Raw genomic sequence first — 144,179 nt, 5'->3', positions numbered from 1 at the left:
CAGGAGTGCCTGCCATGGTGTCCTCAACGACGAACCTGGGTGCACGAATGGCATAACGTCATTTTTTCGGATGAATCCAGGTCCTATTTACAGCATCATGATGGTTGCATCCGTGTTTGGCGACATCGCGGTGAACGCACATTGGAAGCGTGTATTCGTCATCGCCATACTGGCGTATCACCCGGCGTGATGGTATGGGGTGCCACTGGTTACACGTCTCGGTCACCTCTTGTTCGCATTGACGGCACTTTGAACAGTGGACGTTACATTTCAGATGTGTTACTTCCCGTGGCTCTACCCTTCATTCTATCCCTGAAATACCCTACATTTCAGCAGGACTATGTACGACCGCATGTTGCTGGTCCTGTACGGGCCTTTCTGGATACAGAAAATGTTCAACTGCTGCCCTGGCCAGCACATTCATCAGATCTCTCACCAACTGAAAACAACTGGTCAATGGTGGCCGAGCAACTGGCTCGTCACAATACGCCAGTCACTACTCCTGATGAACTGTGGTATCGTGTTGAAGCTGCATGGGCAGCTGTACCTGTACACGCCATCCAAGCTCTGTTTGACTCAATGCCCAAGCGTGTCAAGTCCGTTATTACGGCCAGAGGTGGTTGTTCTGGGTACTGATTTCTCAGGATCTATGCACCCAAATTGCGTGAAAATGTAATCACATGTCAGTTCTAGTATAATATATTTGTCAAATGAATAACAGTTTATAATTTGCATTTCTTCTTGGTGTAGCAATTTTAATGGCCAGTAGTGTCCTTAACACGTTAGAGAAGCACTTTAGAGTACTTTGTTAGTAAACAGCCTATAACGCAGCATCCAAGATTTACTGTCCAATGCTATAAAATGTTGCTATTCTGGTGAGATTTTAAAAATCTTTGTTTTGTGGTGATTGATTTCCATTTCATGGCGTTCCATAGTACACGGTCCAGTCACATTAATGTGACCAAGTGTCACATGCACGGAAAACCTATCTTTTGCAGCGCTGATGTGCTGGAACAGAGTCAGTGAGGTTCTGAAACGTACCGACAGGAATGTAAGGCCATGTCAAATATAGTGGCGAGGCCAGCTGCGCTAGGTTACACGTTTGAGGATCCATGGCGCGAACGGCGCGATCGAAGTGGTCCCACAGATTCTCGATTGGGCCTTAATCCCGGGGGTTTGGTGGCCAGGGTAGTACGGCAAATTCATCCTAGCGCTCTTCGAACCACGCGCGTACACTGCGACCTATGTGACACGTTGCATTGTCGTACTGGTAGATGCCATCGTGCCGAGGAAAAACTAACTGCATGTACATGATTCCCAAGGATAGATGCATACTGGTGTTGATCCAGAATGACGAGACTACCCAGGGAATGCCACAAAAACATTCCCCAGACCATAATTCTGCCCCCTTCGGCGTAGACCCTTCCGACGTTTGTTACAAAGTCGAACATGCCAGCGGCCATTTGTCCGATGGCGCAATCATCTTAAAAGGCCACTTATCGACACTCAGTGGACATCCAGTTGTGGGATTGGAGCGCAAACTCAAGCGTTGGTCTCCGATGAACAGCCATCGATCCACATCAGTGCACGAACCAGGCACCTGCAGCGGAGGTCCACATGCAGCAACATTCGCCGAACTGTCATTCAGGAGACACGGATAGCAGCCCCTTGGTTCATCTAGGCGGTCAGTTGCGCAGGATTTGCACTTCTATTCGTCCGTACCCATCAAGGAAAAAAAATGGCTCTGAGCACAATGGGACTTAACTTCTGAGGTCATCAGTCCTCTAGAACTTAGAATTACTTAAACCTAACTAGCCTAAGGACATCACACACATCCATGCCCAAGGCAGGATTCGAACCTGCGACCGTAGCGGTCGCGCGGTTCCATACTGTAGCGCCTAGAACCGCTCGGCTACTCTGGCCGGCCCATGAAGGCAGCCATTATATTTCATACGGAGTCTCAACCAGCAGCCACCCTTCACTCTCATCAATCTCCAGTGGAGAAGGAAACGGTAACGATTGCTAGCCACATGGCACAACCGTCATAGGACGCGAATTTATTTGACTGTTAGGAAAGGAGAGGATCTGATCTTAGTTGAGTGAGACAACCCGAGGAGCTCCATTAAGCCAGCCAGCAACCAAGGCTTCTGTGGTGCATCTTCCTCTCCAACAAGAGGCTCACTTCTCGAGAAAGTGATGAAAGGAAAACGGCTGGAGGGGAGGGGGGGTGCGGGTAACTGTGCCGAAAGGGGGGCCCTGGGATACTGGGTGGGTGGGTGGGGGGCGGGGGGGCTTTAGTGGGGAGCATTCAGAATTTACTTCGGTGGTAGCTCTTTTAGTTACAGACAAACAAAAATTTAATAAAACAATCTCGGGTTTCAAGCCACGTCACATGGTTAACTGTCCACAAGCTTTCGGCAGAGATCTCCTCTGCCTTTGTCAAGCGGTGACGTCACTGGTGCCCAGTCCCGTGCCTTATATGGCAATGTTCTGGTGGCGCGACCACCGCGCCCTCTTCAGCCCTCCTATCACAGGATCCCAGACCGTACTCAACTGAATGCACCGCGTTTATTGACGAAGTTGTCCGATATTTTGAATTCTATTGCTTCAGGTATGATGCTATCCCAGGAGCCATTGGTCCGTTTAATAATAGAAATATCGTCGAATGTAATTGAGTGTCAGTTTTCCAGTGCATGCTCTGGTGCAGCCGATTTTTCGGGATAGCGTAGGTGGAAATACCTTTCATGTTCTATGCGACGCTGTTCGGTATTGAAGACAGTCTGACCGACATCCCGCGTGGTCTGGGCGCCTTGCCACGGTTCATGCGGTTTCCCCGTCGGGGGGCCGGCCGGTGTCGCCGAGCGGTTCTAGGCGCTTCAGTCTGGAACCGCGCGACCGCTACGGTCACAGGTTCGAATCCTGCCTCGAGCATGGATGTGTGTGATGTCCAAGAACCGCACGGCCACACCGGCCGGCAGTACGTAATTGCAGTAGGAAAGAAGACAACACATGAACTGTACAGTATCTTGCGGATTATTGTGTAGCTGCAGATAAACTAATCTCACGTTATTGATGCGTCTGTTTTCATTTCAAAATAGTGTGAAAGTGCATCAGCAGACTATAATTCACCAACTCTGTATGTAACTATTATTAGCATAATCAGAGTATTAGAGTCACGTCACCTTAAAATAGTAATACCGTCTCTTTATGTAAACCAAAGACGCGCGCAAAGGATATGGTCATGAGGGCGTCGCAGTCTTTGAATCTCAAACCATGAGCCACCTCCAAAGATGTTCATCACATGGGCAGGGCCAGTCCCGGGGGATCCCCACGCCCGCATCCAAAGATGCTGTTCACACTGGCAGGCGCCCACCGGGGATTCCCCGAAGCGACTTCAAAGAAGTCTGCGCGCACCTCCCCCACCCACTGGCGCGGGCCCGCCCCTTGTTCACGTCGCGGTTCGCGCCCGTGTAATTAAATCCCCGGCGCGGCCATTCTGTTGTCTTGGCGCAAACAATTTTTTAAAAAGCTCTGTTGTTCTCTCTTTTGTACCGGCCGAATAGGGTGGGCGGGGCTGCAGACGGGAAACAGGCGACGCCGACCACTGAAGGGGGGAATTTTATTTTCAATTCTTCTTTCCGCATGCGGCCGTCGCTTCGCATGCGTCGGCTCCAGCTGGACTGCATAAAAGGAGACAATAACGTAGATGCGAATCGTCCTCACAGCTCCTCTGCGTTTCAGATTCAGCCTCGCCCCAACTGTGCACAGTGCCTGCGTCTTTGTGGAATTTTTACATTTCCACCAGAGCACTCATTATGAATTTTCACAGAAAATTTTGTATGTACTTGTGAGCGTGTGCTTGTGTGACAACGTAGCAACGGGAAAATTATAAGTTAATCCGACGCACACATTACCTAGGGAATTGCAAAGTAAGTAAATACAAAAAAACAGGTAAATATAATATTTTAATATGCTAATTATGTGATTTCCCAAACAGTAAATACAGGTAATACGGGGTTTGATGTGGAAGCGGGCCCATTTTATCAGAAAGAAGGAACTGAGGAAATAGTTTTTGTTCAGTTCTTTGGCCTAACAATGTTGTTAGCTCGCTTTCTGTCTGTAACTAGCCAGTTCGCTACTGCCCAACCACGGATATTGCTTCCCACTCTACCGTGACAATATGTGCTGCAGATTCTTTCCATGGGTTCGTCCCCGAAAACTGAAATTTCTCCACCACAGCAAAATAGTTCTCTCTACCAAATGTGTCCGCAGCTCGTGGTCGTGCGGTAGCGTTCTCGCTTCCCACGCCCGGGTTCTCGGGTTCGATTCCCGGCGGGGTCAGGGATTTTCTCTGCCTCGTGATGATTGGGTGTTCTGTGCTGTCCTTAGGTTAGTTAGGTTTAAGTAGTTCTAAGTTCTAGGGGACTGATGACCATAGATGTTAAGTCCCATAGTGCTCAGAGCCAAAAAAAAATGGTTCAAATGGCTCTGAGCACTATGGGACTTAACAGCAGTGGTCATCAGTCCCCTAGAACTTAGAACTACTTAAACCTAACTAACCTAAGGACATCACACACATCCATGCCCGAGGCAGGATTCGAACCTGCGACCGTAGCAGTCGCGCTGCTCAGAGCCATTTGAGCCATTCTACCAAATGTTCTAACACACTTCTTCACTAAAATTGATTACATTCCGATATTCACAATCACGAGAACCAAACCCTCCACAATATCCGTAAACATAACTCCACGAAAATATTAGGTGACTTTTGATTGCTGTTAGTGAAAGAATAGTTTCAACCCTTCAAGAACGGTGATTTTACAGTATGTTGAAGACCGGCATGGCGTTGAAAGGGAGAAGATTTTTGAAGCCACTAAAACCTACGGAACGGTCATAGGAGATCGTTATCGAAAGCAATTGATGCGTTTGAGCCGAGTGCTGAAAGAGAAACGACCAAATACAGCGATGGACACGAAAAGGTGACTTCGCAGCATGACAAAATATACTTGGGAACACTGAAACGGAATGTCCTACCACACCCACCATATTCTCCAGACGTTGCTCCCTCTGACTATCGCCTTTTTCTATCAATGGCCCACAGACTGGCTGACCAGCATTTCCGGTCGCATGAACAATTGCCCAATTGGATCGATTCATGGAGCTCCTGAAGAGACACTCAGCTCTTCCTCCGCGGGATTCATGTGCTTTCCGAGAGATGGGAGCAACTAGTGGCCAGCGAAGGCTTTTACTTTGAACCGTAAATTTTTTGTAAGTTTTCACAATAAAGCCTCGATCTTCAAGAAAAAATGGTGGTCGCGAAGTTATAGACGCTGTATGGAAGTACTATCCTGACAATTGCCTTTCAGAATTCGGTAGCGTCGTAGTTTAAGTAAATCGCTGAAGTTAAATTGAGACTGGCAGAGTCCAGCCACTACGCTCTTTCTAAAGTTAAGTCCTGCAAACTGCAACTACAATTTAAATCAGTTCAAGCGTAGATAAATCACTTTGCCGTACAGTACTTCATATGAAATTCGGAGTGCTTTTCGTGACTGGTACATCATAGTTCAGATATCAACGACCGTTGTCGTTCAGGGCGAAGATTTGATCGAAGTCCCACATATGCGAGGAAGTTCGCCGAGTGATGATGAGACTGCGTGAACTGATAGACTCGACTCCCTATCTAGCTGCTGGTCGGAGCGGATGTCTTTCACAGGTACTGCGGGCATATGCATCATGTTGCACTGAACACCTAGTGGCCGCAACTGCCTCCAGTGACCATACCCAAATTGATCATTACCTTTCCATTTGGGACTCCGCGGTCACAAGTTCAAATGTGTTGCCAATGTGTGTCTTCAAGTCCCGTTTGTTTGTAACTTTGGTTCGGAACACCTGATACCTTATAAAATTCCATAGGAAGAAGTACCGTGTGGTCATAATTAAAGTGCATCTACTCTTGGAGTACAAGTGTTGGGTGTAAGAACTATCTTACGGCAATAAAATTAGGTAGATACGCTAATGCGTTAATGCGGAACCGATTTACGCTGGAAGCAAATTAGTTCCTATTTTGGCCATCAGGTGCCAATCTGGCGCCGTACAGCATATCGTCGACGTCTCCAGTGCTCACACAAAATGTGTGAGAGGCGGTTAATAACAAAACCAGCATTATACCTTTCTCACTTGTTTGACCTTTTCTACTCACGTCCCGTTCCTAATCCATTACATATGGAAACATTTATATACACCTTTCTTGCATTCACAGCGTCAGATTTGCCAAAATTGGAACTAATTTTTTTCGGCGTAAATCGGTTTTGCATTAACGCATTAGAATACCCACCAAGTTTCTCCGCCGCACGATAATTATTCAGGTGACTGTGGCGGCCATGGAATCGGACCACACCCTTCAAACCACCTATTCGGAAATTTTTCATTCACAAACTGACGGACGGCTAGGGCTCAGTGAGACTTAATGACCTTTCTAGACTCTGAGAAGCTCATCTGCAGAAACCAGCACGGTTTTAGGAAACAGCGGTCATGCGAGACACAGCTGGCCCTCTTTGTGCATGACATACAACAGGCTCTAGATACCGCCTCACAGGTTGATGCCATATTTCTCGACTTTCGAAAGGCTTTCGACTCAGTTCCACACTGTCGCTTGCTACAAAAAGTGCGCGCTTACGGTCTATCCAATGACATATGCGGTTGGATAGAAAGTTTTCTAACAGACAGGGAGCAGTATGTCGTCCTAAACGGGGTAACTTCAACAGAAATAAGAGTAACTTCAGGTGTGCCCCAGGGCAGCGCAATAGGTTCTCTGCTTTTTACGATTTACATAAACGATCTGGTTGATGGTATTGACAGAGGCCTTAGACTGTTTGCCGATGATGCTGTAGTCTACAGGAAAGTAGTATCACACGAAAGTTGTGAACAGATCAATGAGGATTTGCAGAAAGCCGCGCGCGATTAGCCGAGCGGTCTTAGGCGCTGCAATCATGGAATGTGCGACTGCTCCCGGCGGAGGTTCGAGTCCTCCCTCGGAAATGGATGCGTGTGTTTGTCCTTAGGATAATTTAGGTTAAGTAGTGTGTAAGCTTAGGGACTGATGAACTTATCAGTTAAGTCCCATAAGATTTCACACACACACACATTTGCAGAAAATAAATGCGTGGTGTAATGACTGGCAGTTATCTCTCAATATTAGTAAGTGTAATCTACTGCGTATAACAAGGCGAAAATCCCCATTAATGTATGAGTACAAAATAAATGATCAGTCTTTGGAAGCGATAACACCAGTCAAGTATCTGGGTATGACTATTCGAAATGATTTCAAATGGAATGATCAGATTACACAAGTAACGGGTAAGGCGAACTCTAGGTTGCGGTTTATTGGTAGAATCCTGAAGCGATGCAGTCCTTCAACAGCTTACAATACGTTAGTTCGTCCTGTCTTAGACTATTGTTCGTCTGTATGGGACCCTTACAGTTGGGTCTGATTCAAGAGATTGAGAAGGTTCAAAGAAGAGCGGCAAGATTCGTGACTGGTACATTTAGCCATCGCGAGAGCGTTACAAATGTCATAGAAAGTTTGAAGTGGGATACACTTGCAGATAGGCGACGCGCTAAACAGAAGGGGGTGCTCTCTAAATTCCGAAATCCAATCCTCACCGAGGATGTAGAGCATATATTATTGCCACCAACTTTCAAATCGCGTAATGATCATCATTCAAAGATAAGGTAAATAAGAGCTCGTACTGAGGCGTTCAGACAGTCGTTTTCCCCTCGCGCGATCCGCGAGTGGAACAGAGCGGGGGGAAATATGACTTTGGCGCGAATTGTGCCCTCCGCCACACGCCGCTTGGTGGCTAGCGGAGTATATATGTAGATGTAGATGTGGAGATGGTGACTTATCTGGTTCCAATATGACTTCAGATTACAGGTGTTCCAGCTGAGGCACAGGAGACTTTTGTAACATACCCGTATAAACATCATTGTTGACAGAACACTTTATGAAAAATAATGGACCAATGCTGCAACTAAGCATAAGTCGCACCAGACGCTGGCCATGGGATTGTTTCCTTTCATTTCTCGTGAAACATGAGGACACTGTGATAGCCATGTACTAATGCCTTGAGGATTCTGCAGTGGACTCAAGACTCACTGGCGAAATCCGCTCCCAAGTAACGTAGCCATTTGAGAACCATTGAGTCAACGTCCTCATTGTTAGAAAATCTCTTTCCCCAGATGTTCTGTCAGCTTGCCGAGAAGATTGCCTAGACATTGTCGTTTGTGGTCGAAGTCGATAGCCTTGCTGATTAGCACCGAGTGAGGTGGCGTTGTGGTTAGCACACTGGATTCAGATTAAGGAGGACAACCATTCAAATTCGCGTCCGGTCACCAGATTTTGGTTCTCCGTTATTTCCTTAAATTTCTCCAGACAAATGCCCGAATGGATCCTTTGAAAGGGCACGATCGATTTCCTTTTCGATCTTTGAAACGATCCTAGCTTGTGTTTTGTCTCTAATGACGTCGAAGTCGACGGTACGTTAAACCTTGATCTTCCATCGTTTTTTTATAGTTTCATTAAGCTGCATTTTTTCCCGTTGCCGGACGTCTTCTTTTGCTCCCTATCAATTCATCTGAACTTTCACAATATCCCGAGTCTGCATTTCACAGGGTCTAATCGTTTCGTTTCTGTCTTCACCACTGTCCACGTTTCACGTTCATTCGTAGTTGTGATCGACACATAGCTTTTCATTAATTTTCTTCTGGTTATAAGGTTTATAGTTTCGGATATTAGTAGGTGTTTCTTTTTATATAAAGCTCTTCTGCCTCGCACCATCATTCCTGCTATGTCTTTCTCGCATCTTCTTTCTTTATCTATTCTCCTTGTAGCTTTTTTTGTTAATAGCTGTAATTCATATTTATTTATGTAAGTATGTTTGTTTGTGTGTGTGTGTGTGTGTGTGTGTGTTTAAGTTCCAAGACTCCTCTTAAACCACTGGACTGATTTCAACCAGGCTTGGCACACGTATACCTTATTCCAGAATGAGATTTTCACTCTGCAGCGGAGTGTGCGCTGATATGAAACTTCCTGGCAGATTAAAACTGTGTACCCGACCGAGACTCGAACTCGGGACCTTTACCTTCCGCGGGCAAGTGCCCTACCAACTGAGCTACCGAAGCACGACTCACGCCCGGTACTCACAGCTTTACTTCTGCCAGTATCTCGTCTCCCACCTTCCAAACTTTGCAGAAGCTCCCCTGCGAACCTTGCAGAACTAGCACTCCAGAAAGAAAGGATATTGCGAAGACATGGCTTAGCCACAGCCTGGGGGATGTTTCCAGAATGAGATTTTCACTCTGCAGCGGAGTGTGCGCTGATATGAAACTTCCTCGCAGATTAAAACTGTGTGCCCGACCGAGACTCGAACTCGGGACTTTTGCCAAAGGCAGTCCCGAGTTCGAGTCTCGGTCGGGCACACAGTTTTAATCTGGCAGGAAGTTTCATATACCTTATTGCCAGGCGACAATCGCTGTGAGGGTAAAAACCATCTACTTATCAAAGGGGTTGGGGTGGGGATGAAAAAGAAGCGCAGCCTGCAACGCGTGAATTCCTAGACTTTATTCATCCAATATATGAGATTGAGGGCACTTAGCGACTTGGAGCAAACCTACACATAATTTCATACCTATACGAAATTTTTTCTCTCTGACAACCTACACATAATTTCAAACCTCTGCGAAATTTTTTCTGGTATGCAATAAAAATATCGCATTAGGCATGACATTATAACTTATTACTTTTTTATTACTAACAGTATTCGTAACACATTTTACAGACAATATGCACTAAGTCAATGAATGCAAGGGCAAAATTATATCATTGTACGACACAAAGTTCAAGAGATATGACGTCATAAACAACGACAAGAGTGAAAAATTACTGCATCATGCATGATGTTTAAATTTATCACTTTGTTGCTACTAACTTCATTCGCAACACATTTTGCAGAGAGTATTCACATATGCCGCTGAGTGTACCTACAAAATTGTGTCACTGTAGGACACATACTTCAGGAGATGTGACATCATAAACATTAAACACAAGGCCAGATACTGCGTGGTATTGGCGTGGACGCACTGCTGTGAATAAATATCTGGGCAACACCGAGTTTCTCCTCTAGTACGTAGATAAACAAAAGAAAAACAAAAGTGAAGGTGTGCACAACAGGTTGATACACTGGACACGTACATTTTGCATTTGGAGGAGACACTGTAGAAGGCAGATGAAATATGTTACCTTTTAAGTCGGATTTATCAAGAATTGTTTCGCTTTCTCTTCCGATTTAGTTACATTAATTTTCTATTTTTTAAAAGTAATTATTAAAAAATGCCAGCTATACATGCACGACCTATCATGCTCAAATTGTCTTTGACATAAAGAGCGTCATCTACGAATTCTTTCTCTTTCTCTCTCTTTTAACAATTGTAGATTTTAACTTCTTTTTATTTAACTACCTGACCGGTCATTTTAGTAAGACTGGTTATAATAGTGTGTTCGAAGCAACAAATATTTTTCTAGGAGGTTTTCGAATTAAATTCTACTATCCGCCTGAACAATGAAAGCTATTTGATGTTTGAATACCTAGAGAACATTCTTTTTAGGAATGGTTGTTTTGCAACGTCTATCCTTGCTGTTCTTGCTTCATTTCGCTAGGGTCAGCGTAATGATGACATCATCGTGTTTACTAACGCCAATTTACTGCTTAGCAAAATTCATCCACCTCTCAAGAGTCTCTCGTTTAAGATTAATATTTAGTCACCCAAGATGTCAGGCTGTCATGCTTACCATTACCTTAGATTTCCTTTCGTCTGTCTACCGAATTCAGCTTTCACTAGCCCAAATTCCATTTCACCGTACTCAGTTTTTCTTTATTTTCTGCAACCACAGCTACACTGTGTAATCAAAAGTATCCGGACACTACCAAAAACGTACGTTTTTCATATTAGGTGTATTGTGCTGCCACCTACTGCCAGTTACACCATATCAGCGACCTTTGTAGTCATTAGACATCGTGAGAGGGCAGAAGGGGGCGCTCCGCGGAACCAACGGACTTCGAACGTGGTCAGCTGATCGAACGTGGTCAGCTGATCGGTGTCACTTGTGTCATACGTCTGTACACGAAATTTCCACACTCCTAAACATCCCTAGGTCCACTGTTCCCGATGTGATTTTCAAGTGGAAACGTGGACACCTACAGCACAAAAGTGTACTCGCCGACTCGTCTATTGACTGACAGAGACCACCGACAGTTGAAGAGGGTCGTAATGTGTAACAGGCAGACATCTATCCAGACCATCACACAGGAATTCCAAACCGCATCAGGATCCACTTCAAGTACTATGACAGTCAGACAGGTGGTGAGAAAACTTGGATTTCATGGTCGAGTGGCTGCTCATAAGCCACACATCACGCCGGTAAATGCCAAACGACGCCTCGCTTGGTGTAAGGAGCCGAAACATTGGACGACTGAACAGTGGAAAAACGTTCTATTGAGTGACAAATCACGGTACACAATGTGATGATCCGATGGCAGGGTGTGGTTATGGCGAATGCCCACTGAGCGTTACCTGCCAGCGTGTGTAGTGCGAACAGTAAAATTTGGAGGCGGTGGTGTTATGGTGTGGTGGTGTTTTTCATGCAGGGGGCTTGCACCCCTTGTTGTTTTGCGTGGCTCTATCACAGCACAGGCCTACATTGATGTTTAGCACCTTCTTGCTTCCCACTGTTGAAGAGCAATTCGAGAATGGCGATTGCATCTTTCAACACGATCGAGCACCTGTTCATAATGCACTGCCTGTGGCGGAGTGGCTATACGACAATAACATCCCTGTAATGGACTGACCTGCACAGAGTCCTGTCCTGAATCCTATAGAACACCTTTGGGAAGTTTTGGAACGCCGACTTCGTGCCAGCCCTCACCGACCGACATCGATACCTCTCCTCAGTGCAGCACTCCGTGAAGAATGGGCTACCATTCCCCAAGAAACCTTGCAGTACCTGATTGAAAGTATGCCTGCGAGAGTGGAAGCTGTTATCAAGGCCAACACCATCTCTAATTCCAGCATCACCGATGGACGACGCCACGAACTTGTAAGTCATTTTCAGCCAGGTGTCCGGATACTTATGATCACATAGTGTATATAATCAGCGAACCGTATCATACTGATTTTCTGTCGATGACAATCACTTCCTGTATCGATATAGTTCTTTACAGACTTCGTGTCTATATTTAAGTATAGCTGTGAAGTACGACACTTTCACGCGTATTTGTAAAATGTTGCCTGTGGGCTGTGGAAGTTCTTGGTCCCTGTTTATACTTCACACGGAAACCTCTACGGAGGCTAACGGAGCAGCTTGAATCAAGCTTCTGTAAGGGAAGCGCTGTTGTGTCATTTCAGTTCCTAAATTTCCTCTGTGGATATTGATCTCAGGCGCTTGAACACACTGCCGCAGAGAGCCACAGCTCGATTAAAGGTCGCAGCACACGAGCACCCAAGCTTTCAGCGCCGCACAGCAGATTCGGGCGACAATTTGGCATGCATTATGCATCGTACACCAGCGCAGCACAAATGTTTATAATCCGCCAGCGATTTTCAAAGAGAAGCAGAAAAAAATTATCGGCAGAACAATAACTACCAATTGTAGTACTTGCATCGTTTGTTGCTGGCGTCGCGCTATTTCTATGGTAATTCGTCGATTGTTGTGAACATTTAATAGGGCAGTAAGTCAGCTTATCCCGGGCGCTGTTGTTGTGGCCGGCAGTGGGATAAACGCCGCGCGCCGCACGCCGCATTCAGCGCCAAACGGCGCGAATTGGCAACGAGCTGACAGGTGGCGCCAGAAGCGAGGAGGCGGCGGTGCGCCCGTGGACAGCAGCCGCGGCCGTTGAGGGAACTACCGTCTACCTGTGCAGAAGCACCACAGGGAGAGAACGAAAGATACGCGCAGGAACTTGTCCCCCTTCTTGCAGCGGTGTACCGCAGGTCTCTAGAAGAGCGTAGCGTGCCAAAGGATTGGAAAAGGGCACAGGTCATCCCCGTTTTCAAGAAGGGACGTCGAACAGATGTGCAGAACTATAGACCTATATCTCTAACGTCGATCAGTTGTAGAATTTTGGAACACTTATTATAATAATTCCAATCCCAGAGAAAACAGGTGTTGGCAGATGTGAAAATTACCAAACTATCAGTTTAATAAGTCACAGCTGCAAAATACGAGGGCTATCCACAAAGTACATTACGTTTTGGAATTAAAAATAAATAAAGCATTGGAAATTTTTTTTTATTATATACAGATGAAAGCCACACTTAAATACTACTTTTCTACATAGTTGCCATTTAAATTAAGGCATTTATCGTAGCGATGGACGAGCTTGGAAATTCCTTCGTCGTAAAATACGGCCGCCTGCGCCTTCAACCACGTGGCTACCTCTTCTTTTGCGACAGAAAAGGTGTGATTTTTGTGGATTTCCTAGAAAGAGGAACTACAATAAACTCTCAAAGGTATTGCCAAACTCTGCACAACCTCAGAAGAGCAATACAAAACAAGCGGAGGGGAAAGTTGGGCTCAAAGATCTTGCTGATTCACGACAACGCCAGGGCCCACACGGCAAATGCCACTCGTGAAGTTCTCGAATCTTTTAAGTGGCCGGCCAGAGTGGCCGTGCGGTCCTAGGCGCTACAGTCTGGAACCGAGTGACCGCTACGGTCGCAGGTTCGAATCCTGCCTCGGGCATGGATGTGTGTGATGTCCTTAAGTTAGTTAGGTTTAATTAGTTCTAAGTTCTAGACGACTGATGACTTCAGAAGTTAAGTCGCATAGTGCTCAGAGCCAGTCTTTTAAGTGGGAGTTGTTTCCTCGTCCGCCGTACAGTCCCGACCTGGCACAGAGCGACTTCCACTTGTTCCCAGCAATGAAGAAGTGGTTGGCTATGCAGCGTTTTGATGACGACGCACAGCTTGAAGAAGAGGTAACCACATGGTTGAAGGCGCAGGCGGCCGAATTTTACGACGAGGGAATTTCCAAGCTCGTCGATCGCTACGATAAGTGCCTTAATTTAAACGGCAACTATGTAGAAAAGTAGTATTTAAGTGTGGCTTTCATCTGTATATAATAAAAAAATTCCAATACTTTATTTATTTTTAATTCCAAAGCGTAATGTACTTTGTGGATAGCCCTCGTACTAACACGAATTCTTTACAGACGAATGGAAAAACTGATAGAAGCCGACCTCGGGGAAGATCAGTTTGGATTCCGTAGAAATGTTGGACCACGTGAGGCAATACTGACCCTACGACTTATCTTAGAAGAAAGATTAAGGAAAGGCAAACCTACATTTCTAGCATTTGTAGACTTAGAGAAAGCTTTTGACGATGTTGACTGGAATACTCTCTTTCAAATTCTGAAGGTGGCAGGGGTAAAATACAGGGAACGAAAGGCTATTTACAGTTAGTACAGAAAGCAGATGGCAGTTATAAGAGTTGAGGGACATGAAAGGGAAGCAGTGGTTGGGAAGGGAGTGAGACAGGGTTGTAGCCTGTCCCCGATGTTATTCAATCTTTATATTGGGCAAGCAGTAAAGGAAACAAAAGAAAAGTTCGGAGTAGGTATTAAAATCCATGGAGAAGAAACAAAAACTTTGAGGTTCGCCGATGACATTGTAATTCTGTCAGAGACAGCAAAGGACTTGGAAGAGCAGTTGAACGGAATGGACAGTGTCTTGAAAGGAGGGTATAAGATGAACATCAACAAAAGCAAAACGAGGATAATGGAATGTAGTCGAATTAAGTCGGGTGATGCTGAGGGAATTGGATTAGGAAATGAGACACTTAAAGTAGTAAAGGAGTTTTGCTATTTGGGGAGCAAAATAACTGATGATGGTCGAAGTAGAGAGGAAATAAAATGTAGACTGGCAATGGCAAGGAAAGCGTTTCTGAAGAAGAAAATTTTTTTAGCATCGAGTATAGATTTATATGTCAGGAAGTCGTTTCTGAAAATATTTGTTTGGAGTGTAGCCATGTATGGAAGTGAAACGTGGACGATAAATAGTTTAGACAAGAAGAGAATAGAAGCTTAAGAAATGTGGTGCTACAGAAGAATGCTGAAGATTAGATGGGTAGATCACATAACTAATGAGGAGGTATTGAATAGAATTAGGGAGAAGAGAGGTTTATGGCACAAGGTGACTAGAAGAAGGGATCGGTTGGTAGGACATGTTCTGAGACATCGACGGATCACCAATTTAGTATTGGAGGGCAGCGTGGAGCGTAAAAATCGTAGAGGGGGACCAAGAGATGAATACACTAAACAGATTCAGAAGGATGTAGGCTGCAGTAGGTACTGGGAGTTGAAGAACCTTGCACAGAATAGAGTAGCATGGAGAGCTGCATCAAACCAGACTCAGGACTGAAGACCACCACAACAACAACATTATGTTCGAGTACAATGACTTTTCTGTAGACTAGAAATCTACTCTGTAGGAATCAGCATGGGTTTCGAAAAAGACGATCGTGTGAAACCCAGCTCGCACTATTGGTCCACGAGACTCAGAGAGCCATAGACACGGGTTCACAGGTATATGGCGTGTTTCTTGACTTCCGCATGGCGTTCGATACAGTTACCCACTGTCGTTTAATGATCAAAGTAAGAGCATATGGACTATCAGACCAATTGTGTGATTGGATTGAAGAGTTCCTAGATAACAGAACGCAGCAAGTCATTCTCAATGGAGAGAAGTCTTCCGAAGTAAGAGTGATTTCAGGTGTGCCGCAGGGGAGTGTCGTAGGACCGTTGCTATTCACAATATATATAAATGACCTTGAGGATAACATCGGAAGTTCACTGAGGCTTTTTGCGGATGACGCTGTAGTATATCGAGAGGTTGTAACAATGAAAGATTGTACTGAAATGCAGGAGGATCTGCAACGAATTGACGCATGGTGCAGGGAATGACAATTGAATCTCAATGTAGACAAGTGTAATGTGCTGCGAAGACATAGAAAGAAAGATCCTTTACCATTTAGCTACAATATAGCAAGTCAGCAACTGGAAGCAGTTAATTCCATAAATTATCTGGGAGTAGGCATTAGGAGTGATTTAAAATGGAATGACCATATAAAATTAATCGTCGGTAAAGCAGATGCCACTCTGAGATTCATTGGAAGAATCCCAAGGGAATGCAGTCCGAAAACAAAGGAAGTAAGTTACAGTACACTTGTTCGCCCACTGCTTGAATACTGTTCACCGGTGTGGGATCCGTACGGGATAGGGTTGATAGAAGAGATAGGGAAGATCCAACGGAGAGCAGCGCGCTTCGTTACAGAATCATTTAGTAATCGCGAAAGCGTTACGGAGATGATAGAGAAACCAGTGGAAGACTTTGCAGGAGAGACGCTCAGTAGCTCGGTACGGGCTTTTGTTGAAGTTTCGAGAACATTCCTTCACCGAGGAGTCTAGCAGTATACTGCTCCCTCCTACGTATATCTCGCGAAGAGACCATGAGGATAAAATCAGAGAGATTGGAGCCCACACAGAGACATACCGACAATCTTTCTTTCCACGAACAATAAGAGACTGGAATAGAAGGGAGAACCGATAGAGGTACTCAAAGTACCCTTCGCCACACCCCGTCAGGTGGCTTCCGGAGTATGGATGTAGATGTAGAAAGGTACCACCGCTACAGACTAATATTTTTAGAACACCACCGAGATATTCGATGACTGACGTAGTAAACGCGTATCTGATAATGGACTCTAATAAGAGGGGGAAGGGTGTTCACCAGCCTATCCAGTTGAAGCCACTCGTCGACGGTCAGATGGCGTAGATTACCAAATTATGGATATGTTGAGGGTCTAGTAGAGCAGGGGATACAACCCGTCGGCTTTGACCATTGACGTCACAATTGGCCAGAGAGCATTTGTTACAGAGATGAAAGAGCTGATAGAACTGTTCAGAAACAAATGAATACGAGAGACGAAAAATATAGTCGAAATATGTCAAGGTAAGCAGTATTTTCACTTTAAGGATATCGCGTGTTTGTATCATGTTATTTCTGTGGAAAGTGAGGGGAGAAAATGGATGGAAATATTGCTAGCATAGAATACCGCACGTCGCATATACAGGGTGGTACATTGATATTGATCGGGCCAAATATCTCATGAAATAAGCGTCAAACGAAAAAACCACAAAGAACGAAACTCGTCTAGGTTTAAGGGGAAAACCAGAAGACGCTATGGTTGGCCCGCTAGATAGTGCTGCCATAGGTCAAACGGCTATCAACTGCGATTTTTTAAATAGGAACCCCCATTTTTATTACATATTCGTGTAGTACGTAAAGAAATATGAATGTTTTAGTTGGACTACTTTTTTCTCTTTCTGGTAGATGGCGCTGCAATAGTCACAAACGTATAAATACGTGGTATCACGTAACATTCCGCCAGTGCGGACGCTATTTGCTTCGTGATACATGCCCCGTGTTAAAATGGACCGTTTACCAATTGCGGGGAAGGTCGATATCGTGTTGATGTATGGCTATTGTGATCAAAATGCCCAACGGGCGTGTGCTATGTGTGCTGCTCGGTATCCTGGACGACATCATCCAAGTGTCCGGACCGTTCGCCGGATAGTTACGTTATTTAAGGAAACAGGAAGTGTTCAGCCACATGTGAAACGTCAACCTGGACCTGCAACAAATGATGATGCCCAAGTTGGTGTTTAAGCTGCTGTCGCGGCTAATCCGCGCATCAGTAGCAGACAAATTGCGCGAGAATCGGGAATTTCAAAAACGTCGGTGTTGAGAATGCTACATCTACATCGATTGCACCCGTACCATATTTCTATGAACCAGGATTTGCATGGCGACGACTTTGAACGTCGTGTACGGTTCTAGCCACTGGGCACAAGAGAAATTACGGGACGGTCACAGATTTTTTGCACGCGTTCTATTTAGCGACGAAGCGTCATTCACCAACAGCGGGAACGGCATAATACGCACTATTGGGCAACGGAAAATCCACGATGGCTGCGACAAGTGGAACATCAGCGACCTTGGCGGGTTAATGTATGGTGCGGCATTATGGGCGGAAGGATAACTGGCCCCCATTTTATCGATGGCAGTCTAAATGGTGCAATGTATGCTGATTTCCTACGTAATGTTCTACCGATGGTACTGCAAGATGTTTCAATGCATGACAGAATGGCGATGTACTTCTAACATGATGGATGTCCGGCACATAGCTCGTGTGCGGTTGAAGCGGTGTGGAATAGCATATTTCGTGACAGGTGGATTGATCGTCGAAGCATGGCCCACACGTTCACCGGATTTCTTTCTGTGGGGAAAGTTGAAGGATATTTGCTATCGTGATCCACCGACAACGCCTGACAACATACGTCAGTGAATTGTCAGTGCATGTGCGAACATTACTGAAGGCGAACTACTCGCTGTTGAGGGAAATGTCGTTACACGTATTGCCAAATGCATTGAAGTCGACGGACATCATTTTGAGCATTTATTTCATTAATGTGGTATTTACAAGTAATCACGCTGTTACAGCATGCGTGGTCAGAAATATGTTCATACGTATCTACGTTCTGTATTTTAATTTAAAAACCTACGTGTTACCAACTGTTAGTCTAAAATTGTGAGCCATATGTTTGTGACTATTACAGCGCCATCTATCACAAAGCGAAAAAAGTGGTACAACTAAAACATTCATATTTCTTTACGTACTACATTAATATGTAATAAAAAATGGGGGTTCCTATTTAAAAAAACGCGCTTGATATCCGTATTACCTATGGCAGCGCCATCTAGCGGGCCAACCATAGCGCCATCTGGTTTCCCCCTTCAAGCTAAACAAGTTTCGTTCTTTGTACTTTTTTAGTTTGACGCTTATTTCGTGAGATATTTCGCCCGGTCACGATCAATGGACCATCCTGTATATGGAGTGTATCTCGAACCTCATTCGAACTATATTCGTTAACTGCAGTACGGGATACACACAAGTTTAGCGTACGTCGATTTCTTCGTTTTCGTTAGCATTAATAGCCTGTTGTTCAGTTGAACTATACACGTCAACTAAAGCACGGGATACAAATTTTACGTGTTGTTTCTTTCGCCTCCACCACCACTAATAGTTTGTTCTTACGTAGATAGTAGTCCTGCCGATGGCAGAAGTAGCTACGTACATAATATTTGTATCCCATAGGTGGGTTTGACATATATATATATATATATATATATATATATATATATATATATACTGCTAACGAAAACGTGGAAATGGACGTACGTTACATTTGCAACCTGTATCTCAGTTGAACTACGCGAAAAGGCAATAAGACGACGCATATACTATTTGCATCCCGTACTTCACTACGGGGTACAGTTTTTTTTTTTTTTTTCGCCTTCGATGCTAATAGTATCGACTGCAAGTTATAGTTTCATCACAGCAGTGACAACGGTATCCCATTCTTTAGTTGTGCTATGTAGCTATACACAACATTTTTATTCTGCTCTCCGGTTGATATATGTAGGTAAATCTCATCACTGTTACATATGCCGTTCTTTTCGAATAGGCAGTGGCAGTGTAAAGATCAACTGAAGGATGCGATACAAATTTTAGTTGTGTCGGGCGTTTCGCCTTTAATATTGCTAGTACAGATTCGAAAAAAATCCTACTCATACTAGTGCTGGGAAACGAAAGACGAACGACAGCTGCGAAATTTCTATTACGTACTGGAGTACACGAAAACATACGTTATGGTGTAATACAACACTGAAATAAGCCAAAACAGTCAAATGCAGTAAAAGAAAAAATGGAAAACTGAACGTACCACACGCGAACTTCTTAAAAGAATCGAAACTCGCCTAGAAAGACATCAACAAAAATCGCATACCCATATACACAACAAACAAAACATTACGAAAACACTCACACACACACACACACACACACACACACATACACACACACACTCGCATAGACACGCATTCACCCCACCCCTCACCCCACCACCCCCCCTAATGTGAAATTAGCTAACATATTTTGGACGGTTCATTTGCTCAACACGTTTAAAAACATTTAAACGGGCAATATGTTTGGGGAATACTACGCCTCCATGAATATTCGTTCAAGTGAATATGAAGTGTGGAAATCCGGCGTTTCCCCTTCCCTACAAGAGATTTCACAGCTGACCAATAACCCTCTGTGCTATTTGTGCGCCGGCCGGAGTGGCCGAGCGGTTAAAGGCGCTACAGTCTGGAACCACACGACCGCTACGGCCGCAGGTTCGAATCCTGCCTCGGGCATGGCTGTGTGTGATGTCCTTAGGTTAGTTAGGTTTAAGTAGTTCTAAGTTCTAGGGGACTTATGACCACAGCAGTTGAGTCCCATAGTGCTCAGAGCCATTTTTTTTTTTTTTTTTTTTTTTTGCTATTTGTGCAAGCCCCCGTGGATAATGATCTGAACTCAGTATTGTGATTAACTACCAGATGCTGATAACCCCTTCCCCTAAATCCCTATATGAAGGATAACCCTCTGAAATTACAATGGAACCCTTTGCAACTGATCTTCAATTAAGCTGACCAAAACTTCCTTCCTTCGATTGGCTACTACTTTAAACACTACATCGTCACACTCTTGACCTGAAACTACAGCCCCCCCAAACCCATAATCCCACCGCAGGTTCTCCCCTGTTGTACTTCCTTTTGCCAAAATGCGACTCGTCAATTTGATCATAACACCCCCACCCCCTTCCAACGACCCCCCCTGTATTTCATGTATTCCCCACAAACTTCCCTACAAAAAGTACCAATCCACAACTGTATGCTTACTCACACGTCATTCCAGGAGACACAGCCACATAGGATATCTCAAACACCAACAGTACGTGATTTTCATAATGTTCCTTAAGGAGAGCTTAGATTTTTCGAACCACGTCCCTCGTCTAATGGACCGCCACACCCGATCTTTGCTGCAGCGCCATACGAATAAGTCGTGAGTACGGCGACGATATACACTTGTGAGGCGCATATGTTCGCCGCACTCACGACATCGAACATACACGTCAACGAGACCACACATTTGTAAAAAAACTAATCGTGGCCAACATGTCTACGCCCATAGCCTCTCTCAAATCATCCAGGTTAATCGGAACAGATAAATCCCTACCCACAAACAAAAATCAGATACTAAAAATTGTCCTAAAATAAGAAACTAATACTCCAAATTACCTCAATATCACTAAGAATGAAATTAAGTACCGAATGAATTGCAGACAACTAATTATTTAAATAAATGCACACGAAGAATATTTTGATCAATATGTAGCGATATCTTTTAAAATCACACTCAATTATTTTAATGTACATGATAGCGCTTATCCGGAACACAGAACTGTTTTATTATCTATGGCTGAAAGTGAAGATATTATTATCTATGAGTAATGTATGACATCATTGGTCAAAGCCGACGGGCTGTGTCCCCTGCTTCACTAGACCCGATGTTGATAATTACGTTTCACCCGCTGTTCCAAATAGCCCCAGACATTACGTATAGGATTAAGGTCGCGTCATTTAGCGGGCCAGTCTATGTACAATAGAGTGCCAATGTGGGTTAAAGTGCGCTTACGTTGTCGGCGGTTTTCATGTGACATGCAGATGTTGGTAACATGGGAAATGAAGACGGCAAATCATGAGTCAGACGTCGCTAGATGAGAATGTCATGCGTCATTTCTTTCGGTTCGTAAATCTAACTAGATTATGAGAATATGAGAACGAAGTCTGATACGTAAAACATTCTCGGTTTTCTTGCCTCCAATTCGGCCTCTATCGTCATCGTCAGCGGCAATTGACTGCCTTCACTGCTGCTGTGGTCGGCTTTCACAGTCCGTGGACGGCTTCTGATTGGTCGGCGAATACGTACTGCTGTCGCATACGCTGTCAATGTCTGCGCTGGTGGGGCCACCGCTTCCGTGGGAACGTCGTTCCAACCAACTTGATTTGGTGTTTTTGACTTGATGACACAGATGTTAATACTCAGCGAGAATCTCGTTTCTCATTACGTCGATACTGAACGAGAATGTCGTTTCTCATTTCGTTCGTTTCGTAAATAAATTTTGCTGTCATTTTCTTTCTCTAGTACAAATTTAAAATTTATATTGTGTGTAATTAGTGTTGTGCTGTTGGGTTTCATTGTAGCGAAAACTTTTTAGATATTAAACGATCCAGACACATTAATGTTACCACCGCCTATGGTCGACGTCAGCCTGCAATAACCACTCACAGACAGCGTTGGAGAGTATACACGTTGGTCCATTGATAGTGACCGGGCCAAATATCTCACGAAATAAGCATCAAACGAAAAAACTGCAAAGAACGAAACTCGTCTAGCTTGAACGGGGAAATGAGATGGCGCTATGGTTGGCCCGCTAGATGGCGCTGCCATAGTCAAACGGATATCAACTGCGTTTTTTTAAAATAGGGGCCCCCATTTTCATTATATATTCGTGTAGTACGTAAAGAAATATGAATGTTTTAGTTGGGCCACTTTTTTCGCTTTTTGATAGATGGCGCTGTAATAGTGAGAAACGTATAAGTACGTGGTATCACCTAACATACCGCCAGTGCGGACGGTATTTGCTTCGTGATACATTACTCGTGTTAAAATGGACCGTTTTCCAACTGCGGAAAAGGTCGATATCGTGTTGATGTATGGCTATTGTGATCAAAATGCCCTACGGGCGTGTGCTATGTATGCTGCTCGGTATCCTGGACGACATCATCCAAGTGTCCGGACCGTTCGCCGGATAGTTACGTTATTTAAGGAAACAGGAAGTGTTCAGCCACATGTGAAACGTTAACGACGACTTGCAACAAATGATGATGCCCAAGTAGGTGTTTTGGCTGCTGTCGCGGCTAATCTGCACATCAGTAGCAGACAAATTGCGCGAGAATCGAGAATCTCAAAAACGTCGGTGTTGAGAATGCTACATCAACATCGACTGCACCCGTACCATATTTCTACGCACCAGGAATTGCATGGCGAAGACTTTGAACGTCGTGTACAGTTCTACCACTGGGCACAAGAGAAATTACGGGACGGTCACAGAGTTTTTGCACGTGTTCTATTTAGCGACGAAGCGTCATTCACCAACAGCGGGAACGGCATAATATGCACTATTGGGCAACGGAAAATCCACGATGGCGGCGACAAGTGGACATCGGCGACCTTGGCGGGTTAATGTATGGTGCGGCATTGTGGGAGGAAGGATAATTGGCCCCCATTTTATCGATGGCAATCTAACTGGTGCAATGTATGCTGATTTCCTACGTAATGTTCTACCGATGTTACTACAAGATGTTTCACTGCATGACAGAATGGCGATGTACTTCCAACATGATGGATGTCCGGCACATAACTCGCGTGCGGTTGAAGCGGTATTGAATAGCATATTTCATGACAGGTGGATTGATCGTCGAAGCACCATACCATGGCCCGCACGTTCATCGGATCTGACGTCCCTTGATCTTTCTCTCTGGGAAAAGTTGAAGGATATTTGCTATCGTGATCCACCGACAACGCCTGATAACATGCGTCAGCGCATGGTCAATGCATGTGGGAACATTACGGAAGGCGTACTACTCGCTGTTGAGAGGAATGTCGTTACACGTATTGCCAAATGCATTGAGGTTGACGGACATCATTTTCAGCATTCCGTATTAATAGGGTATTTACAGGTAATCACTCTGTAACAGAAATGATAAGTTCACAAAGGTACATGTACCACATTGGAACAACCGAAATAAAATGTTCAAACGTACCTGTGTTCTGTATTTTAATTTAAAAAACCTACCTGTTACCAACTGTTCGTCTAAAATTGTGAGCCATATGTTTTTTGACTATTACAACGCCATCTATCAGCGAAAAAGTGGTCTAACTAAAACATTCATATATCTTTACGTACTACACTAATATGTAATAAAAATGGGGGTCCTTATTTAGAAAATTGCAGTTGATATCCGTTTGAGAATATTTTCAGACAGCCTGATTCTTTGTAGGAACAGTGACCTATCTGTTGTGTTCTCCATCCTTTTCGTGCCAAATTCCGAATTAAAATTTCTTCCATCACCGCAGTTCGGACTGAATACTTCGGGACCATATAATCTTGCGCTAACATGAGCTGACATCCTCAGCTGTGGAGGCGGATATCATTAGGTGTTTTATTGAATAATCACTGGGAAAAGATAAAAAAACCATTATCCTACGATTTCTTTTTTTTTCCAGCGTCACGTGACATCAAGACGTAAACGGCGGGCCGAGGTGGACGCATCAAGAATCTCATCCGTGTGGGAACTCCTTTATTTAACGCCTCAGCTTCTCACTCAGCAGGTATGCAATAATTTTTTCGTATTTTTCTTCTTTGAAAGATGTGCCTCTGTGATGCTGGTGCTCTTTTCCATTTCGCAAATGAAACTTTTTCAGCTTGTTGATAAGTCGCTGTTACGAGTCCGGCAAAGCTCATAGTTTTTTTGCTCTATAAAAGGAAGTTTAACTTATTTAAAAAAGAGCCTGTAACTTATTAACTTTCACATTCTGACAGAATATATTGTGTAGGACAGGTACATATATTGACAGCATTATAGACATAAAATGAAACTCTCAGTAGGCAGAGCTCCTCGTACAAAACAGGGAATAGTGCGTCTCAAGCAGAAGAAAAGGAGCGATGTTCAGAATTAATTTCTTGGAGGAATTAAAACCGTGGTATTTTATCATGTGTATTTTGTAAAACATAAGAAAATAACACAAATTTCATTTTTGTATATAATAAGGCAATGACAGGCCGGATTGTGAGGCAGTTGGAAAAGTGCAGGAAAGTAAGCTACACTAAAGGTACAAAAGATTTACCAGTTGAACGTTACGTAAAACGTATGATATCAGTAAAATCATAGGTGGCACCGTCAAGTCATAGATGCCACTGTCATCGGCTCTAGAACAAATATTTCATCTTCTCAAAGCAGTGTATTCTGTAACAGGCAGTACAAAGCGCAACACATCAACACATAAATGGTTTGTTATATACTCCAACATAAAAACAACAACGCACCGCGAAGCAGTTATCCCAATGAGATGGAAATCGGTAGATGTGGTGAACATGTACAGACAAACAAATGATTACGATTTCGGACAAATTGGATGATTTATTCAAGAGAAAGATTTTCACAAACTGATCAAGTCAATGACGCGTTGGTCCACCTCTAGCCCTTATACAGACAGTTATTCGGCTTGACATTCATTGACAGAGTTGTTGGATGTCCTGATTCTGACAAACTGGCGCGTTAGATCGTAAAAATCACGAGCTGACTGGAGGGCCCTGCTCATAATGCTCCGAACGACCGCGACCTTACTGGACAAGGTAGGTTTTGGCAAGCCTGAAGACAAGCAGTATGCGGGTTGGCATTGTCTTGTTGAAATATAAACGCAGGATGGCTTGCCATGAAGCCTTGTGGCGGGTGACAGTGATGTTGGTATCCCACCGCTGTCTGGAGCGTCTCCAGATGCGTCTTCGGCCTGGAATCTCACTGACTGGAGTAGAATTGTCTTGAGTGATGAGTCCCGCTTCGAATTGAGCCACGACGACCAGCAAAGAGGTGTCTGAAGATGCACCGGACAGTGCTGGGATACCAACAAAGAGGTTGGTTCACTCTTCATACGGCCTGACAACCAGGAGTGATGATCTGGGGTACCATTTCATTTCATAGCAGGACCCGGTTGGTCGTTACCAGCGGCCTCCTCACAGCACAGCGGTACGTCGACGATATTTTACCCCTGTTTTGTTGCCCTTCGTGGCAAGCCATGCTGGGCTTGCATTGCGGCAAGATAGTGCCCTCCCGCACACGGTGAGAGTTTCTGCTGCTTGCCCACGTGCTTTCCGAATCCTGCCTTGGCAAACAATGTCGCCAGATCTGTCCCCAGTGCAGAACGTTTGGAGCATTATCAAATGGTTCATATGGTTCTGAGCACTATGGGACTTAACATCTGAGGTCATCAGTCCCCTAGAACGTATAACTACTAAAAACTAACTAACCTAAGGACATCACACACATCCATGCAAAAGGCAGCATTCGAACCTGCGACCGTAGCGGTCGCCCGGTTCCAGACTGAAGCGCATAGAACCGCTCGGCCACACCGGCCGGCTGGAGATTATCGACAGGGCTCTCCAACCAGCCCGCGATTTTGACTATCTAACGTGCCAATAGGACAGAATCTAGCACTATGTCCCTCAAATACAGGACATCCAACAACTCTATCAATCAATGCCAAGACGAATAACTTGGATAAGGGCCAGAGGTGGACCAACGCGTTATTGACCTGCTCAGTTTGTGAAGCTCTTTCTCTTGAATAAATCATCCAATTTTTCTGAAATCGAACTGATTTGTTTGTATGTACATGTACATCAAGTCTACTGATCTCCGTCTCATTTGGACCATCTCTTCGCGGTGCGTCGTTTGATTTGTCATGGAATGTATAACGTTGCAAATAACACAATTGTCAGGGAGAAACCTGAAATCAACAATACGCAAGTACAGGTAAGTGCAGTGTAAGTGAGTTTTTTTTTCTGTCGAATGTCTTTCAGCTGATCAAGCTGTAGTGTCAACAATAATGAAATTATACGTTGCCTATGGAGCATGTGATCCAATATTGAGAAATGCTTTTTAAAGAAATTGTTTTTAACACAGAAATTAGTAACTAGTTTGTTCCTAATTTCTGCGATCATCTCGGAGCATCTCGTAAAAGGCCAAGTTAATCTAATCTAATCTCTATTCGTCGGTTGGCACGCTAATGTCGTAAGCTTGTATGAAAAGTAATTGAAGGACGGAAAATATAGAAATGCGCGACAAGCATTTGGACATCGTTGCCTTATTACGGAGGTCAGAGACTTGCTCGCGCTGTAAAACAGGAGAAGCGGCGATCTTCGGAAATTTGACGTCAAAGTGCAGTGCTAGTACAGTTTTTGGAGCACACTGTTCAGCGCACATTGCTGAATATGTGGCCCCCGAGGAGGTGAGCGTGGATCAGTGGGAACGTGTCGCGTGGTCTGATGAATCGCGTTTCTATCTAAATCAGACGAACATTCGTGTATAGATATGCTGTCATCAGGCAGTGGCTGCTAGAAAAATGCATCGCGCCAAGGCAGAGGCCGGTGGGGGCGGTAATACGCTATGAGGGGCATTTACATGGGCTTCCATGGGGCCTATATCGTTGGGTGCTAACAAGGGATGGAGGCTGCTTGGGAACTAATGACCAAGAGCCCGAACATTACTTGCAAGAACATTTATGTGATTTGTGTTCAGAGGACATTGTAGGAATACATGGTTTGGATTGTCTTCCTCTCCGCAATCACGTGGAAGGGTGGCGCTTAGGTTGAGACGATAGAGGTGTTTTTTGAGCTTCCAAAGATTAAATTTCAGCCACGATAACACTGTCCCCTGACGCTCCTCGTTGTTTGTTCCTTATTATACCATGGTACTCTTGGAATCGTGGGATGGATTAGTGCGTAGTGACTGCTTTTGATTTTAGTTGTCCTCGACTTTTGCTCTTGCCAGTCCAATGACAATCGCTTTCTGAGCACTGGTATCATATCTGTGAGAGGGAGTTTATCATATTTAACAGCTCCATGCAGAGATGCCTGTATTGCTAGGCCATTTATTTGTTCATTTCCAGGTGTCCCAGAGTGGCCTTTCATCCACACCATCACGACGTTGCGACAGTTCCTCTGCACCCGAGACACAACATTGATACCTGCTGGATCTGTAGGAGTGGTAAAGCAATTATGGCGGTTTCTGATCGGGTGTAGAGCTGACATACTACCTGAGATTATGACTGCTGTGCCTGAGGTCTTCCTCATTCTGTTATCGTCCACCGGCGCAAAAATGGGGACGAACGGTGTTTGAGCAACGACTCTCGCTCGTCTACAAAACCAGTGCTGCTCTTAACGACTTAAAATTGTATTTGTACTCCATTGTATACGTCTATGAGTGACCGGTTGACAATGCGATGCCCAATTGCTTCTGTTACCTTGGGTATTTTGATTTTGGCGAATCACAGAGACTTCCCATAATAATTAATTTTTGTGCTCCGCTTCGGTTATAACATAAATTACTAAACTTTTGGTTTATTTCTTAAAGTGACGGCATGGGCACGCCTAGCACGTGACGCTTGCAACAGTTGTTGGGTTGTTGTCACGCTGTATACTGTGTATCAGCCATCTGTCGTTATTGCCCGTCGACCATGACTGTTCTTTCTATTAATTAACAAGGCGTGACTACCTGTACCGGTACTTAGCTAAAGCTCTTCTGTTGCTCTGATGGTGACTTATGCCAGTGTAAAATACATTAACTAAAGAATTACTGAAAGAAAATGGGGGTTCTTAAGGAAACGTCGGGAGCGTCATAGGAAGTGAATAGCGTTCTTCTTGCAGATATGCTCTTAGCGCGTCATACGTCTTTGGAGAAAACTTTTAGCGGGAACACCCCTTCCCTGAACATTACGAGGCATAGTCTTCCCTAAACATTACGAAGTATAGACAGCTCCATGCGCTGAATTGCTTGCTGTTGGACAGATTCGTTCACCTGTGGAGGTCTGTCCGTCCATCCCATATACATACAGAGATTTCCTCGAGCAAAGGTAACCCTTCGACGGTTGTTTGACATATGATAAAGAGTTAAAGCTTCTCACCATATGAAAATTTGAGTACTAACACTTTATAACCTAAAATCAGTATCTTGTCTGTTCGTGTCAAAGGCATCAATATACAGAAACATAAAAAAGAAATCAGAGAATACATAAAGCAAACAGCTTAAAGTATACATGTCCGGACATAAGAGCTTGAAATATTACAGCATGGATGACCAAAAGCCCTCAACCTCAAGCTTGAAGCAGATCTTTCCGTGTGCAGGACGCGGGACATAGCTGGTAGTAGGGCACGGAGTCTGTTTCTTCGCAGTCACAGTTCGTAGCGACGACGAGAAATCCGCATTCTTGCAAATTAATTTTGGATCTCCAAATTGCGTAGCGTAGGCAGTTGAGAGCACGCCACTTCCCGTGGTGGTCAGTCGACAGATTTTCAGATGGTTGAGACTTACGCGGGTCGTTTGCTGCTAGCGCTTTCCGTATTTATATTCTGACTTCTGTTGGAGTCGTTTGCAGTATGTGGCTGGTTTCATGAAGCTTTTCCTGGGCCTCAGTTTCCGGACGGTTGGTACAAATCACGTGATGGATGACTATGGTTGCTGACCATGTTTCTTCTTTCCACAGTGGCAACAAACACACAGTGGATACCTGATTGAGGCAATACTTGGCAGTGGTGTAGGTATCAGATATCCATCAATAAGCCGACACGTCTCATTTAGTGCCTTGTTGATTTCTTTAATGTGGACAGACGTTTACCAGAGGAAGCATGCGTATTCTGCCAAAGAGCAGCTGACAGCTAACGCCGGTACTGTTAAAGTTAGTGAATGAGATCTCATGTACTTACGATGTTATTTCTGGCTTCCACCTTCATTCATGTGTTATGCCGAAGCTGCTTGTACGTCAAGGTGCGAACATGTGTGAAAACCAAGTATGATCAACAACGAGTATAGTTTGCCACTGTCGATTGTAACCTCTCGCGAACAAATTAATTAAAGAACTCTCCTTAGTAGCTTGTGGCACATTCTTACGCCGGCATGATGGCAGCAGTGTACCGTTGCGGGGGCTCCACAAGACAGTGAAAGTGGAGAGTCAGCACGATCCCCGGCGTTAGAGCGCTGCCCGCAAATCATGGAGAACAGTCGCAGTTGAGTTCAGGCCGTGCACATCTCACTCGATGGAGTTCAAGATGTGCTCTGTCGGACTGACATCAGGTGGTTCAGGTGGCTACACGAATACTCTCATGTTCATAGTGAGTCACTCAAGCCATTGTGGCACAATCAGGAGGTGAATGGATGGTACACTGACTTCCTAAAGGTATAGGTCGACTGCGGGGTCACTTCCCTACATTATCAAACTAACGATTCCTTGATGCCTCACGATGTGTCCAATCAAGTGATTCCTTCTTTTAATCAGTTCATGCCATAAAAGTCGTTTCTCCTCATTTCGATTGAATACATCTTCGTTACTTGTACAATCTACAATCTAATCTTCAGCACTCTTCTGCAACACCACATATCAAAAGCTAGTATTCTCTTCTTGACTGAACTATGCATCGCCCACTTTTCACTGAAGACAAATACTTCTCGAAAATACTTACTATCAGTTTATTTTATATTTCTCTGCTGCGACCATCGACAGTTACCTTGTTGCCCAAATAACAAAACCCAACGGCTACTTACAATGTCTTTTTTCCTAATCTAACTCTCAGCATTTCCTGATTTTATTTGAATACATTCCAATAATCTTGTTTTACTTTTTTTGATATTCATCTCGTAAGCTCTTCTCAAGACACTACCTGTTCTTGTATAAAACGTTCTCGGTCTACTTGTTGCTTCAAATCCAGGTTAAATTTCGAGCTTCCGACGATATTGTCCATCGTCTTCATAAAGAACAACTCAGAGCCGTGGCTGTTGTGACAACCATTTATAGCTTATACAGAACTTGTGATCTACATCTTCATCTACATGCATATTCCGCAGACCACCGCATGGTGCGTGGCAGGGTTGGTTCAAATGGCTATGAGCACTATGGGACTTAACATCTGTGGTCATCAGTCCCCTAGAAGTTAGAACTACTTAAACCTAAGTAACCTAAGGACATCACACACAGCCACGCCCGAGGCAGGATTCGAACCTGCGACCGTAGCAGTCGCGCGGCTCCGGACTGAGCGCCTAGAACCGCTAGACCACCGCGGCCGGCTGCGTGGCAGGGGATATCTTGTACCACTACTACTCACTTTCTTTTCCGTTCCATTCCCGAAGAGAGTGCGGTAAATATGATTGCCTATACGTTTTCGTACGAGCCCTAGTTTCTCTAATCTTCGTCGACATTACTCGAAATGAACGCTGGCAGCAGCCGAATAGTTCTGCAGTCGGCTTCAAATGCCGCTTCTCTAAATTTTCTCAAAAGTGTTTCGCGGAAAGAACGTAGTCTTCCTGCAGGAATTCCATTTTGAGTCCACGAAGCATTGATCGGCGTATGTTACTATTACGTTATGATATCAGACATTATGTCCATGTCTACACTGGCAGTACCAGTGCTCTCGCATTTGTGAGAAGGAACACCGGGATTCCGAGTTTAATCATCTGAAGTACGTGTTCCGGAAGAATGGCTGGTTAGGGGTTTCAACTTAGCGCTCTCCAAGAAACGAAAACGTGAAAATGTTGAACAACCACTTGACGATCTAAGAATCGTGCTTATTCCTTTCTGCGGTGCTACATCTAGCAAACAAGGTAGAGTTCTGGGAAGAAGAGGCGTGAACCCTTTTATTTGACCACCTGTGAAAGTACAGGTGATCCTGCGTCTGTTAAGACATTATCAGTCAGGTTCCCTGGAATTTATAAGATTCTTTGTGAGTGCAGCTACATTGGTCAGTCAGTGCATACCGTTACCGACCGCTATGCAGAAGAATAATGGCACATTGAAAATTGAGAACTTGAGAAACCAGAAGTTAATAAACACAGTCTCAGAAATAAAAACAGAATAATGTTTCAGGAGAGTAAAATATTGTTCCACTCTCCTACGAGGGCCAGTTAACAAGTAATGCCGCCTACCTTTTTTTCTTTCTCACTAAGTTGGTAATGTAGTAATCATGAATTTGGCACACTTTCGCAAACTTTCTTCTACAGCCCACTCCAATAACAGTGTCATACATCAAAAAATGACAGCGGTGAGTAACTGAAGAAGTATATTTTTTCGTCTATAGTCGCAATTTACGTATTGCGCCGACTGGCTACGGGTTTCGCTACACAGTACCATGTTCAGACAATCCTATGGTCAAAAAATTCGATTACATAACTAGAGCAGTAGTGCAAGGACTGTTTACAAAAATATCATTCTCTATGACAGCAAACCAGTGGCATGTAGTGAACCTTAAAACGTAGCCTAAATATGTAGGGAATGTGTAAACAGCGTACAAATTTAGAAAACGCCTGGCCTTGGAGTACGTAAAAGAAAGCGTTCTGTGACTGATTTCCTTACTGCAGAGGCAGAAACGCTGAATCACTTTTATGAATGGCTGGGGCTGGTGTACGAAGATGCTACTGTGGACGTCAGCACCGTTAGATGATGAGTTCATAGGTAGAGAAACTAAAGATCCAACACAGCTGGCTGATGCAACGTGGGGCAGCGCGCCATCGGCTACGGTGGCGACCGCCGAATAGCAACAGATGAATTGTGTCGCCAGTTGTCCGACGGTAAATGCAGTTTGACGGCCATTGTTAACAAACAGGGCTACTCCAAGATATGTGCTGAAATTTTGGCCGACAAGAATAAAAAGAAGAGGAAAATAATGGCATCCAAACTGTCCTACTCCTCAACGAAGCTCATTGAGGGTATAACTTTGAAGATGCGAAGACCTTGAAAAATTGTGTGCACCAGCGGCTGTGGAAGCAGGATCATGATTTTTGCCGCTCAGTTATTCATGTGCTTGCCTCAAGGAGGAAAAAAATAGTGGACCAAGATGGCGACTACACTGAAAAGTGACGAATTAGCTAGCGTAAATGGTAAAGACTGCCAGTCTTCCTTGCGAGATTAGGGCGGAGCTCACCATCTGCAGCATCGTCGACAGAACTGACTGTGGTCTTTTGGTGCAGAGCCGAGTGGATGGTCTGAATCAGAGGCTCAGGCGGTTCTGTAACCGTGTAGGCTGCATATTCCTTGACTTGCTTCATCGGGTGGTGGGTTTACGGGTTCCGCTTAATGGGTCAGGAGTCCACTGCACACAGGAGACTGCCTACAACACACGCGTCCACCCTGTTCTGGAGTATTGCTGTGCGGTGTGGGATCCACATCAGGTGGGACTGATGGATGACATCGAAAAAGTTCAAAGAAGGGCGGCCTGTTTTGTATTATCGCGAAATAGGGGAGATAGTGCCACACACATGATACGAGAATTGGAGTGACAATCATTAAATCAAAGGCGTTTTTCGATGCGACGGGATATTCTCATAAAATTTCAATCACGAGTTTTCTCCTCCGATTGGGAAAACATTCTGTTGGTACCTATCTACATAGGGAGAAATTATCATCACGATAAAATAAGAGAAACCACGGCTCACACAGAAAAATTTAAGTGCTCGTTCTTCCCGCGCACCGTTCGAGAGTGGAACGGTAGACACAGCTTGAAGGTGGTTCATTGAACCCTCTGCCAGACACTTAACTGTGAATAGCAGAGTAATCACGTAGATGTAGATGAGACGTAGAGTTTCCTAGCCGTTATCCTATGTATATGGTATTTACTTTCCTTGTAACAGAAAAATAAAAAAGTATTTCTTTCTGACTGACTATTGTACATACTGGGAATCTGTTATTAAATAAGCAGTAAAATTTAGAATGTGCACGAAGAACTGCAATCGAACAGAGGCTTTATCTAAGGAGATCGAGTGGGAATCGAATTTTTGTATATTTATGGTGTGTGAAGTTCGGAACTCAAATATCAGTTACCAAAGGTGGTTTGATATACGAGGGTTATTCCAAAAGTAAGGTCCGATCGGTCGCGAAATGGAAACGACTATGAAAATCCGATAAAGCTTTGCACAGATGTGTTGGGTAGTGTCTCTAGTATAACCCCAGTTAGCATCACGTCGCTCTTCTCACTTCTGAGCTCGCACTGAGTGCGTAAAGATGTCTAGAAAATAGTGTCTGCCGCCAAGTACGAGGGCCTGGTGAGAAATTTCGCCTGAAGCTATGCAGCCAACATTACATAACTGTCGTGCTGTTTCGTCTTCACGACAATTCTCAGCCGCATTCTGCAGGGGCAATGAAGATGCTCCCGCATCGTTTTCAAATGGAAATGTTAGATTACCCACAATACAGTCCGCAATTGTCTCCCCCTGAGTTTCATCTCTGGTCACATGAACCGCTGTCTTTGACGACAACATTTTGACACAGACAACGAGGGGTAGGCCAGCGTGGAGAATTGGCGGAAAGCACTGGCGGCTGCCTTCTATGATGAGGCTATTGAAAAGTTGGTACAACGCTATGACAAAAGTCTAAGTCAGAACGGCGACTACGTAGAGAACTAGCTGAAAGGTGTAGCTAATTGTTACAAGTAAAACATTTCTGATGTTCACTGTGGTTTCAATTTGGCAATCAATCGGACCTTACTTTTGGAATAACCCTCGTAGATCTCAAAACTTTCCGAGAAAATTGGCGTTGAAGTGTTCCGAATCCGCTTACTATCCTAAAGCTAGATCGTTTTTTCGACGGGCTCTGTGGTAGAGTGCGTACCTGTCTCGTGGGTGGCCTGACTTCGATCCCCAGCTGTAGGAACCTTTTAAATAATGATGCATGTTCCATTAGTATTTCGAGAAGCGTAAACTTCATAAAGCCAAAAAAATTAACTTGTTTTGGCTTTTATAATTTAAACAATCTGTATTAACAACCTTTTATAAAAGACCAGTAATTAAGAGTATATATTTGCAATGAAAAGTAGATTTTTGTGTACAGTATGTAATCAAAAATAAGAAGACGCGCATTGTTTTTCGTAAAAGGTCCATTAGATACGTGTTAATCCATATATATTATAAAAGCGGTGTGTGTGTGTGTGTGTGTGTGTGTGTGTGTGTGTGTGTGTGTGTGTGTGTGTGTGTGTGTGTTTCTTCTACATATTCTCCAAAATCACTGGACTGATTTGAACCTAACTTGATACAGATATCCCCAACTATCAGGAAACAATCGCTGTCGGGATAAGAACCACCTGGCTATCATAGATCAGAGGGTACGCTGTCATGAACTTTGGGATGTGTGAAAAACGCCGCCTCATGCACAAATTTTTAATATAATGGTTGAAATGGCTCTGAGCACTATGGGACTTATTCTGAGGCCATCTGTCACCTAGAACTTAGAACTACTTAAACCTAACTAACCTAAGGACATCACACACATCCACGCCCGAGGCAGGATTCGAACCTGCGACCGTAGCGGTAGCGCGGTTCTAGACTGTAGCGCCTAGAACCGCACGGCCACCCCGGCCGGCTGAAGTTTTAATATATTTATTCTTTGCTACTAAGACACTCCTTCAGTCGAATCAACTTAAGGATATCCCTGACACCTGGCAGCGCTTTTGATGGCTTTCAACCGCGAGGCTATGAAGAGACGTTGCCACAGAGACGTTCACAAAATCACGTAGTAGACGCGCGAAGTAGCTATACTTCTACATCTGTACATTATGCATGTTTGTCTGTACGACCATTTCACATTTTCAAAGATGTTTTCACGAATACACAGAAATGAGATTTTTTTGATATTGCGCTACAAACACACTTCAGTTTTGTTTATGTTTGTAACAGAAACATTGCAAAATGAATACCTGGCCAGTGCAGGGTTTGTCAGCTAGTAAGCATATGTTTGATGAATTCTATGTTCAAAAGACGCAGATATTCTAACAGAACGGCAAAGAAATGAAAAAAAAGTGACCGAAACGAGATTTTAATCAGTGTTCCAGCGATTTCTAGTCTTGAGCAGTACTGATTTTTTTCCCATCTTTCTGTATTTTACTCTTCGCGGAAATGCTCGTAGAGGATGCACCTTCGTTCAAAAATTTGCGTCACCCAGGACCGCTACATGAGAAGCGGGCTTTCTACCAGGGATCCACACTATCTCTCGAAACGAAAAAGAACTTTACTTAAGGTATTACTGATTCTAGGAAAATTTCGCTGTCGATTTTTGAGATATTTTTGCTGTGGTAGATTGATATCCAGTTGTGAACTTCATGTACCATAGATACAAAAAATTACAATGACCTCACTGACGTGTGGTCTCTTTGGTAGCAGGGCGTGGGAGCGAGCTGTCGATGCTATGAAGACAGAGAGAAGAGCGCTGAACTGGTTACGCTACCACGAGAACACTGTCAGCACCGATGCAGACATGGGTACAATGCCTGAGATCATAACGTAATTATGGCATATGCCGGCCAATCACGAGCTGTCTATGGTCTATAAATGTCACAACAGCGGCCACGATATAGTCAGTTGTTTCTGACGAAGAAGATAGAGGATTTCGCCAAAAGTATGAATTTTAGCCACATCTGCTGTGACCAGTAAAACGACGACGTTTTATACAGGGATGTCGTCGCGAGAAACTTCGATATCGTATCTACTCTGTTCAACTGAACTTTCAAATCTGTGTCTAATGTTAAAAAGTGGTTCAAATGGCTCCAAGCACTATGGGACTTAACATCTGAGGTCATCAATCCTCTAGACTTAGAACTACTTAAACCTAACTAACTTATGTTGTATGTTAACTGGGGACCTAGAAACGACGGAGAGGCTCCGTCCCCGCCGCAGCCGCAGTGGTCCACAACCCCACGACGACTACCGCAGTCCGCTTCACCCCTCCGCCGCCCCACACCGAACCCAGGGTTCATCATTATACCGATCCGACGTGGAGATGGTGCTTCAGTGACCACAAGGAGCTTTAATAGGCGCATAACAGAAAGGGGGCTTAGCTCACGGCACCCGTCGGCCTCTATACACCAACTAGACCGTTTCCACCGGTGTTGGGCACATTCGGCCTGGAACCTCATTGACTAGAGTAAAAATGTTGGTTCAAATGGCTCTAAGCACTTTGGGACTTAATATCTGAGGTCATCAGTCCCCTAGAAATTAGAACTACTTAAACATGACAAACCTAAGGACATCACACACATCCATGCCTGAGACAGGATTCGAACTTGCGGCCGTAGCAGTCGCGCGGTTCCGGACTGAAGCGGGTAGAACCGCTCGGCCACCGCGGCCGGCGAGTAGAAGCGCCTTCAGCGATGAGTTCCTCTTCAAATTTAGCCCCAGTGTCCAGCGGAGACATGTCTGGAGACGCCCCGGACAGCAGTTGGATGCGAACCTGATTGTCGTCCGCCATACGGCCCTACAGCCAGGAGTGATGATCTGGGGTGCCATTTCATATCATAGCACAACCTCTTTGGTTGTCATCCGCGGCGCCCTTACAGCCCAGCGATAATCTACTCCCTGTTTTGTTGTCCTTCATGGCAAACCATCCAGGAATTACATTTCAGCAAGATAACGCCTGCCCGCACTCAGCGAGAGCTTCTACTGCTCGTCTATGTGCTTGCCAAACCCTTTTTGGCTAGTGAGGTCGCCGGATCTCTCTCCAGCTGGGAACGTTTCGATCATTACGGGCAGAGTCCTCCAACCAGCCCAGGACTTTGCGATCTAACGCGCCAATTGCGCAGATTTTGGCACGACATCTCTCTGGAGGACATCCAACAACTCTACCAATCAATGCCGAGGCAAATAACTGCTTGCTTAAGACCACAGGTGGACCAACGTGTTGCTGACTTGCTCAATTCGTGAAACTCTTCCTCTTGAACAGATCAACCATTTTTCTGAATCTGTCATCATTTGCAGAATCAGATTTTCACTTTGCAGCGGAGTGTGCGCTGATATGAAACTTAGTGGGAGATTAAAACTGCGTGCCGGACCGAGACTGGAACTCGGGACCTTTGCCTTTAGCGAGCAAGTGCTCTACCGTCTGAGCTACCCATGCACGACTCACGCTCCGTCCTCATAGCTTTTTTTCCGCCAGTACCTCGTCTCCTACTTTCCAAACTTCACAGAAGCTCTCCTGCGAACCTTGCAGAACTAGAACTCCTGGAAGAAAGGATATTGCGGAGACATGGCTTAGCCACAGCCTGGGGGATGTTCGCAGAATAAGATTTTCACTCTGCAGCGGAGTGTGCGCTGATATGAAACTGCCGGCCGCCGTGGCCGAGCGGTTCTAGGCGCTTCAGTCCGGAACCGCGTGACTGCTACGGTCGCAGGTTCGAATCCTGCCTCGGGCATGGATGTGTGTGATGTTCTTAGGTTAGTTAGGTTTAAGTAGTTCTAAGTTCTAGGGGAATGACGACCTCAGATATTAAGTCCCATAGTGCTTAGAGCTATTTTTTGATACGAAACTTCCTGGCAGATTAAAACTGTATGTCGGACCGAGACTCGAACTCGGGACCTTTGCCTTTCGCGGGCAAGTGCTCTACCAGTTTCCTGTTATCATTTGTTTTTATGTACATGTACATCACATCTACCGATTTCCAATCCATTCGGATAATTCCTTCGTGGTGCTTCCTTGTTTTTCTCTTAAGGTGTACATCTTTTACCACCGCAACCGTTTGAGGTGTGTTTCCTAAGTCACGATTTTTATTTTACTTTTACCGGGTAGAAATGCCCGCACCCACGCAGAGTCCAGGTCCTCGTTGCCCGCGCTTAGGGGGGGCCACGCTAACAGCGACCCTGCGGCGCGCCGGTGTCTGGCCCTGTAGCCGCGCGCCCATTGAAAGGAGCCAACGTCGGCCCACTCGGCCGCTTGATTACCTATTTGAGCCCGTCTCACGGGGCCATTCACCTATAATTGGGAACGTATTTAGCGACGGGGCGGACACGAGACCATCAGGAACGAGGAAGCGAGTGAGGTAAGGGCTGACCCGTGCGGCGGGGGAGGGGGAACCCCCGAGAGACGCAGCACGGCGCGCTGCGAAGAGGAGCCAGGTAGGGTTTGGGGAGGGGGGAGAGGTGGAGGCAGCCGAAGAAAAGGGGGCAGTGGCAGCGGTGGCGCGTTATTCAGATGCGGCCTGAGGACCGGCCTGGAGCGAGGGGCAGCTAAGGCCGGACAGCGCGGGCCAATCAGCGCTGAGTGCGCGGCCTTATCTGGCGGTGTTTCCGGCGCCGGATGGCGGGACGGCGACGCCGCAGGAAATGGAGAAACTCGGCTGCGCGGCGTGCAGATGCGTATCTGCGGCGACAATTTCCTGGCGGCTGCCGGCTGACCCCGGCGCAGCGCGGATAAGTCGGTCCGCGGCTCTGCCGTCGCCAGATAAGGCGCTGCCCCGAGCCCGCTGCGCCGAGCCAGCGCAGTCGGAAATTGCTCACATAAATACCGCAGCAGCGCCACCACACGCTGCCTGCCCTTGCGGCGCTCACTGACTCAAATCTGTATTTACTCTCTGCCGAAGACACGTCGCCATGTCGCGAGTATGCTCATGTAACACCTCCATATTTAGCAATCACATACAGGGTGGCCCACATAAAGCCAGTACGCGCAAATTACCGGTTAACCATCTCTAGTCGAATTGCTTGTGAAGAGAGGACACTGTCTCGAAAGTTGTAAGTAGGCTGTTTAGGTTTTTATGTTGGTAACGTCAACTAGCGTTCTGTATGAAAATCACTGACTGTTCTGTGTGCAGTCTGTGGCTGGTTTGCATTGTTGGAATTTGCTATTGTAGTGTTGAGCAGTTGGCTGTTAACAGCGCGTAGCGTTGGGCAGTTGGAGGTGCACCGCCAGCAGTGGTGGATGTGGGGAGAGAGATGGCGCAGTTTTGAGAGCGGATGATCTGGACGTGTGTCCGTCAGAGAGAGTAAATTTGTGGTACTGTATATCATGAACTGATATATATACGATGAATTATTAAGGTAAATACATTGTTTGTTCTCCATCAAAATCTTTCATTTGCTAACTATGCCTATCAGTAGTTAGTGCCTTCAGTAGTTAGAATCTTTTCTTTAGCTGGCAGTATTGGCTCTCGCTGTATTGCAGTAGTTCGAGTAACGAAGATTTTTTGTGAAGTATGTGATTCATGAAAGGTATAGGTTATTGTTAGTCAGGACCATTCTTTTGTAGAGATTATTGAAAGTCAGACTGCGTTGCGCTAAAAATTTTGTGTGTCAGTTTAGTGTTTATCAGAATAAGTAAAGAGAGAAATATCTGAGTACGTTCAGTTCTGCTCAGCTGTTTGAAAATCAAATAATGTAAGAGGTTTATCAGCAAAGTAATTCATAAATTTTTCTAAGGGGACGTTTCAAAGTTCACTACTCTGCATTTTATGGGAAAGTTGAATGCAACTGTGTGCTCGTGAGTCAGTTACTGTAAAAAGCTCGTGTTCTTGAGATGTTACAGAAATGGGGCAGCTTCATTAGAACAGCGAATACATATTGCGGAGTATTACATAAAGACAGGTTCCATCAAGGACTGTAAGGAAATGTTTCAAGGGAAGTATCTTGGTAGAAAAACTATCCACGACCAGCAAGCACTGATCAAGATACGTACAAGAAATGGAGGGCTGCAGCATGCGTTCAGAATGTGCAGAGGCATAGGCGACCGACAGTGAGGATCCCAGAAACTATATTCATAATTCGCACGTACATTACGAGAAGTCCTCGCAGTTCGGTAAGGAGGTTATCGCATTATTGTGGTTACGTGCGGTAACTGATGTTTCTTGTAATAAAACCCTTTGCGCAGCAAAGAAAAATGCTGTTTGCAGTCGGTGGCGCATTAAATATCTATCGAAAATGCGTCGTTCTTTATACGATGTATTAAAATAAAATGTTGTTGTGGTCTTCAGTCTAGAGACTGGTTTGATGCCGCTCTCCATGCTACTCTATCCTGTGCAAGCTTCTTCATCTCCCAGTACCTACTGCAGCCTACATCCTTCTGAATCTGTTTAGTGTATTCATCTCTTGGTCTCCCTCTACGATTTTCACCCTCCACGCTACCCTCCAATACTAAATTGGTGATCCCTTGATGCCTCAGGCCGGCCGCTGGTGGCCGAGCGGTTCTGGCGCTACAGTCTGGAACCGCGCGACCGCTACGGTCGCAGGTTCGAATCCTGCCTCGGGCATGGATGTGTGTGTTGTCCTTAGGTTAGGTTAGGTTTAAGTAGTTCTAAGTTCTAGGGGACTTATGACCTGAGCAGTTGAGTCCCATAGTGCTCAGAGCCATTTGAACCATTTTTCTTTTTTTGATGTCTCAGAATATGTCCTACCAACCGATCCCTTCTTCTAGTCAAGTTGCGCCACAAATTTCTCTACTCCCCAATTCTGTTCAATACCTCCTCATTAGTTATGTGATCTACCCATCAAATCTTCAGCATTCTTCTGTAGCACCACATTTCGAAAGCTTCTATTCTCTTCTTGTCTAAACTATTTATCGTCCACGTTTCACTTCCATACATGAGTACACTCCATACAAATACTTTCAGAAACGACTTCCTGACACATAAATCCAAACTCGATGTTAACAAATTTATCTTCTTCAGAAACGCTTTCCTTGTCATTGCCAGTCTACACTTTATATCCTCTCTACTTCGACGATCGTGAGTTATTTTGCTCCCCAAATAGTAAAACTCATTTACTACTTTAAGCGTCTCAAAATAAAACGTAGATATAAAAAACTTTTTATTACGACACCTTGCGGATTGCACAATGCAGTCGATAATCACTACAGTTTAAACGCACAATGCAGTCGATGTGCTTAGTGTTGCGTTGTGGCTTAGTGGGTAAATGGTACACCACTGAACCAATGGCCTGGGACTCGTTCACTTTTTTTGTGTTACTTATCGCTTGTTTCAGCTCTCCCAGTGTTTAGAGTACAGCTTCACCCTTCTATGTAATATTCTTTAGAATATGACAAAACGTGAAGCACACAGAAAATGTCGTCGGATGTCAGTGTAACTTCGTACACGTACACACGCTCGGCGTGTAAGTGAATGTTAAAGAGTTACAATTCCCTCGGACAAGTAGGATGGCCACCACAGACCATTACTGTTGCTCGTTTTTAGTGTTGTTTCCAAGCCCGATGGTGTATGTGGGGAACGGGGGGGGGGGGGGGGGCGTGAACAGGGCCGGATGCCGGATATTGAGTGGTCACTGTGAAGCACACGGAGATGCCGCGTAATCAAGTGAGGCAGCGTTATCTGCACCTGACAGAGCTTGAAAGGAACCTCGTTGTGGGTCTCCATTCAATCGGCTTGTCAAATCGTGAAATATTCGAATTTGAGGGGCATTAGGAAGTGAGAGCGGCCCCATGTTGGACAGCATGGGAACGTGAGGGCAGCCATGCTCGTTGTCAAGGATCCGCGAGACCAGGTCTGGTAATCACAAGACACCATCACCGTATTGTGCACCAAGAACATCGTATCCCCTCCACATCAGCCCCTACCCTCCGAGAACGGAACATTCTGTGTCATCCTTCGCCAATGGTCAGAGACTACCATCAGGCAGACTAGGACAGTACCATCTCATGCTTAGGCTGCCGTTAACACCACTTCACATATGGTTGCATTTTGAGCGGTGCCGTGACCGGAAGCATGGGCTGCTAATTAACGGAGTCGCATTGAGCTCAGCAGCGAATCGCAGGTCTGCACTGTCCTGGATGACTATCGTCAGCGAGTATGGCGGCGACTTGGGGAGTCCCAATCTTATGTTTTGGAGGGGCACAGCGGTGTTAATCCTGGCGTCATACTGTGGGGAGCCACCGGGTATGACTTCGGTCCACGTCTGATAGTGTTAGAGGGCACTCCGACGGCACAACAGTACGCCACGGATATCCTGGGTCCTCTTGTGGAAATTCTCATCCGATAGTATCGTGGTGCCGTTTTTCAACAGGTCAGAGCTCGTCAATACATGGCTTGTGTCCCTTCGAACTGTATGCGTGGTGTACTCACGCGGCCAGCAACATTCCCAGGTCTGTTCCCAATACTACCTATCTGGGAAGCCCGCCCAGTTGGCCGTGCGGTCTAACGCACGGCTTTCCGGGAGGGAAGGAGCGCCTGGTCCCCGGCGGATTTGTGTTGAGGTCCGGTGAACCGGCCAGTCTGTGGATGGTTTTTAGGCGGTTTTCCATCAGCCTCGGCGAATGCGGGCTGGTTTCCCTTATTCCGCCTCAGTTACGCTATGTCGGCGATTGCTGCGCAAACAAGTTCTCTACGTACGCGTACACAACCATTACTGTCCGCAGCTCGTGGTCGTGCGGTAGCGTTCTCGCTTCCCACGCCCGGGTTCCCGGGTTCGATTCCCGGCGGGGTCAGAGATTTTCTCTGCCTCGTGATGACTGGGTGTTGTGTGATGTCCTTAGGTTAGTTAGGTTTAAGTAGTTCTAGGGGACTGATGACCATAGATGTTAAGTCCCATAGTGCTCGGAGCCATTTGAACCACAACCATTACTCTACCACGCAAACACAGGGGTTACACTCGTCTGCTGTGAGACGTTCCCTGGGGGCTCCACCTGGGGCCGAACCGCACAATAACCCTGGGTTCGGTGTGGGGCGGCGGAGCGGTGAAGTGGACTGCCGTAGTCGTCGTGGGGTTGTGGACCACTGCTGCTGCGGCGGGGACGGAGCCTCTCCGTCGTTTCTGGGTCCTCGGTTAACATACAACACAATACATACAGTACCTACATGGAATCAGCTTTGCCGTCAATTCCGTCACAGTACCAGGATCCAGTTTATCGAGGACAAGTTACAGTGGTGTGGACTCTGAAGAAAATTTCAAACGCCAAGATCGGTAATAAAGCATTTGTTAGAATTAGATAAGTGGTTTCGGCAAGATTGTGTGTCATCTTAGGATATTCTGCTTTATAACATTATATCATCTTTTCCAGCAGAATTGTAAGTAATATTGCACCCCATACATGCATCTCATTGTCGTGAAATTCATTAGAACTTATGTTCAACATAAAATAAATTCCATACACAAACATGATACTAATGCGCTGACTCACCCACATCAACAGCTGACAATTGTCTTTCAAAGTCTATTGGTTATAATTTTTTTCCTTCAGAAACAAAGATTTACCTATTAATTACTATTAGTGAGCAAACGCTTCGATGTCACCACCCAATATAACGTCCATATCTGTGGCATAAATATTCACTATTTTCATCCAAGATCCCTCATTGTTTATACATTCTAGTATATTATTGTTTGAATCAGATATGTACTTTAAAACTTCTAATTTAATAAAACCGTATTACGATTTCTGTATCAGTACTCCACATATTTAGGCCCACCGAACGAAGAGAAGAAACGAGATTCGAGTTCCGAACAATTATTTGCCAAATGAAATGCATACACTAACCTGTATTGTGCCTTCTGTTTGGTGGCCAGGCGCTCCCACAGCGAGAGCGAATACGTGTGACTAAAATAACGTATCAACGGTAACGAAATGAATTACATATTCTTTACTCTGTGCTGCTACCGACGTCGTTTGAGTCAGCAAGAACGGCGTGCGCCGTGTCGTAACTCGTTGCCCTTTTTTTCCCACAAAAACAGTAACAAAAATGGCTACAATGAAATGACATAAATAAGGTGACAGAAAATTGCAGTCATAGATTACAGCATTCAAAGAATGAGGAATCATATTCAGTCTTTAGCAGTAGCACAATTTAGCACCTTCACTGTCACCTTCAACTGGTGGCAGTCCAGCACGCACATTTTCTTCTTCTGCAGCCTGAGGTTCCTCATCATCATTTCCCAGACCCAAATTAATCATTCAGTAAATCCTTGATGTGTGTTGCTTCCAGGGTAAATTACGTGGACAGAAGAGCAGTCCCGAACAGCGACATCGCAAAGTCCTTCACTGCCTTGGTATTTTTGTCAGTTCCAGCCTTCTAAACGCATCCTTATGGAGTTCAAGATCTTCGGCCTGCTCAGACGTACCGTTGGAATACGAACGAATCGGGCACTAATTTGACTGCAATAACACGACCTGCGAGTAACAAAACGTTCAAAATTTCGGTTCAGTAGTATTGGTACAGTACGTAAATGACGTAGTAAATGATAGGTTTACCGGTAATATTGGTTGCATTGGTAGAGAAAGAAACGTAAATGAATATATGAGAAAGAAACTGCTTTTTGTTTGTTCGTTTTGCACATAATTAGCTCCACACGTCGTTCAGTGTTGGTCCATTGTACTATTCTTACAAAATATAAATTGTCCTTTATAAGTAAAAAAAAAAAAAGGAAAGCTCCTCGCGTAACTTACACGTTTTTAGGTAACCAAAGCAATAAATTTTGGTGTAAGTACAGTTTACATCCAAGAACCACCAAAAATCTATATAATTATTGTTGTTATTCTGTATTGAATAGAACACCTGCATCATGATTAAAAGGAAGAGTTTCCTGCTGTAACTGATAAGTGCGAAAGTTGTTTAGCAGTAACAGAAACATGTTTTATGCAAGCTCGACGAAGTACTGAAGCGATGGGTGGTATGTTTTTGTTCTGCGTTTTCTTTTATTTTACCTTTTCTTTTAGGAAATTGCGTTATTTTGCGGTACGCAATAAATCTGTATTGTTTTTCATTTTTGCTGCAATATTCCTCTGTTTCGCGTTGCAAATCAACAATTAAATATTGGCAATTTGAATTTTGCTATAAATACTGTTTAAGTAACAGACAAGTTATGCGGCCGTTTAAATATCCTCAATCAGTTTCAAAATGGTTCACCGCTTCCGGTTTCTAGAAGATTATAGTAAGACACTGATCGCATACGCAAACAAAGCGATCAAAATGAGGTAACAAACGATAGGTGTGCAACACACCTAACATACAGGTAACGCGGTAACGATCTTAACTGACCGAGGCTGCTAGGTAAGCTACCGTTGTCCATGTTTACTTATGATAGTCGACGGTAGCCTACGGTAGATTCACAACTCAGCCCGTACCCGTTCGGCCTGCTGAGACGAAATGTTGGACTACGAACCACTCGCGCACGAGTTTGACTGCAGAAAGACGACCTATGAGTAACCAGATCTTTTGTTAAATACTGATTAGGTACTTCGAGTCTCGGATTATTCGTTACTCAATAACGAATACCTACGATCTGCAACAGGCCCAAGCGACAGGAGTGTCTCCGAATGCATCACACGGCTCAGAATTGGACCAACCTCATTCTGTCGGCGATATCGGGGTGGTACGTTAAAGACAGCAGTTGTAATTCAATGCGTAATAAACAGGCATATGTAGTAATAATAATTTTGCGTGGCTCAGCGACTTGGTGCAGGTCTTTCGACCTGGCGCCATCTTGGGAACTTGCGTGTCCCTAATCTACAACCAAGTAATCCTCTTGGGGAAAGGGGACCCACAGTTTAATGTAGAATCCGAAGCACATGTCGTTCGTGGCGTCTTCACAAATTCACAGGCGAAGGCTAGGTAAAAGTCACACTGGTCCGACCGGGATTGCATCCCCGGCCTTTCGGTTTCCAGACATGTGGTTTCACGCTAGATCACCAAGCCAGATAACTACGTGGTGACCAGATCGAAGTATGGAAACATAATTTAAAAAATCATAAATACTGATCAATCAAGATCAACATTTAATGAAGAAGACGATTACAAAAAAAAAGTTCAAATGGCTCTGAGCACTATGGGACTTAACTTCTGTGGTCATCAGTCCCCTAGAACTTAGAACTACTTAAACCTAACTAACCTAAGGGCATCACACACATCCATGCCCGAGGAAGGATTCGAACCTGCGACCGTAGCGGTCGCGCGGTTCCAGACTGTAGCTCCTAGAACCGCTCGGCCACCCCGGCCGGCGACGATTACAGGGAACGCACTTATAAACGGATTACACGCAAAGGAACCAGTAGCAAATAAAAAAATGACCAAATAAATTTAACTACGAATGAGAAGAGCGAGCCGCGCACGTCTAGCGTTTCATTCGCTGTCGTAATAAAAATTACTTGTAATGCCGTGTCCGAAAAGGCCAACAACTCATCCATGGAAAAAGAAAATGCAACACAATCTTTCATGTACTCATCGTTAGTTGCACCCGCACATCCGATAAATCTTCAGTTGGTTCATTACAGTCGTTAGAGAACGTGATACCAACTGCTGTAGCGGAACCAGTTGTGGGGACAATCCTCCCGCCACTATTATTAGGCTGTTTTTCAGGATATGGGTGCAAATCTACAGCTATATTATGAAACGTTTTATAGCTGATTATCTCAGCAGTCTGTTCCTGGATGATCTGTAGCCTGAAAACAATGGGTTATTGTTTTACAAAACGTATGAATTACTGAAGTACAAATGTATTCCCAATTGCGAATACGAACAACTATCAGCCATATAGGGGAATGACGACAATGAAAATTTGTGCCGGACCTGTATACTAACGCGGATTTCCAGCTTTACGCGAGCGATCCCTAAACCGCTTCGGCTATCTGTGTACGACGTACGGCTAGACCCAAACTTACATATGCCATTTTTCCTGCGTCCCAACCTCTACTCGTACACACAGTATGTAATTCTCACACCGGGGAAGACATTTTAATTGCAAGTCACTGCCTAGTAACAGCGGACAAATATGATATTGCAATGCCTGCGATGTTAAGAACAACGATGCAATGTTTCTTCGATTACGCAAACATGTATTTCATTGTCGTCATTCCCTGAAGTCGCCACAGTTCACATTTCTTCGGACAGAACATCGCATCGTTCTTCTTAACTGCACGGGCACTGCAATATCGTATTGAGTTACTAAAGAACATCAAACTAAAACCACTACTGTTGTTAAAGAGAAAATGGATATATTCCATGCTGTTGTCGGCTAATTTAAGTATCACTGTAACTTTCTTCATCCGACAGGCTGGCGTTTAGGTCAAGGATTACTGCCTTGTATGTATTTGTCGTACTTGCCGCGTGATGTTATGGCATAATGCCGCTCCAAATTCAACTTCTTGATACGGTTTAATACGAGACGTTTTTTTTCAAAGTAAGTACCGTTTTGAAATTAAAAAAAGACGTGCTAATACACTCCTGGAAATGGAAAAAAGAACACATTGACACCGGTGTGTCAGACCCACTATACTTGCTCCGGACACTGTGAGAGGGCTGTACAAGCAATGATCACACGCACGGCACAGCGGACACACCAGGAACCGCGGTGTTGGCCGTCGAATGGCGCTAGCTGCGCAGCATTTGTGCACCGCCGCCGTCAGTGTCAGCCAGTTTGCCGTGGCATACGGAGCTCCATCGCAGTCTTTAACACTGGTAGCATGCCGCGACAGCGTGGACGTGAACCGTATGTGCAGTTGACGGACTTTGAGCGAGGGCGTATAGTGGGCATGCGGGAGGCCGGGTGGACGTACCGCCGAATTGCTCAACACGTGGGGCGTGAGGTCTCCACAGTACATCGATGTTGTCGCCAGTGGTCGGCGGAAGGTGCACGTGCCCGTCGACCTGGGACCGGACCGCAGCGACGCACGGATGCACGCCAAGACCGTAGGATCCTAGGCAGTGCCGTAGGGGACCGCACCGCCACTTCCCAGCAAATTAGGGACACTGTTGCTCCTGGGGTATCGGCGAGGACCATTCGCAACCGTCTCCATGAAGCTGGGCTACGGTTCCGCACACCGTTAGGCCGTCTTCCGCTCACGCCCCAACATCGTGCAGCCCGCCTCCAGTGGTGTCGCGACAGGCGTGAATGGAGGGACGAATGGAGACGTGTCGTCTTCAGCGATGAGAGTCGCTTCTGCCTTGGTGCCAATGATGGTCGTATGCGTGTTTGGCGCCGTGCAGGTGAGCGCCACAATCAGGACTGCATACGACCGAGGCACACAGGGCCAACACCCGGCATCATGGTGTGGGGAGCGATCTCCTACACTGGCCGTACACCACTGGTGATCGTCGAGGGGACACTGAATAGTGCACGGTACATCCAAACCGTCATCGAACCCATCGTTCTACCATTCCTAGACCGGCAAGGGAACTTGCTGTTCCAACAGGACAATGCACGTCCGCATGTATCCCGTGCCACCCAACGTGCTCTAGAAGGTGTAAGTCAACTACCCTGGCCAGCAAGATCTCCGGATCTGTCCCCCATTGAGCATGTTTGGGACTGGATGAAGCGTCGTCTCACGCGGTCTGCACGTCCAGCACGAACGCTGGTCCAACTGAGGCGCCAGGTGGAAATGGCATGGCAAGCCGTTCCACAGGACTACATCCAGCATCTCTACGATCGTCTCCATGGGAGAATAGCAGCCTGCATTGCTGCGAAAGGTGGATATACACTGTACTAGTGCCGACATTGTGCATGCTCTGTTGCCTGTGTCTATGTGCCTGTGGTTCTGTCAGTGTGATCATGTGATGTATCTGACCCCAGGAATGTGTCAATAAAGTTTCCCCTTCCTGGGACAATGAATTCACGGTGTTCTTATTTCAATTTCCAGGAGTGTATATCTCAATAATTTTATTTTTACATGGAAGCCTGTACCTTAATCTACGCACTGACGCCATTACAGTCTGATTCTTCCTAGTTTACGTTGTGTACTGAGTGTTTAAGATGCCTCCGATAATCGTGAGTCCCGCCGACTGTGAAGTACGGGCTGTTATAATGGCCTAAAAGCGATCGATATTAATCGTGAGATCTGTGCAGTTTACGGAGAAAACGTTATGAGTGATGGAATGGGAAGGAAGTGGGTGAGAGCAGTTAAAGATGGCCGCACAAATGTGAATGATGAACAACGGAGTGGGCGTCATTCGGTCGTTAATGAAAGCTTAGTGCAGGAAGTCGACAATAAGGTGAGAGAAAACAGACGCTTTACGATTTCCTCCTTACGGGATGACTTTCCTAACGTCTCTCTTAGTGTTTTGTATGGCATTGTGACCGAGCACTTGAATTACCGAAAACTGTGCGCATGTTGGATACCGAAAATGTTGACGGAAGTGCACAAAACCCAACGTTTACACAGTGCATTGACTTTCCTTGAGCGGTACCACAACGACGGTGATGATTTCTTAAGCCAAATTGTTACGGGCTATGAAACATTGGTGGCCTACGTCACAGCAGAATCAAAGCAACAGTCCTTGAAAGTTGAGCAAGAGCATCGTTTTGCTGCAAGACAATGCCCGCCCGCTTGTGGCAAATCAGACCAAAGATCTCATCATATCTTTTCGATGGGAAACTCTATATCATCCTCCGTACAGCCCCGATCTTGCGCCCAGTGACTAGCATCTGTTCCTGCGCTTGAAGAAACACCTGGGCGGTCAGCGTCCTCAAGACGATGACGAAGTCAAAACAGTGGTGATGCAGTGGTTAACAAGTCAGGCGGCAGACTTCTATGAGGAGGGTATTCAGAAACTGATACAATGTTATGGTTCAAATGGTTTAAATGGCTCTGAGCATTTATGGGACTTAACATCTGAGGTCATCAGTCCCCTAGAACTTAGAATTACTTAAACCTAACTAACCTAAGAACATCACACACATCCATGACCGAGGCAGGATTCGAACCTGCGACCGTAGCGGTCGCGCGGTTCCTGACTGAAGCGCCTAGAACCGCTCGGCCACACCGGCCGGATACAATGTTATGACAAGTGCCTCAATATAGACTGAAATTATGTAGAAAAGTAGATTAAGGCACAGGCTTTCATGTAAAAATAAAATTATTGAGATATCTTAGCATGTCTTTTTTTAATTTCAAAACGGTACTAAAAAACACGCGTCGTATTTTGTGGTACACTGAACATTTCGCATAACTGTCACAATCGGCAAAAAGATACAGATCCTTCAGCGCAGCAATAAAAACAGTTGGTGCAAGCATCCGCTGCGTCTGACACCTCGCAATGCAGTGACTGCTGCGGCCTGTTGTGTATGCTGCTGCGCTCGTCTGTTATTCTGTTTACCTTGCTCGGCTCCGCGAAACCGACAGCCTCGCTGCACAGCCGTGTGTTAGAGAATTGTTGATAAAAGAGCTTTTTAACACCAAAATAAGTAGCTCTCATTAAATGGGTTAACTAATCATTTGATTGAGGAAGTTGTAGGAAGCATTACATTCGACCTTAGGTGTTGGCTGCGCCTTTCCAGTCTCAAAAGGCAGTCCCGCAACGCATACCAAGAGGTCGAGGGACCACAACGTATGGAGCGCTGAAGAATTCTAAATTCAAATGGCTCTGAGCACTATGGGACTCAACTGCTGAGGTCATTAGTCCCCTAGAACTTAGAACTAGTTAAACGTAACTAACCTAAGGACATCACAAACATCCATGCCCGAGGCAGGATTCGAACCTGCGACCGTAGCGGTCTTGCGGTTCCAGACTGCAGCGCCTCTAACCGCACGGCCACTTCGGCCGGCGCTGAAGAATTCTGTTCAAGTAGCTCTGAGCACTATGGGACTTAACTTCTGAGTTCATCAGTGCCCTAGAACTTAGAACTACTTAAACCTAACTAACCTAAGGACATCACACACATCCATGCCCGAGGCAGGATTCGAGCCTGCGACCGTAGCGGTCGCGCGGTTCCAGACTGTAGCGCCTAGAACCGCTCGGCCTCTCCAGCCGGCGAAGAATTCTGTCCAGGCGTGGGTGTTACCTAATTACTTAGTCTTCTGCTAAATCTATGGAAAATAACCGTAATACTATGTGACAAAATGTGACGTAAAAGTGTTTGCTAAGAGTGCTCACCCTAATCTTTTTGACGGATTTGTCAAAACTAAGTACCCAGTTCCTTATTTTCTTTTCTACTCATGAATACTAAATTATGTTTACCTCGATATCTTAATCTACAAATGACGTGTTGCTTGTTAATTTGTACTTCATGCATCTCAATGAGACTCTGTGTTTCCGTGCAATGCACAATTCTTTACACCAGTATTTCGTGTCAGTTTTAATCATTCTCCTCCTTTTTCGTTCAAGTGAAACAAGTTGTTGACTAATTCCATGTTCATAGAATTGAAGTTGCTCATTAATTTTCATTAAGGGTATCGTAATCTGTTATACACGTTTGTTCTATTACGGATTGAGAACAAAAACATAACTCATATATCTATAAGCATTTACAAACTACCTGCCTAATTTGTCAAGGATGGGATAGGTACTTTGCCACATCCTTGTAGTAGGAACCATCTCGAATTTTGCCTGAAGTAATTTACGGAAACGACGGAAAACCTAAATCTGGAAAGCCAGGCGGAGATTAGAGCCTCTACCCCTGCGAATACAAGCCCAGAAAGTTAACAACAGCGCAGTTTCCTTCAGTTTATCCTTGGTCTACAGTGCCACTTTGTTCATGTATTCTTCCAAATAACTTATTTCATAGGACACACTGCTACACTTTCCATTCATCTCTCAATATCAGACATTGCATACACTACGCCGGCTGTTGTGGCCGAGCGGTTCTAGGCACTTCAGTCTGGATCCGCGCTTCTGCTACGGTCGCAGGTTCGAATCCTGCCTCGGGCATGGGTGTGTCTGATGTCTTTAGGTTAGTTAGGTTTAAGTAGTTCTAAACCTAGATGTTAAGTCCCTCAGATGTTAAGTCCCTTAGATGACCTCAGATGTTAAGTCCCTTAGTGCTCAGAGCCATTTTGCATACACTACACACACTGCAAGCTGAGAGTGATGTTGAATTTACATTTGTGTACCGCCACTTCCATTTGCATCTCTGAAAAACTGCGTCAGCGTTCTTCCATAATGAGTTAAATTTTGAGTTCATGAAGAGAATCAGATGTTAAAACTGTCCTTTGCAGAAGTATGTGAAAAGTTTTCAAAAAAGAAAATATATATATACATGTAGAGAGCGAAAGTTTATTGTGAAATCAGGGTGTTCATTAAAAAATCCTTCACTATACAAAAAGTATCCCTTAACAGATACTTCAAATTACATTTTTATGTTTGTTTTAGTAATACCTGTAATCTCTCTGGGCAATTCGTTGTACAGCTTTATGCCATGATGTAGCTCAATTCCACTACATATTGAACAGGTCTTCATAATGAAACCGACTGCTATTTTTCGTTATTGTTCTCATGTCTTTTTCCTACAGATTGAAGACAGTGTTAGTACATCGGACGCACAACGAAGCAGGAATGGAAACTGGTCACAAACTAATTTTCATACATATATCGACGGAAAACGCAAAACTGTAAACTTTGGTGGCCGATGCCTGACTGTATGACGCTGCAGCGCCAATTCATGGCGCACCTGTCAAGGATAGTAAACAGCGGACATGTCGATACCGGGGCATGACATCTTCGCGAATATCATTCCGTGAATTCAGTTGGATAATAATATTGCATACAGCAGCGTGAACAATATACGAAGATGTCATTATTTAAGAGAGGGCGTGTGGTTGGGCTCAAACGACCCCTTTGGAGTTATCGGCGAATCGCCCGATATTGCAGTAGGAGCGATGTCACTAGTCGACGATGTTGGCAGGAATGCGTGAACCATGGCCGAACGCAGTGTCAAGAAGGAAGTGGCCGACCTAGAGGGATACCAGAACGTGAGGACTGAGAAGCTGTCAGAGAGTCACTCATAGATCCATATTAGTCATTATCATCGATCCGACATGCAAATGTTGCTTCAGTGACCAGAAGGACTATTAATAGGCTGTTCAAAGAAAGGGAACTGAGCTCACGGCGCTTCTTGTGCCGTCATTGACCTCTATACACCAACAATCCCAGTGGTGCCAGGCACTTTCGACTTGGAATCTGACTGAGTGGAGTAGAACTGTCTTCAGTGATTAGTCCAGCTTCGAAATGTGCACCGATAACTGGCAAAGATATGTCTGGAGACGCCCCACACACTGGTGGGTTACCAACCTGACTGTTCAAAAATGGTTCAAATGGCTCTGAGCACTATGGAACTTAACATCTGAGGTCATCAGTCCCCTAGAATTTACAACTACTTAAACGTAACTAACCTAACGACATCACACACATCCATGCCCGAGGCAGGATTCGAACCTGCGACCGTAGCAGACTGAAGCGCCTAGAACCGCTCAATCACACCGGCAGGCCCAACCTGACTGTCACCCGCCATACTGGACTTATATTTCAGCAAGATAATGCTCGCCTGCACACAGCAAAAGTTCCTACTGCTTGTTTCGTGCTTGCCAAACTCTGTCTTGGCAAGGAAGGTCGTCGGACCTTCCCTAGTCGAAAACGTTTGGAGCAGTATTGGCAGGGCCCTGCAACCAGCTTGGGATTTCGACGATCTAACGCACCAGTTGGACAGAATTTGCCACGGTATCCCTCAGTATGACATCCATGTCAAACCGAATAACTGCTTACATAAGGGCCAGAGGTGGACCAACACGTTGTTGACTTGCTCAATTTGTGATGCTCTTTCTCTTGAATAAATCATCTAATTGTTCTGAAATTGTAATCAGTTGTTTATCTGTTTATATACATCGCTTCTGTCGATTTCTGTCCCATTCAGATAGCCGGCCGGTGTGGCCGAGCGGTTCTAGGCGCTTCAGTCTGGGACCGGGCGACCGCAACGGTCGCAGGTTCGAATCCTTCCTCGGGCATGGATGTGTGTGATGTCCTTAGGTTAGTTAAGTTTACGTAGTTCTAAGTTCTAGGGTACTGATGACCTCAGATGTTAAGTCCCATAGTGCTCAGAGCCATTTGAACCATTTGAACCCATTCAGATTATTTCTTCGTGGAGGGTCGGTTTTATTTTATTTATTTATTTATTTATTTTGTGTTAGAGTGTATGTGGGGACCTCAGAAAGTAGGTTACACTTGTAAGGTCACAACATTGCGAATAGGAGCGCCACATGGTAAGAAGAGAGTACATGTTGAAACTTCTTTATTTAAATGAGTGTGCCTGTACTTAAATTGCTGAATGACTGAGAAGATGAAACTTCTACGTTATTTGATTCTGAAACTGCTGAGTAAAACTGAACGTACTGATCCTACTTTCTCTTTACTTTTCCTTATCATATCAACACTGACCCACAATATTCTAGAGCAACGCATTCTGACTGCTGAAAAAAAAGTGACTACCTGACTTCAAATAACTAATTCAAAAGAATGGCCCTGACTAAAAAGAAATCTTGACAATACCCTATACATTTCATTAAGCACTTACCTCACAAAAATCTTCATTACGCGAACTATTGCAATACAGCGAGCGTCAATACTGCCAGCTAAATAAAAGATTCTAACTACTAAGGCCACTAACTATAAATAGGCATGTGGTTAGCAAAGGAAAGATTTTGTTGCAAACCAAATAATGTATTTTTACCTTAATAATGTGACATCCAGTTCAAATACGAATATAAATCGTCATTGACGTCAAGTACAAAGATACTTAATCATGAATAATTTTCAACCTCCAAGTCGGATACTTCCAGATCGTTAGTATACGCTAACACTTCAGACCTCTACACTCCGTCAATCCTAACTTCTCACACTTAACATCCATTACTACTGGCTGTTCACCTCCAACTGCCCAACAGCACTTCCATCACTGCTGGTGACTAACTTCCAACTGCCCAACAGTACTCCCGATTAACATCCAACAACGAGTCCAACCAGCCACAGAGTCTCTTACAAAGAAGGAGCAGTCAGAGATCCAATGCAAAGCGCTACACAGCGCTGCCAACACAGAAGCACCCCACTTACAGTGTTCCGGGTTTCCTGCAGGCACAGTTCTACTACGGTACGGATAACAGATGGATCATAGTGTAACACTGAAATGGTGTAGGAATTTTCAAATGCTCCATAGTGGAAGTACGTAGGACAGTAAGATTCTTCTTGGCAACGTGTCTAAATTTCACACATATTCGCCGTGAACTTCTGGCGGTATATGGACCAAGTGCAATATCACATCCAGCCGTAGTGAAATGATGCCAACAGTTTGACAAAGGCCGTAAGAGACGGCGTGATACTGACGGGCCTTACAATCCAGATCTTGCACCAGGTGATTTTCTTCTTTTCGGGAAGCTGGTAGAAGGTCAGCGTCGGCCGTAATATTGATGGTTTATTGACAGCAAAATCGATTTTCAATCACATAGTGATCATCTTCAGTGTTGTGGTGTACAAATTAAACTCAAAGGCACTGGTGTCAAGGTATTATCAGTAACCAAAGCTTATGAAACGACCACAGTAACTTGACACCAGTGCCTATGAGTTTAATTTGTACACCACAGCACTGAAGATGATCACTATGTGATTGAAAATCGATTTTGCTGTCAACAAACCATCAATATTACGGCCAACGCCGACTTCTCTAATTTCACGTATATGGTCGTTGTCCACACAGCACTCTATGGAGTCGCCAATCAATAAGCTAATAGAACATCTGAGGGGGCTGGGAATTCCCAACGATGAAGATGTTGATACATTGGTTCTCGAATGACTTCGTGATCAAGAAGCAGAGTTCTGTCGTTGCAGAACTGAAAAATTGGCAGAACGTTCGACTGTTGTTTACAGTTGCTTGGTAACTGTTGAAAAACAGTGTTATGTGTCTGTGTCACTGTGAAGTGTAGTATAGCATTCAGCGAAAGTTACTTGGCCTGCCGTGATGATGTGCTCTAACGATCTCGTTGTCCACACACTACAGTAATGTGTAACTTACTTTTTGAAGTCCCCTCGTTTCTGCTATAGATGGAGGCGCATAGAGCCATAGAAACGACATATCTACCTTTTTGATGGAACAAACACAAGCTCAGACTTTAGAGAAGAAAAAAAGGTCTTGTTTAGAATAAAACACTGCAAACGTTGAAATGTTAACTTTAGGGCAAAAGTTGCCTGTGCTTCCTGCTAGTTCTGTGCAGAGTCGTAATTTGGCCACGTCTTTGCATGCAGACAATGATGGCCGTCATGTAACAGAGGTACTGGTCTAGAGCTGATATCTGAAACATAGCTGCGACAGAGCTCAGTGGCTATGGACGGTTATTATGAAATTTGTCAGACATGTGGAAATTACTGGATAAATAGACCACTAACGGGGGATCACAAACATGCCACTTATTTCCATCTTAATAGAATTTTTTCGGCTTTTGGAGAAAGAATTACTAACTGCTAAAAGAAAGCGTTGCACCCATGGGTCCACCCATAGTAATCAAAGGCAGATCCATTATGCAGAGTGCGGCATCTTCCCGTCCTTAGAATTATTGTTCCTTTGCCAGACTAACTTCCTCAGTGAAAACTTCTGATGCACTCTTCTCCGTCCAATACAATTACGCGTTCCGCAGCTACGCGTTAATTCCACACTGCCCCAACGACTGTGCCGCTGAGTCAGCTTTCAGACCGAAGCCTCCAGATTTCCCACGAAACCGCGAGTGTCTCGCCTCCACATGCGACCACCTGGACGTTATAGCGAGTGTAGACGCTATGCAGTATTCTGGGACCAGCTGTTACGATGACTGCATTCGCTCTTTTCCCGAAAGTCTATGCGTTGAACACAATTGACTGGCCAGTCAGTGGGATACCCTTTGCCACTCACCAGTCAAATACCGCCTGTTAATGAAATATACTAATGTACTGTAGCAAAGGTCTAACCGTAAATTTTCTGTTTGTCTCAACATCCAGGAAAAGAACCCAGAGGTAATCTTAAACAGAATGAGTGTGCGTAACAAATACGTTGATCTTCTGGTTAAAACTCTTCATTTGTTTTATTGGGTAACTTCGTAAGTCTTGCCACGCGGGGTAGCCGAGCGGTCTGGGGCGCCTTGTCACGGTCAGCGCGGCTCTCCCCGCCGGAAGTTCGAGTCCTCCCTCAACGATGTCTCTCTGTGTGTGTGTGTGTGTGTGTGTTTTGTCCTTAGAATAAGTTAGTTTAAGTTAGGTTAAGTAGTATGTAAGCTTAAAGACCGATGACCTCAGCAGTTTGGTCCCATGACCTTACCACAAATTTCCAAAATTTCATTTACCAGTGCCCCAAAGCAAAGATATTTTGTGAAAATAAAAACAATTGTGACATATATGAAGATAGTAACTGTTTTCGAAAGAACAGATACCATTGATGACCGTTCAGCTTCTCTAGAATAAAAGATAATTAATTGAAACCCTCAGCTACCGACAGATGTTGTTGACATGCCTTGATGGGGACAGCTGAAAATGTGTGCCCCGATTGGGACTCGAGCCTGGGATCTCCTGCATACATGACAGACGCTCTATCCATCTGAGCCACCGACGACACAGACAAACAGCGCGACTGCAGGAACTTATCCCTTGCACGCTTCCCGTGAGACCCACATTCCCAACTGTCCACAATCTACATACGTAAGGTTCCTAATAGATACTTTGCCCATCCACTCGTTATTCGCGCCCACTTAAGTTGACGATTTCCATAAGAGTTCGGGCAACCTGTGCGCACTCGCACAAACGACTGTTCGCCGGGATGGTTCCTTTGAAAGGGCACGGCCGATTTCCTTCCCAATCCTTCCCTAATCCGAGCTTGCGATCCGTCTCTAATGACCTCGTTGTCGACGGGACGTTAAACACTAACCACCACCGCCAAACGACTGTTCTTTCGAGAACAGTTACTATCTTCTTCTACCCGGCCATTGACCTTCGTCTGTTTGAGTGCGCACAGGTTGCCCGAACTCTTACGGGAATCGTCAACTTAAGTGGGCGCGAGTAACGAGTGGATGGGCAAAGTATCTATTAGGAACGTTACGTATGTAGATTGCGGACGGTTGCGAATGTGGGTCTCACGCGAAGCGTGCAAGGGATAAGTTCCTGCAGTCGCGCTATTCCTGTGTGTCCTCGGTGGCTCAGATGGATAGAGCGTCTGCCATGTAAGCAGAAGTTTCCGGGTTCGAGTCCCGTCGTGGCACTCATTTTCAGCTGTGTCCATCAAGGTATGTCAACAACACCTTTCGACAACTGAGGAATTCAATTAATTATCATTTAATTGTGACATACATTATCTGGTCAAAAGCATCCGGTGTGTCCGCCCTTTATCACGGCTTTACTCTGCTGCAGACACTTTCAATGATGTGTCAGTGTCTGTGTGGGAATGGCAGCTCATTCTTCGTCAGTGGCCGAAACCAGTGAAGGTAGCAATTTTGGACACTGGGGTCTGGGACGAAGCAGACGTTCCAAATCATCCCTGAGGTTCCATTGGGTTCAGATCGGGAATGTGGGCAGGCCAGTCCATTTCAGGAATTTTTTTGTCCACAAACCATTACCTCATAGATTCTGATTTGTGACAGGCTACGTATTCAACAATCGCTTCTGAACTGTTCCTCCACTGTACATAGTACACTATACTGTAAAATGTGTTCATTTCCTTCCGCATTTAACATTTCCTTTAAGGCAATAAGGGAGGGACCACACCCTAACCACGAGAAACACCCCCATACCACAACAATACCTCCTCCGTACTTCACTGTTGATACTACATGTGATAGCAGATGACGTGATCCGTTCCATCGGACTGCCGCAGGGCGTAGCGCGATTCATCACTCCAGATCACTCGTTTCCAGTCATCTATTGTCCAGTGGCGTTACTCTTTACACTGACGGCCTCAAACACTTACTCGAGAAATGAGTGGGTTATGTGGAGCTGCTCGACCGAGGTACCCCACTCTTTTTTAATACCCAGAGCAAAGTCGTCACCTTTGTACCCCATTCTTTTTAATATTCAGAGCAAAGTCGTTGTATCAGAAGGAGTACTGTACTACATCTACATCATGCTCCACAATCCGCCTAACGGTATGTACTTCTGGTACCACCAACAAATTCCCCTTTTCTTGCTATACCCCCGGATAGTAATAGTAAGCTTCTTCATGATGCATAACGCCTTTCTTGTAACGTCTGCCTCGAGAGAATTTCTGTAACACTCCAGTTCCGTCTAATCGACCCCGTGACGAAGCGCGCCGCTCTTCGTTAGATCTTCTCCATGTCTTCTGTTGGTAATACCTGATAAATAAAAGCCCAGACTGATGAACAATACCGAAGAATCGGTTGAAGAAGCGCCTTGCAGGTCACTTCCTTCGTGGATGGGCCGCATTTCCTTAAAATTCTTCCTATGAATCGCAGCCTGGCATTTGCTTCTCCTACTGTTTGTTTTACGTGCTCATTTCACTAATGGTTACTCCTAGATATGTTACGGCAGATACTACACTGAAGCGGCAAAGAAACTGATATAGGTATGCGTATTCAAATACAGAGATATGTAAACAGGCAGAATACGGTGTTGCCGTCGGCAACTCCTATATAAGACAAAAAGCGTCTGGCGCAGTTTTTAGATCGGTTACTGCTGCTACAATGGCAGGTTATCAAGATTTAAGTGAGTCTGAACGTGGTGTTATGATCGGCGCACGAGCGATGGGACACAGCATCTCCGATATAGCGATGAAGTGGAGATTTTCCCGTAAGACCTTTTCACGAGTCTACCGTGAATATCAGAAATCCGGTAAAACATCAAATCACCGGCACCGCTGCGGCCGGAAAAGGATCCCCAAGAACGGGACCAACGATGACTGAACAGAATCGCTCAACATGACAGAAGTGCAAACATTCCGCAGATTGCTGCAGATTTCAGTGCTGGGCCGGACATCTGTCGCCCTCAGTCAGTTTTAAAGGAATTGAGAACAAAGCATGGAAACCGAGGACTGCCCCCAGAAAATGATGACGTCTGGTCACCTTAGTTTAATTGGAGATGTACATTCTGTACTGTTGGATTTTGGTGGTGCTGGAGGGGGAGGGGGCATATCTGGAGGGGGAGTCATTTTTAAATTCTCACTTAGGACGGCGAAACGCTTAGTAACAGCCCTGACAATAATGTTACTTTTAAACAATTTTTTAAGCGATTACAATTACGACTACCTCACTCCTCGCCATTTGTATATCGTCTCTCTAGGTTGTGGAGACTTTGGAGCCCATCGTATATTCACGCTGATCAGCCAGAACATTATGGCTACCTACCTAATAGTCGGTATGTCCGCTTGTGGCACGGATAACACCGGCGACGCATCGTGGCATGGAAGTAATGAGGGATTGCTGGAGCGAGTTGGCATTACATCTGCACGCACAAGTCACCTAAGTCCCGTAAATTTCTGGGACGGGTGCGATGAAATCTGACGCCACGTTCAATCACATCCCAGATGTGTTTGATCGAGTTCGGATCTAGCGAGTTGAGGGCCAGAACATCAATTGGAACTCCCCTCTGTGTTCCTCGAACCATTCCGTCGCACTCCTGGCCTTGAGACATGGCGCATTATCTTGCTGAAAAATGCCACTGCCTTCGGGAAAGATGATCGTCATGAAGGGTTGAACATGGTCTGCAACCAGTGTACAATACTCTTGGCCATCATGGTGCCTTCCACGGGCTCTACTGGACCTATGGATGTTCCCCACAGCATAATGGAGCTGCCACCAGCTTGTCTCCGTCCCGAAGTAGAGGTGCCAAGGAGCTGATCCCCTGGAAGACAACGGATTCGCGCCGGCCCATCGGCACGATGAAGAAGATATCGCGATTAATCAGAGCAAGCAACGCACTGCCACTGCGCCAACGTCCAGTGCCGAAGTCACTTGACCATTTCAGTCGTGGTTTCCAATGTCGTGTGACTAGGGCCTCCCGTCGGGTAGACCGTTCGCCGGGTGCAAGTCTTTCGATTTGACGACACTTCGACGACTTGCGCGTCCATGGGGATGAAATGATGATGGTTAGGACAACACAACACCCAGTCCCTGAGCGGAGAAAATCTCCAACCCAGGAATCGATCCCGGGCCCTTAGGATTGACATTCTTTCACGCTGATCACTCAGCTACCGGGGGCGGACGTAGTTTCCAATGTCATGGTGATAACATTGGAGCGTGCACGGGTCGCTGGCTGGCCCATCGTTAGTAGTGTTTGATACTCTGTGTGTTCAGATATACTTGTACTCTGCCCAGCATTAAAGTATGATGTTAGCTCCACCACAACTAGTCGCTTGGCCTGTTTTATCAGTCCGCCCAGCCTAACACGTTCGTCATCTGTTATGAGCGGTGCCCGCCCAACCGCACGACTTCTGGACGTGGTTACACCTTGGTTTCGCCACGTGTTGAAGACGCTCACCACAGCGCTCCTCGAGTACCCGACAAGTCGTGCAGTTTCCGAAATACTCGTTACGAGCCTCAGGGCCATACCAATCTCCCTTCGGTCAAACTCAAATACACTACTGGCCATTAATATTGCTACACCATGAAGATGACGTGCTGCAGACGCGAAATTTAACCAACATGAAGAAGACGCTGTGATATGCAGATGATTAGCTTTTCAGAGCATTCACACAAGGTTGGCGCCGGTGGCGACACCTACAACGTGCTGGCATGACGAAAGTTTCCAACCGATTTCTCTTACACAAACAGCAGTTGACTGGCGTTGCCTGGTGAAACGTTGTGATGCCTCGTGTAAGGAGGAGAAATGCGTACCATCACGTTTCCGACTTTGATAAAGGTCGGATTGTAGCCTATCGCGATTGCGGTTTTCATATCGCGACATTGCTGATCGCGTTGGTCGAGATCCAATCACTGGGCGCAGAATATGGAATCGGTGGGTTCAGGAGGGTAATACAGAACGCCGTGCTGGATCCCAACGGCCTCGTTTCACTAGCAGCCGAGACGACAGGCATGGCTGTAACGGATCGCGCAGCCACGTCTCGATCCCTGAGTCAACAGATGGAGACGTTTGCAAGACAACAACCATCTGCACGAACAGTTCGACGACGTTTGCAGCAGCATGGACTATCAGCTCGGAGACCATGGCTGCGGTTACCCTTGACGCTGCATCACAGACAGGAGCGCCTGCGATGGTGTACTCAACGACGAACCTGGGTGCACGAATGGCAAAACGTCATTTTTTCCTAATGAATCCAGGTTCTGTTTACAGCATCATGATGGTCGCATCCTTGTTTGGCGACATCGCGGTGAACGCACATTGGAAGCGTGTATTCGTCATCGCCATACTGGCGTATCCCCCGACGTGATGGTATGGGGTGCCATTGGTTACACGTCTCGGTCACCTCATGTTCACATTGACGGCACTTTGAACAGTGGACGTCACATTTCAGATGTGTTACGACCCGTGGCTCTACCCCTCATTCGATCCCTGCGAAACCCTACATTTCAGCAGGATAATGCACGACCGCATGTTGCAGGTCCTGTGCGCGCCTTTCTGGATACAGAAAATGTTCGACTGCTGCCCTGGCCAGCACATTCTCCAGATCTCTCACCAACTGAAAACGTCTGGTCAATGGTGGCCGAGCAACTGGCTCGTCACAATACGCCAGTCACTACTCTTGATGAACTGTGGTATCGTGTAGAAGCTGCATAGGCAGCTGTACCTGTACACGCCATCCAAGCTCTGTTCGACGCAATGCCCAGGCGTATCAAGGCCGTTATTACGGCCAGAGGTGGTTGTTCTTGGTACTGATTTCTCATGATCTATGCACCCAAATTACGTGAAAATGTAGTCACATGTCAGTTCTAGTATAATATATTTGTCCAGTGAATACCTGTTTATCATCTGCATTTCTTCTTGGTGTAACAATTTTAATGGCCAGTAGTGGAGATCGCGCCCCTTCCTCATTCCAAGCAGAGACGGCACGGTCACTGACACTGCATGCACCCGGAGTGGCCGAGCGGTTCTAGGCGCTAAAGTCTGGAACTGCGAGACTGCTACGGTCGCAGGTTCGAATCCTGCCTCGGGCATGAATGTGTGTGATGTCTTTAGGTTAGTTAGGTTTAAGTAGTTCTAAGTTCTAGGGGACTGATAACCATAGATGTTAAGTCCCATAGTGCTCAGAGCCATTTTGAACCTCAGAAGTTAAGTCTCATAGTGTTCAGAGCCATTTGAACTACATGCACCGTGCGTATGTCTGACTAGCAGTCACTCCTCGCCAGGTGATGTTGCTATCGCCTGGACGGGTTTATGTCGATAATGGGTCGGTGATCATAATGTTCTGGCTGATCCGTGTATAGCCTAAGTCTCTTTCGTTACGACGAGAGCAGCACAGCGCGGCGAGTGGGGCGACGGTTTGGCGGTTTCCAGGGCGCCCGGCCGCCCCGGCCAGCGCCGCTGCCGCATCCAGAGCGCGCCAGAATAATTCTAATGACGGCAAAAGCGCGCCTGATGAGCTGCGCCGACAATAACTGACTGAAGAGCTAACCCCGCATTACAGCGATCGCGCGCCCCAATCCCAGCTTTGTTCGCCTGCCATTGTTCCGGAGCAATACACGCGCTCTTTCAAAATGTCGTCGACGACCCTTGAAATAGCGCGCCTCTGAGGGAAGCCTGCGGTGACAATGGCGCCGTTATTACTCGCGCTCGCATTGCGCAGAGGAGCGTCGGCCGGCGCATTAGCCGGTTTTTCACGCGTACGTCGCTGATTTTTAGCGTTAGAATACAATTTGGGTACCAAGTCGTACAATTTACACGGTTTCCACATTTTTGACGAGCACATGACAGGCTGCAGTTAACCGAACGACGATACGCCTTGAAACGCTCGAAATGGTTCAAATAGCTCTGAGCACTATGGGACTTAACTTCTGAGGTCATCAGTCCCCTAGAACTTAGAACTACTTAAACATAACTAACCTAAGGACATCACACACATCCATGCCCGAGGCAGGATTCGAACCTGCGACCGTACCGGCCGCGTGGTTCCAGACTGTAGCGCCTAGAACCTCGCGGCCATCCTGGCCGGCTGAAACGTTCGTCTTCAGCATTATTATACAGAGCATACGGTAAATTATTGGATAATTTCCCGATCTAACAGTTCTTGGTAGTCTCCTCAGATGTGCTGGCGTACCCTACAATCAACGTGTCTCGATGTTTCGGCGCTCCATCTGTCCGCCGTCTTCAGGAGAGACACAGCTGCTGCTGAGTCCCGCTGGAAACTAATGCCAAGGCCGGTAACCGTCACCCTATGTTGGCCGTTGTACAGAGCACGGTGCATTCACGTTGTAACTGAAGTAAAGCTGCTCACGAAGGACCAGCGTGGATTGTAATTATCGTACGGCAGTGAATCTTGGTAGATATTTAATGCGTTATGCGAAACAGATTTTCGCTGGCAACAAATTAGTTTCAGTTTTGACCACCAGCTGCAAAACTGGCGCTGTACAGCATCTCGTCGCCGTCTCTGATGTTCATATTGAACAAATTGTGCAAGCGACGATAAATAATAATGAAACCAACATTACACCTTTCACACTTGTTTTATCTTTTCTGATCACGTCCCATTACTAACCCGCTACGTACGGAAACTTTTCCATACGCCTTTCTTGTATTCACAGCGCCAGATATGCACCTTATGGGACGAAACCGGAACCAGTTTTGTTTCTGCATTACTACATTAGAATATACACCAAGTTTCGCTGCCATACGATAATTATAGCCTACACAGGATATCTGCGAGTAGCTGCACTATAATTATAGCCACCTGGTATGTAGTCGCCACTCCATAAAGCAGTGGTCGCCAAATGTATGAAGCTTCTGGTCTACCGTACCATTTTCAAATCCTACTATTTTTAAAAGAATCTTACATTTGTTTATTGCTTATAAACTCAAATTTTTAGTAAGTGTGAAATGAATTTTAATTAAATTTTATTTTTCAGTCTGTCAAATAATGAATCTGCAGCTTCCAAAAATGCAATTTTGATTAACTCTTTGTCTTTGTAAGATTTATTATCATCTGCATTAACGCTTTTGTGGTTGATGGGATGTATAAGTCCCACTAAAGTAATATGCAATTTTTAGCGTTGGGGCATTTATACCTCATATCTGTCTTGTGCTAGCATGTAGCGAAAAGCTTTCGGAACTTGGAGAAAAGTACTACAGATCATGAGGTGGATATGCAAAAGACTGTGAGCGATCAAATGCGGCGGCATGTATTTACAAGTGGTGCAGTGCGTTTCTTTCATGTAAATCATATCGAATCACCATCTCCTCCATTCCAATAATGTCTGAACTAACTAATAATGTTTTCTTATACATCGTAGGTGTTGTTTTGAAACATTACCACGCACCTCAGTAATTCTGCTGGTTTGTACATAATTTGTATGAAGTGTGACGTATATGACCCAGGAAGCGTTTCAGAATGAAGAAAACATTTGTGCGCATTATGCCAAAACCATTTTCAAATCGTACGTTGAAAATCTGCGTGCGGTATTTCATGCTTCTCATTGTCAGGAGATTAATATGTTTTGATACTGATTTGTTATACTTTCTGCGTAATTTCCATCTTGGTAAAATCATTCTAAAATTAAAAATTTATCTCTGAAAACCCTAGGTTCACATAAAAACACGGATCTAATTAGGTCCATGGGACACAGGTGTCCCACTTCAACGACTTTCAAAATCGGCCAACTTAAAATTTTTTGGCAGTGAAAGTGTATTTGACTGTTTATTTTTCAAAAATATGCGGAATAAATTTAACCTTGAAAGGGTTAACACTTGAAACTCGGAATGATGCTCAATTGATTCATTACTCTTGACTAGTGTGTTTAAAAAAATTGATTGCTGAGCATTAATTTGGATTTTAAATGCCTTACCTTTTATTTCCTTAGAGCAGAATACTTTTAAAATCACAAATGAAGGTGACGTTTGTTTGAGTTTCCCAACTAATACACTCGCACAGCATAGTAAACACACTCATTTTTCATTTTCCTGGGTAAAGAAGTAATTGGCTTTTTTTTCTTTTTCTCCCTTGAATACATCATCATGAGAACAAATGTAGCTTAGTATTAATGCATAAATCAAACTATCCACATAAGCTAATGTCTGATATATGCATGAGGAATACGAGTATAATGTGTACAGCCTCAGAAGTATACCGTGTTACAATCCAGAGATTACAGTCCTACATCGAATTGATGCTACAGACACTAGAGAGGGCTTTCCACGTCCACAACGACGTGTGACAAGTGCTACAGAAGACCATGCCTGCCTCTTAGCAGTAGCTGGACCTTCACACTGAGGTCAATATAGTGTTGAGAATGGAAGAGCTCAACCCCAGTTCGAGACCTCAGCTACAGCAGTCAACATCATAGTGTAGGACAGTGATGTTAAAGTTTCTGATGAAAGGTACTTTCACCAGTGGAATATAGTACTGCAAGAGAACAGTTTGTTCATTAAATTATCCAGTACTCCTGTAGCAAAGAAGTGTGGTAAAGTTAAGTAAATCTTTTAGTCATGTATGTAATAAAGTGAACTAATATTTCATATGTTCTGATGCGATGAGCCGCCTTCGAGAAGTCTTATGGATGAAAATGAGCCCTGCCACTGGGCCACAACTGTTCGCAGTTGGTTTGAAGAATATTGTGGACTGTTCGACCAAATGATTCGGTTATCCAGATCGCCTGACGTGAATCCCATCGAACAGTTATGAGACATAATCGAGATGTCAGTTCATGCAGAAAATCCAACTCCAGCAATGCTTTCGAAATTTTGGACGGTTGTAGAGACAGTACGGCCCATATTTCTGCAGAGGACTTCCAACGACTTGTTCAGGCCATGACACGTCGAGGTGCTGCATGACGCTAAACAAAAGACGGTTCGACACGATTTTAGACGGTATCCCATTTCTTTTGTCACCTCAGAGCAATATTCCACGTGTTTAGTGTGATAAACCTTCTCCCAAAGCAATAGAATACAATCAACTAAGAGGTTGACGATGTAGAATTCTAGACTGACAATGGCAACTGTGCAAGTGAAACAAGCAGTTGTTGCCGTGAGCGTAGTCTGAGCTCAATGGAGAAATCCAAGTTAGCCAACCGGAGCGTGCCTCAATCTACTACTAGCTCGCAAGCAACGTTTTGGTGCACTGCAGTAGAGTCAAGATGAAGTTTCGGTGTCGGCGTGCGTTAGATTCCACATGTCACATAGTGATATGTTGGCGTTGATGAAGTTACACTCGTTGTGACCTTCAGTCTGTAGACTGGTTTACTATAGCTCTCCACGATTGTCTATCTTACAAATATCCTCCTCGCTGTATAGCTATCTCAACTAATGCACACAATAGAAAAATATTAGTTACATCCACAAGACATCACACTAATGCTGTGTAACGTCTCGTCTAGCTGTGATAATGGCCTCAATTCTGGGAGAAAGAAAGTCCACAAGATTCTTCAGGTATTCCATGTCCAGCTGAAACCACTCATTGATCATTACGTCTTACACAGCTAACAAATTGTGGGTGTGTTGATTGCTGTGTTTCACTATTACAAAAAGTCAGACATGTTTACGAGAGGTTAAGATCAGGTGATTTAACAGACTTGCCATGGTGCAGTTAAATGTTTGTTAAACTGGGAACATAATGTGTGTAGTCCTGCAAACCCAGTGTTGCCATCTTGGAAGCAGAAAGTCCCTCAGTGTACTCATCATGAAATGGAGAAGAAATAGCAACACTTCGGTCACCGAAAATGCTATAAGTGAACATCCTTGGGCATACTCACGATTATCTTGTAAGGTGTCAAGCAAATAACACAACTTACATTGAATTCCTGAAACAAGTCTGGTTTACACGATATGTCAGACGACTTAGTTACATGAAACTGAACGAATTTTATTAATATGCAGATGTTATTATTATTAAATGTAATATTATTAATATAATAATATTTAATATATATTAATATTATTATATTTATATCAATTTATATTATTTTTATAATTTATATATTATAATATTTATAATTTATAATTTATATTATTTATATAATTTATATTAATAATATTATATTTAATATATATTAATATAATTTTAATTATAATAATTAATATTATAGTAATATTAAATATTATTTATTAAGTTAGAATTTTGAGAATATAAACCATTAACGCTCAGTCTAGTAATTGCACGCAAGTAATTTCCATGACCCGAGCTACAAGATACAGTTTTGAGCGAAAGGAGTATTTCATGATGGCACGCCGTCCCATGCGGCTAAAAAGCTCTCGCCACAGGATACCTAGCAGACACAATGAGATACTGCTGCCACTGCGTAGGCCACCAGCAAAAGCTGTCCTTATCCCTGCTTTTAATGATGACCCTTCGGAAAGCCGTTTTACAGAAACATGGTGGGAGAGCCCAAATAAAACGTCCGGAGAAACCAATTCAAAACATTGGTGACTCGTTGAAGCCACCTGCATTAAAACTCGCATGAAAGAAAAAGCTGTTTATCTCAGTATTACGTAGCAGAAGTCAAAATCTGCCCTACGAAAGAAACGACACCTGTGACAGGCTGCAAAATCTGTGGTGGGTGGAGTTATAACAAGTATGAACGCTCTGATTGGCCAGAAAGAAAGCACGTGGCCACCAGCTTTGGTATAGACAAATAGCAGACTGAGTAATTGGCTCTGCTCTTGCAGAAAAACGTTGAGTGTTTGAGCAAGGCGACTCGCGGTGTGCTGAGACGATTGTGAGAGTGATTATGTGAACACTTCTTCACAGGCTCGTCTTAACTCGTAAGGAGTTAGACTGCAAAGTCTCCTGGTACTGGGAATCGCACCAAGCACTGACAGTTAACCATTTGTGAGCGATATGAGTGCAACGACATATGCGCTAATCCAGCCAAATAGCGTGTGCCATGCCAGTTAACTTAGCAAGGGAATAACTAGGAGTCTCGGCTTCAGCGAAGAAGTAGGAAATGCATCCGACTGGTTTTTAACAGTCGAGAGAGATTTGGAGTAGATTCTCAGGCTCACAGCTCGCACTGACAGCACTCAGAACTGCGGTCGTCTCCGTTTCTCCTATTTTATGTTTTTTTTTTTTTTTTTGTTCATTCAACCATGTCTTGTAGTTAAACATATTCACGATTGTTGGGCCTAACTGAAGCAGAAATGCGAGATGTCCGATCTAACGAAAAGGACTGATCAGCCACTGTAGAGTTATGAATTGTTTTAATTGTGTACTTCGTTTTGATTGCTCTTTACTGACCCCCATTCAACTTTTTGTATTTTCATTGTGCACTTTAGCGTAATTGATATCTCTGGCCCCAACTGTATTTAATATGTTTATATTCTCATCCCCCCAGACACAGTCGTCAACCATCTTACCATTAAAGGCGCTTATAATAGTTAGGAATTTCGCTTCACAGTTGTGAAAACCCAGTATCAATATTTCACCATTCTCTACGTAATTCTGTTAACATTACTATGTCATGAAGTCATACTTAGAGTAAAAATAAACCTTAATAACGAAAATCTAAGATTTTCATTATTTTTGCTAACATATAGTTACACCTGAACCCATACACTAACTTCTGTTAGCAATAACGTTTCTTTTACAGGGAGTGTAGTGCAACCGACATTGAGATCATTGTCTGATTACATCACTGCCCGTACTGCTGCACTCTTCTGAACTCTGCATGTGTGAGATGGTATCTTCCTACCCTGCAGGCAATAGGTTCAACACCAGATTCCTCAAACACTCACAGAGCGTCCTTGTGCAACTGTGGTAGGAAGATAGATCACATGTGTTAGAACCTGAATGAGTGGATCCAAGCCATGGTACGAAAAACACTTCCAAAACTTCACAGAACACCACAAACTGCTCTCGGCAATTCGACATCTTGCGGCAACTGAAAAGAGGCAAAGTTGTAAATCAGCAGACCGCACTACACTCCTATTGTCTTGCTGGGACAATTGAAGACATGCAGCTTTATGTGTCGCTGTGAGTAACACCCTTTGCAAAGTACCCAACTCCACTTGTCCATTGCATGTTGTTCGCTCGTAAACTCGTGAAGTCGACCTGCATTCACTTACGGCAGCAATTTCTGTTGGGCTTCAAACCGACTGAACTAATAAGCTATGACCTCTCCACTCTCCGTCGATAAGGATCATTTCATGACCAATTGTCCCACATTATGTATCCTATCACGCCTTGACGTCGGCCTGTCTAAATGCGCTGATTCCATATAACCAACTGGCATATATGCACCGCTTCACCACTGTCCTCTACGTCAGTGGTGCTACACCATCTAAAGTGCTTCAAATTGATCAATGTGCCCTAATTAAGGGGGGTTTTTGCTGAAAATGGAAACACATCTTTCAAAATCAGTATAACTGAGGTTAGTAACACGAATACTAGAATACATGGTAGGGGTCACGGGCAGGCGGACTATGAGCTGTGACGTCACCACGAACACTCCTGCCATGCCACTATGCACAGAAGCTTTAGGCACACAGCACACCTATATCTAACTCATTTGCAGGTATGAATGTAATAGAGATTTTCCAGATTTTAATGTAGTGTTGTTACTCTTATTATTATTAAGCTTCATATTAGTTGGACTAGTTTTATTCTGTGGTCAGTGAAATGATAATGTAAAGCCTCTGAATACGTCTTTCTCAAATTTTGTAAATAAGTTTGCGTTTTCAAACCAATAAGGCTTAAATCAATGAAACCTGGTGGAACACTATATTGCCTGAGTCTTGTTTCTAGCCGTGGTTTCACTAGGAAGAGAATATTTCAATGTGTCTCTAACAAAAGATAAATCTTTAAAGATAGCCTTCGCAATATTTTCCAATTACGTATTAGAACACCTTCCTTTCATAATCATGCGTTGTTGACAGTCAGAAAAAAAAATCCTGAATCACTTTCTGAACATATTTTAATTTCATGTACTCAGCCCTATATCGAGAGAGACGATCTTGTAAATCAGTATTGTTTTGCTTAATGTCTTTTATTTCTGTTTCCATAATTTCTAGTTGTTGGCATAAGCACGCATTATCGCATTTACAGGAGTGTTTGTTTTCATGGTTTATGTTGTATCTACAGTAATTTCTTCATGAGTTGCTGATATATTTACCTGTAAAACATATTCTACGTCTTTATGGTAGCTCGTTTTTGTTCCTGAATATTTCTCACATTATTAGACTCGTAACTATGCCCTAAATCAGCACTGAAGTGTGGTTGATTTAGAGTCGGAACAACATCAGTTTTCATCTTGCGTTTCGAAGGAATATTCAATAGTTCATTTTAAAAACCTCTTTCATAATCTGAATCAGTGAAATGTGTTGAGTAGAAATGAGGATTTTCAACTCAGAACTAATCGGCACGTTTACAAGCACTTGTTCAATTCCGTTTCGTCCCATTCTTTTTAGTAAATATATCAAACTTAATTCCTAACTTCCTTAGCTGTCTGCTGTGGTCTGTACAAACTGGCGATTGTACAATAAACTATGCAAACCATCATTTTCATTTAAAAACTTACTCTAAAAACTCCTTCAATACATTGATAATTCCGCCAGTCACCAACAAATATTCACACTGCTGCAAACAACCTTGTTCTCGCTCGCAAACACGATTGCAGCACGATGCGCTACGGCAATTGCGAGCAACTGAGCACTGATTGGGTTCACTCTTACGTCAGCGGCGCTCCTTTTCACTGCACAGTACACGTCGTGATCCCTGTCATGTATTCTAGTATCTGTGGTTAGTAAGGCAAGGAGATCCGAACGTTTGCATGTGCTATGGAACATATACAAAGAAGAGGTGGCAATAGTGAGATGTGGGGAACATCAACAACAAGCAAAAATTAAACAGGGTGTGAGACAGGGATGTGCACTCTCCCCTGTTCTCTTTAATATGTACATACAGAAAACAATGGACGAGGTCAGAGAAAAGTTAGGACAAGCTAATGGAATCAGGATCCAGGGAAAAATAGTTGATATGCTGCGTTTTGCGGATGACATTGCTGTCCTAGCGGAAAAAGAGGAAGAATTACAAGTAGTGTTGGAGGAAATGGAAAACACTCTTGCTACACGGTACAACATGAAATTTAATAAGTCAAAAACAAAAATCTTAGTTGCAAGCAAACAAAATAATCAAGCAATTACGAATATAAGGCTGAATGGAGAGAAGCTGTAAGAAATACAAGACTTTGTCTACTTGGGAAGCAGAATAACATCAGATGGTCGTAGTAGGAAAGATGTAATAAGTAGAATAAATCAGGCAAAGATTGCATTCTATAAAAGGAAAGGACTCCTCACATCAAATATGATAAGTCTGTCGTTAAGGAAGCGGTTAATAAAGACCTTTGTTGGGAGTGTGCTTCTCTACGGCAGCGAAACCTGGACACTTGGAGAGGACGAAAGAAGAAGGATTGAAGGATTCGAAATGTGGTGTCTGCGAAGGATGTTAAAAATTCCATGGACGGCCAGGATGACAAATGAAGAAGTCCTGCAGAGAGCGGAGGAAGTTCCAGTTCTTTGGAAGACGGTCAAGAAGAGGAGAGATATATGGATGGGACACATTCTGAGACATGAAAGTCTTCTCCACACTATAACGGAAGGCCTTGTGGAGGGCAAAAGGGCAAGAGGCAGACCCAGAAGAAAGTACATAAGCCAGATAATGCAGGACCTAGGATGCGGAAGTTTCACGGAATTGAAGAGGCTGGCCGACAATCGCACTGAATGGAGAGCTGCTGCAAATCAATCTTAGGATTGGCAACTTAAGAAGAAGATGGAAGAGAGCTGTATTTAAGGGAAAATATAACAAAATTCCGATTATTAGTGTTTTGTGAGAAACATTAATTTTAAATCTTTCTTTCCGTTTTCATAAAAAGCCATAACTGAAATCCTACCAAAGCAACCAATTCGAAAATTTTGCTGTTGCATCCTAAGGGTTTAGAAGTTCACTGGACTACAATCACTAATTTACGTTTAAAATTGCAGTATTTACACTCCTGGAAATGGAAAAAAGAACACATTGACACCGGTGTGTCAGACTCACCATACTTGCTCCGGACACTGCGAGAGGGCTGTACAAGCAATGATCACACGCACGGCACAGCGGACACACCAGGAACCGCGGTGTTGGCCGTCGAATGGCGCTAGCTGCGCAGCATTTGTGCACCGCCGCCGTCAGTGTCAGCCAGTTTGCCGTGGCATACGGAGCTCCATCGCAGTCTTTAACACTGGTAGCATGCCGCGACAGCGTGGACGTGAACCGTATGTGCAGTTGACGGACTTTGAGCGAGGGCGTATAGTGGGCATGCGGGAGGCCGGGTGGACGTACCGCCGAATTGCTCAACACGTGGGGCGTGAGGTCTCCACAGTACATCGATGTTGTCGCCAGTGGTCGGCGGAAGGTGCACGTGCCCGTCGACCTGGGACCGGACCGCAGCGACGCACGGATGCACGCCAAGACCGTAGGATCCTACGCAGTGCCGTAGGGGACCGCATCGCCACTTCCCAGCAAATTAGGGACACTGTTGCTCCTGGGGTATCGGCGAGGACCATTCGCAACCGTCTCCATGAAGCTGGGCTACGGTCCCGCACACCGTTAGGCCGTCTTCCGCTCACGCCCCAACATCGTGCAGCCCGCCTCCAGCGGTGTCGCGACAGGCGTGAATGGAGGGACGAATGGAGACGTGTCGTCTGCAGCGATGAGGGTCGCTTCTGCCTTGGTGCCAATGATGGTCGTATGCGTGTTTGGCGCCGTGCAGGTGAGCGCCACAATGAGGACTGCATACGACCGAGGCACACAGGGCCAACACCCGGCATCATGGTGTGGGGAGCGATCTCCTACCCTGGCCGTACACCACTGGTGATCGTCGAGGGGACACTGAATAGTGCACGGTACATCCAAACCGTCATCGAACCCATCGTTCTACCATTCCTAGACCGGCAAGGGAACTTGCTGTTCCAACAGGACAATGCACGTCCGCATGTATCCCGTGCCACCCAACGTGCTCTAGAAGGTGTAAGTCAACTACCCTGGCCAGCAAGATCTCCGGATCTGTCCCCCATTGAACGTGTTTGGGACTGGATGAAGCGTCGTCTCACGCGGTCTGCACGTCCAGCACGAACGCTGGTCCAACTGAGGCGCCAGGTGGAAATGGCATGGCAAGCCGTTCCACAGGACTACATCCAGCATCTCTACGATCGTCTCCATGGGAGAATAGCAGCCTGCATTGCTGCGAAAGGTGGATATACACTGTACTAGTGCCGACATTGTGCATGCTCTGTTGCCTGTGTCTATGTGCCTGTGGTTCTGTCAGTGTGATCATGTGATGTATCTGACCCCAGGAATGTGTCAATAAAGTTTCCCCTTCCTGGGACAATGAATTCACGGTGTTCTTATTTCAATTTCCAGGAGTGTATAAAGTTTTTGAATTCTGCACAATCAAAATTAAATATTTTTTACTTATATGCAATCCCATAACTCAGAATTTATGTGAAGAGTATTGTATTTTTCGTTCCAGTGAGACAGCTACACGGTTTGGAGATCTCCTGACGATTTTATATATTAGCTCATAGTCTGAGCAGCCAGAAAATTATGACCACCTACCTAACTGCCAGTACGTCCACCTTCGGCACGAATAACAGCAGCGACACAACATGGCGTGGAAGCAGTCAGTCTTTGTCAGGCCGCTGGAGAGAGGTGGTGCCACAGTTCGATCAGGTACAGATCTGGTGAGTTGGGGTCCAGCACATCGACTGGACCTCACCACAGTGCTCCTCGAACCACTCTATCACACTCCTGGACTTGTGACATGGCGCATTATCTTGTTGAAGAGTGCCACTGCTGTCGGGAAACACGATCGTCATGATCGTCGTGATACCCAGCTCGCGCTATTCGTCCACGAAACTCAAGAGGGCCATAGACATGGGTTCCCAGGTAGATGCCGTGTTTCTTGACTTCCGCAAGGCGTTCGGTACAGTTCCCCACAATCGTTTAATGAACAAAGCAAGAGCATGTGGACTATCAGACCAATTGTGTGATTGGATTGAAGAGTTCCTAGATAACAGAACGCAGCATGTCATTCTCAATGGAGAGAAGTCTTCCGAAGTAAGAGTGATTTCAGGTGTGCCGCAGGGGAGTGTCGTAGGACCGTTGCTATTCACAAATACATAAATGACCTTGTGGATGACATCGGAAGTTCACTGAGGCTTTTTGCGGATGATGCTGTGGTATATCTAGAGGTTGTAACAATGGAAAATTGTACCGAAATGCAAGAGGATCTGCAGCGAATTGGCGCATGGTGCAGGGAATGGCAATTGAATCTCAATGTAGACAAGTGTAATGTGCAGCGAATACATAGAAAGAAAGATCCCTTATCATTTAGCTACAATATAGCAGGTCAGCAACTGGAAGCAGTTAATTCCATAAATTATCTGGGAGTGCGCGTTAGGAGTGATTTAAAATGGAATGATCATATAAAGTTGATCATCGGTAAAGCAGATGCCAGACTGAGATTCATTGGAAGAATCCTAAGGAAATGCAATCCGAAAACAAAGGAAGTAGGTTACAGTACACTTGTTCGCCCACTGCTTGAATACTGCTAAGCAGTGTGGGATCCATACCAGATAGGGTTGATAGAAGAGATAGACAAGATCCAACGGAGAGCAGCGCGCTTCGTTACAGGATCATTTAGTAATCGCGAAAGCGTTACGGAGATGACAGATAAACTCCAGTGAAAGACTCTGCAGGAGAGACCCTCAGTAGCTCGGTACGGGCTTTTGTTGAAGTTTCGAGAACATACCTTCACCGAAGAGTCAAGCGGTATATTGCTTCCTTCCTACGTATACCTCGCGAAGAGACCATGAGGATAAAATCAGAGAGATTAGAGCCCACACAGAGGCATACCGACAATCCTCCTTTCCACGAACAATACGAGACTGGAATAGAAGGGAGAACCGATAGAGGTACTCAAGGTACCCTCCGCCACACACCGTCAGGTGGGTTGCGGAGTATGGATGTAGATGTAGAAGTAGAAGGGATGTACGTGGTCTGCAACGAATGTACGATATTCCTCGGCTGTCGTAATGTCTTGGACCCATGGATTCCCATATGAATTTTCCCCAGAGCAGAATGGAGTTGCCTCCAACTTGTCTCCGTCACATAGTATACTTGTCAAGGAGCGATTCCCCTAGAAGAGAATGGATTTGCGCCCTCCAATCGACTTGACGAAGGAGTTATAGAGATTCATGACCCCATGCAACGCTCTGCCATTGCGCCAACATCAGTGGTCATGCGCTGGTGCTCAAATGTCCATTGCAATCATAGTTGCCGATGTCACGGTGGTAAAATTGGTGCATGCATGGGTCGTCGGCTGCGGAGGCCCATCGTTAGGAGTATTCGGTGCACTGTGTGTTTAGGCACACTTGTACTCTACCCAGCATTAAAGGCTGATGTTAGTTCCACAACAGTTCGCTGCCTGTCGTGTTTTACCTATCTGCCCTGCGGACCCTCTGTGCCATCACAATCTGACCTCAGACAGATCGCGCGCCCTCCCAATTCTACACCCAGACAGCATACTGACTGATACTACATGCATGGTTCATGTGTTGATTAGCAGTCATTTCTCACGTTTGATCAGTGTATTGTTTTTGTTAAAAAGATTCTTACAATATAAGAGGAGTACATAGCCAAGAAACTGCAGCTTAAAGAATTAGTTAATATATTTCAACATGTAATTTTGTTATCTGATTTTTAAAATTCTCCATAATGAAACTTCTCCCCACGTCTACTTTGTTTGGTCTCTGTTTCTACATCAGACAGTAATCTGTCAGTTTTGTTGATTCCATTCTGACATATAGTATAAAATGCTTGCAGTAATCACATCTGGAATTACACCTCTTCATTAGTTATGTCTATCCTTCTTTTTGTCTGTATCAGTCATGTTTCGCTTCCAGATGAGGCTACTTTCCATACAAACCCTTCCAGAGAATCCATTCTAAACTTAAATTCGTATTTGATGTTAAAAAATTGTCAGATATGTTTTTCTTGCTATTACTGTCTGCATTTAATACTTCTTTATGACTGTCTTATTCATTTGCTGGCGAAATAGTGAAGCTAATATACTACTTTTATTTTCTCATAATCTAACTTAATTGCTTCTTAATACAGTTACGCTCATTAACTTTGTTTGACTTTTTTCATTGTTCATCACATAATCTCTATCTGATAGTTCGTTAGTTACACTCCTGGAAAATGAAATAAGAACACCATGAATTCATTGTCCCAGGAAGGGGAAACTTTATTGACACATTCCTGGGGTCAGATACATCACATGATCACACTGACAGAACCACAGGCACATAGACACAGGCAACAGAGCATGCACAATGTCGGCACTAGTACAGTGTATATCCACCTTTCGCAGCAATGCAGGCTGCTATTCTCCCATGGAGACGATCGTAGAGATGCTGGATGTAGTCCTGTGGAACGGCTTGCCATGCCATTTCCACCTGGCGCCTCAGTTGGACCAGCGTTCGTGCTGGACGTGCAGACCGCGTGAGACGACGCTTCATCCAGTCCCAAACATGCTCAATGGGGGACAGATCCGGAGATCTTGCTGGCCAGGGTAGTTGACTTACACCTTCTAGAGCACGTTGGGTGGCACGGGATACATGCGGACGTCCATGTCCTGTTGGAACAGCAAGTTCCCTTGCCGGTCTAGGAATGGTAGAACGATGGGTTCGATGACGGTTTGGATGTACCGTGCACTATTCAGTGTCCCCTCGACGATCACCAGTGGTGTACCGCCAGTGTAGGAGATCGCTCCCCACACCATGATGCCGGGTGTTGGCCCTGTGTGCCTCGGTCGTATACAGTCCTGATTGTGGCGCTCACCTGCACGGCGCCAAACACGCATACGACCATCATTGGCACCAAGGCAGAAGCGACTCTCATCGCTGAAGACGACACGTCTCCATTCGTCCCTCCATTCACGCCTGTCGCGACACCACTGGAGGCGGGCTGCACGATGTTGGGGCGTGAGCGGAAGACGGCCTAACGGTGTGCGGGACCGCAGCCCAGCTTCATGGAGACGGTTGCGAATGGTCCTCGCCGATACCCCAGGAGCAACAGTGTCCCTAATTTGCTGGGAAGTGGCGGTGCGGTCCCCTACGGCACTGCGTAGGATCCCTACGGTCTTGGCGTGCATCCGTGCGTCGCTGCGGTCCGGTCCCAGGTCGACGGGCACGTGCACCTTCCGCCGACCACTGGCGACAACATCGATGTACTGTGGAGACCTCACGCCCCACGTGTTGAGCAATTCGGCGGTACGTCCACCCGGCCTCCCGCATGCCCACTATACGCCCTCGCTCAAAGTCCGTCAACTGCACATACGGTTCACGTCCAGGCTGTCGCGGCATGCTACCAGTGTTAAAGACTGCGATGGCGCTCCGTATGCCACGGCAAACTGGCTGACACTGACGGCGGCGGTGCACAAATGCTGCACAGCTAGCGCCATTCGACGGCCAACACCGCGGTTCCTGGTGTGTCCGCTGTGCCGTGCATGTGATCATTGCTTGTACAGCCCTCTCGCAGTGTCCGGAGCAAGTATGGTGGGTCTGACACACCGGTGTCAATGTGTTCTTTTTTCCATTTCCAGGAGTGTACTTTCATATACCATGGATCATTTTGTATGATATATTGTAATGATGTGGAACAAGTCATTTTACATTCACATCGCAAATTAACGCGTAAGTATTTATGAATGTGTGAACATTTATAAGATTTCTTTTTTTTTAATACAATGCGGACGGTATTTGCTTCGTGATACATTACTCGTGTTAAAATGGACCTTTTACCAATTGGAAAAAGGTCGATATCGTGTTGATGTATGGCTATTGTGATCAAAATGCCCAACGGGCGTGTGCTATGTATGCTGCTCGGTATCCTGGACGACATCATCCAAGTGTCCGGACCGTTCGCCGGATACTTACGTTATTTAAGGAAACAGGAAGTTTTCAGCCACATGTGAAACGTCAACCACGACCTGCAACTAATGATAATGCACAAGTAGGTGTTTTAGCTGCTGTCGCGGCTAATCCGCACATCAGTAGCAGACAAATTGCGCGAGAATCGAGAATCTCAAAAACCTCGGTGTTGAGAATGCACCCGTACCATATTTCTATGCACCAGGAATTGCATCGCGACGACTTTGAACGTCGTGTACACTTCTGCCACTGGGCACAAGAGAAATTACGGGACGATGACAGATTTTTTGCACGCGTTCTATTTAGCGACGAAGCGTCATTCACCAACAGCGGTAACGTAAACCGGCATAATATGCACTATTGGGCAATGGAAAATCCACGATGGCTGCGACAAGTGGAACATCGGCGACCTTGGCGGGTTAATGTATGGTGTGGCATTATGGAAGGAAGGATAATTGGCCCCCATTTTATCGATGGCAATCAAAATGGTGCAATGTATGCTGATTTACCACTTAATGTTCTACCGATGTTACTACAAGATGTTTCACTGCATGACAGAATGGCGATGTACTTCCAACATGATGGATGTCCGGCGCATAGCTCGCGTGCGGTTGAAGCGGTATTGAATAGCATATTTCATGACAGGTGGATTGACCTGCACGTTCACCGGATCTGACGTCCCCGGATTTCTTTCTGTGACGAAAGTTGAAGGATATTTGCTATCGTGATCCACCGACAACACCTGACAACATGCGTCAGCGGATTGTCAATGCATGTGCGAACGTTACGGAAGGCGAACTACTCGCTGTTGAGAGGAATGTCGTTACACGTATTGCCAAATGCATTGAGGTTGACGGACATCATTTTGAGCATTTATTGCATTAATGTGGTATTTACAGGTAATCACGCTGTAACAGCATGCGTTCTCAGAAATGATAAGTTCACAAAGGTACGTGTATCACATTGGAACAACGGAAATAAAATGTACAAACGTACCTACGTTCTGTATTTAAATTTAAAAAACCTTCCTGTTACCAACTGTTCGTCTAAAATTGTGAGCCATAATGTTTGTGACTATTACAGCGCCATCTATCACAAAGCGAAAAAAGTGGTCCAACTAAAACATTCATATTTCTTTACGTACTACACGAATATGTAATAAAAAATGGGGGTTCCTACTTTAAAAAAACGCAGTTCATATCCGTTTGACCTATGGCAGCGCCATCTAGCGGGCCAACCAAAGCTCCATCTCGTTTCTCCCTTCAAGCTAGACGAGTTTCGTTCTTTGTAGTTTTTTCGTTTGTCGCTTATTTCGTGAGATATTTGGCCCGGTCACGATCAATGGACCACCCTGTATATTGTAATAAAATCAGACTGCATGTCAGTATGTGTTATAGCTGTACTGACAGTAAACCTATTTTGTGGGTTTCTGAATCAGTTGTAGTATATTATATATTATGTTATGAGTTTTTTCATACAGTAATCAATTTGAGGCGCTGACAAGGCAAACTCCCCATCGCACCCCACTCAGATTTTGTGGTAAGAGGGCCCAGTGGACAGCCCGTCAAAACCTGAACACAGATCAAGCACGAAAACAGGAGGAAGGTGTACTGAAAAAAGCGAAATAGAAACAGAGAACGGTCCAAGAACAAAAACTCCAGTCTCGAGCGGCCTCATACGGCAAGAGCGCCGTGGTTAAATGGTCACGGTGTTGCAGTACCAAGCAGGAGAGCTGAGTTCAATCTTCCCCCGTACGAATTTTTTTTTTCGCTGTTCGTTGTATACAAATTTGTGTCTGTGCCGTGGTGTAACGTCCGTAAGTGGCTTTGAAACGGGAACCGCAAACCCTTGATGACAAGGCGACAAGTAAACCGAATGCTCCACTGGAAAACACGTCTGGTGTGTCATACACGGCATTAGTGAAAGCACAGGTGTCATATGATATTAATTTCTTACCGACGCACCTAATTTGAACACTTGGCGAGATATGCCTTCTTGCCCAGTTTAGGTGTTCGTTTGAATGTGATGTGATCACACTCAAGGAAATGATGAAAACATAATAGTTTGTCATATACTGAAGCGCCAAAGAAACTGGTGTAGGCATGCGTATTCAAACAGAGATATGTAAACAGGCAGAATACGGCCCTCCGGTCGGCAACGCCTATATAAGACTACAAGTGTCTGGCGCAGTTGTTAGATCGATTACTGCTGCTACAATGGAGGGTTATCAAGATTTAAATGAGTCTGAACATGGTATTGTAGTCGGCGTACGAGCGATGGGACACAGCATCTTCGACGTAGCGATGAAGTGGGGATTTCCACGTACGAACGTTTCACGAGTGTGCCATGAATATCACAAATCCGGTAAAACAACAAATCGCCGACATAGCTGCGGCCGGAAAAAAAAAATCCTACAAGAGCGGGATCGACGACAACTGAAAAGATTCGTTCAACGTGACAGACGTGCAACCTTTCCGCAACTTGCTGCAGATTGCAATGCTGGATCGCTGGACCATGGACAAGTGTCAGAGTGCGAACCATTCAACGAAACTTCATTGATATGGACTTCCGGAGCAGAAGGCCCACTCGTGTACCCTTGATGACTACACGACACAAAGCTTTACGCCTCGCCTGGGCCTGTCAACACCAACATTGGACTGTTGATCACTGGAAAAATGTCGGCTGGTCGGACGAATCTCGTTTCAAGTTGTATCGAGCGGATGGACCTGTACGGGTATGGCGACAACCTCATGAATCAATGGACACTGCATGTCAGCAGGGGACTGTTCAAGCTGGTGGAGGCTCTGTAATGGTGTGGGGTGTGTGCAGTTGGAGAGATATGGGACTCCTGACACGTCTAGATACGACTCTGACAAGGGACACGTACGTAAGCATCCTGTCTGACCACCTGCATCCATTTATATTCATTGTTCATTCCGACGAACTTGAGCAATTTCAGCAGGACAATGCGAGGCACCACACGTCCAGTATTGCTACAGAGTGGCTCCAGGAACACTCTTCTGAGTTTAAACATTTCCGCTGGCCACCAGACTCCCCAGACATAAACATTATTGATGATCTGTGGGATGCTTTGCAGTGCGCTGTTCAGAAGAGATCTCCACCCATCTCGTACTCTTACAGATTTATGGACAGCCGTGCAAGATTCGTGGTGACAATTCCCTCCCTTTAGACATCAGTGGAGCCCACGCCACATCGTGTTGCGGCACTTTTGCGTACTCGCGGGGCCGCTACGCGATATTGGGCAGGTATATACCAGATTAGATTAGATTAGATTAGATTAGATTAATACTAGTTCCATTGATCATGAATACGATATTTCGTAATGATGTGGAACGAGTCGAATTTTCTAATACATGACATAATTTGGTTAATTTAACAACATACTTAAGTTAATATAACAACTTTATTTTTTTGTTTTTTGTTTTTCTTAATTTTTTTATTTTTATTTTTTATTTTTTAAATATTTTTTTTCTTTTTTTTTCTTAATTTATATCTAAAAATTCCTCTATGGAGTAGAAGGAGTTGTCATTCAGAAATTCTTTTAATTTCTTCTTAAATACTTGTTGGTTTTCTGTCAGACTTTTGATACTATTTGGTAAGTGACTAAAGACTTTAGTGCCAGTATAATTCACCCCTTTCTGTGCCAAAGTTAGATTTAATCTTGAATAGTGAAGATCATCCTTTCTCCTAGTATTGTAGTTATGCACACTGCTATTACTTTTGAATTGGGTTTGGTTGTCAATAACAAATTTCATAAGAGAGTATATATACTGAGAAGCTACTGTGAATATCCCTAGATCCTTAAATAAATGTCTGCAGGATGATCTTGGGTGGACTCCAGCTATTATTCTGATTACACGCTTTTGTGCAATAAATACTTTATTCCTCAGTGATGAATTCCCCCAAAATATGATGGCATATGAAAGCAATGAGTGAAAAAAGGCGTAGTAAGCTAATTTACTAAGATGTTTATCACCAAAATTTGCAATGACCCTTATTGCATAAGTAGCTGAACTCAAACGTTTCAGCAGATCATCAATGTGTTTCTTCCAATTTAATCTCTCATCAATGGACACACCTAAAAATTTGGAATATTCTACCTTAGCTATATGCTTCTGATTAAGGTCTATATTTATTAATGGCATCATACCATTCTCTGTACGGAACTGTATGTACTGTGTCTTATCAAAATTCAGTGAGAGTCCGTTTACAAGGAACCACTTAGTAATTTTCTGAAAGACAGTATTGACAATTTCATCAATTAATTCTTGTTTGTCAGGTGTGATTACTATACTTGTATCATCAGCAAAGAGAACTAACTTTGCCTCTTCATGAATATAGAATGACAAGTCATTAATATATAATAAGAACAACAAAGGACCCAAGACTGACCCTTGTGGAACCCCATTCTTGATAGTTCCCCAGTTTGAGGGATGTGCTGATCTTTGCATGTTACGAGAACTACTTTCTTTGGCTCTTCAGTGTATAAGCGGCAACGAATGAAACCAAGAGTTTCATAATCACACAATTTACCTGTGCTCTTTCAAAAGATATACCTTTAAACTTTTTGAAGTTGCGTTTTGGAAGTTTTGACTCTTGAATTCTTTAGTTCTAATATAGCTCACACTTCTGTGAGACGTCTATGTGGTATCTCGCCTGCTCTCACTATTCATCACGTTACTTGCGACGGTAACGTATTCTTAATACCACATGACTAATATTCTATAACCAATATATAACGGCAAGAGTACAGAAACAGAACAATTATTTCATTGACCGGATGGACAGTTCATAATGTGAAAAAATAATAATAAATGCCACGTGTGGGTTTCTAACAGTTCGCCCACTAAACAATCCAACACCATGACCACTTAACCACGACGCCGCAGCTGTTTATGATCACTCAATAGTGGACTTGTTAAGCTTGAACCATTCACTGTTTCTACTTTTTTTTTCACAGTTCAGTACACCTTCTTCCTGTTTTCATGTTTGATCTGTGTTCAGGTTTTGACAGGGTATTCATTGGGCCTTCTTACCACTAAATCTGAAGGGGTGGATTGTGAGAATCGGCCAGCCACGGTGGCCGAGCGGTTATAGGCGCTTCAGTCCGGAACTGCGCGACTGCTACTGTCGCAGGTTCGAATCCTGCCTCGGGCATGGATGTGTGTGATGTCCTTAGGTTAGTTAGGTTTAAGTAGTTTTAAGTTCTAGGGGACTGATGACGTCACATGTTAAGTCCCATCGTGCTCAGAGCCATTTGAACCATTTTGTGAGAATCATAAAGGCCTAAAGCACACTACCCTCGATTGTGAGATTGTAGCATTTATTCATGCTTCTGAAATCTGTTGATCTTATGGTGAGTCAGGTTTATCTGTGCTGTAGGCCAGCACTGTACATATGAAAATTCACGTAAAGCTGTATCACTGGTTTTTCTGATATTTACTTAAATGTGGGATCGATGGCGGTGTGCTTTAGGCCCTTATGGATCTCAGCGCCTTATTTGTGTTCTAGTCAAGTGATCAACTTGGTAAACATTACTAATTGAGTTTAATCGCTTCCACAAATGGGACTTTTTGGAGTTCTTTGTTTACTGTGCGGTAATCGGCTTTCATTTGCAGTGTAACTATGAACTACGTTGAATCTATTTTAAATGCTAACATAAAAGTAAAGCTGTGAGGCAGGGTCGTGAGTCGTGCTTGGATAACTCAGTCGGTAGTGCACTTGCCCGGGAAAGGCAAAGGTCCCGAGTTCAAATCTCTGTCCGACACAAAACCTTAATCTGCCAGAAGTTTCATATCAACACACACCCCGCTGCAGAATGAAAATCTGATTCCAGGGACATAAAAGTAAATTACCAGGAAACGTTAGCGGCAAAGGAGCTAGTAGGGCCTCCGAGAACAGATCCTTGATTGAGAGAGTCACGAAATCAAATAAGCGTGACTGCAAGCGAACATTTAACAAGGAAAGGAAGTGTACTGTTAGCACAAGTTGCGTGGATGCAGCGTAAGAATATCCCATTTTCGGCCCGGAAGTAAATTCTTGAACTAATACATCTGTTAGGGATTTTCTACATTTGCCTGAAAAAATGGAAAAGCACGAAAACTCCCAGTTACACAAAAATGCTAACTGGAGATTTGCGAAAACTTACACATTATTTCGTTATTGCCTTAATTATGTACAAAACAACGAAGTTCCACAAAAACAATTCTTTCTTTTGTCAGATAAATTATACATATTATTATTATTATTATTATTAGTAGTAGTAGTAGTAGTGTTGTTACTGCCAGTGGCGATAGTTTTATAAACTTGTTGATAGGCGTAACTGTTATACAGCAGTTGCTATTAATTCCACGCTCTCAATTTTATTTGAATCTAAATATTTACGTACACCTGGAATGTATACTCACGAGCTGCCACTGATTTCTGCTGAAGTATTGCACGCACTTGTAGGTATTTGTTATACAGCAGAATTTTCTGTTGACATAAACAGCAAGAAATGAACCAAGTACTCGAAATAAAATACGTTTGTGTACTTCATTTATTGATATTCTTAGTCTGTATGTATCCGCCAAACTACAGGCAGGACGTACTGATGCTTCATCACAGTATAGACAGAAACTACTGATCCGCCAGTACATGGAGTTGGGGGTTGGGTTGTTTGGGGAAGGAGACCAGACAGCGAGGTCATCGGTCTCATCGGATTAGGGAAGGAAGTTGGCCGTGCCCTTTTGCAAGGAACCATCCCGGCATTTGCCTGGAGCGATTTAGGGAAATCACAGAAAACCTAAATCAGGATGGCCGGACGCGGGATTGAACCGTCGTCCTCCCGAATGTGAGTCCAGTGTCTAACCACTGCGTCACCTCGCTCGGTCACGGAGTCTATAATCCGATATTCTTACTGCATACTGTTGAGAAAATTTGTTGTTTAAATTCAAACTTAATGCAATTAAAAAAGGTAAAACTGTCACTGACCTGAACTCCGGATTGACTTACCTGGCCAGACATAAGGAGATACAGTTTAATTTGGACCCCAAACCATGTAGTATTTCAACATTATTCGCATTAATGAACATCACCAAAGGTGTAAGAGCTGACAACTGATGGAGAAAAACCCTAGGACTGATCAGAGATTGTATCCTAGGCCTTGAGACCTCATGTATTGTACTTGACCACTGAGCTACTGAGCCACACTGAGAATCAAATATAAAGGAAAATATTTATTTTGGATCATTAAATAATTCCTGCACAAAGCACAATGTCATAGTTGCTTATTACTTTGTTGAAACTAGCACTAGAATACTTCTTCTTTAGTTTTTATGTTTTGATAGCACTATTTTTTCTTTCTTTCTTTCTTTATAAAAGTATTATTTGTACCATTAACATTGGTAGTGGTGGAAATTAACCATGTTGATAATGGAAATTCTGGATAATGTAGTCATATAGACAGTGGTGCAGAGCGTAGGTATTCTCAGGAAGTCTGCAGTCCTGAGAAGGAATGGATTTCCAGTATCTTTACCCAAGCAGTTTTGAGGTGCTTACAACAATTACGCACTGAAGATATGTATAAAGTTTTATTAAACATTAACATCTGTGATACTGTGAAGAATATAATGAAATATGAATTCTGTGAAAATATGATGTACTTTCTATCACTGAACTGCATTTCAGCGTTAGCGAAGAAACTCTCAGAAATTTTATTTGACAGCAAACATGCAAGACCCTCTAATAATAAAAAACGTGCATGATGTAAGTTTACTAACTAATCTGTTGATGCATCATCATTGAAGATCATTTACTTTTGTATTAATGAATTTAAACATTGTTGGACAAGTCCTGAAGACGAAGCATGCTCCGACAGTCCAATTGAGGTCCCACCAAGGAAGCCACTGACAAAATCCATGATATGGTAATGCAAGACCGCTGAATAAAAATTTATGATATTACATGTCAACTGAGTGAGTGCTTAATATCCTGCACAGAGAATGAAGAAGCTGTGTACGAGGTGGGTGCCGCAGTTGCTCAGTCAGCCAAAAACACACCTGTGCACATTTCAACACAACATCTGCCAATGTTCAGTTGCAATCCACATGACTTTTTGTGCTGATTTATGACTCTTGATGAAACCTGGATCCATCATTACACACCAATTTCAAAAAGGTAGTCAAATCAATGGACAAAGGCTGGTGAAAGTGCTCTGAAGAAGGGCAAGACCATTTTGTCAGTTGGTAAGTTGATAGCCACTGTTTTTTGGGTTTCCTAAGGGATAATCCTCATTGGTTACTTAGGAAAAAGCAGAAGCATAACTGATGACTATTATCCTTCCAAGGTTAGCATGGAAAAAATTGCTTTTTCGCCAGGATAATGCACCACCTCACATATCAGTGATAACAATGGTGAAAGTGCATGAATTTGGCTTTTAATCGATTCCTCATCCATGCTATTCACTGGACTTAGCCCCAAGTGACTTCTTCCTGTTTCCTAACTTGATACTTTGTCTTACTGGGAAGAAATTTTCAGCAAATGAGGAGGTGATAGTAGCAGTCAGTCAGTATTCTGCAGTCTGATGAACCTATTTTACCAATTGGATGAAAAAGCTGGAGGATCATGGGACAAAGTGTACATCCATCAAAGGAGATTATGCCAAGATACAAGGTCAGTTGTTTACAAAATATACATTTGGACTTGCTTTCTTACCAGACTTATAAAACCAGCCTCATATGTCCAAATGTTTAGGGTATCATCCAGAACTGGTCCAAAGATTTTTATCTGTCACGTATCCCTTCTTTCGTCTCTGCCAGTAATTCATCAACATACCAGTTGCAACAGGGATTGGAGTTTACAATAGCTCCTCCCTGTACTGGCTAGGCCAGTCGGTTCAAAGGTTGGAGGACAGTTGGGGCACATTACTTCAAACAAGTTCACACCTAGTAAAGCACTATAGGGTTACAAGGAAACTGTGTGTTGGGGATAACTTTATCTTTGATTTTTGTGATCATTATAAGGCATAAGGCTCTCAGCATGTGTCATTACTGAAGATTTGGCTCTTTTCAACAAACTACCCTCTTATCTGGCTTATTCTTCTTTTAATGTGTTTTGTACTTGGGGTTCATTGTGCAAATAAATTATGAGCCCAGAACCACAGGTAAAAAAGACAGTCTATCATCTAGTAACTTATCATAGTAAAATATTTTGTCAAATATTTTAAAGTACTGGGTGGCAGAAGAAACTACTGTTGTAAATGGGTGTTGACAGTACCTGCTTCAAAAATTCAGGAGTAAAACTGAACACAGTGTGCCAGGCCAGCATAAGAACTAAAATCCGACACCAGGCTAAGATTCTCACATTTACGGTGTTTAATTCTTTTAGTCTACAGTGTGTCTTTCCGGAGGTCATCAAAATTGATATTTGTACTATGTCACCCCTTTCCTTACAACATTTCGTTTATAATTAACATCAAAGCTGACATTTCATGCACATCACAGCTGGTTGATAGGAAATTTGCTAATTTAAAACCACACTTCAAAGGGCATTATCTATGAATAACACAAAAGTGTGTGTCAATAATTGGCACAAATGAGCTTTAAGAATTTGCTGAGAGAGAAAATATAAAATCTAATAAGCAGCACAAATTTAACAGTCTCATAACTTTTGAACTGTGTGTGGCTTAGAATTTTCCTTTATGCTTGTTATCTATGTGTATATTCTCAACGACTGTGGAGTGCATAGCAGGAGCCTTGCAACAATTTGTCAGCAAATGTAATTGAAGCTAAAAGAAAAAGTTCATAATCAATAATCAGTTTGTCATTTAACAAATTTTTTGATGTCTACTTACAATCATGGACAAATTCCATTAAGTAAAGTTAATTGACAGTACTATCAGAATGGAAAATATTTCAGCTCATTGTGGTAAACCTCTGAACCTGTAGTAACTGATGAAATTTCTTATTTTACACATTGCAACTAATCTTATCAAAATCTATAAACCGAGGTACAATGGACAAACGGTTTACTGTGTATTGCCTTTTTGTATTCCACTGTAAAATTAAAATTTAGTGTGCGAAATCTGACAAACTGTATGTTCAATCCCACCCCTCGATTCTTTAAAGAATCACATTCCCATGTATACAGCATTTTGTAGGTCTCTTCAATTTTAGATGTTGACACTGTATGCAAAGTGTGTAGCAAACATAGTAGTAAGGAAGTAATAAATTAAAACGGCATGCTTGACACTGAAGTTTTACCAAATGAACAGTAAACATTTAGTAAGTAATGAATTGCTTTCATTTTATTATTTTGTGGATCTGTAAGCAAAGGAACATTCACAAATTATGGAAAAACTGTTAGATGTCATGAGGTGCTCTCATTCTCAAATACTGAGTTTGCATACTGTGAGTCACTGCTTCGGAGCATATACATTGTTTCTAACTTCAATACTTAGTCTGTTAAACTTTTAATGTAAGATTATACCTCTTTATGAGTAAATTAATTATGGCAGCATTTTAAATTTGGTCAATAATCTCTCAAAATTTTGAAAATGAGGTTTTTGTTGCTCCTGGAGGCCATTAGACAGGCAACCTGCAAGTACAACTGGGTGACCACTTTAGCCATTTAGTAATTTATATATCTTCATAGGGCATGTTCTAACACAGTCACATGCAGCTAGTTGACAAAACATACTGTGGACAAACGCAGGCTGTAAATGCGATCTTGGGATGGTGAGGTGTCAAAAGTTTTACTTTGGACACTGTTACTTCTTACCTTTCTCCTTGCTGTAGATTTTTTCAATTCATTGCCATCACTATTAATGAACACAGATGTCTTCATCACTTACCATTATCAGTTTTATCAACAAATGAGTCATCTTTGTCAGATAGCTGATTATGCTGGGCTACCAACACCAAAATCTGATTTTTCCAATATCAGAATTTATCAGTGAAACCAATCATTTTTGACATTTACAGTCTTGTGATGCTCCACTTGCTAATATAACTGAACTGATGTTTCAAATGCTGCAGTGTGGGTTGCTTGTGGAGTACACTGAAACAATGGTACCACATTCTGTCAGCAGGTGAAAATGTGGCACTACAAGCATTCAGAATGAAATAAGTTTCCTGTTTTGATGTTGGTATGCTGTTTGCCCCCTGATGAGTATTTCATTTGCGAAATGACTGTTGGAGTAAATGGGTAAAAAGGTGTAAGTTTTCCATACACAATGTAATGGCTATTGCCAAGAAAGACTGAACACTGCCAATAAGTACTTTTATTTGAATGGCAGCAATAGCAGTGCTGCATTGTGGGAATATCACTCACACAAAGATGGATAGAGGTCCCATGGGAATAAATTCGCCAAAAAATATGATCAAGAACTTTGGAGAACAGATGAATTAGTTGGTGCGGCAGGGAGAGGGAGGTAGCCCATTTCCATAGCAGCTGTTGATCGAGTTGCTGTATCTATGGCTGATCATGCAGCACATGCCTCAAATCGTGCAGCCAGTGCTCTAGCTGTGTCGTTGAAACTGAAGCTTGTGATAAGATTAATGCAGAATTTGAGCCGGCAGTGCATGTGAAGAAGTTAAACAACATGACAAAAGAAATGAAAGTCTTACCTATCAGTGTTCAAATTAATGAATGGTGTAGCCCTTCTTGACAAAGGTGAAACCTTTTCACAAATCGACAACGTTCACCGACTTGGACTCCCAAATACCTCAGACCAAAAGCAGAATTGATGAAGGCAGTGAAGTGGAAACAGTCATTTTTACCACAAAAAAATTGGGAAACGTTTGAAGTGATAGTGCAAAGCAGATTCTCATCCTCCAGAGACCTACGAGCTCTGAATGTAGGAAACAAATATGTAATATACTTCATTTTTTAAGCTTATGAATTTTACTTGGGTATGTCAATCTTTTACAACTGATATCAGTTTTAGGATGCATAATTACCCATAATTTATTGAAAACTTAACACATAAGACACTATTGTTGCCAACCGTGACATGATGTGAGCAGTATGAATGGCTTTTCATTTATAACCGATTTTACATTAGGTGGCCACAGTGACTATATTTCGTCTTTCATTGCTAAGAAATAGACATTTTGCAGTAGGTAGAAACATCTGCAACTACACAGTCTTATGTGGAGTAAGTATTGCATGTACAGTAGATGGAACTGGAAATTCAATTTAGGACAGTGACACTTGTTAATACGTAAGCTAACTGCACAATCATTTCCATTTATACCTTTATTAAGCAAGTATTCAATTACAAATATTTATAAAATTTACTTCACACATAATACTACAGAGTAACTCTTCAGTCATGTCCATATGACAAAGGTAGATGCCATAAACATCCGTTAAGACTAAATTTGTAAAAAAATATTCCTCTTGTCAAATTTCATCTTGTGGCTTTGAATTAAAAATTTGTTTTCATCATGAGATCATTTACAAATTTAGAGACAATGAGATTCCCTATGACATTCCACTAACTACACATTTAACAGTTATTTCTTCAACAGTGGATAAAACAGAACAGAAATGTCATATGGAAAAATTACATCAGAAGAAAATGCAAGTATTATTTGGCATTTCAGATCTGATTTGGAATAGATAGGGTAAAGCCACACTATAGAAGTTTCTTCACTGAGTCAACTTCAACTTTATCCTTAAGGTGAAAGATCAAATTATGGCAAGATATGAGTATTTCCACAGACTTGCATTTTTTCCTGTATTTTAAGTGCAATGAACTGCAAAGCCGTAACATGTCATGTCTGTGAATGTTTAACATTTATATAAATTATATCACAGAGCTGTTGAGCATAGTGGATAAAACTATAGTACCTTATTTATTACACAATGCCAGAGCATCCTGCTTTAATGAAAACACAAATATTTGCTCTTGTTTGGAAATTGGTCATCACAACCCTTTAAATGCCCCAAATCCATTTGATTGTTATACATTATGTAATAGTACAGGCACTAAAAACAATCCATTCTAAAATAAAGCTATACACTGAACAAAAAACAGGAATGTATGTATGTAATACTAGGTTGTTTGGTATTGCACGATGCAAATATCTTGCAAGAACTGCTTGCAAATTTTTGCTATTATAAAACAATAATAAACTAAAATTGTGACTATAGAATTGAACAAACAAACCACAAATCTGAGTGACAGAGATTCAGACTTTAACAACTTTGTAAAAGTTAGGTCATCAATGATATAAATAGGAACAATACAAAATTAATGATGTCATTTTGTATTAAGTCTTTTTGGAAATCAATACTCCAGTGGTTATGATCTGAGACTTAAGACTCTCAAACACCTTTCATGACACTTCATATGTTTCTGGGAAGTATTACAAGCAATGTCATTGCACTGCACCTCAAGCATTTCACTAAATACTATAGTATTCGCTGCAAAGACTAAATGAAATTATCAACTATCAGTCAGTGTTTGATAATACCAAAACCTATTTCCTTTTTATTTGGCACACTACTATGAAAATAGACGAATATCAGGTAGTCTATGCAGCAATTTCGTACATGACATGAATTTACAAAGCTGGAATTGCTTTAATGTTTGTGGTATGTATGAATAATAAACATATAACATTTAAGTTAACACAAACTCTGAACACAATGCATTTTAAGAGTTACTGAAAGCACAAATATTGTGGACACACTAGACAGTTTGGAAGATTTTGGCACCATATGAATTGATACTTCCAGATTGTAATCCACAAAACTAAAGCTACACTACTGATTGTTCTTCCATTACTGAATCACTGATTTCTAATTTTTGCAGGCTGCATCACACAATCAGCACAAGAAAATTTAGTTTTAATACTGGTAACAAAAATACCTTTCAATTTTAAACTATAAAATCTGTCACATAAAACAGTGATTATTTCTTTCTTTAAATCACCTTACAAATACAATTTGTACTATAAACTAGTCCGTTCACAACACTGCAAAATTTAATGCGGAGACTACAACACCAAGCTCACAGCCTCAGAAATCACATTTAACAATCACTCGGCATTTTCTACTGATCCGCTGGCACAATGTACATGAAGCCGCAGCAGGAACACTTCACCTGGAAAGAAGATTCTCTGAGTTAACACCACTTTTTTATAAATTTTAAATTTAAATGACCAGTTTTTATAATTTTAGATTTTTCATTTTGCTTCTTGAACTGAAGACTACTTTTATTAAGACAGTCCAAATAATTATAAGTTTATAGTTACATGCAACAGAATTACAGTAAACACTTTAGTACAGTGAACTGCTAACTTTCCAGCCAAAAGAAGAAACACTTCAAGGATTTCATGTTACTAACTGAACAGTACAAAACTTTCACAGTTCACGTAAGCTTTTTGTTTTCATGCAGGCTGTCCCAAAAGGAATGGTCAATGTTCTGGGACATTACAGCAATTGTCATTGAAAGCAACAGAAATAGCGAATGTGGGCCTTAAAATGCATACTGTAAGAGCTATGAACTTTTTCAGAGGAAGTGACATGCTTCATAGCAGCAGATATGACAGTACTCATAGCTCCTAAGGTATGCATTTTAGACACTTTACTAGTCTGCTTGAAATGATCATTCCTGTTATTTCCCCCTAAATATTTACCACTGCTTCTGGGACACTATATTGAAACAAAACATTTAATTCTTCTCAAAATCATTCCCGTCATTTACATGTATTCTCTCTCCAGTATTCACTGTATTTCCTATTCAATGTTTTTTGTAAGTGATTTTTCTATGAGCTGTAAGTTCATCTAGCATATTAAGAATTGCTTCAGATGGCTCAAATGTTACCACAATTGACAGATTAGTGAATGAGTTCTCATGTAATTTTGATCCCTGTCTCACTCTTTACAGTTCTGAGTGCTGTCAGAATTTTATACTTGAGAACAACCAACAAATTTATATACTGGAAGTAAGCAAGTACACATTGTTTAAAGAGGGAAATCATCAAGCAGTACTGTTTTTGAATATCAGAACTGAAATTTATTTAAAAATTATAGTGCTATGCAAATTATGTAAAGGCCTTTGATAATCATGTTTTTGGAAAGAAGCAGAAGTACATTCTTACTGTATTTCACTCCAGATAAATTTGTTTTGTTGAATAATAAGATAATGGTGAAATTTAATAAATTGACAATATTACAGTCTACGAAAAGCATCTACCATGATTGCATGTGTTTTACTCAATGCAGAACCAATATCGAAGAAATTGAACCAGTAATTATGTTATGTATGTAAACTTAGACAAAAGTATATATTTAAGGAAGGGCAGAGGGTACATTCAAACTGATTTTATCCGGGTAAAGGAGACCATATTTGCAAAATAACTAAGCTGGGGTATATCTTGTCACTGGAGCCTAGGCAGGGAGCATATTTTACAAAAGCAAGCTGGTTCTGAATTACTGGAACTGGTTCTCAATATCCCACATATTAGTTCTGGGGCATATTAATGTGCGAGCCGGTTCCACAGATTTTTATTGGAGACAGATCTGCAGATTTTGGTGGCCATTGGAGTGCTTCACTGTAGTGCTGACAGTTCATAGAGGGGTGCCATGTGTGGAGGAGCAGTGCCTTGTTTAAGTTGTGCACTGGAATACTTCACCCAAAAGGTAACACATGGGGATGCAGGGTATCAGTGACTTATTGTGCCATCAGGAATCCCTCAATCACAACCAATCGTGTCCAGAACTCAATTCAATTCAATGGCTCCCACACCATGATACCAGGACTAACCACTGAGCCTCTCCAAAATAGGTGATGTCCCCAGGTCACCATCATCCCAGGTAGTCCTGAACTACAATTGCTTCAACAAACTACATGCTTCCCAGTCTCACTAAACAGATTTTTGCAGCACTGCATTAAAGACTCACTACAAATGGGACAGTAATTCCTTACTTTGGTTGCTGACTGAACATTTGTGCAGGATGACTGCTGCAGAATGTCCATTAATTTTTCTCTGAGCACATGCACAGGTGTGAAGGTTACAATGTGCTTGTTGCACAATACATTAATCCTCCCTTGCGTCAGACATGGTCAACCTGAACCTTGAGTATGCTTGCCCTTAGGTCCCAATGCTATTCAGAAGTTGGTCACCATCACATCTGAACAACCCACAAATCTTTATACCGCACAATTCGACCTGCCAGCCAAATGGGGACTATGTAGCCCCTGTTACACTCACTTGTCCTGCTAACACTCTCCAAATATGCTCCACCCTTGTGTTCTCACGGTGATCACTTAACACCTGGTGCTGTTTATGGTCCTCATAAACTACCAGGCCTAGTAATAAACATTAACAGTAATGCTATTTGATCTATCTGTCACAGGAAATTATTACTAACATACACACAAATGGGATGTATGTGCACAAGTTACACTGACATCTGATGAAGTCTTATACGTTCTTCACTTTGTCAGCAGAATATTTTATATGCCGTTTAAGACTCCATCAGCAAGTGTAAATACTGTGGCAACACTTTCTCCATTACACGGAATACACTTTTACGTTAATAACCTGCTGCCAGTTATTAATATTAGGATTTTGTAAGAATGAATCTTATTAGTGTTCACATTTAAACATGAATATGGGAATGTGTCAGGAGCAATGCAATGAACCATTATAGCTGTTTTGTACCATACCTGTTTAAACTCTTCTTTGTCATCATCAGCCTGGGCAAGTCGGTGGTATTGTGAACGATTCTGCATGTACATATCAATGTTTCCATATGGTAACACCGCAGTCTGAAAATTCTGGATAGAAGTACCCAGGTCAATTTTTATGTCCAGTCCTTGAGAGGGTTCCTGTAAAAACAAGTAGGTTTCTAAAAATTTGCTTATTCACCAATTCAAGTAGAAACATGAAACTATCTTTAACATAAAACTGAAGTTCAAAGTATCTGTACAGTTTTATCATTCTAGATTCACTTTCCCCTCCATTTCTTTCCCTGCCTAATTTCTCACTTTCTCTAATGTTAAGGCAAGAGTGTAACCAGGTTTCATTACTGCTGTCTTACTGAACTAATTTCCACTTGGCATAAACCCAATTTTAGAAAATGTAGTAACTTAATTCAAAATTAATACCAGTTTTCACTAAAATGAAGTGACATCCAGGTAAGATCTGAAAATGTTATCACAGACCATAGGAAATTTTTCTTGAACTTTTACACTTCTACATTGTGTATTATAGCCAAGAACTTTTCCAGATTTAAATTTCCTTATTCTGCAGTAACTCATCCTGCTGACACTTTAAAAATTTACTTCTGAACATCAAAGAAAGTGCACAGAATTTAGCTCTTTCAATCACACTGAAGAGAAAAAGAAGTTGCAGAGAAAGAATCTGGACAATTAAGACATACGATTTTGACTCCTTTAACAGCCAAAGGCAGTTTGAATCTATTGGAACTATACAAGATACTGTGAAAGATGGCAATTTCTCCGGGAAATGCTTAAGCAATAATTTCTATATACTCACAAACTGCTGTTATAATCTTAATTGAGGATTAACTTTGTATCTTGACTGCACTGTCAAGTATTTTTGCAGTTCATTAGCATCTGTAATTTTTCACTCTTACTAACATTTAACAGCCATGCTTTGATCAAGGAACATCCAACTTTACTGTAGCCAATTTTTACACTTAGAACTTGTCTGTGACAATATAAACACAGGGTGTACATAAAGTCCACGAAAACTCATTTATTGCACAAGAACAAAACATTGTACCAATATTATTCATGTCACTGAAAAGAAAACCTGATAATTTTTTCCCCCTTTCTTCATGTATACCACCGCAGCGTAGTTTAGTGATTTGCCAATAAGTCAGCACTTCTCACAAACATGGTGAGTTCAAGTGCAGCACGAGCTTTCTCTGTGTTGGAGTTCGACTAAAACAAGTGTGCTACAGCTGTTCAACTGGTGTTGAGAACTAAGTATGGTAAGAAGTCATCAACAAGGAAGGCCATTTACCACTGACAACAAATTTGTTACAATGGGTTGCTTGTGGCCAGCAAAGAGAAGCAGACATCCAAGTGTGATGGAACTGAATGGAGCAGGTATGAGACATTCATATGGGGTCAAAAGAAATTTGAGCGTCTTGCATCCCATGAACTCTAAATGGCTCCGATGACAGCACGTAAAGTCCTGCGACAAGCTATCTATGAAACCATTCAAATTTGAGCTAGTGCAGAAGCTCCACAACCATGACAAAGACAAGCATTTGAGTTCTTTGCTGTAGCAACATTTGAATAAGGATGGGGTAGTGTTGTTGATCACTTAATTTTTAGTGACAAAGCCACTTTCCACACTAATGGGAAAATGAATAGGCATAATTGTCAAATCTGGAATACAAAGCATCTACATGAATGCATTTAATCTGAGCATGATTCCTGAAGGTAAATGTCTTGTGCCTCGTCATGTCGAGAACTGTACAGGCCATTCTTCTTCGCTGAGAGCACTACTACTGGATATTCCTACTTTGACATGTTGCTGCAATGGCTGATGCCTCAAATGCAATCAGACTTTATATTTCAGCAAGATTTGGCTCCACTCCATTTTCACTGTGAAGTACGTGGGTACCTGAACACACAGCTCGATGGAGTAGCCGTGCTACAGCAGGGGACAGCTGTTTCATGAAATTGCTTCCCCCAATCGCCAGATCTCACTCTCAGTGACTTGTGTGGGGACACAAATATATTGTGTATATACCACCTCTGCCACATGATGTAGCAGAGCTCTGGGAGAAAATAAGGGAAGTGACTGCCACAGTCAACAATGCCACACTGCAATGGGTATATCCAGAACTGTTACTGTATTGACGCTGCTGGTTCATGTAGCAAATGTTTGTAAAAAGAACTTTAAGAGTCTCTCTTCAAAACGCAATATGTATGACATGTACAATGTTTAGTTCTTGTGCAATAAATAACATTGTTCCCAGACTTTATGTACACCCTGTACAGAAGGTATCATGGGAGGGTGTGGGGGTAAGCAAGCTAACTTACCGGTAACTCAAAAGAAAATTTTGGAGCTGGAGGAGTGAATATTGCTGATAAAGACCCCCATGAGCTTGTACGGCAACCACTGCTGATGCTGCTGCTTCGGCTGCTGCCACAGCCACTGTCATCATTATATGATAAATCATCGAACCATGTTGCTGTCAGTATTTGCATTGCTAGTCCATCTTCTCCATCCCAGTCTCCTTTCTCTGAGAAACTCAAATCTGCAGCACTGATGTCCGAAATACTTAAGCTGCGCATGTCCCTGAAATGGAAACAGATGCATGTAAAAACATTTTATTCAGAAATTTCAAAAGGGTATTACAGAGCAGGAAAAATATAACTGATGGATTGCTGATGGCATGGGCAGTGTCTAAAGGAGTTATACAGGCTATCCCACTGAGACCTCCCCAATTTCATGGACCCAGGAGAGAAAAACCACAGCAGATAGGACAATGAAAAATGCACCACATTGTAGAGCATTTCTAAGACTTTATATTCTCACATCAGAAGTGCCAAGTATCACCACCAGAGTGCAGCATGGTTGCATGAAGTGAAAATAGCTACTCCACAGCAGCACATGCAAGCAGTAGTGTGGTTCGCAGAAACAAAATCCCTGATTACTGTGCAAATTATTGTTGTGTGTATGAATGTGATCCACCTGATGTGAAAACAATTAAGGAATGGTATAGGAAGTTTCTGGCAGGGCACGTTAGGGAGTTTCAGAAGAGACAGTGGAGAGCATCACAGAAACGTTTCTCAGAAGCCCACATAAGTCAATTCGTGAAGCATCAAGGCAACTGTGTGCCTTGAACAACATTGCATTGTTTAGTTCACCAGTATCTTCATATGTGCACTTACAAAGTGCAAATTCTGCAACATCTGACACCAAAGGACAAACCACACTGGCAACAGTTTGCTGCGGATATACTGCAGTGTATTTATATGGGTGCCAGTTTCCTGGAAAGATGTTTATTCTCAGATGAGGCAACCTCTCATCTATCAGGAAGGGTTAATAGGCAAAACTTCCGGATTTGGGGTTAGCAAAACCTGCATGTTGTCATTGAACATGTTTGTGATAGCCCTAAACTAAACGTGTGGTGGGGTTAATGCACGACAGGATTGTTGAACCGTTCTTTGCAATGAGTCAGTGTATCTGGACATGTTTTAGCAGTTTTCTACCCTCTAATGCAAGACTTGCAATCCAATATTTTTCAACAAGATATGGAGCTCCACTGCATTGGTCAGCAGCTGTTTGCAAGTTTCTGGAGAGGAAATTTCCTGATTGTTGGATCTGACACAGAACTCATTGCCTGGCCACCATGTTCACCTGGCTTTCCACCTCTTGATTTCTTCATGTGCAAATTTGTGAAGGACCATGTGTGTGACCAAAATGGACTATATTCCTACGTTGCAACATCATATCACTAATGCAATTGCAACAATAACAGAGGAAATGTTACAAAGAACTTGGCAAAAAATTGAATATAGACTCAATATTTTTCATGCTACAGATGGTTCACATGTAGATGTGTGTGTATGATAAAAAATTCTTGACATGCTCTACAGTGTGGTGCATTTTTCATTGTCTTATCTACTGCAGTTTTTTCCTGGGTCTTTGAAATTGGGGAGGTTTAAGTGGGACACCCTGTATAATGAACAAAAGATGAAATGGAAAGTAGTGAAATCTAACAAGGCTGTGCTTTGGGAATTAGCTTATGAAATGAAAAAGTAAGAAGTGTTTACTAATTAGAGCAGTGTTAACTACCGAAAATATTGATAGCCTAAGAAGAATGGGTAAAATTCAAACAAGCAATATGAAGAGCAATAAACACATAAATTAATTTTGTATCTCCACGCATGTAACTCACTACAAATTTTAGTTGTGAACAGCCCTTTAGCAACTTGACACGATTTAGTTACTGGAGGTTGCCTTGGAGTAATTTGCACTGATGAAAAAGACTAAAAATATTCTGCAGTGATCCCATAGTCTCAAAAGCTGGTTAAAAGTTGTGTGTAAACAGTCTTAAGGGGAGTAATAAGAAAAATTTATTAGTCGTCAAGTTACCAGATACACACAAAAGTTTCTTTACAGGTCTGTTACCTGCACTAGAGTTACAGATCTTTTTAATAAACAATTACACTAAAACTATCACCAAGCTGTTAATTTAAGTCACAAATATCAAATATTTTCAATCCTCCTGAGCAAAATACTACGAAGCTTTGTTTGTATTATACTTTGCAACATAGTTAATGTCAGCAAAACTAATTTTATGAAACTTTACCTGCAAAGATCCATTTGAGAATTGTACAATGGCATTGTCTTTGGTTTCTGAGGCTGTCTAGCCTTCTTTCTGTTGCTGCCAAATGGATCTGCAAACAACTGTGCAGCAAAACGACTGAAATAACCTCGCCTGTAATCTGTAACAAAAAATTAGCTTATTAGTTTCCCATTCATGTGATTGTTATTATATAGATTAGCAAGTGCTGTAAAATGCCTGGTATGCCAGACCTCTGCTGGAGTAAGGCACAACTGTACTAATAAACAGTGAGCAACTACTAACAGGGAAAAGTAAGGGAGTGGTTTAACACCTCTCACTCTTAACTCTGAATTACGCAGTACTGAAGTTCGTGCATATTGTTAAACCACACATTGTCCAGTGTTTTACAAGAGCTACAAGTTGCTCCATCTTGACACTATCATGCCACAGCCAAGAGTGGCCATTGCAGTACAATGGCTACAGCATTTAAGAAAGTTGAGTGAAATAAGGTGTTTATTGTTGGAACAAGGCTGCTACATTCAGCAGCACTTAGTGGGCCCAGATATGAGTGCAACTTCAAAGGATTTCTTGTAAAAAACTGAAGAGAATTTTAGGAGTAGCAAAGTGTGTATTGCTGCTGTAGTGTACTGCAATAGAGGGGAGAGTGTCCCAGCCAGTCCTCTCTCAGTCTGTTCTTTTAAAAAACACAGGAAGTGGCAGGCTAACAACCCTACACAATTTGACAAGAGTCAATGGAGTTTTCTGTCCTTACTCTACAAAGACACTGCAGACACTTTTTAGTTAGGAAGCTTGTGTCAGCAGTAATCACAATGATAAAATTTCTTTGCCATTTCAGTGTTAGAATGGACAAGCCAACAAGGATGAACAAATCCAAGTAGCTGCAGCCACCAAAAGTGAACTGTAGCAGTTGTGACAGATGCAGGGGCTTTAATGTTATTTATTAATCTCCACTTTACACTGGGCGTTTCACTTCAGCTGCCTTACAGAGGCTAATTTTTAGCTCTGAGTGTGTGAGTTCTATTGTCTAAATGTCTCTGGAGTTTAAAAACTGTCCATTTATGTTTGTCTTTGTGTATGTTCAATTTCCTCCTTAACCCTGTTTACTACAGGACCCACATACTTTATCAATATTTTAAAACCAAATGAAGGACACTTATTGTAGCACAAAGAAAGGCAAACATATCCTTGGCAAAGTTAGGGATGTAAAAGAAGGGAAATAGCTTTTAAGCTTGGGGTGGTAGCTTCAAAGACATTTAAATCAGAAAATCTTAACATTTTTATTATTACTGGTTAGTATTAGTACCCATGTCATGTAATAACACATTGTATCACAAAGTAATATGATACATGGATTGATACTTCCTATTTTAGATGCATTCCACTCTAGAAGCCCAGAAACTTTATGTTCTCAGACAAATCACAATACATTTAACAGGGTGGGTCAGAGCCCACTATGTTATGGAATAACGTTTAACACCCAAAAATGCATGAATGTCAAGATGTTTTAACTTATATCTTAAGCTTCCAGGTAAGTGAAAAAGCTAGTTCCTTCTTTTAGATCTGCCCAGGGGATAGTCAACTTGTGTGTGTTGTGATAGCATTTTTCATGTTTCACAACTTTTACTCTATCATAATTTTAACAGACTGTCATAGCTTCACACCTGATCTACATTTTTGACTCAGGCAATGACTGATCCAGTATAGGCTTTTTATTGTCTTTTGAACCGTGTTTCTTATGTTGTGGCAACAGACGAAGCTTTCACAAAATAGGACAACCACCGACACTTCCTACAAAATTTGAACTGATTTGCATAATTCTGATGTACAGAAGCATCACTTCAAAAAACCCAGCTCAACGTTTTTACATGTGAAATCCAAATGAAGCTGGAGTTTTTCAAACAGTTCAAACTTATCTTAGACCAATGTCCAACACACTGGTGGACATTTGAACCAGAAGTCTCACTCCAGTCAAGAGTTGTTCTAGGGTGGCTGTTTCAGAACGTAAGATCACAACAGTTGACATACATATGGTGACATTAGCTGAGTACTAATTTCAGCCTGATTAGAATCTTTTGCAAAAGGAATCAATTCAGTTTCAGATCATTGCCCAACCCTCAGATTACCATAACACAGCCACAGTAAGATGTTCAGATGGCTACACAAGTGGCCACCGGTCTGGGCTAAATCAAACTTTTTACCTGATGCTCCCACCTCACAAAGAAACCGAGCATCAACATCCCACCTGCCTGCACTCCTGCCCAACAAATTCACAATCCTGTGCGTGTTCATTTCAGAGATTTGTTACCATGCTCCCCTGCTGTAATAACAGAATTGAGTATGTACTACCATAGGCCATTAATGTTTCTTTTGAGCGGTATTATTTGCTAAATGGTTCCGAAGTGATCTTTTCAAACAGCTACCAACAACTATTTTTAAACCATCTTGTTTCTCGTTTTTAATGATGTTTTAAAATTTATTGGTTTAATGTTTTGCACTGCTTTGAAACTGATCTAACAGAATGAGCTCCTCCATGCCAACCAGCACTGATTCTGAGAACACCGATTGTGTTGAACCCCACTTTCACTTGTCACATGACTTACTGGAAGCTTTCCATCAAGGTAGTCAGGCAGATTAAGTATTTAACATACAGGAAACATTTTAGTACCACACCTACACTTATTGTCGAAAGTTCAACCACATGGGGAATCAATTTTGTTACAGTCTTTTGGGAGGGAGGATGCAGCATGTTATTTTTGATGGACAGTCACTGTCACATGTAATAACTTCAGGTACTGGGCTCCTTGCTGTTCATGTTGTATATTAATGACCTTTCAGACAGTATTAATAGTAACTGACTTTCCAGATGACGTTATGTATAGTCAAATACTGTCTGGACGAAGCTGCATAAATATTCAATCTAATCTAGGTAAGATTTGAAAGTAGTGCAAAGACTGGCAACTGTGCACTCCACAAAACGAAAAACTTTGTATCCTATGTATCAGTGATTCACAGTTTGAATCTGTTAACTTATAGAAGTACCTGGGTTTATCATTGTCGGGATATGAAATGGCATGACCACAGACTGCTGTGTATAGAGAAGGGGCAGACTTCAGTTTATTGGTAGAGTAATGTGGAAGTGCAAATCAATGTACGAAGGAGACTGCTTACGCATCACTCGTGTGGCCCATTCTGAAACGGAGTGTGGGACCCATACCAGATAGGACTAGTGAAGGATATTTAACATAACAGCACGAATGGCAACTTGTTTGACCCATGGGTAAGTTACAGTGGTGCTGAAAAAGTGGCAGATTCGAAGGTAGACGGAAATTATCCCAAGGAAGTCTACTAAGTTTCAAGAAACGGCTTTATATGACGATTCTACGAATGTACTTCAACCCCTTAGGTACAGCTCGCAGGATGGGTCGTGATGACATTGTAACTGCAGAACGCACAGAAGCATTCGAGTAATTCATCCGGCGCTCCATACGCGAGTTGAACGGGAAGAAACCCAAATAGCTGGTACACTGGGACGTACCGTCTGCCATGCACTTCGCGGTGGTTTGCACAGTATGTATGTAGATTTAAATTTAAATGCACGGCTGCCTCAAAATATCTACTGACAAATAACTCGATGACGCGACTGACCGCTGCGCAAAATTACACTGCCGCCACATCCTGCGTTAGAAGTGAACGGGAGTACACTCGGACATGTAGCAGTTGCGCCGGCTAGTCTCTAGCTGTGGCCGCTAGAGGCGTGAATCTCGAGCTTCGCGCGGCGGCATTCCTGGCGCCCTTGGCGAATCAGTGCGGCTGGTGTTGTCTTTCCCTCCCCCCCTCCTGGCCCCTCACTCACAGCTTTGCCCGCTACAGGTTCCGTGGCCGCAAATCTGGCAACGTGGCGCGTGACCTGCAGCCAGCGAACAGCGCACCACGCGACCAGGTACGGCCGACACGCTCGAGTGCTCGCGGAAGGCCGGCTGACCGCTGGTGGTGCAGTCCCTGGCCCTGACTGGGCGCACTAAGAAACAGAATTCCGAAACTAGTACCAACTGACATTTCATGTTGCAATATGCAAACCCCGCCCATCCACCCCCTCCTTCCCAAATCATCGAGGGACACCATAATTCGAGTTAAAAGTCTAAAATACTATCTTGCAACAAGGTTCCTATGTCTTCCTCTGGACCTTTCTGCCTTTGATACTTTAATTGGTGTTTATTCTCAAAAATTTTAGAAAAGTTATGTACAGGCAACTTCTCAACCATCTGGCCACAAATAACACTATCAACAACACAGTTTGTATTTCTGAAGGGTTCTGATACCAAGAAGGCTATTTACACCTACAGTGAAAATGTACTTAATTCATTAAATAACAAGTTACAAGCAGCAGGTATTTTCTGTGATTTGTCAAAGGCATTCGATTGTGTGAACCACAACATCCTTTTAAATAAATTAGAATTCTATGGTATCACGGGCAGTGCTGCAAAATGGCTGAAGTCATACCTCGCTAACAGGAAACAAAGGGTGTCAGTGCAAGGGACTAGTGAATTAAGTCATCAGTGATCATCAGAATGGGAAGAAATTACATGTGGTGTCCCACAAGGATCCTTCTTAGGGCCATTGCTTTTTCTTGTGTACATTAACGATTTCTTATCAGTTACACTGCCAGAAGCAGAGTTCGTTTTGTTTGCAGATGACAAGTATTGCAATAAATAGTATGTCGAGTGTAGTTCTAGAAAGATCTGCTTATGATATTTTCATGGGTATTAATAAAAGGTTTAAAGCCAACTCACTGACATTAAACTTCGAAAGTCTCTATATGCAATTGAGAACCTGCAAGAGGTTTCCACCCAGCATATGCATAAAGTATGAAGAGCAGATAGAAGAGGTTGACAGTCTTAAATTCCTGGGATTACAACTTGATAAATTCAGTTGGGAGGAACACACCACAGAACTGCAGAAACGCCTTAACAAATCTGTATTTGCAATTCGAATGTTAGCAGACACGGGAGACATAAAAATGAAAAAGCTTGCATACTTTGCCTACTTTCATTCCATAATGTCATATGGTATAATATTTTGGGGTAACTCTTCAAGTAAAAAGTTTTCGGAGTCCAAAAGCGTGTAATACATATTTGTGGAGTCAATTCACAGAGGTCATGTAGAAACCTCTTCAAAGAACTGGGTATATTAACCATTGCCTCTCGGTATATTTACTCCTTAATGAAATTTGTCCTAAATAATATATCTTTTTCCAACAGCTCAGTTCATACATACAATACCAGGAACAAAAATGATCTGCACAAGGACTTAATAGCACTTTAGTTCAAAAAGGGGTCCACTACTCAGGAACACATCTTCAATAGTTTGCCAGCAAACAAAAATTTAGTTACAAATAAAGATCAGTTTAAAAGGAGCCTGAAAGACTTACTAGTGGCCAACTCCTACTCTGTTGAATTTTTTTAATAGAAACATGATTTATATATTCGTACTATTAGTATTGTTATTTTAGCTTAAAAATGACCTGTTCCACACTTACAAGGATCTCCTCAGCACGGATCTATGGAACGAAAAACTAATCTAATCTAACCCATGACAATTTCTTAACAGTGTGTCCATTTTTCCCGGTCTTCTGCAGCTGGTCCTGAGAATGGTGTGTTTTCTCTCTAGTCTATCCATCGTCTAGGTGGTCTTCCCTGCAATCTTTCTCCTTCGACTGTCTGGGACGATCATTCTCGAGTTATCCTGTCGTCGAATTATGGGACGAAAGACCTGCAGAAACCGTTGGAAACAAATACAGGACAACCTCTTCTCCGCTGAGTTCGTTAAGGTTTCTTTCGTTGCCAGAGTGAAATTTCCACTCTGCAGCAGAATGTGCGTTGGTATGAAACTTCCAGGCAGATTAAAACTGTCTGACAGTTTGCTTTACGCGGGCAAGTGCTCTACTGGCTGACACCCAAGCGCGACTCACGACCCCTCGCCCATAGCTTCAGTACCTCGTCTTCTTACCTTCCAAACTTCACGCCAAGAAGTTTTTTTTTGTGTTATGTACGTTTGCTCATCCATGATATTCTCGGCAACGTCCTACGTCCACATATCTATTTCTTTTGAGGTCAGATTCAGTTACCGCCCACATTTCAACGCCATAGAAGGAAACGAAACACCAGAGATTTCAGGTCTCCCGATTTAGAAAGACGCTTTAGGGCTTTGTCTTCCGAATCACTGTCAGCGCCAATGCAGCATCCCTACCCAGAACAATCTTACGGCTTATTCCCTGGGTAGAGCCACCAGGCAGATGAAGTGACCAACTTCATATTCTGATAGCATATCAGCAGCTGGTAGCGATTCGCCTGTCAATTATATCCGTCTTTATTAATGGACATTCCACGTTTCTCTGAACTCAATGCAGTAATTTATTTCCACTTGTGATCCTGCACACAGTATGGTGTCATCAGCAAATCTGAAGTTACTGATTCTTCGCCCTCCAAACCGGTTTCCACCAGTCCATCCTCAAAGCCTTTCTCTTAACATATTCTCCAACAATGTTAAATAGAACCGGTGTCTGAATGCACCACTAACTCTTTTACGTGGTTCCAAAGGGCTTCACGTAGCCGGGTCGGCACCATCTGCTATTCGCTCCATCAGCTGGTCAACTACCGATCTTCTGAGTATAATCTTGCTTCAGCACAACCGCTGGTTGGCCTCGTCCGCGGTAAGAGACACTAACGATCCAGCCTTGAGGACATGAAGTTGCTATTGCTGAACATTGCCTTTGTAAAAGTCATCCTTATGGAATTTAAGGTCTCCAAATTGGCTACCCACCTGTCGAAATATCGGCGGTTGTGAAAGACGTCATCCGTCTGCATTCCACCAAGTTGCTTGCTGCCGGTTTTCTTCCACTAGTTGACGCAATAGTTCTGCAACCAGTTTATGCAGCGTCCACATTTATTACAAGTACTCTTATAAATAAGTCCCGTCTGCGGAATCTTAACTGGCGTCCGTGAATTAGCAGACCGAGTCACTTCTGCACGCCATAAACATCGCTGCGGCTGATTAAGATGCAGCAGCCAGTGCGTCTAAGACAACCATATATATTGCACCCAGTCACGTGACCGCCTCTGCTGTGACCGCGCAATTTGCTCCCACTTAGCAAGCAGCAGCAGCAGCAGCAGCAGAAGCAGCAGCAGCGCAGGTAGGCGCAAGAGGGCAAAGAAGGTACGGCCGTCGCACCCATGCGATACATCTGCTCCACTATTTGGACCCGCCAGTGCGTTTGTGTTCAGGTTACTTAAAGAAATGCAGCTGGGTGACGTAGTCGACAACCTCCGATATTTCGACAGGTGCACATCCTGTCATGTTAACAGCTTTACCGTAAATTCTCTTAAGTTACCTAATACTGCATACGCCGGGAGAAATTGAGGTGTCACTAGACCGTTACTGTGACGGCCCACAGCTGAAAAATTAATGCAGTCATGAGGAACAAGATCCATCTTTAAGCTTTGCGACAAAGTTGCAGGATATCTACATTTCTCCTACTGTTTTCACTTTAGAAAATCTCTGAACGGTAGTATCTTATCGATAAGCTGTTGAGGGCCCCGCCTTCTTGCAACAAAATTGCGTATTTAGTTTAATCCTCAAACATGGTTCGCCGCGGTGGGTGTTTTCTTTAATTCTGACTTTTTCGCATTATCCAACTGTGGTTCAAGATTTTCTTCTTGTGGTTCACATTTAACTTTTCTAAATATCACGTAATGCCAACCCAGTTAAGCTACCTTTCTTAATGATGATCCTGCCAAATTACACGAACGGAAAAATAATGCAAGCACCATATGGTGACTTTCGGAGTATGTAGGTGAAGGCATACACGTAAGAGCGAGTGGAACTTTTAAGAAACTATGATGAGGGACTATCTTTTCTCCTGGATGTTTGTTAAGCAGAAAACACTGTAGGTCAAAATGGAAGCATAGTATGATTAAGTATTTGGTATGGAGACTGGCGCGGTAGGTGGCGAGAATAGCTTGTTCGATTGAAGCCTGAAGAGGGTAAGATTTATGGTCATTCTTTTCGGTCTCTCAAACATTTCCTTTCAGTATTGTGTGCGGATAGTGCATTTACTTAAGAGCTTAAATTTAAACTATTTCAGACTCTATGGCATACCTGTTAACTTTACGTTTACAGTACGTATATGACTGAACAGTGTCATTTGCCGTAGCGAAGACTATAGCCGCCGGCACGAGTCCTCTTACAGCGAGCAGTCCGTAATTATGAACCGAGGCTCAGTCACCTGCGGCTCTGTAGATCTGTTCTGGGTCGAGGAGGATTCGCAGTGTTACTATCATCTCCTCCGGCTCCCTACTTGCCCTCACGATCTCCACTGACGTGCAACACATGTACTATGTAAGTTTATTAAATTTACGTACAGTATTTTCATGTATAGGTCTAGTAATTTGTCGACATCAGTATCGCCCAAGAAATTCTATCAGGAAACTCGATCCTTCCAAAAGTACATACCCGAAATTTAGACGTACACGAGTCAATGTGAGAACTTTAAGAGCAACGAACACACTGAGAATGTCAATTTACTCAACATAAAATCTACATGCGCATTACAGTGTTTGAAGAAGCACTACAATTGTGGAAACTGCTGGAAACTATGGCTATACAAGCGCGTATGCTGTTTGAGTTTTTTCCCTTAGTGCAGGGTTTTTCCCTATTTGCTTTCACTTAGTTCTGTTCTTTCTGATGACCTCTCGACAGGTCTTCACCTGGAGACCCGAACGGGGCAGATTACGCCCGCGATATTTTTCTCATTGGTAGGCCATTGAGTCAAAACAGAGCTGCACTGTATAGCAAGGGTAGAGAAGCCACCTCACCCCACCTTGCTCCATGGTTCTTGGGGGCTAAGGTTATTTATGTATGGGAAAATACTGCTATTGAAACCTTGTTTTGAAAGCATGAAGACACTTAAGACTTCCCCTCCCCTTTACCTCATGCATCCCGGCCTCTTCGCATTGAGTTACTTGTGCAGGAGCTAATACTGGCCTGCAAAATAAGGTTTTATGGAAAGTGGCTCTGACTTAAAATGTGAAGCCTTTAGACAAATTGGATGTGTGTAGGGGTTTCGACTGACCGAAGCCAAGCTCTCCACCCAATGAACTGTGCCGTGTGTAGCGCCGGTGTGCCAACCTCTAGACAAATGTTGGCATTTTGTCACCGCTCGCGAAATTAAACGCTGTTCTATTACAAATGAGAGTCAAAATGGACTTACAACTTCGGAATGATACAGAAATTTTTATTTTGCGAAGCACCAATCTTACAATACTTTTTAAATGAACACACCGCAATTTGACTTTTTCAATTACGACCAGGTTTCGGGCTTTTTGCCATTTTCTAGTGGTTGGATTAATGCCGAACATATATTGCAAGAAAGCTTATTGCCAATTTCGAGTTTTATGTCCTGCAATATGTTAATGACACTCACTTGAAAATGGCATGAAAGGCCGAAACCTTGGGTCATAATTAAACAATACAACCTAATGGCGATGTGTTCATTTGAAAAATATGGAAATTTATTGAGAACTTACAGAATCTGTAGCAAACAACCTCAAGTTTGATTACATAGTGCACCAGTCCCCATTCCCCAACCTCGATAATTGCTTTCCAGGTAGATGGATCGGTGGATTGGTCGCGAAGCGCCAATCGCGTGGGCACCTCCCTCCCCTGACTTCACACTGAATTTCTTTCACTTGGGCTTCATTGAAGACCGAGTGCATGTTTCTCCCCTAAAAAACTATTTACTCGGCCCGAAAAATCGAGTCTTCGCTGCTGTTGCACAAGTTGCGCCCGATTTGCTGGAAAAAAAAGAGGGTGAAGAAATTTATTACCGGTTTTATGTTTGCCAAATCACAATGGTAGTCACATCGAAACAAAATGATACTTCACATTTAGACTAGATGGACGTTAATTCATAAAATACGATTTTTCATTGTTTTACGTGTTGAAGTTCAGCCTATATTCAAGCCCTCTGTTATAAATAGCAAAGAGTCAGATTTTTTACTACAGTTCCAACAGTTGTTAAATAATTTCATTTGTTATGTACCTGATATTTATTAGATGATTAGCACCACCACTGTTTACTAGTCCTCATTTAAACGGCGTTTCTTGAACTTACAGGTACATAAATTAAAAACTTTTACACGAACGTGTATTTTGCTTTACCATGATATTTCCTCAGGCCTGTTGCTGGTTTCAGGATTCTTTTTCCTGAGTAATTGTAGGGGTACAACAGCACTGAATTCGTGGTCGTCTTAAACTCTGCCAGTGGCTGAAAAAAGTAATGTAGCTCATAACCTCACGTTGCAGCTTACTACCTTTATCATGAGATCTTTTGCGTCAAATGTGATCTGCTGACGTTCCGAACTGTACGAATCATCCACTGCTAATTAAGAAAGTAATGGGCTCCCAGCCGCTGAAGTAACAGCGCGAGTTAATTTTTTCCTTGCATTAGCCACTGATTCGCTCACAGCTTTCTCTTTGCTTTCTTTAGTCTTGTTATCTCTTTAACATCCAAGGCAGAGCCCTGTTCTTGTTTCTGTGCAGAACCAAGTGGGTTCTCAGAGCATACACTCAATGAACATAAGTGGAACAGGGCGGTGCTGTAATAGCTGAGTGCGGTCAGTCGGGACTTGTGTAGGCTGCTACGAAATTTGTCGATCGGTCAACAGATAAATTAGTGCCTATGGCAAAAAGAATTAGACGTGGCAGTCGGATATTCGATCGTTGACAGTAGGAATGAGTTAAAGATAGCAGACCGCGCTTCGAAACAACTTGTGGAGTTGGGATAGGGATAGGCACTGAATCGTCGACGCTATGCAGGACGGAGCGTCATCCTGTCTATCTGGTGTTGCCGGCGACACAGAAGGGAAACGTTGAGGGGGAAGCGAGGGGAAGGGAAAAGGGGGAGGGGCAGCTGGTTGCGCAAGATCACACCACAGCTTGTGCTGCGTGCCTCTGCCCGTGTCGCAAGCGCTCCATTTCAACCGCACAGCCGTACACAACCAGTGGGTGTATGGACCGCGTCACCAGAGCAACGAAAACATTCTGTCCTGACTCGCCGTATCAGACTAGCTTAAGCCTCGTTAACACTATCCACTACTTTTAACCGCACCATTCAAACCACTGCAGTTCACATCTGGTAATTCCAGCATACTGGAAGTATGGAGCAAAAAGGGTTAAAGATTGCCTTTGTATCATCAGAGTAGTACATATGACAAGTCTTCATTAAGCTCGCCGACTGTTCGCCCAACTACCCAATTAAGAAAAAGGCATTTTCGAATCTAATATTTTTCAAGTCGTGCTACAGCGAGATGGAAACAATTACGATTATGTCCTACTGAGAATATCTAGTTACAGTTCAAATATTTGTCTCGGAACCAAGGCATGCTTTCCTAAAAGCCACATTCAGACAGTGTAGTTGCAAGCGAAGGTATGTACAGTTACGGACAGTGGGAGCCCGACGTTTACTGGAATATATCAAATCGCCCGTTTCTAGACACAGCTCATTAGCTTTCTCTGAAGGATCTATGACTTCAGTCCGAAGTCTTGATATACAGACGTAGGAAAATTAGACGGTAATGTATGAATTAGATTTCCACGTATTCAGACACATTACGGTGCATATTTAACTGCTGCCTGTCTTTCCTACTGAGTGAAGTCTCCAAACGCTTTCTGCTGAATTATTTGTTAGCCACTGAGGAGGCGAAAGATATTAAACCAAACGTTTCCAGTGTTAATACTGGCCACTGAGTAGATGCCCTACGCCTCTGCTATCTCTACTATGTTAAAATATTTAATGATAATTTCAAGTGAATATCAGCAAGGAGCATTTTTTACAGCAGTTTATACAGACTTTTCAAATTTCTAGTCATCGTGTAGACCGTGCATTAAAATCTATGAACGAACCGCTCGAGAGCAGGTAGTGTGCACGCAACGATATCAAGCCACTTGCGCTTTTTTTTTTTTTCGGCGAGCTCAAAGACGCTCGAAACCCTTACGCACTCCGTGAGCTATGTGGCTCTTACAATGATAGGCGAGGTTCTCCGCTTTGCGCAGGTTTTTATGCCTGCAGCAGCACGCGAACAGCTGGCGAGAATGTTGTTCGCTAGTGCACACGCACCCTTAGATAACTTTGCTAGCAGCAGTTGCGCAGACGCCCCGCCCGACATTGTTTCACAATTTTTGAACGTGTCGAAACGTTCAAGCGTGGCGCTACACAGCGAACGGGCGGTAACGGGCACATCGGTCAGCGCCGCTTTCACCGGCCACGAAGACACCCTGGAACATGACTCCGTGCTATCCAGTTCATTTACGAAGTCACAACAGCTTCGTTTGGAATCTCTGCGTGTGTGTACACACACACACACACACACACACACACACACACACACACACGCACGATAGTATCCGGTTAGCAACGACAAGAAATAACTGATAACACTCTTGACGTTCACACGACCGCAAGCAAATAGCGGCAGCTCTTGCTGTTAATGCACGATATGCGATGAACTCAAAGCTACAGCTACAGACTATTCCACACAAATATAAAAAAAACACATAGGCCGTTTGCTAATCGTCAACGCCATCGTTTCTATTACTAGAGCGTCATCTATCGAATCTCGTTCTGGTTGATTTCTAAAAATATCTTAACGGTCAGAATCTGAAGATTAAGCCCTCTTAGGAGTTCTCATGTAACCGAAAATTGTAATTCGTAACACAGTAAGTGCGCACAATTCGCCTTACAGAATAGTCGATCTCACCATTTGTAACAAACTTTTTAGACAACTCATTTCATGACAGTTTTCTGTTGCTACCACTTGTTACTTCCGAACGGCGAAAGCAGGTTTTAGATTACGTTTTTACACGTCTTGCTATCCCGCTGAAAAATCTAGTTTCCCATTTTTTTCACTGTAAGCATCCCGAAATAAGCTGTTCGAGTTTCCGATTGAGTCAGCACGACGGCTGTCTCTTTCGATTAAATATACGAAGTGGATAACCAATACTACTTCGCTCCACAAAGTATTGCGTACCGATTAACCGACACTTTTAAATTTAACACGGAATATGATACCCGAAGCACTTTCCAAAAACGGCGCCTATATAACCAGCAAATCCGGTAGCCAGAAGCTTATTTCAAAAAATGTATACTGGAGAGTACTTTAAAGACAGTTCAACAACGATGAGAAGCGATATTTACGAAAGCCGCATTTTGGAGCCCATTGTAAAAATGTGGGAAGGGTGTTTGCGCTCTTAACTAGTGGTTACTGGAGTGTCTTCGACTTACACCCTGAAGACGTCGCCGAGGAAGAATACTTCTGTCAACACGTCTAATCACAGCACAATTTTCCCGTGCCTACTTTCAGTTATGCTACCTAAATGAACAGGTTCAGCTCATTTTGGAAAAGAAGTATGTAGAGTCAGATGTAGTTCAAATGGCTCTGAGCACTATGGGACTTCTACGGTCATCAGTCACCTAGAACTACTTAAACCTAACTAACCTAAGGACATCACACACATCCATGGCCCAGACTGTAGCGCCTAGAACCGCTCGGCCGCCCCGGCCGGCTCAGATGTAGTCAAACAGTATCGTTCTCTTACAGGGGATGTTCGTGTATGAGAGAAAGGGTACAAGAGTATTTCGAATACTTTAAACATGTAAGTCTTTTTGCTTGAACAGTGACAAGGTTCTGGTAGGAGATTTAACTGTTAACACCCGTCAGCCCAAAGAAGAAATGACTTCCGTGTCGAGCTTGAGAGCTCGTTTGCGTGTGAGGATACTTCGCACGGTCAAACGGGGCAGCACAGATGGCGAACCGTATTTTAACCCTCCTACCTTCCGCCCTCTCGCAGTGTTCAGCTGTAGTGCCTAATAGTTACGTAACGACCATCACGTCCGCCGTAACTCCGGAACGCTGCCATCTCTTCACTGTACTCCGAAGCTTTATTGCACGGCACTCGCGATAGTCAAGGTGCGAACACTGTGCGCGCAGCGCGGACAGATTGTTAACGGCCGGCCAATATGGCGGCCCGGCGCGGGGCACCGACCTGTTGGCATCTCGGCGCCGGTGGTGGCGCGGGCCCTGGCGCGCCACTTTGCCATCAGCTGATGCTCGTCCGCGCAGACCGACCGCCGCCTGCGCCCGCTCGCCTCCCACTGCCGCTGCCGTCACGCTGGCACCGCCGCGCTCTCAGCGGCCGGCCGCGGGCTATCGCAGCGCGCTCTTATCTCACCGGCTGACACCATCGCTCGCCGCTCTGCAGCCTCTGTAGGCTAATTCTGCTGGCCGCGACGGGGCCAATTACGGCTCGGTTCTTATTAGATGTCAACTGAACTGATCATGACCTCAAATGTTGGAACATCAACTCCCCACTTTGCTCAGGCCGGTATTACACTATCAAGTTTGTCAAATCTCTTTGTCCAATATCTTTGTCAAAGATATTTGATGGTGTAATAGGGAACTTTGTCAAATGTTGTCCAATATTTGATCAAATATAGGGCCTCGCTGTAGATTTGATCAAAGAAGTCGCTTGCTTTCTGTTCACTGAAATCTGTTTGCAATGCGAATTTTGTCAGACGTAGATCCCCTATGAAAAAGCTGGCATACTATGCTTACTTTCATTCCATAATGTCATATGGGATTATTTTTTGGGTTAATTCATCAAGCCAAGCTAAAGTTTTCCGGGCACAAAAACGTGCAGTAAGAGTTATATGTGGTGTGAACAAGAACATCCTGCTGAAGCCTGTTTAGGGAACTAGGTATACTAACTACTGCTTCCCAATATATTTATTCCGTAATGAAATTTGTCATTAAAAATTATCACTTTTTCAAACCAACAGCTCAATTCACGGAATCAATACTAGAAATAAGAATAATCTTCACAAGGATTTAAAGTCACTTAGTCTTGTACAAAAAGGTGTGCACAATTCAGGAACACACATTTTTAATAACTTGCCAGCAGCCATAAAAAGCTTAACAACCAATGAAATTCAGTTGAAGAGAAGCCTAAAGGATTTATTGGTGGCCAACTCTTACTCCATTGATGAATTTCTCAGTACAACCAACTGATTTGTGTGTATAAAGTACAAACTTCTGCACCATTTCAGTGCAGCGATGTGTTCATTGTAAATAATTATTATAGTAGTTGTGTTACATGTTTATTACCTTATAAGTAAATAAACTATTTTAAATTCAGTGCATTAGTGTTTGTAAAATGACTTGCATATAGTGTTCATCAAAAAATGACTATCATTCTACTTGGGACCTGTGGAATGGTACATTATTTGTTTGAGTTGTAAATATTTGTCATGTATTGTTTTTCCGACATGTTCCACATCCTGGAGGACCACCTCACTACGGATCAATTGGAATGAAAGTTAATCTAATCTAGTGACGTGTTACCACATGGAGCGCTAGCATCGCTACGTTCTGTCGTCTGTAGTGCTTTATAAACATTGCCAGTAAATACAATTGGTGTGTGCCGACAACTACAAAATTAATAGAGATGTATGAAGCTGATCCGCTTTACAACGTGAGGCACGCTGAATACAAAAATAGATTACAAAGATTGGAGACCTGACCTGACCCAACCTAACCCTCTTCTGTAATGTGTTACAGTGAGCCTGTCTTCTGCAGATGTAGCAGTTCTTAAGTGAATATTGTTTGTGATACGAAGATACACTACATTGAGCACATACAGAAATGTATGCTCATCCATTCTTAAGTAATTTATGTACGACTTGACGACCGCCACTATAAGCTCACGTAACAAGTTTTGTTGAATGCTTTAATCGTGTCGTCGTAAAACCCACGGCTTCACCCAGGTATGTTTCCTTTTTTCCCCGCTTCTCTTCCGCATGTGCACACAGTGCAATTATGGTACATGCAACTGCTGCGGTTAATAACAAGTTGTCAGCCATCTTCAACTTTGACGAAAAATATGCCAGTGTAATACCCCTCCCAGAGCTACGTCAAAGATCTTCGTCAAATATATTTGACGGAATATTTGATCACAGCTTTGATCAAATCTTTGACAAAGAAATTTGATAGTGTAATACCGGCCTTAGCACAATACCGAGCGGAGAATAAAGCAACGTCACAAAAGTCATGGGCCTTCCTAACACCATGTCAGCCCTCCTTTTGACCGGTGTATTGCAATAACTACGTAGCACGGAGCCAACTCGTTTGGTAGTCCCCTGCAGAAATATTGATGGTCTCGATGCTGGATGGAAGAATGCATGGCAGGGTCTGGGAAGAGGCGTCGTGGAAAACCATCACCTAAACCACGACCCAACCAAAAGGGTTGAAGGCTTCAATCTCAACAGGAAACACTGGTCCGCTCTAAACAGGTTCCGCACGGGAGCTGGACGATGCAGACAGCAAACAACCAAATGGGGCTATACAGACGATTCGCGTTGTGACTGGCGAGGTACAAACAATGGACCATCTTGTTTGTAACATTCATGGTTTCAGAGACTGCTCTGATGTCGCTCCACAAGTTAACGGACAATGTCAGGAAATGGCTCCATAATCTTAATGTTACTGTGTAATTGTCTTCAACTTAGTGATTTTTGTTCCATTTAATGTAATAATTTAGTTTCCCTGACAATTGTAATAAATGATTATTTGTTTCCACACTAAGTTCCAAACGTTCATTGCGATTTATATTAATCTCATCTGTTCTTTGTGAAGTGTATCTGGCAGATCGAACGAGAAATTGAGCCATACCTGCCTCTAACCGTCCGTAACCACAGAAGTGTTACTGCTGCAACATTTTGTGCACAAAATCACCTCTATTGTGTCCCATAAATTTTCGATGGGATTCATCTAGGGCGATCCGGGTGACCAAATCATTTGCTCGTCTTGTCCAGGATATTTTTCAGACCAATCTAACAATTACGGTGAGGTGACTAGACATTGCTGTTTGCGAACGTGAAGTCTATGAATGGCAGCAAGTAGTCCAAGTAGCCATTCCAGTCAATGATCGGTTGAGTTGCACCATAGGATCCAGTCCATTCCAAGTAAACAGCCCACACCTTCCTTCGTGGAGCCACCACCAGTTTGAACAGTGCTTGTTGACAACCGGGCTCCACGGTTTCGTGATGTGTGTTACACTAAACCTACCGTCAGCTCTTACCAACTGAAATTCGGACTACTCTGACCAGGCCACTGTGTTCTAGTCGCGTAGGGTCCGACCGATACGGTGACGAGCCCTGGAGACGCGCTGCAGGCGATGTGCTGCTATGCTCCGATCCACGAACGATAACGGTTTGCTCAAGTCTAAGAACGGACGTGGACTCCATTGTTGTTGATTCTCAGCGACAGTTGCGGTACGCGCATGCGGGTGCATTCCACTTTAAGCAGCGTATATCCTGCAAATTCTGTCTCACTTATGCAGATTTTGTCACCAGAACTAGCGATGACAACTCGCAACAAGTGTAATCTAAATTCACTGTACAACTCGCCGCGATCACGTTTAATGCTCGCATTAGCTGCGGCACAAAGAAGATACTGAATGTCCATTGGCTGTCTAAGTATACTTGACGTAGGTGCGAACAAGTCTTAACAGCCATCGTTCGTAACTACAATTATAGCGAAGGTACTCTGCGTCGGTCGTGTGTTGTCATAGCTCAATACGCCAAATTTCGCTGCACTGCTTTAACGGATACGTTCTCCGTACATTTCACATTCATTTCTGTGGTTATTTCACGCAGTGTTGCTTGTCTGTTAGCACTGACAAATCCAGGAAAATGCTGCTGCACTGTCCTAACGTGAAGGCAGTCTTCCATTGCGTTGTCCATGGTGAGGTAATGCCTGGAATTTGGTGTTCTTGGCACACTCTTGACACTGTGGGTCTCAAAATATTGAATTTCCTCGAGTTTAGCGAAATGGGATGACCCTCACATGAATCATTTGAGTACAGGTGACAGCTTCTCCAATGCACTGACGCGTTATACCACGTGTACGCGATGCTATCGTAATCTGAGTGCATATTGCTACCTCATGATGGTCGTCACCTCTTTAGTACCAAAATTAGGGAATTGGGAATAAGTTATGAACTCTCCATTGGCCATTAATGAACTTAGTCCTTTGCAGCCATTAGCTCGAAAAAATTCTGGTAGTACAATGCGTTTCTTTACTTGATCCAGTGTTTGGTTTTGTTAGTACCACCGAGTACTTACGTAAAAGATTAGTAACAATCCACGCCAAGTATATATCTTTTCACTATCAATTTAAGACAGTCCGAACTCTCACGATTTCTACTGAAATATCAATTTTGTACGGGTAATATACCTGCACAACCCCAGGAAGTTCAGGAAAGTCCTGGTGAACAAAACATGTGGCCATGTAACACCACTAGCATATGTGCATGTAGAACTACTCGGTATGACACGAAGCCACTAATTAGGTCAAGGTGGTAAAATTTGAACCTAACTCGGCATGAACAATGAGATGACAGCTCAGTGGAGTGCTAGCCTTGTTGCTACGCGCGTTCCCTTCGTCCTGATCTGAAAATACGGTGAGGTAGAGAGTACTTTAATCCACTCTCAGTCTTTTGTCCTTCCCATCATTTGCACACTCAAAACATTGAACATGCACGTTCGATCACTTCTATCAGTACTGTCACTATTTGTAACTAAGGGAACTTTGAGAGTGTTTTTGTAGCTTACAGGTGCGCAACGTCGAAGTTATAAGCGCCCTTACGCATATTAAAAGAAACTAATGTGGATAAAATTACAGTTGAGGAGGAAACCTATGAAATGACCCCCACCTCACTCGCAGTGACCCAATCACTTGCTCACAGGTCTTTATGTAGAAGGGTGAACTTATGAAAAGAACATGTGATCACACTAAGAACACCCCCAAAAAATTTAGTTATCAAGTTGGCCCCATCACGAAACCGTGAAGTCCTAATAACCACATTCGCTTCAGCGTTACTAAAAGGGCAAATCTGCCGCTGACCTCTGGTCTGAAAATAAAATACATTCCAGGAAAATGTGGCGCAGTGATATGTACGCAACAAGCACGCTGCTTTATCAGAAGCGCTGACGTTCAGCTCCGCGGCGAGCAAGCAGGGCCGGCTCCTACCAGCAACGTGTCGGCATTCCGCCTGGGCCGTTTATCGCAGCCAGACCAATTGCCCGGCCGCAATCTGTGGTGCGCAGAGAGCGAGCAGCGCCTCGTGCTACCCACCGCTACACATTCCTCGCCGCTCGGGCGAGCGTTTCACTTCCTGCCTTCCCGCCCCTCAGCCCTTCCCCTTCCTTGCCCCCCCCTCCACCACTTGTTCCTCCTATGTGTGTGCAGGCAATGAACCGCTACTCCACGGGCTGCCGGGCTCCCCTGACGCTCGTGCGCACTCTAGCGTCACGCTGCTGATTACGGCGGTGGAGCCTCTTAAATAATGCAAACGAATCTGACCACTTGTGCTTGAGTAATAAGCTGCTACGACCGGAGTGTCGTTTTAGGACGATTGGCACGCCATTTTAAATCACAAAAATAAATATCACGTATCGTACATAGAAAGACGAATAGAAATACTATTCCATTACACTATCGGCAATGTCTCATTGCAAACAAATACCGTGAAATACCTTGGAGTAAACTTCTGCAACGACCTGAAGTGGACCACACTTAAGCAACGGCAGGAAAAGCAGATCCACACATTGTGGGATAATGTGAAAAAATAGGTCGACGAAGGTAGTAGCTAACGGACTACTTGTTCGATCGATTCTGCAGTTCTGCTCATCAGTTTATGACTCGCCAGGTTGGCTTAATAGCAAAGGAAATTGAAAGTCAGGCTCGTTCCGTTACTCCGGTGGTACAAGCTACAACAGATGCGTTGTCTATCGCGGAGCAATTAACCGTTACAGTCCCTACAGTACGCTCCAGGAGGGGTCAGGCAATGTCACTTCCACATAGGCCGACTTCTGGCAAAAGGTGCACACCGAGAAAATTTAATCGGTTTTTATGGTAGTATCAAATGCTCTGAAATTGCTTGTAATGAGGTTAAAGTATGGAAGATGGACCACGAATGTAACTCCAAGTGGAACCACAATTTTAACTTGTGGATCTCAGATTTTTCCCGATTTAAATCTTTTTGCACTGGAGTTTTGTATATAGGCGCCTTTAGCTCTACACCTGCATTTTAGAAGTATTCTGTAACTAAGCCGTATCATAGCATGTGAGCTACAGTAGGACATAGGAGTTACGTGCAGTTACCCAACAGCGAAAACGGAGTGCGAAAGAATGTCAACGAAGTACTTTTGAGTTAGCTTACGTAATGCTTACAATAAAGATATGGATTTTGCTTTTTAGGTGGGTAGCAGACTCAGTTTGGATGATATGATAGGAGTGCTCAACATCATGGTTGTCAGTGCCCTGACGAAAGGTCAGCATCAGCATGCCATTCTCATGGCGGTGTGGGGACGACGGTTGCCCCAATTGCAGAGTAGTTTATAATGCATCAAGTCCGCCCCCCCTCCCCACCACATTAGGGATGAGGCCAGACAGTTAAAATTTCAGAATAGGCGTAGCATTGTTAAAGTCCGGGCGGATGGTGGGCAGATCTCCAGCCAAACAAAATGATGTGCTAATGGCAATACGTATGAAACGTAGTAAGAATATGCTGAACATGAAGCAGCACACCAGAAACTTCAGATTGGCGGATCCTCTAGCCCGAGGAGAAAACCGCGTGTTAAGGGGTTATGTCATACGCACAATCTTTTGAGCAGCACTTCCAAACTTCTGTGAGGTTGGCATGAATTGCGCCGTGTCTGTGTGGTCTATTTGAAAGACCGCAGTTTGTTTTCCGTCACCACCAAACACTGTTTTCCACTGACGCTTGATTCGTCTGACAGATGAGATGACGGTATGCAAGGCGACGGCACATCGACGTACAACGCCATCCCCACATGCTTCTTGGGTTGCTTTGTCGGCCATGTCGCTTCCCTGTATCCTCATGTGTCCAGGTACCCCAACAAGATATTACCACCGTACCACGGTCGTGGAGCTGCAGTAAGCCATGAGATGAATCAACTGGTCTTACAAATTTGGTTGACCACTTGTAGCGCAATGAGCGAGTCTGAACAGACGAGAAACCATGTGTGGTGTGTCAGTCCATAGAGCCATTGTAATGCCAAGAAATCCGCGTAAATTTGGGAATTGCTCAAGAAAGCGCATTTGAAAACCATATCAGAGAAAACAAGAATTGTGAGCATCCTCTTGCTGGGAGCCATCCGTACAAGCAACGATAGAACTGTGATACGTATTTAAGTCTTGAACAGTTGTAATAACGTCTGGAATCCAAGTTTTCTGAATCAGGCTTAAAATCACTTTGGGCTTCTGAAACGCCAAGGTGGCAGTTTTCTCCACCCTTGGGTGTGCATTCGGAGGTTTGACGTGTCCAGGTCCGTTAGGCAGTAGGTAGCACGTATCCCAAATGACTGTCTCACGAGGCAGATTCCTGAATAGCCGCTCAGAATTGGGATGGACCACCGCACTAAATACCGATGACTGAGGCAACGCTGACATTTTCAGAGCTTGTCGAGCCAAAAGGGAGCGCTGCTGAATTTGGATTCTTGGTTCACCATCCTCTGCACGCAGATAGAACTGGGCTTGCGCGATAGGCTCCAGTCAGTCTCCGCATGTTCTCATGGTGGACAGCGCGTAATATCAGGTACGAAATAGGGGCTTATTCATAAACCACGGTGTCGCCATCTAGCCGTAATCTGAAATGCCCTATGAAACTAATTAAGGGCCAATAAAGAAGTAGCAAATACCAGACGTTACATAGCTTTGAAAGCCTTTTTAGCTTCACTACTGAATATGCCTCCCTTACCACTCCCAGGCTTCCTTTTCTCGTCATGAACCTCTCACTTGCTGCTCCATACAGGGCAGCGTCTGGAGCAGTCTATACATTTCGTAGGAAGTGTGTAAGTCGCCTGATTTGTGAGCGGGGCACTTCCACACGTAACCCTCCCTTCATATGTCAGTGGCGTGACCAAATAATTCACATTTGAAGTATCGCGCTGGTTGGTAACAAACTGTCAAACCTTAAAACGAATTACGCCTGCAAGACTATGTATAGGTAATTATAGAGTGTTGAATGTTAGAATAAATGTTGCTGTTTTTTCCAATGTGCCATTGACTGCCCAAATTTTTCCACAGCGTCCATCTGCATTATGTCTGAGCAGGTAACCATTTCTGTACACAAAGTCTTGCATCCCAGAAGATTAGATACTCTGACGCGACTGTTTAAACTAGAAGTGTTCGATTACGAAGTGGTCTAACTGTTTTCAAGGACCCAGCCATACACTGCAAGGTCTTGTGAACGTAGGAAGAGGGGAGCTTCCAAAAGGTTCCCTCTACTCCTTCGATTACAAAGAAATCATCAGCATACAGCACACCTTGCTGTACAGGCGGTGAAGCCAAGATCCCGTTCTTCGTAATATACAATGTTCCACCGCCGCGCCTCTCGATGGTCCCTGAGGTATACGCAGAGTTTTAGGCAGGTGATGTAGCGCTGGTTCGTATCCGGTTTGGAAATACGGTATCGTCGTTCCCGTACCCAGCCGCTCCTGGCGGGGCTCTCTGGGGAAAAGCAGTCGTCCCTCTCCTTAAGCTGTGGGACATTTTTTCTCAGGGCCCTCTGCTGATGCCTTTTGGCTTCGCAAAACGTCCCGCCCGGCACTAAAGGTGCCTACCATAAAACAGTCCCTGGGAGGGCTCCGTTTCGAGTAGTCCGAAAAACAAGGCTACTAAACTGAGTCTACAACAGTAGCCAGACAGCGGCATATGTCAACCACAAAGAAGCCTCACAGGTACAATGTTTCTATAATTATTTTAAAGCTTCTAAATGTTTTGTATTTATTATTGGGTGCGTAGATTTGTCAGAGACTTGAGATGACAAATTTTCAGCTCGCTGGACGTCACGATTGCTAAGCTTCGAGCAAACACTATAATCCGGCAGCGTCGAGACTTAATACCTCTCAGATCCGTAACTGACTTAAGTAGAACCAATCAGCGCACACTGGGGTACATCTGCTAAAACCATGCAAAAACCGAGTGCTTACCACTATGGTTATTTACTAGACTTTCTGTACTGTAGGTGGTGGTGGTGCGCCCTTTCCACACAATGACTGAAGATTGGGCTCTAAATTAATCAAGGCGGGATTTTCAGTCTGGTGTATAGGTTGCTGTTTTAAATGTTCATTTAACTATTCGAAGACACGAATATCCTCAGTGACATGTTTTGAACTGACAATCTAACAGTACACCTTTAGTTTTATCGCCTCATACAGAACACTAACGGAATTATAGTTGGAAGTTGTTGGAAGATAAGGATGCCTATTACTTTCTGCACGCGGCCAAAAGTTTATTAGCTCAAGTAGATAATCTTCCTGCTTTAACTCTCCACTGTTACCATTCTACCCCGTTTCTTTTCATTGCTGTTGTCGGGCACCGGGTGAAACACTGAACCTATCAAGACTGGCCAGTTTTGCAGTACTATGTACCGCGATTTGCAGAATGTGACGCGGTTTGGATCAAGAGTTGTTACAGAAAAGAAACCGGCTATGTTAGTACGTCTCATTCATATGAATTACTGACAGTGACCTCGGCATGGTCATGGAACCCCTATACCTATGTGCTACGATCTACCTCCTGCGATTACGTCTTAAACTACTTAAACTACACACGAGGTTCGTTTGAGCAGTTGCCAGCGGGCTAGTGCGCATGCGCAGAGCTGAATTCGCGTATTAGTAGTGCCTTCTCCCGCTTCTGGCTACTTGAAGCGTGGCTGTTTGCCGTATGAGCAGAAGCAGTAAGTAGCGAGATGCTACCCGGAAAATTTTTTCTAGCGCGCCCAAGCTGCCAGATTCGCGCATGCTTAGAGCGAGCTGAGTTATGGTGGGGCGTCCTCCACGTGACCCGTGTGTATGTTTCGTGATATTGCTTGTCTCTTCGTTTACAGCTCTCACGTCAAATGGAAACAAAACATTTCTGTGGCCCGGAGCCATGAAGTGAATTAATATACATTCTCATAAACATGAAAGACCAAAGTAAGTTAGTGGATTCAATTTTCTGATTTTATATTATTTCCACGTTATTGGTAATCAGCCATTAATGTCTTAATGAAGGTATTTCTGTCAGTTTGTAGAGAAATTTGCTTCTGTTAATTTTTCCCGCTGAGACAGTTTACTTTAAACGAAGTGTTTCATTCCGCACTATTGGCTACTTTCAACTTCGTTCAATTTAAAGTGCTAATTTTCATTTTATGGGACGAACGACATACGATAATGAAGGACCAAACATGAGAATACAGTACTGGACCTCCAAGAAAATTAATATCACAAAAAACCACACAGAAAAGCTGAATATCAGGTACTTCAGAGTGCATCTGGACAAAGATGTACAGTTAGAGCGGAATGAAGCATTTTAGTAGTGTTTACGAAATTCCGACGCTGCTGGAGTAGTCTCTGATGTCCTGTTCCTTATATGACACTAAGATCTCTTAATGCTATATACGTACGAACATACGTAAACATTGACTAAGCTGACTAAGTAGGCAAGTTTGGTCAGTAGTTTTGAACTAAATATTTTGTCAAATATATTGACAGCTGTAGCAGACTAACAAATATGCCTTCTGTGAAACTTTTCCGATCACAAGGCACTTGTCTAGTAGTTCCTCTAGAGCTGACTTCATTTCTTAATTTGTGTTTACATCTTAAATTTATAGAATGCCCTATGCTGAATTGTAGACTGGCAGCATACCGTGTTTTATTGTTTTAACTCCCCAAATGGCTTTATTACTAGAGTAGAATATAAACTGTCAGTTTTACAGTTTCTTTGCCCCTCAGAAAACCTTGTTAATTTTTACACATTCTGAAATAGCCATGATATTTATCGACCTTTATTCTGGTGTACCCTACACAAGAAACTTATTTGCAAGACATTTATATTCCATCTTACTAGCTCCTTGCAGTGCTGTGTAGAAGTAAACCTGATTGGAAATGCTACATATTATTGCAGAGTACAAATTAGAACAAAAAAATCTGTCAAAGTCACTACATAGCAAAATGTTACGGTACTTTGGGCTGTGGAGTCTAGTTTTGAAATGCCAAGAACTGCAAACTTTTCGCATTCCTTATCTGGGTAGAATTGATGGAACAATTGCTCAGGGTACAACTCCCTTGGTCCTCTAAACAACATGGACACGTTATGCCTCGCCACGCACGAAATTCCACACGGAAGTGAGACGAAAAGCGTATGAGCAGAGCAAGCATCAAGCACGGACTGCCTACGTCATCGTAGCTGCGCATGCGCAGTACAGCCTGTCTGGCAAGTGTTCAAACGAACCTATGGCCACTTAACATTCTGTTATGGCGGACCCCACGAAGCACACCTGTCAACAGCTAGAGAGTAATTATGGAGAGCTGCAAAGCAGTATCTTCAGTAAATACGAAACATGACACCAACTGAGTAACCAATTTTACACATCCGCAGGTTTTCAGGCGCTGAGATTATCAGTTTCCAAATTAGACTACAACGTAAACTCAGGAAACGTGTGCGTGTTGCGAGAAACTTACAAGCTTCATTGAGGTTGTTCTATGATGTTATACCGAATTGTGTGTGTGACGCTGGTGTGATGAGACATGAAATTTGCCAGGAAGACTGAATACCGATCTGTGTGAAATCACCGTAACTATTTAGGCCATCCTAAAAAGCAACCACGATCGACCTTGATAGTTGGCAATCTTTCCTCCTTTCGCATACGAACACTAATCAGGGATGCTTGCACAGGTTATGGGGAATAATGCTGTATTCTTTGGGAGTATCAGACACCACCAGCAAATTAGTTCTCACAGCGGCTGTTCAGATCCCGATACCTTAAGAGATAAAATGCTACTTCATTTGCTTCATCAGCACTGATAAAAGGCTATATGGTACTTTACTGTCCGATTACTCTCGGTGATGCAGTCTAGATTATTAACAAGCAGACTAAAAATTCTCCTGGATGGAGAGTACCTGAAAACTTTCTCTTACAAGTAGTCTCTTATCACGCTACGTGAGTAGACATGCGATAACTAAGCAGGTCGTGTCTTACAACCTAACAGTGCACTGGAAGAATATGCTCAGTCGCAGCGGACTGAAAACAGACACCACTGAGCTCTGAAGGAAGTTTTTCCTACTAGCGTATGTGCTCAACATTTACAAAGTCAATGAGATACATCGGCATTTTTAATCCTGACGCCACTTATTCGAGGAGTACCAGCTGGCTGAATTCCAGCCACAGTGGACCATTAGAGCTATTTTTCAGGCCATGTCAGATCTGGTTTGGTTTGTGGGTCAAGGATAGACGCCAGACACCGCTCTACGTAGAAGCGCTGCGCTACACTGCATTCGGTTCACAGCTACTCGTTCACTTTTCACGTAAGAGATCTTACTGCGTACTCTTACCACGCTGTCACCGCTACAGAAACATGACGCTAAATCTGAATCCCTTTCTCAAAACATGAGGCATTTGCCACAGGACAGAAGATTTATAAATCTTCAACGCCCGTGGAGAAATTGAAGCCTAAGTGCACAGCTACAGTATGTCGTAAAGAAAGTGCTTTACTCATCAAATCACGTAACAGTTTTTACTGTTTCCGGTATACCAGATTCTCTAAACATTGACGTTTTGTTTACTTTCTGTAGTTTACCCGTCATTCCATTCTTTTTTCCACCATAAACTTACGTGGCCTTGATATGGAATTACCCACATTTCAACGACACGCTGGGAACTTCGCTCTGCCGCCTCTGTGTTAGCAGCACACCAGTGTCAGAACTGTACACCTGGTCGCTTATAACCACGCTGTTGTGGGGCCCCTAACTTATTTTCTAGCAACGTTTCGTATTCATTGAGCTTAGCACGATTTCTGTATCTGATATGGTGCGACCCATGGCTAGAGCGACATCTTCCTGCAGCCAGTTATTGTTAGAGATTCTTTGCGTACATTTGCAGTAAGTGGTTATTAGGCTCTCGCGTAAGTCATCTTCAAACTACTAAATTATATCGATAACCGAAGTGAAACTAACGTTTGTTTCACATTAACAGTGATTACATTTCAGGTAACAAATGAGCTCTTGAAGTTTTCCTTACTGTCATCGTTTCACCCGATCTTTGTGTTTGACACATTAAATGCGAAGGCGAAAATTTACGCCCGCGAAACTACAAGTGTCGCTCGTATTTTCTGAATGTCCGCTGCTACAGTTTGACAATGTCACAAATATTATTCTAGCTTCCCTGTGGTCTCATTCAAGGGGGAATCGGCGTCACACTCAGACCTGTTAAACGTCACTTGCTTCGATGCTTTTCTGCTATTACCGTATCGAGTTATTTCCTATAAACATCATATGGGCACCGTGTAGAGTTAACATTGCTCCTGTTTTCCCCGCGCCAGTTATATCTAGTTGACATTTCGCTAATCTGTGCGCTTCAACTCTTCGCCTGTTACGTTTAGGCCTCCTTTACTACCCTACTCTTGGAATTGTTCTAATACCTTACTTTAGGTACACATATGTAGCCACTCTAGGCTCACATACCTCGAATAAGTTTTCGTGCGGATGACTTGCCACCTCTACGCCAAGTAATCCATGCTACACTATCTTTCCTGTAGTTTTTACTTTTTCCCTTCATGTGTCAAAGGTTGCATCATTTTAGTTCTCTGGGAAGATCCGCTGGCATAACCTTTTAAGAGAACCAGATCGAAATTATTACACGTTTTGGGTGCGATGATTCAATCCGAGTGCTACATGATTGGTACTACTATACAGTGTCCCGAGCCGGCTGTCAACTGAAATCTAGCATACAGCGTCTTTTGTAGATCTACACACAACTTCGATTTGTCGGGAATATGTTGAGGAGACAACCGACGCCAAGCAGTGGTAACGTATTCCTGAGTCCAAGCATTAGTAACCCTCATAAAGTCGCTCTTGACGGAGACTTCAATGGATTATGTTCCGGCCAAAGAGAGAAAACGCGGGGACGAGATGGAGTAAATTCATCAACCCTCAATCACGTTTTCGGAAGTCAAAACATAGGCATGGTACACTATAGTGCGTAATCTTCCGTAAAATGAATTCACATGGTTACGTTAAGTCCAAGATGTGAAAATTCTTGTGCCGGTGTATAATAAGGGTACAAACGACCAACATAATATTTTTTAAATATTACGCTAAGGTATGTCCGTAATTTTCTCCCTTATGTGCCTGCAGTTACAAGTTGCACAAGCGTTAGGCAAGATTTAGAAAGAAATCTGGCAATAGCCAATCTTACTAGTTCGCACACATACTACTTCGCTTTGAAAGCCACAGACCTTCCAGAAATATGGTGCAGAATAGTGCAGCGTGGCACTGTAAGAAGCGCTAAACGTGCCACACTTCTTCCATGTATGCTCCATATGTTTGGCTCCGTCAGTATTACAACCCATCTGTACAACAGAAACCGTTCGCTCCTCAGTGAACCTAATTGGAAAATGGAAGACAGTTGCCATTCCCTAAGTTTGGTTAGTGTTTCCAGGAGAAGCAATGTATTGGATGCTTCTTACTATCGATATTGCTTTTTTCAAGCCGGATAAGCAGATTTAAGAGATTCGGCCATGTTCGGAAGTCATTCAGCCTAGCTCCATATTAGAACATGGCATGTAAGGAAGCGGTTCTAAAGATCGTTCTACAACTAATTACAGTGGCTGACAGTAGCAGGGTATTTCATATTAGAGGTTATTCAGGAACAAGAAACATCGAACAAAGTAACAACGTTTACTTCCTACACTAAACACCCGCATACCGATATGTTGATGAGGTTCCACTGTTTTAGATAATGCCGCTGTGATTGTAAGTTCACGTCCATGTTTTCAGAACAGTAGAACACCTGTAGGCAGCCACAGCTCAGCGCGCAATGTACACAAGCCGTGTGGACTAAGCAGGACGGGTGCCGTGTTGGCACCGCGCCTATCTTACGTACACCGAGAAATCTTCCACGCTAACAACCAAGGTTAGCGTCTTTCTTTCCAAGAAAGAAATCTCTACCACCAGTTTGTGTGTGTTGGGGGTCTAAGGACGTTCAACGGCGAGCTTATCAGCGCCCTTACACTCATGAAAAACTAATGTGGATAAAATTTCAGGAACTGTTGCACACACACAGGGAGGAGAAAAATCTATAAAACTGCAGCCAGGCACTCCATGTAACTCCCGATGAGCTACACGCCTGAAGACAACTAAGAAAGGGCGGAAAGTGCTACGCTCGGTATTACAACAGGTATGGAGTCATACAAGAGCTGAAAGAAAGGTACAGGGAAATTTAACTGGCAAACCACTACAAAAAATATGAATAAGCCAGTCACTCAACATATTAAGAACATCTCCCTAAAACTTTCGGAGACAAATCACGAAACTGTAGAAACCTCACTACATTCGTTTGAACGTCACTTAAAGTAGAGGGCAGCTAGCCGCTGCCCTCTTGTTCGAAAATACAGCCTACCAAAATGTGGCGCACAGTGATCTGAACGCCACAAGCACCACACACAGGAGGGTCCTCTCGCCGGAGCAAGATACCACGAGTCCTAGTACTGGCCTATACGAAGACGAGCGAGGGGGACCTCAACCCTTCTTCGTGGCTGAAAGGCAGTACGCCAGGCCCGCGTAGTTGGCTTTTACTAAACGCAGCCAACCTGTCACTTCTAGATGTCTGCAACACCGCACAAACGTAAGCAGTTACAGCATGTGTGTAACAGCAAGATACATGACTGTGCTGTTACTGCGTGTACCTGAGGGTGCAGACGTCACCAACCTGAAGGTTGGCTTTAACATGGCATGTCAATTGGTCGTGCTGTACTTATTGCCTTTCAGAAGCCAGTATTCGATCTCCGAAAATTTTATTTTACTTCTGGCAGTCACTGCTATTTAGTGGCTAACTAGTTCTTAACAGAAGTTGTGCCCCTCGTAAGATTCGTCTGAGATGTGCCGATACTGGGATTGCAATTCACAGGAACAACGAATACACTGCATTACAGAGCCATTACACCCGTTTGTACAGATGCATGCGTGAATCTTGAACAATCTTGACGCGACCACGGAAGACTTACCAAAGCCTCGGCAATTTATTTTGCTCCGGGTGGAAGCTTACTGAGGCTATTAGAGGATGTTTTGTGTACACCAATCTTATACTAACAGCAAGGGAACGCGGAAAAACGACCACAATTTAGGAAATAGTGATTTTCTTCGTCTGGCATACCTGATTCCTGCAGTAATGAGATTCGTCTTGCGCGCAACATTTATCCGCCTTAGCAGTTAAGGTCGCTTGTGTGTGCATTAATTACACGCACTTAAACTGTTTAGGCGAAGTAAAGCGATTATTAATAATTGAGCTGAACATTATAGTTTTAACAGGTTCAATGTTTCACTGATTAGAAACATAATTTAAACCCGATTTTCTACTCCGTGATTATCTCTAAGCAGCATATGCCACTACAAAAACAGAACTGTCTTCTATCCATTCCTGTGATCAGTGCATAAGTAACAGACGAATCCACGATACGGACTGCACCGACCTTCGCTACCGAACTTCCAAAACCGGAGACTTCGAGATCAATACTATAATCGACGACCTCATTCTGTCTGAAGTAACAGTACCCAGCAATCTTACAAATTTCGAGATAGAAACACTCTGTACTCTTTCTGTACAAATTATTTTCACCCATCTCAGTTAACCGTATGTGACCTGTATTTTGGTGGGCTTTCGGATCTTAATACACTCTACGAATGTATCCAATGAGTCACTTAACTGCTTATTGCTCACGTCCCTGTAAACTCAGGTTCCAAAGATGGTAGCAGTACTAAAATTTACCAGTCCGTGAGTCTTCAATACACCCAGCTGCAATACGAAAATTAATGTTTAACAAGCGCACGCTTATTTCCCATTACACTAAGAATTTTAGCTGACAACCCGAACGTTTGTTGCAGCATAGTAGAGCTTTAACAGGCGTACCTAGAGTCGGTACGCAATTACCCTGCATCCTTCGAACTGACAACCAGTCAGCTGCAGGGGGCCTACAGTTTGACGTGAACTCAGAACCAAGGTGCAACTGTTTTTCATGTGAACAGGGGAACAGTGGAAAGAAGTGAAATGATGCGTAATGGTACTACGACTGATATGGGATCGAATGCCAGTCCTCTACTCTGCAGTATGGCAAAGAATTGGAGCCGCCGAAGAAAGACATTAAATTTCGTGTAAGGAAAATTTTACTTTCCAAATCTTGCTTCGGATAATGGCATTTTATAACCAATTTTTCCAAAATATCCCACCACGCAGTGGCATAATGTGAGTTAATTTTTTTTAACAGAGGCGCTATTTCTTCAGTAAGCAAGTTACTTTCTCTGAAGAGAGAACTTGCTAGCAGATCCTTATCGTCCAGACAGAACTTACCGTCTTCCTAGACGTACTCCAGCCGACCAGGCAAGCTAGGTCTTTCCTCTGAGAACTCAAAAATTAAGTTTTACATAACTTTAAATCGCTAATGCAAGAACCGACGTTAGCAATTCAACGTCAAAGTTATTTTCCATACTGCAGACGACACTAATCACTCCAGAAGATTTCTCTTTGGCAGCATCCGAATAACAATACAGTAGTTTTGTTATGTTTATTGGGATGTCCAGTGACATTTGATTTAAAGAGCTATAGATCGCAACGTGATGAGAATACCGTTATCTATTTGGCAGTATCACCACATTGAAGGCAGACGCGCTCTAACCTACACATACTTTATTACAAGGTACGCACTACCGGTAGCGTACTTTAAGAAATGATTCGCATAGAGAATGCTGTGAACATAGGAGCACTGCGAGGAAGTAATTTTGTATATCTAGACATCAAGAACAAAAGCTGTGACACGGGCTTTCCTGCTTTTAACGCTGCGTGCTCTGAGATGCGTTCACATTATGTTTCCTATGAATCACGTCTTACTGTGTGGCCTACTTCAGTGATAATAGCAAATGTAAAGCACGCCGTGTAAATGCAGCTAACAGTCCTGTAGCACTGTAGGACAAATCTGGCGAAACTTCATGCACCTTTTAATAATTCAAGTCGACCTGTAGGTATTTTGCACTAAACTGCACACCGAAAACATCCAAGTTGGCTCACACAAGCCAATGAAACGCAAATCCGCACTTGACTAAGCACTGTAGAGACCTAATCAAGTAGTACACTACTGCCCTTCATTTAGGAACTGCCTAAAGCAGTGATTCTGTGCTAATTAAAAGATACCTAACATTTTTCTGCAGATTAGAAGTAACGCTTTGATGAAAACGTCTTGTACGCCTGAAGAGTATGCTACCATCTAAGTTGATGATGCGAATATTCCCTTCTCGAAAGATGGGTTTTTAATTACACAAGTTTCGCTCGTATTTTTTTCATTTTCAGTGGGTACATCCTCTTCTATGTTTAATACCTCAGTTAATGAAGGGGTAAGTGAATAACAAATCCCAAATCTCTGACTTCGCTTCAAGTCGATGCTGGTATATTTTCTACTGTAATTTTGTTTGTTGACAAAATCGCTGCTTCGTACAACGTGATTGTGTCAACAGAAATTACAAGTAAATCACCGTCTCAAACGAAATGCTTTTTCCGAGAGTATTTGACAGTCGCTGGTCTTTACTTCAGAGAAATACGCTGTTTGGCGTCTACGTCAAACTGTAGAATCACGGGCTGGTCTGTCAACTCCCAGGACGCAGGTATGTTGTGTAGCATTTTGCACGCTTCGCATTGACGGAAACGTTACTTTTAAGCTGTTTAATGGGGGACGTTAGTCAAATTCCGTTTTTGAGTAGTATTGCAGACAGCTTGCAATTAAACGCCGAATGTAAAGACGGAATCAGTGTGGAAAACAAAAGGGTTAACTCTCCCTTATTATCCTGGAATTGCGTCAGTAAGTCACATAAATGTAACGTTTACACATTTTTAACTATTCCGCTCATACACCAGACAATTTGTGCTGCCTTCCCAGCATCCTCTGCTACACGACACGCAATGTCAACAAGCGAGTCGCTAGCAGCCGTCGAGTTGATGCCTTGAGCAGCAGCTGGAGAAGGCATGACTGAAATATACAGACATAAGCAGAAACTGCGTTTGACGAACACTCTGGCCGTGACCTCTGCAGCTCACACACACACACACACACACACACACACACACACACACACACAGCATCGAAGCAAAGCAAAGCAATGCGAGCGCAGCGTCTGCCCCGATACGCGTTGCCGCCTCACGGTCCGTTATCACCACAGCGAGGCGTCACTGATGGCCGATAACAAGACCGACTCACACTTATTTCACCACTGCGTGTCTAGCCTAGTTGCCAAATCATGCTCTGCCAGACCTTTGCGGCGAGCCCTTAGAGATTAAACCGTTGTTCAGTGCTGTTCTACCGAAGCACATTTACTGTCTCATTACTACGCAGACTATGTTCTGAACTTTGTAAAATCAAGTCGTCTAGCGTGCGACTTAAAAGTCGATTGTTAACTGTCCGCTACTGAACCAATTTCATTTCTCATTCTGTCTTCTGATTTGCTGACATCCCAAGTCTCTGTCTTGATTTATACCCGTCAATCCGAACGTTAAACTGCTGTACACACCCCAGTACGATTGTGTGCCTTACAGTATTTTCCCTCTATTCCTTGAAATTTTAAGTTCATTGTTCAGTGGTTATCTATGGTAGGCAATGAAAACCCAAAGTCCATTCATTAAATTTTGCAGATGAACAACGTTTTTTAAAAATAAACTGACGCAGAAAGTTGCCGTGTGTGTGTGTGTGTGTGTGTGTGTGTGTGTGTGTGTGTGTGTGTGCGCGTGTGTAAAACGTCTAGTAGAAGCCTAGTTATTGGCAGATTAGAAAAACGTATGCACTTTCAATTCTCTGGTTATGGCGTTATCAGTTACAGAGATTACGAACCTTTACAGACAGCTGCAGTTAAGATGTTTTGATTGCCTACCATCCCTATAAAATGCATCAAATTCGTTCTGGGTTAACAAAGGGCTATTATTTTTCACCTTAAACTTTACCACACTCAAAGGACATTATATAAGGCGGTCGGCGACAGGGAGACAGTTATGGCGGAAATACGGAAGCGTCCGATCCCGCCCGTCTGCTTTGACCCATGACGTCACAAATGTGGCGGAAATGACCATAAGCCACGATTCCAATATGGCGCATATAAAGTCGGTACGTACACATGACGAGGACGAAAATACATCGAAAAACACACGCACTTTCCACAAAAACCCTAATGACACTAACGGGACAAGCGCGGGAAATGGGGTGTTTTTAGGTGGGGGGCAAACTAAATATAAACAAATTTAGACACCCACCCCCATACAAAACCACACTAAATGACGAAACAACCGACATCACCAAACTCCCAAAATATCACTAAACAATATCTTCTGGAATCGGACATTTCCTTGATCTATATGGCTCAACAGCACCTCCCGATCCCATAAATTAGGATCAAACACTTCCCTTGACCCATATAGCTCAAAAACATCTCCCGATACCAATATCAACATAAACGAAAACCCTGAACATACCACCAGAAAGCACAACAAACCACAACATCAAACGCCACACAAACCAAACACCGCGCCGTCATGACGTCACGACAACACCCTTACGTCACGGGTCAAAGCCGACGCGTGGGATCTGACGCTTCTGTCGACCCGTTATGGCAACAGGTATACGGTTTATAGCACCCCACACACACACACACACACACACACACACACACACACACACACACACACACACACACAGAGAGAGAGAGAGAGAGAGAGAGAGAGAGAGAGAGAGAGAGAGATAGATAGATAGATAGATAGATAGAGAGATATATATATATATATATCCTACCAAACTTTAGTGGTTACCTCCAGTGTCAGTGGCGAACCTAAATTCGCGGAGGCAATAAAAAATAAGTAAAATACATTTAATGTGTCAAAACTAAGCCCTCTGTTCAGTAAGCAATGCCAAGAAACAGAAGACAATCCTCTGCGGAAAACAGCGCAGTTTATTCCTCTATGGTATTTTGGAAAAATCAATTTATTGGCTATCAATATCTCGCCAACCACTGCCCCACATCCTCCCTCCCACCACTAAAGGTGGTAACAACAGGAAGGTATATTAAAGACATTTTAACTATTTTTCTGTATGTATGAACGCCTGGGGACTAGAAAGATATGATCTAAAAGCGTTGCAAGATATTAAACATGAAGCAAAAGTAGCAGAAAACTGAAGTACTTTATTGTTCCACAATCACGATTCCCAAATGTAGCCGGTATAGCCACAACTAACGTGAACTGCACTCCACATGTACGCTGTATTCATGGTGTATCACGCAGACGAGAGTGGTAATTACACTGAAAATAGGTTAGTGAAGGATGAGGCAACGAATCAAAGTGCAGCTTACATTATTTTCAGTTAAATACCGTACTGAAAAAGGAAACAGAACTAGTTCTGCATGTATTACTATTATTAGACAATTACAGGAAATAGAGCTTAGTTTTGACATTAACACGCTCAGCATACGATCTATTTTACAGCAACTATTTCCTGGCATTATGTCTGTTCGTAATTGTGCCCTGTTATGGTAACTCTGATGGTAGGTTTATGCCAGGCACGATCCTTTCTAAGCAGAGGCAATCCAATCATATTAAGTAGTCGCTAACGACTATTTATGCAAATACCTTAGAATACATTCAAAATTAGAATACAGCTCGGTACAATATGATCCTGGAACTATTTGAGAGCACAATCTGCTAATAGGTTATATCATTTTTGTAAACTGTACCAAAGAAGACACCGATTAGCCCAATTTCTAACGTGTCAGCCAGCATTAACTATATTTATAGAAAGCACGTTACAAAATTTATGTTGGCATATTTTAAGACGTGACAGTGAAATAGCTGCGGATTATTCATTTGCTACCAAACTAGCTACGTACGGAACCCACCAGTTCTTTTTAAATTAAATAACCACATGAAAAGTACTGTAACGACTACTTTGGAGGATAATTAACTGAAAAGCAGCTAATAACACTTTGCCTCTTTAATACTATTTAGCTGCAACATCGGAACGTCACTTTAATATGTAAACAAATCGACTACACAGATTAACGAGTAGAGACTTAAATACGACGAACAGATCATTAGTATCATGTCCATGAGCCAAGAATTCTTAAGCACAAGTCGTGTTTATAAAATTTGAAGTCTAATTCTAGTGACAGAACAGGCGGTTCGTCTTTTTAAATCGTGCGGCGGTACCACTAGTACAACGGCAAACACTCACTCCGGGCAGAGTACATCTAGAACAATTCCGTACCTATCTCGCGCAAAAGAAATTTCGATACGCGGACGGAGTACTTTTTTAGAAGCAACTAATATTGTCCAAATGCCCGCAACGAGCAGCGCAAATACACCGCGCGGCCCAGTCTGCCCACCAAGGCAGCAGTCATGTTGGCAGCACTGCGGCAAGATGGCATCTGATTTCACAACGTGGAGCTGTTGCCGGGCGAAGCAGCATGGGTGCGCCGTTATCAACATGAGACGCCGTCTGGCACTATCTAATGATGCTTGTTATCAGTTGCGCTACACGCTCAATATTTTTTTATCGCGACAGTCAACGTAGCAGAGGGGGACTACGAACGTATTAAATAAGGGAAATGAGTGGGAGAAAGCAAAATCAGAAGACAGTAACTACGTATTTCGCAAGGCCTGTAGTACAGTCTTAAGTAACATTGTCAGCCATCTTAAAATGAAGTTTAATAAAACTTGTGACGGTATTGTAGGGCAGTTCTATCGTATCTTCTACACAGAAGTTCGAACCTAACTTTTACATGATCCGTCGAAAACTATTACAGTGTAATGCGTCATAGTACAGAAACTTAAAAGTTTGTGTCGCTTGCGTATCGGCAGCGCTAGTCACCTACTTTGCCCTCGTCAGTAGAGAGTAACGAAGTATAGCGTGCAAAAAGCCGCGCCGCAGACTCACCTCTTTGCCCGAGCACCCTCTTCCGCTGCACGGCAGAGGGGGACTGCAGCCGGCGCAACCGATTCCCGCCGCGGCCGGTGCCTCTGGCTGCGTTGTCAGAGGGCGCCACACGACGGCCTGGAGGAGTGGTGCGCATGGCGGAGAGGGCGCTGGGAGTCGAGCTGTCGCTGAGGTGTCCTTGAGCTGCGCTGCAAACCCTGTCGCGACTCACGGTGGACTGATGGCCCGGACACCGTCTGGCGACGAGAAGCACCCCGTGCGATCACGCGTGGCGCGAGATCCGGCGGTTCGCCGAACTGGCGACGCCAGCGACACCACCCCGTGCCGGGAACCGGCGAATCGCGTCCCGACACCTGTTGCGCAGCTCCGCCCTCGCTAACTACCTCCACCACAGGCGAGATTTGTTACTGCCGCAGGGATTCCGGACTCCAAGCCGAGCGAACAGTCTTGACCCCTTATTTTTATTACCCTGCCAAAATTCAAGCACAAACTTTTATGAAATATGTCATAAACTACACTATCAAAGCTTTTACAAAACGCCTTTTATAAAAGACGTTTGACAAAGTTTTTTTCAGCGTAATAAAGGCCTTAATTCCCTGATCACCATTCACAATTTACACAATAATTTTACGTAAATTCATTCTTTAAATTTTGCCGTCACTTTGCGACCTCTCAATAAAACATTTTATGCATTGTTTAAATAATTTCAAATAAGCCTTAAACACATTTCGCCACATCCAGCCCTCTAGTCGAAACACCAACTTATTTTATAACTCACGAATATAAATGAATATGCAATGAAACTAGTTGGATAATTAAAGGAGCTACTCATGCTGATAGAATCAGAAATTTGTGTATCTGTGGAGGATTTCATAGTTATGGCACTATTTACGTAAAATTAACTAAACTGTTAATAACATTTTGTATACTACTTTAACTTGAAAAGTGATCTGCTCATATGATTGCTGGTATCACCCGCTTTCAGTTAGTGTCTCGTAAGTGTAAATAACGTAATGGGCTTAACTGTTACAATTTTTATAAAAAATAATACAAGAAATGGTAATAATTTTTTAATTGTTGTAGTTACAAACATCGTTCAATTTTCAATCAGCTTGTCTCATTGAGAAGGTTCCAAAGCTGCCATTAGTTTTCTCCTAGCATGCGTGTAAGGCATTTTACGCATCTTCCGTGATATTATGCTAAGTGGCAATATTTCAAGCGGCAGGACTCCTCCATCTTAGCTCATCCCAAGGCGCGACCACGCTGCCGGAACGCGCACGTGGTCGCCTCTTTCTGCCCGGGGAAAACCCAGCCACCCCTCTCTCCATCGCCGCGTCCACTGCAACTCGGCTGGCGACAGTCCAAAGGGCAGTAACTGCCAACTGTTGGTCGCCCAACAAACATTCGCACCGGCCTACAGCCGTCCCGTCGGAATCAAATCTCTCTGCTTAACGTCACATCTGGCGACACTTCAATGCACTGACGACACTTTAACGCTTTAAGCGTACGGAGCCGAGGGTTCCATACAATTTAATTATGTAAAATATCCATCCCGGGAATCGATATTTTCGACGATTTTTGCCTGTTATCGATATCGGTACTGGCAGATTAACAAAATACAGGACATAAATGGCTGTATCATTTGATTACATTCACGTAGATTAAATTTTTTGTACTGACAAGGCGCCGTATGCGTCAGTATGTGACATAAATTTCGATTCTATAGAGTCAGCGCAGAACAATATGGCGGGTAGACGAGCAATCAACAGGGCACCCGTGGGGAAAGCGCGACACGTGGGGGTTGCGGGCAACCGCTGCAGGGGAAACGCCGAGCCCTGGAGCGAGAGTGTTGTTCTAAATTGAAGCCTGCCCTCACATTTTTCGCACGACGACCGTTCAAAAAGGTGCCACTTCTGCTTTCGTTTGTATCTAAAAAGAATTCCGCTGAAAATGCAACAAGAGTAGCCATTTATTTTCGCCAGGTTTGTTCAACATTTGTAACTTTTACAGAAGCGTTATGAGTGGCGAATTACGAGTAAAACGTACACGTTTCTCTTGCAACCATGTTAAAATCTGCTTCTTTCGCCAAAACACAGCAGAATTTACACTTTGTCACCTCACCAACATTTTGTGCAGCCATAATTGCGAGAAAATTCTCAAACAATGGTTTATTATGTTTTTTAAGTGAGGAACTGAGGAAGAAAGGCCACATCCTCGGTAGAAAAATAAACGTGTAATGTCTTCACTTACGTTGTTCCAAAACACTCAGCATTTCTCCCTTAACTAGCTATGGATAGCCCTTAAAAATTATATTCTTTCACAGAAAAAGCCTGTAGTCAGCGGAATAACACGATGGATAATGAAGTTTTGCTTAGTAACCATACGGCAAAATACTCTCCTCTTTGCGTGTTATCCTTCATCAACATCTCATTGCGATATCTCAAACCATTTTTGAACTACGAGGAATGTTGCGGATATTTCATTCTGGCTTTATCGCTGGCGCGGCGCGATAGCAAATGAGTGTGCTACATCAGATCAGTTTTCTCGAAATCCGTGACAGATAGAGTCCTCCAGCGAAGTCTAAAGAAAAATTCAATATTTTAGCTAAATTTCATACGCAGCAACATATTATGTAATATGTGCACCAACCGCAAAATCATAGTGACACCAATATTTGATTGCAAACTTTTTCGAATTTCGCGCAGCCTACCACAATAACTGTGACCATTATCGAAAGCATGGGCACATCACCATTAAGCTGATATACTGTATAAAGCTATAAGCAAAGCAAAAATGATTTCTTTGTACCGAATAGTTTCCATAAAATCGTTTGAGAAACATTGCAGGGTGTGCGCATCGAGTCTGTCATTGCTGACCGGCCGAAAGAGGGCAAAAGCACTGTCGGTTTCTCCTTCCCAACAAACGAATACGCTCGCCCTGCCCTTTGAACTGCACATCGACCATAGTAACCTGCTTCGTATCTACGTCTTCCCCTTCCTGAGAAAAAGGGACCGTAACAGGCAGTCGGGTAAAATGACAAGAAAACATTTTTTCCGTGTGCTATAATTACAAATTAACAATTTTCGGAGTTTTACCATTAATTTTAGTGTAAAAGCTTGCTTCTTGCCAAATTTGATGATTCTAGGTCAACGGGAAGTACCCTATAGATTTTGATGACTGAATTCGCAACATAAGTGACATAAATGGCCGTATCTTTTGACTGCACTGACTTTGAAGCGTGAATGTTTTACCCCGCAAAAGAACTGTAGACCTTAGTATGTGACATCAATTCATGGGCGGATTAATGAAGTTATGTTAGTGGGAGCGACTGCCCAGAAGGGAAAAAACCTTCAAAAACTACCGTTTTGAGCTGTTTTGATACTTACAAATATCAAAAATCGCAAAAATGTGTTTTAATTTAGCCAAAAAGCTTTAAATTTTTTGAACTGTGTGGCTTTCACTTCTTTTATGGAATTGTTAACACACAGCAACAAGCTCATAAGCCTTCTGGTGACACAGAGTTGATAAGCAAATTAAAAGCAAACAAATTGAGATTAGAATAAGATACTTTTAAAACTGTAGTTCTTAATTTATTGACAGTTATATTTTTGCTGGTTCAGTTCACAAATGTAAATGTATTTATATTTTGAAAATTATAATTGTAAAGCGTGCTTCTGTGACAGATCGGGACGTCCTGCTAATACGTGGCGCCCACAATTCGAACAGGAGGGGGAGCGCAGATCACACAGAGTAAGATGGCTTGGAGAATACTGAATTAAATGTCTAAATCCACTGAACAAGACTCCAAATTCGCGTGCTTAACTTTGGCGCAGATAGCATAAATTACCATTTCATTAACACGTTTCTTGTAGTGGCCATTTTCTCAGCAGCTGTATATAAATTGTAGTTGTTTCAAAGAAAATGCCTTTTGTATGCTGCACATCGAAATTTTTATTTTTATTTACGCACCCAGACGCGTTTCGCCTTCTTTACAAGGCATCTTCAGTGGGTGTCCTGAAATATTACGTGATTTGTCCTTTTTACACATAGGCTATGGTTTCAAATGTAGGTTATAGATTTGGAAACAGTTTCTTAACGTTTTTTTACGAAATGGAAAGGTACTTACAGGTAACTTCTAATTCATTGCATCCAAACAAACTGCTTTTTCTCATCTGGCAACCAGGTTGACATCTTACAGTTCACTTTCAGTCCACTGTTTTCGTTACACACACAAAACAGTTGGTAACACTTAGAAAAACAAATGAACCTCTGTGTTAAAAAGATGGCAGTTACAGTGACGTGTAACGAAGACAGTGAATTGAAAGTGAACTGCAGGATGTCCACCTGGTTGCCAGATGAGAAAAAGCAGTTTGCTTAGATGCAGTAAATTACCTGTTACCTGTAAGTACCTTTCTATTTCGTAAAAAAAAAAAACATTAAGGAACTGTTTTTAAATCTATAACCTACATTTGAAACCATAACCTATGTGTAAAAAGGACAAATCACGTAATATTTCAGGACACCCACTGAAGATGCCTTGTAAATAGGCGAAACGCGTCTGGGTGCGTAAATAAAAATAAAAATTTCGATGTGCAGCATACAAAAGGCATTTTCTTTGAAACAACTGCAATTTATTTACTATATCATTTGTTTCAACCCTCGGTGGGGGCTATCGCCCCCTCCAAACACCCCTCACTTTTAACACGGCCTTGCATCAATTTCAGCTTCATACGACTACCTGTTCTGGAGGAAACTGATTCGTAACAGACGGACAGACAAATGCATAACAATATACGAATACACAGTTTCGCGGCGATATATATTGATAAAATTTAAGCACACTCTGACATCATTGTATTTTTTGTATGATTGAGATTGTTTGAACTAGACGGACGGCGTGGCGATGCGAAGCCCATTAGCTCCAGTTCCAGCCAACCTCTTCATGAAGTACTTTGAGAACATCGCTCTGGACACGGCTCCTACAAAGCCTAAGTTTGCTTTTATCGTTACGTCGACGTCACGTTCGTTGTATAGCCTCACGGGCGTGAAAAGCTGGGAGAATTTTTCAACCACATCAACAGCATCCAGGATAACATCAGATTCACGAAGGAAGTAGAGACAGATGGTGCCTTGCCTTTTCTAGACGTCCTCGCCCGCTGGAAAGAGAATGGGCGTCTCAGCTACAGTGTTTATCGGAAACCCACCACACATACCGAAATCTGCATGCTACCAAGTGTCACCGCTCTTCGCGGAAAAGTTCTGTTCTGAGGACATCGGTGCATCGAGCGTGAGCCGTTTCAGACGCTGAGAGAATACTGAGAAGAAACTGAGCTACTTACGGGAAGTCTTCAAAGAAAACGACTACACAACCGCCAGATTTCGCCGAAGAAACATAAGCAGAAGACCTCCGAGGAAGGCACGAAGAAGCTTGCGTTCTTGCCGTTCTGTGGCTCAGTAACAGGAAAGATTCTTCTTCTTCTTCTTCTTCTTCTTCTTTATCGTCGCCTTGTCCCACGTCACGTAGGATCGGCGTTGCTCTTTTGGATTCTTCTCCTCCATAGTACTCTATCCATTGCCTCTTCCACTGGACTCGCATGCGGAAGGACGACGGTTCAATCCCGTCTCCGGCCATCCTGATTTAGGTTTTCCGTGATTTCCCTAAATCGCTGCAGGCAAATGCCGGGACGTTAAACACTAATCTCCTCCTCCTCCTCCTCCATTGCCTCTTCCTTCTTTCATCCTTTCTCCCTTAGGTCCCGGGATATCTTATTCTTCCACCTCACCTTCGGTCTTCCTCTTCTCGCTCCTTCACTCTTTATATCTTCAACTCTGTTTCCGATATACTCTTCCCCTTTTCTCTGTAAGTTTCCGTACCACCTTAGTCTGCTGTCTTGTATGTTTTTCCCCATGGGTCCCACTTTCACAGCTCCTCTAACAAATTCATTTCTAATCCTGTCCTTCCTTGTTACCCCACACATCCACCTCAGCATCCTCATTTCCGCCACTTCCATCTTCCTTTCCTGGGCTACTGTGATTGGCCATGTCTCTGGCCCATATATCATAGCAGGCTTTATCACCGACTTGTACACTTTCCCTTTCAACCCAATGCTCACCGTCTTTTCACACAACACTCCACTCATTTTCCTCCAGTTGTTCCAACCGCAATTTATTCGGTGTTGTATCTCGCTTTCCAGTCTCCGTCCCTCTGTATGTACGACCCCAGGTATTTAAATTTGCAGATCGATTTCAGCTCATCATCCTGGATCTTGCAAGACCTCATCTGCACATACTTCAGTGCTAAATATTCTGACTTTGTCCTGCTAATTTTCATTCCTCTTTCTTCTAGTGCCTTCCTCCAATCCTCCAGCTTTTCCT

At 43.4% G+C, this 144,179-nt stretch overlaps 1 protein-coding gene across 2 annotated transcripts; it reads right to left on the bottom strand.

Annotated features, from left to right (window-relative positions):
• Positions 1-91,617: 91,617 nt before the first annotated feature.
• LOC124777650 lies at positions 91,618-138,022 on the bottom strand. Of its 2 annotated transcripts, none has more exons than XM_047253129.1 (5): positions 137,805-138,022; positions 100,682-100,817; positions 98,403-98,661; positions 96,048-96,209; positions 91,618-93,476 (listed from the first exon to the last, which is right to left on the bottom strand). In XM_047253129.1, exons 1-5 carry the CDS (start codon positions 137,938-137,940, stop codon positions 93,426-93,428), a joined length of 744 nt encoding a protein of 247 aa, XP_047109085.1. In that variant the 5' UTR covers positions 137,941-138,022; the 3' UTR covers positions 91,618-93,425. The 2 variants fall into 2 exon arrangements, with proteins under 2 accessions (XP_047109085.1, XP_047109086.1); XM_047253130.1 differs by lacking the exon at positions 137,805-138,022 and adding an exon at positions 104,214-104,238.
• Positions 138,023-144,179: the final 6,157 nt, after the last annotated feature.

The sequence above is a fragment of the Schistocerca piceifrons genome, chromosome 2 (assembly GCF_021461385.2).
Source record: "Schistocerca piceifrons isolate TAMUIC-IGC-003096 chromosome 2, iqSchPice1.1, whole genome shotgun sequence".
NCBI classification, from domain to species: domain Eukaryota; kingdom Metazoa; phylum Arthropoda; class Insecta; order Orthoptera; family Acrididae; genus Schistocerca; species Schistocerca piceifrons.
The sequence above is the reverse complement of the archived record's forward strand: the minus strand, read 5'-3'. Positions and strand labels throughout refer to the sequence as shown.

Coding starts and splice junctions, on each gene's coding strand:
- LOC124777650 (XM_047253129.1), bottom strand. CDS start 137,940: ATGCGCACCACTCCTCCAGGCCGTCGTGTGGCGCCCTCTGACAACGCA. Junction 100,818..137,804: donor GAGGGTGCTCGGGCAAAGAG/GTGAGTCTGCGG, acceptor TTTTTGTTACAG/ATTACAGGCGAGGTTATTTC. Junction 93,477..96,047: donor ACAAAGAAGAGTTTAAACAG/GTATGGTACAAA, acceptor TCTTCTTTCCAG/GTGAAGTGTTCCTGCTGCGG.